Here is a 115,109-nt window from a genome sequence, read left to right on the forward strand (position 1 = left end):
CGGGGCACGTTGCAAAGGAAGGCGTGGCCTACACCCACCTACGCTACAGTGAAGGGCACGTGCTAGCAGAGAGAGGAGGGAAGAGTGCAATGGATTTGACTGCTGATTCGGGGCTAGTTCCCTTGCGTCGCGTTCGATCTCGCGTGTTGTTCTGTAGTGTTTTGGTGGCTTTCATTCACTATGTTTGAGTGAGTTTGGCAGGGTTGATGTTCGAACACAAATTGATGAAGGACATAGGCTGTCAATTACAAGACACAATGAATTTGTCCGGAAAAATAGGCATATATTAAATAGAATTATCGATTGCTTAAAATTCTGTGGTCGACATGAACTTGCTCTACGAGGACATAATGAAAGAGAACAATCTTTAAACAGAGGCATCTTCCCAGATTTATTATCCCTTCATAGAAGAGGGAAAATTAAAGAGGGAACTTCGTGTTCTTTATTGTAGTGAAAGTTGAAAAACATAAACTCTATCATTAGATTGCATTCATTTTTTATTTAAAATTATTTAGAGGGTACCTTTTCAGAAACAGTAAAAATGACAAACATAGTTTTAATAACTCCAGTGGCAACAGCTGAATTTGAACGATGTTTCAGCACATTGAAACGTATTAAAACCTGCTTAAGAAATGCAATGGGACAAGACAGACCAAATGCCTTGGCACTTGCTTACAATAGAGAAAGAATACATTTCAAACATAGAGGGCTTCAACGAAAAAGTAATAACAAAATTTACTGAGCAGAAGAACAGGAGTCAACGTTCGTAGAAAGGTATGTTTCACAACAATACCTGTTTCTTTTGTGATCATGTGAATTGTCATTATATTTTAAATTCTTTAAAAAAATAAGTCCAGTTTTGTAGTTTAGAAGAAGATAAATACCCGTTTTTTTGTAATTAATGTAAGTTGTCATTACATTTTAAATTCTTGCAAAAAAGTAAGTCCAGTTTTGTAGTCTAGAAGAAAAAAATACCTATTTTTTGTAATTCATGTGAATTGTCATTATATGTTAAATTCTTTAAAAAATAAGCCCCGGCCAAATTTGAGGCCACGAGACGCCACTGCCTAAGGGTAGCAAAATGTTCAGTCCCTTCCTTCAATACCAGTGTATTCGATGAACAAAGGACAATTTGATCAAATCTTGATGTTTTCGGCTTTCATTACGTCTATTAATTATAATAATTATTATTATACACATTCAAACTTAAATGCAAGAAATGCAAACCAATATCAAGTTCAACGAAAGATTGTTTTATAAAGTTCACTTTATGCCCAAAAAGGGTAATCGGGGTTGAACCTACAACTTAAAGTGGGATTAGAACTACATTGTACCCCCACCGAGTAAGCAATTCTGCCCCCCTTGATTTCAGAGCGACGTTACAATTAGTCGAGAGGAATGAACAAATATCAGTAGGTAAATTGTTCACCACTATTCTTTTTTTATCCTTCCAGACCTGTAGCTAGATATTTTTGGCGCTCTAGGCAGGACTGTAGTTTGTCACCATCCCCATCCCCATCCCCTGCGATATTTTCTTCTGATGGGCGTAACTTCGGACCTAATCGGCCGGGGGGGGGGGGGGTGTATTTAACTTGTAAACGGGTTTAAAAGTTTTGTATTCCATGAAAAAACAGCCACGACTTATTTTCTAAATAACTGTTAAATTTACAAAATCATAAAAAATAAAAACTTATTACTTTGTTTCTCAGGTCAGAGGAGGTTGACAAAAGTACCATTAACTTGTAAATGTTACTATATTAAACCTGCAAATTCTGGGGGGCAAGTATGGTATGTGATTGTATATAGGTATATGATGTAATGCAATATTATGTAGCGTAGAATGTAAAACATAGTAGAAATACTCCTAAGGGCACAACCTCACACAATAACATAAACTACTAACCTTGGAGCTCATAAATCTCTTTTACAGATACACCCAAACCAGATGATGACCCAGCGATGAAACCGGACCAAGGCGTAAAAATCAAAACTCAAACTAGCGTTTGCCTCACACCACATACTAATATCACCCTCTCCCAAGCACAACTAAGTGCTCTTCAAACCTTCCCCTTATAACATTAGAAGTGATCTTTGCTTCTAATTAGAGTTTGATCAAGATAAACTAATATCTAGTATTATTATAATTTTAATGTACGAAAGAAAACAATAACAGGTTATCTTTCCTTACTTTTAATTACGGAAGAAAACTAAGAAATAACTTCACAGAAATTTAAAGGTTCACACTGATTCGCTGGTAGTTTTTGGTTTACATGAGTAAACCCCAATACAAGAGTTGACACCAATACTTTAGATTATGTTGGTAAAAGAAATATAAGAAGAAAAAAATAACTCTCTCATATATTTATAAAAATGACAAAATTAACCCTTTTACTTACGATAACCTTTCCGGCCTTTAGAAAGAATTAGCGCTTTTCAAACTTTAGTGGGATTTTTCATCAGAAGGTCAAGCTTGTGGGTATTATAACACGAGAGCTCTCGACACTAAGGTTCAGCCCAGGGCTAACAGCAAATGTACAGCTAAAAATGGAACAATAAAGGGTAACACAAATGGGGAAACCATTATTCGACAAAAAGACCTGGTTTAAAGTTTTTAGGCACCAATTAACCAACATATTAAGAAAGGAAAGCTAACATTTCATACCTCGACTCTTCGAGTAAATGCCTTGGTCACCTCGATGGCGCAGTGGTAACGTCGTCGCCTTATAATCAAGGGGTCCTGGATTCGATACCCGGTAGAGGCACATAGTGGTTCGGATTCCACTTTAAACTGTAGGTCCAGTCCCGATTAGCCTTACTGTGCATAATGTGGAGTTAAAACATCCAATCAATCAATCCTATTCGAGTAAATGGCAAAGATTGATTTGAATTTCATTTATTTTGCTTCGCTTCTCTGCCATTTTTTTCAGGGTTCGAATCCCTACCTATCCAGTTGTTACAAACATAAATTCTAGTGGCCACTCCATTAAATAAGCATTGTTGTGTATGATACGTGGTAACAATAATAATTCATTCGATACATAAAAAAATTGAACAATGTTCTTCTTCTTCTTCACCGTTTGTCCCTATCGCCATTAAAGACGGAGATTTTGGACATGTGTACTGAAGGAATGTATCAGACAAAATCCGACAACATCCCACGAGAAAATAAACCCTTCCTCCTATTTACATATATAAATAGGTCCTTCGCAAATATTAACTCAAAAGACAACACACACGTCCACCTCACACCGAAGCACAAGGCGAACCTATTTGAAAAATGTACTGTACGTTTTGAGTTCGTCGTGCGGTGCGTGTACTGCCCGTCACGTATATATAATCTGTTGATTATCCACAGACAGAATTCAACAAGTTCGTCGTGCGGTGCGTGTAGTGCCCGTCACGTATATATAATCTGTTGATTATCCACAGACAGAATTCAACAAGTCGACTCCTTCATGGTAAAACCAGTGGTAAAGACTTTAATCTATGCTTTAATTAACAAATACCTTTCTTGACCAGGGTTGGCAAAATTTGTGTTTTTTTAAAAAGAACAAAACAAACTGTTTTTTGTTTAAAACATGTTTTTTTTTGTTTTAAACATAGTTTTAAACATGAGTTAAAAAAACATGTTTTAAACATGTGTTTTAAACAAAAGAAAGTCAACCTTTTCCCAGTAAATTATAGTTAAAGTCGTTAAAGAAAAAAATAGGGGTGTTCGGGATCCCGAAGAGTCGGGACCGGGATCTGGAAAAAAAATTCCCAATTTTTCGGGTTCCCGAGCAGTTAGTTTTTTACCAGAAGTGCAAAAACAAACACTTAAGATGAAAATTACGTGTAGAATTCGAGATTTTCAGAGCTTCGGGAAATTTCGATCATCTCCCGTCCCGAAAATTTCCCGACTTTGTCGGGAAATGGCGAATATTTCCCGTCTTTCGGGATTTAAAAAAATTCCCGTCCCGACCAAAAAAAACTGTCTCGCACACCCCCTAGAGAAAATACTCATTTTTATGAAACTATATTACTGAAGTACAGTGGCTGCAAGGACAGTTTATATCCATTTGGAGATAATGTTTACCATACTTCAGGGAAGGGGTGTGCGGGACAGAAGTTTTTGGGTCGGGACGGGAAATTCTTTAAATCCCGACATTCGAGACGGGAAAAATGCTCAATTTCACGACAAAGTCGGGAAATTTTAGGGACGGGATACGTTCGAAATTTCCCGAAGCTCTTAAAATCTCGAATTGTACACGTAATTTTGTTTTTGCACTTCTGGTACAAAAACTAACAATTTCCGATACGTTCCAGACATACATTTACAGAAGAAAATGTCGAGAATTGACGACTTTTTAAAACGATAATTCTGTATTTCCCTATTGCTTGGGACCCCGAAAAGTCGGGATCGGGACGGGATTCCTCCCCCACCCCCACCCTTCACCCCCGATCCCGGTACCGACTTTTCGGGATCCCGCACACATCTACTGCAGGGACAAAAGTAGGGGGCAATAGCCACCTTTTTCCGCCACTGCTGAAGTAGGTTAGGATTCATACTCATCTAAATTTCAAAACTAAATATTATAGAATTACTATCTTCGTCGTGGAAAAATAAGGGTGCAATATTTCCTGCTGCCTGAACAGTTTATATAGGAGAAAACAACCTGCAGTGTCATAATAGATTCTCCAGATCAATTTATCTATCCAAAGTACAAAATTGTGTTACCAAAAGTAAGCGTCCGCGCTTCATTCAGTTATAGACGGTGTTAAAGGCGGAGCTACCGCGGAGCATGCGCACTCTTCTGGTCCCCCTCGAACATCCAGTTACGCTTGCAGTGCTATGGACGTTAATATGAAAGGGCAAAGTGGAGATTCTTTTACAAGGAAATATGTTTCGGCTGTGTAGCATATGCTTGCACAGTTCGATCGGGAACATATTCATTGAGTCAAGTATCACTTCGTAGGTTTCCGAAGGACGTAGAGAGACGAAACCTGTTGATACAAGCAGAACGAAGAAAGGATTGGTTACCCGGAAAGGATTTGTACGACTTGCATTTTGTTACAAACATGTTGATCGTTTATCTGCGTATTGTGTTGTGGTGAAATACACCCATCTTAGTGAGGTTTCAAACCGAAGCGACACGCGACAGCAGTGGTTCGTACCGAAGTGACAAGCGACCAGGGTTGGCAAAATTTGTGTTTTTTTTAAAAAGAACAAAACAAACTGTTTTTTTTGTTTAAAACATGTTTTTTTTGTTTTAAACATAGTTTTAAACATGAGTTAAAAAAACATGTTTTAAACATGTTTTAAACAAAACAAATTCAACCTTTTCCCAGTAAATTATAGTTAAAGTCGTTAAAGAGAAAAAATACTCATTTTTATGAGTACAATGGCGACAAGGACAGTTTATTTACCTTTGGAGATAAGGTTTACCATACTGCAGGGTAGGGGTGTGGGGTACAGAATTTTTTGGGTCGGGACGGGGAAAATTCTCAATTTCCCGAAAAAGTCGGAAAATTTTCGGGACGGGATGTGTTCGAAATTTCCCAAAGCTCTTGAAATCTCGAATTCTACATGTAATTTCCATCTTAAGTGCTTGTTTTTGCACTTCTGGTACAAAACCACAATGCAGAGAATGTCTAGAATTGACGACGTTTTAAAATGACCATTCGGAATTTCCAGACTGCTTGGGATCCCAAAACGTCGGAAAGTCAGGATCGGGACGGAAATTTTCTTTCCCGATCCCGGTCCCGACTTTTCGGGATCTCGCACACCTCTACTGCAGGTATAGGCGCCGACTCCATGGGGCTTAAGGGGGAGTCGAGCCCACCAATATTAACAATGTGGGGGCAGAGCCACCCAAATAATTTTGCTTAAGAGGATCTAATGTATTATTTTGCTTCTCTTGTAAAGTTTACTCTGAACTGTGCCACATGAACTTAACTTTTAATACACATTTAAAATTTTCTACACCATCAACTTTGGTGGAGTAAAACCGCTAAACCATCAACTTTGGGGAGGCTATGACCAGAGACAGCAAAACGCATGATTTATTACTAGTATATACTAAGTATGTAATTATGAGTATTGTTAAAATTTTTACTAAACATGAGTTTCAAAAGACGATGTGCATGAACTAGGGTAGTGGATGGGACGTTCGGGCTACAAATGGCTCTCGCATGACATTCAGAACGAGATCATTGATATATTAGGGAGATCTGTTTTGCGCTCCGTGGTAGCAGATAATAAAAGTCGGGAATATTTTGCTATTATGGTTGACGAAACTTGTGACATATCCAACCGTGGACAATTAATATTCTGCATTCGAACTGTGAATAAAAAAATGACATTTTTGAGGAATTCATGGGCTTTTATTAGGGGTGTGCGGGACGGGAAAAATTTTCAATTTCCCTACTGAGTCGGGAAATGTTCAAAATTTCCCGAAGCTCTGAAAATCTCGAATTATACACGTCATTTTCACTTTAAGTGATTTCTGGATTAAAAACTAACAATTTACGGTAAGTTCCAGAAATTGACAATGCAGAAAACGTCGAGAAATAACGACATTTTCAAATGAGCATTCGGTATTTCCCGACTGCACGGGATCCCGAAAATTCGGGAAATCATTTACCGAAGTCCGGATCGGACTTTTATGAGATTCCGAACACTGTGGCCAAAACTTAAAAAAGGGAGAGAGTGAGTAATTCAATAATTTATTTCAGTGATCAGAGCCCCCCCAATAATTTTGACAAGTCGGCGGCCGTGACTGCAGGGACAAAAGTTGTGGGTAATAGCCCCCCTTTTTTCGCCACTACTGAAGTAGGTTAGGATTTATATTCATCTAAATTTCAAGAAACTAAATATTATAGAATTCCTATCCTCGTCCTGAAAAAATCACGGTGAAATATTTCCTGCTGCCTGAACAGTTTATATAGCAGAAAACAACCTGCAGTGTCATAATAGATTCTTCAGATGATTTTTTTCAAAGTACAAAATTATGTTTCCAAAAGTAAGCATCTGCGCTTCATTCAGTTATACAAACCAATGAATCGTATCGCAAAAGAAAAAAAATCACGTCACGATCAAAATCACGCATTGTGTATTTAGATATTAGTTTCCATTTCAAGCTTCCACCAGTCTCAAACTTACAGGACGATACGAAACAAGGAACTGAGCGGTTTCGATTTCTACAGTAAAGCACGGGTCTTTCTTGTCGCACAACAATCTTGCTACCTTGTGCATACATTGCTAGCCTGCCTAACCTAACAACATAGGCATTTAGCCTAAAATTATAAAGCTTTCTCCCGTGACGTCAGAACATAAGGTTGCTCAAGTGTTGTGCGATAAGTGAGACCTGTAAAGACCGGATTAATTGACACAGATTCAATGAAAAACAGGGTTGCCAAACAAAAAAATTATCACAGACTATAAAATATCTACCACCAAAATGTGTTTTAAACACTTGTAAAAAAAACATGTTTAAAACAGATTGTTTTAAACGTTTAAAACATTTGTAAAAAAAACAAAGCCGTGTGTTTTAAACGTTTTAAACATAGTGTTTTAAACACTTTTGTTTTAAACATGCCAACCCTGCAAGCGACACAGGCCCATTTAGTCTATAAATAAGCATTTACCGCTCATGGGAAATCAAGTCTCAGGCGGCACAATACACGCCATTGAAAATCTGAGCGACACGTGCAGCTTGTTGTGTCGCTTCGGTTCGAAAAATTTCATTGATCACTGAGGATTCACTTGTAAGTGGCACGGAGATTACACACCGAAGCGATAAGCAACAGCTCCTTTACTCTAAAGGAAACAATCCACCTTGCATACTACTACAACAGACCGAGGCGACACGATGCATGGTAGAGAAAGCAACAATCCAGTCCAAGCGACACGTGCGACACGAATTGGTTCGAAAGTAAGCTTTCAGACTGCTGCGATACGTGTCTTTTGGAAACCAACATTAAAAAATAAGCAACGCCTTCCGAATTAAAGAGACACGACAAATTGCAGGTGTCGCTTGTCGCTCGGAATGGGCTGTTTTATCAATGCCGTGCATTGTGTTGCACCGGCCTGTTATTTGCGCAAGCGTGACTGGTGACTGGTTTGCTTTAGATCGAATGCTTCTGTGCGAAATCCCGATATCGCTTGTCGCTTCCGTCTGAAAACTCCCTTGTTGTTTGAAGTAAATTCGTGCAAGTGAAAGTGGCATGCCATATCATAGGTTCTCCCTAAATTTCTCAGGCGGAAAGGCGACGTTGAAAGCACATATATTTACTAGCATTTGTTATGTGTCATTACTTCTGCAGATTTGTTGCCAAAGATTCACTTAAGCATACGTTATAATATAATAATATCACTAGTTTTATAGAATTATCTTTCCCTCACTTTTTCATTTACAAAATAATTGAATATATATCTAAACTTTCGTACGTTTTGAGTTCGTCGTGCGTCTACATGAGATACTTGTTTGTAGTATGCTATCATATACTTGTATTTTTATCGTCTTCATCTGTTCTGAAGATTTGTAACATCCTCTTAGCAGACGAATTACGTGGCAGGAGCAAATTTGACGCTTATTCTTACTGCTGACACGCGCGTGGCAGCAGACTAGGCCAAAATTAAAAAGCTTTCTCCCGTGATGTCAGAACATAAGGTTGCTCAAGTGTTGTGCGATAACTGAGACCCGTAAAGCACGGATTAATTGACACTGATTCAATGAAAAGACAGGGTTGCCAAACAAAAAATATCACAGACTATAAAATATCAAGTACCAAAATGTGTTTTAAACACTTCTAAAAAACATGTTTAAAACACATTGTTTTAAACGTTTAAAACATTTGTAAAAAAACCAAAGCCGTGTGTTTTAAACGTTTAAAACAAACTGTTTTAAACATGCCAACCCTGTTGTTTACTATCGTCGCACAACTGTTCTCATTTCTATGATTTTTACTTTGCACGCCGGTGAATCTACACTAGAAACAACGGTGACTGACCTAAACCGGAAGTTACGGGGGAACCCGCCAAGACATCACCGTCTGTGCAGGGACAAGGGTAATAAATTATCCTTGGTCGGGAATTGTCGAAATTTTCCCGTCCTGAGGCTGGCAACAGTGTCGTTGCTATGACTACGATCTTTATGAGGATAAACATCTGCGAACGAAAATGTCTACCTTCACTACGGAAAATATGATAATCTCTAATTATATGCAACATTATTCATTAAAAGTGTGTTTTGATTGTCAGTTCACCTGATATGAGAAGATAAGCACCAAACTGTGTTCACATGAACTGGTTACTGTTTTATGCTGCTGTGATAAAGTAGATTATCTAGCGTAAGTATAAACATACGTAGTGTAAATATTTCGAACTCGATTTTTTTATTTATTTTGTGCAGTGAAAATATGTACATGATAGTATAGAAGAACCTTCTATTGAATTTAATAAATTTGTCACATAAATATCAGGTACGAATTAAAAAGCTGCAGGTACACCTTGTTTGTAAATTGACAATATGCAAGATCCACAGGCTTCGTAGCAAAATTGTGTAACTGAGACGTCACATCTTGTTGAATCTCACACACTTTTAAAGCATATTATAACTCGATGTGTTGTTTCTGTACCACCAAAATCATTATCAGTTCCGAAAGGTCCACAATTTTTGCAAGTTTTATGGGAGTATTAGGAAGTGTTTTAGAATACTGGAAACTATTGTGGGAAGTAACTTTGAAGCTTGGAGAAAGCAATTAACACGGTTAAACGCTTCACTAAGTATTACTTATCAGATAAACTATGATTTGTATCATAGCTCATGCAAGCATCATCACCTCTACTCTTTCCAGCGAGCAGTCGTTCCTGAGTCAGCTATTTTTGGTTGTCTCGAAGGGGCTTTTGTGCTTGAGACCACATATATCAGTGATCAGGTGTTGATCCATTGAGGGATGTTATTCCAATGCTAAGAGCCAGTGGCGCAGGAACGGTTGGATACAGGGGTACATTGTACCCCCCTAAATTGTTGAAGGTGGTACTGTACCCCCTAAACTCGTAAATCTAATTGTACCCCCTGTACCCCCCTTAGATAATTTGACAGACGCAAGGTGCTATTGTTAAAATAACCTATTTTTAATTAGCCCAATAAAAAAGTTTAAATTGTTTATAACTCATAACCATTATCTTCCTTACCACAGAAATTCAAACCATTGTAAACTTATTCTACTACATTGTGCTTGCTATGATTTAGTTCATTGACCTCTGTTCTTGGAAACTTCTTTAAGGAGATGAAAATTGTTTAAAATGTGTGTGGAACAGTGGAATCAGGTAAAGTTTAGCCTACTCGCAGAAAATCACTCTCCAGGTGAGTGCTCTTTTGCTTAAGGGGGGTACACTTCTCTTAAGAAACAGTTGCATCTATTCGAAGATAAGATATAAATCTTAGTCAGAAGAGTATACGACTGACCTCCTTTTCTTTTGAATTTTTCAAATGGAATTTTCCGAAACGAAATACTTACACAAACGAGACTGGACACGACTGACCAACTTGGGGGTTACAATCTACTCCTGTACCTCACTCATAACTTTCATAACTTTGTAAGAGGTTATTCGGAAAACTATACTTAAACCTATATATCTCATACGAAGAGATTTGTTGAACATACAGATGTTACTAAGACAAGAAAAATCTGTTTTCTTTCAAATTTAAAGAGGAGAATGAAATAAATCTCTGCAAAATCAAAGCGAGACGATACTTGATGTAAGAGACGATCTCGTTGGAAACTCTGGTTATCATGTTTGAAGAAATTGCTTAAAATAAATTTAAAATGCTATCTCTTTTTCAGACATACCAAGTGTTTATCTAATTTATTTTTGAAATTAGCCGTGTATTTTATTTATTGTAATTGCAAAGTAAATCCAGTAGTGACAATTGCAAGCCTGTGCTGCCCATTTTAATCTATTCAAGATAAAATTCCGTACTTCGATGGTTCGCAATGTCGAAACAAGGTGTAAAGCAGAAAAACGTTATCAACTAAAGTTTTTGCTTTAATGAGATATTGTACATTGTGAGCGTGGTGACACAATGTACATGTTGCTTATACTAAACATTTCGTGGGTCAGGAGAAGACACCTCGCCTTGTAATTAAGGGGTTCCACATGCACAGTGTTTTGGATTCCACTTTAAACTGTAGATCCAGTCCCGATTAGCCTATGTGAGCATGAAGTGGATCTAGAAAAGTTTTAATAACTTCTGATCCGAAACCGAGACAAGAATAACCACAAACAAGGATGAGAAGGACCTCACCATACAAGAGACTAAATGAGGCTGTGACAATTCTGGACTCGTCTCATCGCGATATCATTCCCATGTGAAATGAAATACTTCCTACACATTAAAACAGTGCGATTTGTGATTTTATCTGAGGGAGGAGGACTTATTTTTAAATATGTATTAGGTGTACTTAGAATTAGACACTAATTGCTTAAAATCTAATTTGATATACAATGAAACACAAACACAACGCCATTTTAAGTTAAACCCTAAAGTCAAACTGTAAGAAAATCAGATGAATGTACGAGAGAAATGAGAATCACTGCAGGTTCTATGGTTTGCCACTTTGCTTGTCAAGGGCACTGTGATACTTAAAACTTGATCCAACTTCTTGCAAATTTTTCTGCATGAAAACAATGCACTGGGGGTCTATTTATGGAAAGGAAAAGTAGGTTCAAAACTTCTAAATGATTTCTCTAATCACTTAAGTTAGGTTTATTGCATTGAACCTGCTCACATTCAGTTGATTTTCGATTGGATTCACAAGGTCTTTGAGTGAGATGGGAATGTTTGATTGATTGATTTGGTTTATTTTACTTCACATTTCTGCCACTTTTGGCTAATTACGAAGGTGAGGATGAGTGATTATTATGATGAAATTGATGAAGGGACAGTAACAAATAACACCCATGTCCAGGCCGGAACCTCTGTCATCGTAGCGCGCGCTATGCTAACCACTCCGCCACGGAGGACGAAGAATTGGCATGTCACCCTAAAACACACGCATGTACCCACATTCACATTCTACATTTAATACCACTACACTACATATGAAAATAAACCTTGGCTGGCTCTCATATTGTCCACCAAAGATTGAAATGACAGAAACTTTCGAGCATATGGTTTTCCTTGCTTGCTCTGAGATCTGAAGGATTTCGGTTTTGTATGTGTAATACTAGTATACTTTCAGTGCGTGAATAGCGTCATTAGGTACAGCTAATTATATTACAAATAATTGCTTTACCATGAATATTTTAAAGATATTTTTATATGTAGGCATGAGACATTAAAATGATCTGAAGTGAAGTGGAACTCTGTAAGTATGATATATTCAATAATATGGTTTCTATGGTAGGTGGGAGATGATTATTCGTGATTGGAATGGCTCAAGATAGAGAGTGTGGGGGTTGGGAATCTTCCTCACACCCTTTAAATTGCAACCTGCATTAAAATGAATAGATGTATCTTTGTTCGCAATTTTCACATTTCGAACTCCTGATTTTCTATTGCATTATATATATGGGAGGCTGAATTTTGTACCCCCCCAAATGAAAAATGTTCCTGCGCCACTGCTAAGAGCTGTATATCTGACCCACTTTACCTAACCTGCAAACACTTACGGAGATAGGAGTTTATAGAAGGAAAAATCATTCTCTAGAAAACATAAGCATCTGAAGTGAGACATAAATAGGAGCCATGTTAACAATGTATGTGTACCATGATTAGCTTGGGATGAAACAATTGGAACTTGAGCCTTGAAATCAATTTAGAGACAAATTCACATGTAAGTTACATGCATTTTCTCCCAGACAATTACAAATATGAAAGGAAACGTATTGTGGTGCAAGCAGTGTATGCAATGTGTCTGCAGAATGTGTGTTTTTTTTAAAAAAAATATTATTATTGTTACCACATGGTGACTTCCAGGGGTGCCCATCCCCCCAAGTCGTTCATCAATATCCTCCCCCAAATGAATTGTTCATCATACTCCCCCTAGATACACGAGTATAGTTTGCATAGACATACAGTTATTGGTTTTTGTTTGAATTGGACAATTTGATTTCATTTTTTAAAAATTAAATTTTGAAACTGAGAGAATTTTACAATTATCCAGTGAGTCTTAGCACAGGAACACATACAAGCAAAACTAATCATGCCTGAAATCATCCAACACTAAAACTGAAAGAAAACACCAGGCATGTTTACCACTGGCTGAGATGCCAACAATCGAAAGGCACATGACATTTGAAACCTTTCTTCCATTTAAACTTAAGAGACTAAAGAAAGAAAAGGCACGGCTTACTTTATGTTTGCTACAGAAAATAGTGTTCTTGTGGATGTTAAATCATGAAGTAGATGCTGAACATCTAATAACCATAACTAAGAATCAATAACAAGTCAATCCAACGAAACAATCCCCCCATTTTTGTGTGAAGATATGTAGAATTGGTAGGTAAACTATGAAATTTTGTCCGTCCCCCCCCAAAAAAAATTCCCATGACGTGCATCATGAATCCACCCTGTTGGCACACCTGGTGACTTCTCAGTGAGAACCAAAATTATGAGTAAGGTTACCGAGGAAAAGAATATGATGGCAGACAACAGACATGATTCATGCTAGAAGGAGTGGAGAAAGTAATCGAAGAAGAAAATGAGAAAAATTCAAGCAAAACCAGTGCAGAAAACTATTGAGAAATGGAAGAGTTTCATTAATAACTTTTGGTGGAAAAAACGAAATAAAACTAAAGACAAGTTTTAACCAGACAAGAATTATATTTTCTTCTCATAATGATTATTTTTAAAAGGGAATATTCCTTACCCCAAATGTTTTTTTTTTTTCAATAACAAAAGTGTATTTTAATGGTCATAAAACATAGTTTTGTGTTCAGTAATAAGATGTGCAAAGGCTGTAAGTATTTAAATGTAAGCAGAGGGAGGGACTGTACACTGTTAGCTTAACCAGGGATTCCAACGCAGCCTCTTGATCAGAAATCAATCACAGAAGCCACTATACTGTTGAGAAGGTACACTATGCACATTACATTATCTATGTACAAATGTAAAATGTACATGGCAGTAGACATGTATAATAGTGTATGGGAAGTTTATGTATGGCACATTATGTAAAATAACTTGCTGCTTTTATTTTTGTAGCAACACACATCTAGTAGCAAATTTGCACATCATTTGGCAACTATGAGTTCCCCAAAACCAGCAGAAGCATCAGATGATGGTGAAATGGATCGCATGTTGGAGGCAGAGCTGTCTCGACTGCAGCGACAGTATCGCATCATGGAGGGTGACAGAATGAGCTACTGCGAGGAGGCAAGGTGTCACCTCATAAAGCAAAGGTGGGTTCTCAATGAGGTTTCTTCACGAGGGTCATTTCATGTCAAATCATGCAAAGGTAGTGGCGATGATTGGGTTCCAGAACCAGAGGGGTAAGGTGCCAAAACTGGGGGGCATATAAGATTTAGCATAGTGCGGGGGCAAAATTGGCAAAAAGTGGGGGGAGGGGGCAACAGCCCCCCCTAATAGCCACCACTATGCAAAGGTGTTCATCCCACCATCTCAGGCTTGGATAAAATGTGGTCCATTGCTTCTGGCAAATATAAGAATCTGTATTATTCTTTTATGGAATATCGACTCTAGCTTGGAAATTAGAACTCAGAAGTTCTTGCAATTGGCATTTGATTTTTCTCCTTTTGTAGTGTGCCCATGGATATTCACAGAATTTTTTGCAGGAAGGGGCAAGGCAAGGTATTTTTCCAGAGGGAGGTGCAAACAAATCATATCTATCCCCATCCAATAGTGTTGCCCCCTCAAAAAATAAAAACACTCCTTCAGTTTGAAGTTATGCTAGTGCAATGTTCTTGTAATATTAACATAAATTACTGTGACTGAATGAAGTTATATGTATGAAATACGAGGTCTGGCTAAAAGAAAATGATGTGGCAACCATGTTGGAAATGTACGTGCAGCAATGGAGAGCACATGCACAAGAAATAAAGCTTCAATAAGCTACGACAGAACCCTGGGCCTCTGTCACTCGTAATTAGTCTGTGAGCAGTTTTTGAATGTGGAAGTCCGCAATTGTGTTGCCATAAAATGGCAAATATGAAACTCGAGCAGCGCATCAGCCTCAATTCCTGCTGAAATTTGAAGAAATAACCGAGTAAGTGTTCACTGACTCTTTATCGATGCCCACTATGTCTGCTATCATTTAAATGCAGACCTGGCGATCGTTCTGAACAAAGTCATTAATTTTTTCATTTCTGTTGTTGCCATGAAAGGGCATTTGCCATTTTACGACAACATGATTGGAGACCTCCACCTTCAAGCACAGTTCACAGACTAACTACGAGTGACAGTAACCCAGGGTTCTGTCATCAGCTTCTTGAAGCTTCAAGGTCTATTTTCTGCACATGCGCTTCCCACTCCTGAACGTATACTTCCACAGGAATGCCAGTTTTTTTTGTTTTTTTTTTAGCCAGACATCGTATATTATTTTGGGAATACATCCATGTTCCAGGAGGGAGGGCCATGGTCCCCCTTTGCTCTCCTACCGAATGTGCATGAGTATGACATGCTCTGATTTAATTTATATTTTTCATCAACACTTAGTAACATAAAATATGAAATTCATCATACTTATTCACAATTTCATGAAGATTCCAAATATTACATGTAAAATATAATTAAATGTCTTCCAAGTTTGTATTAGTAGTTGAAAAGGTGTTTTCAAAAATTCAAGAATTAGCCTAATTTTAATTAAATATTATATGCGATATTTGGAATCACCATGGAACTGTAAATTGGTGAATTTCAATAATTTAAGTTAATAATTCTTCATGAAAAACATGACTGTGAAATTCCATGAATACGTTTTCGTAAAATGGCAGGAAGTTTTGAAGAGTTCTAAATTCGAAACTGGATTTGATATTCCATAGTGAGGGGGTGGACAATATACACCTTAGCTGGATGGTTTGGCTTGGGATGACCCACAAGCAGTTAATATCAGATGTGGTTGTATGCAGTGAAGTTTGTGTTTGAAGAGTTTAGTATCTGGGTAACTCACCAAGGGAAGGGCTGTGAGGCTGAGTTTCCAGTGGGGACATTGAAAAATTACTCATCCTAAGAGTCGAACCCAGTTCTTCTGCATGTCAGTCAGATACCCTACTGACATTGCATTACTACTTTAGAACCAAATAGAAAAGAATACCTTTCATTAACACATACTATGTTGCTGGTAATCATGTAGTGAGACTTCAGGATGGATGTATAGGGTAAGTCAAAAAGAATGAAACTACTTTATACAGTTATTATGACATAACTATTTACGATAGAAAATCAAACAAGGCATCAATGGAAATAAAAACTGTGGAAGTTTTATTCCCACTTGGCACTCTTGTGCTGGTTTGCCATTCCTCTGCCAGGATCGCTATAGTGTGGCAAAATGACGAATGACCAACAGAAGGCATATTGTGTGTTTGAGTTAATGATCACAATGGAGGAAAGACATTTCTGCATGCATTTTGATAGTAAACCAACATTTTGGATGAACCATCGGTACAAACGATTTGAAGAGACTATAGTCTCTGTAAAGGGAAGAGCATTGGGCAGGTGTGTGTACCCTATGAGTCAGCGAACATCATTAGGGAACATTTTGCAAAAAAACACGAAAATTCACACACAGTGCAAGTCGTGAGCTGCAACTGCCCCAGAAAGCCACATGTTGTTCTGATGTGGTGGATTACCACCGAAACATATAAATATTTTTTTTTTGCACCATTGAGGTCGACTCAGACTTTGCTTACTCCAACAAACAATAATCCTTCTGCTGGTCATTCGCCATTTTGCCACACTAGCGATCCTGGCGGAGGAATGGCAAAGCAGCATAAGAGCGCCAAGTGGGATTAAAACTTCCATAGTTTTTCTTTCTATTGATGCCTTGTTTGATTTTCTATCGTAAATAGTTACGTCATGATAACTGTTTAAAGTTGTTTCATTCTTTTTGTCTCACCCTGTATGTGTCTCATTTCTTTCACACATGCCTGTACAAGAATTTACCAGATATTTTTTTTTCAGGAAGTTTCTAGAATCACTAGAAAAGGAGAAAAATGAATTATTGTTGCAGTTTAAGGCAACAAAGTCAGATTCTAACGAACAAAAGGATAACAGGGTGTTAGGAAGTGTAAAACGTTTACTTGCGTTTCAAGAAAAATGCAAGAATGACATTGAACATGAAAAGATGCAGGTATATTTATGTTTGTGAACTTTTGTAGATGTAACTTTTTATTGTTTTTTTGTTTAAAATAATTATTTCATGCTTTTTGCACTAGCAAGACAGTGGATGTAATTGGTTGATTGATTTGCTTTATTTTACTTCTATTTTTGTGCTACTTTTGGCTAATTTGCGAAGATGGGGTTGAGTGATGATGTGATGAATGGACACTCACAAACATCTATGCCCAGGCCAGGATTTGAACCTGGGACCCATGGAACAGTAGATGTGATAGGATAGAAATGAAACAATTACTGAAATACCAGGCACATGGATGAAAAGGCCATTGGCTGTTATTCAATATCCCATCACAGAATTTGCTATTATTTATCACCAGGACTCGAAAAAATCCCGGTCGCCATGGCAACTAAAAATTTCAGCCTGGCGACCATGATATTTTGCTGTAATATTGCCTTCTTTTAAGTTAGCATGTACGAAATTTTGAAGATTCTAAGTTCAAATTGCGGTACAGTGTAAGTTAGCAAATTATTATTTTTATCAACGTGTGAACATTCCATAGAATCAGTACCAATTTCTTACTCTTTGTTCCCAAACAGCCCCCCACTCCATTTCCTGCTTTCTCACATGATTTAGCGATGGATGTTTTGAATATGGTGATGCTCAGCTCCTTATAGATTGATTTTTTTCTAGTTTACAGTTATTACAAGCATAAGAAAACAGTTTTTCGTTGTGACGTTGCAGGAGAACACACGCTCCCTTCATCAGACATTTATTTTGATTTTGACTAAAGATACAGTTATAACAATGGTTAAACAAAAAGAATCCATTATATAATGGATGTTGTCAATGTTACATTGTTGTAATATAGCAACCTAACTGTGAAAAGAAACAGTCTGTTTTATTTTTATTTCAAATAAAAAATTTAGATCACATTATTTCTTATTTAAAATTTTGAATCCCAAATATCATCAGGTAATTCAAAGTCATCATTGTTTTCACAAAGTTTTTTGATGTTTTGTGTTACATTAAATTTTTTAAACAAAGAGATAGGTTTGGAAGTTAACAAAGAGAAAACTAAATATATGCTTACAGGCCGAAACCAAGTGTTAGGTATTAATCAAAATCTAATTATTGATAACAACTCATTTGAACCAGTTTCCAAATTCAAATACTTAGGAGTAATATTAACAAATGAAAATTATATTAAAGAGGAAATAAAAAGTAGGTTTAATTCAGGAAATGCATGATATTTCTCTCTTCATAAACTTTTATCTTCTCGTTTAATATCTAAGAAACTAAAAGTTAAAATATACAAAACAGTAATTTTGCCTGTAGTATTATATGGGTGTGAAACTTTGTCCCTTACATTGAAAGAGGAACACAAATTGAGAGTATTTGAAAATAAGATCCTTAGGAAAATCTTTGGACCTAAAAGGGATGAGGAGACAGGTGAGTGGAGAAGGTTACATGATTTGGAAGTACATAATTTGTATTCATGTCCAGATATTATTAGAATAATTAAATCAAGAAGACTTAGGTGAGAAGGCCATGTGGCACGAATGGGAGGAAAGAGGAGTTCACAGGATTCTTGTTGGGAAACCTGATGGTAAGAGACCTATAGGAAGGCCAAGACGAAGATGGAGGGACGTTGAGATGTACCTAAAGGAAATCGGTAGAGATGGAAAAGAGTATATAGATCTTGCTCAAGATAGGGACAGATGGAGGGCCTGTGTTGCTGCGGCCATGAACCTTCGGGTTTAAGAAGGCTAGAGAGTTAGTTCGTTAGTTAGCTTCTTTTCACAGTTAGGTTGCTATATTACAACAATGTAACATTGACAATATCTATTATATAAGATTCTTTTTGTTTAAAAAATTGCTAACCATTGTTATAACTGTATCTTTAGTCAAAATGAAAATAAATGTCTGATGAAGGGAGTGTGTGTTCTCCTGAAACATCACAACGAAAAACTGTTTTCTTATGCTTGTAATAACCGTAAACTACAAGAAAATAATTCTACAATGCAAGTAATGCGTACATACAACTCTTATAGATTGATTGATTTGCTTTATTTTACTTCGCTTTTTGTGCCAGTTTTGGCTAATTTGCGAAGATGGTGATGAATGATGAACGAACGCTCACAAACATCCAAGCCCAGGCCGGGATTCGAACTCGGGACCCCTGGTATCATAGCACGATGTGCTAACCACTCCGGCATGGGGGCCGGCTCAGCTTCTTATAGTATGCACAATTGCTAGTGGGTGGTTTCCTGGCGCCTAGCTCTGAAGACGATTTTTCGAGCACTGTTTAAGACCTATGCATGAAGCAATAGTATAGTTCTGGTTAGTTTGGTAGGAGTTTGTCCATGAATCATGTTACACAAGTTATACATAGATACACAAGTTTATGGTAAATAAAAGTTGACAAAAGCAGGAGAAAAAACCTAGATCATTTGTATAATAGTAGTGAAATTCTTTTTACTTATTTTTCTGTATGATAAATGGTAACAGACATAAATTGATAAGCTATTTCACTGTGTACGTGTGTGTGTATTGGGAGGTGAATAGTTTCAATGAAGTTCATTATGCAAAGAGTTCCCATTTGTGAGTACCATGTCGTACATAAAAAATGTTTCCCTTAAAATTTGCTATAAATTAACAGACCTAATTTTACCATGCAGGAGAGCAGGACAGGATTGAAATCGTGCTGCAGCCTCACATTTGTATCTTTGTAAGCTGCAAAGCAAACAAGAATCCTTGATCGCCATATTTTTCATGTTTCTCATCTAATTCAGAGCTGTGGTGGTCTAGTAGGTAGGGCACCCATGCGGGAGACCCAGGTTTAAGGTCAGAATTTTTTCAGCCTTGTCCCTGGGGCAAAACTTGGGGAGTAAAGGCAGCAGGACCATGGTGCTGATCACATCACCTGCAAAATAACCGAGATGGAGAACGTGTGAGGCTGTACTCCAACATCCCCTAAATGCACCTTAGTGGCACAGTGCTACATATATATATATATAAAAACACACACACACACACACACACACACACACACACACACACACACACACACACACACACACACACACACACACACACACACACACACACACACACACACACACACACACACACACACACACACACACACACACACACACACACACACACACACACACACACACACACACACACACACACACACACACACACACACACACACACACACACACACACACACACACACACACACACACACACACACACACACACACACACACACACACACACACACACACACACACACACACACACACACACACACACACACACACACACACACACACACACACACACACACACACACACACACACACACACACACACACACACACACACACACACACACACACACACACACACACACACACACACACACACACACACACACACACACACACACACACACACACACACACACACACACACACACACACACACACACACACACACACACACACACACACACACACACACACACACACACACACACACACACACACACACACACACACACACACACACACACACACACACACACACACACACACACACACACACACACACACACACACACACACACACACACGGAACTTTATCTCATCTTATTACCATCTAATTCATTCATATTTTGCAAGGAAATGTCCACTTCGCAGAACAACAGGTTCTCACTGGGGGATAAGTTACATTAGCATACTTTTTTACAAAGTCATTGTGGGAATGCTAGAAACAGGGCAAAAAATTTTATTTTGCAGAAGAGAGTAGTACGAATTATGGCAGGAGAGAAAATAAATGAACCTTGTACGAAAATCTTCAGGGATCTTGGCATTCTACCATTACCTTGCCTATATATATTACATTTACTGTGCTATGTAAAACAAGATATGTCTAGTTTCTCCAAACGTATCAAGGAAGTACATCAATACAACACAAGAAAAAAAATCACAATCTGGTTATACAAACTCATAATACCACTCTCCTTGAAAAAGGTCCTAAATTCGTAGGTATCCACCTGTATAATAAATTACCTGATCACATGAAAACAATGGAATCAACTACCCAATTTAAGAGGGAATTAACAAAATTCTTATTACGACATTGTTTTTATTCAATAAATGAATTTCTAAATTTGTAAATATTAAATTACATAGATTGTCAACAAAGAGGGTTAGGTTGTACAGAAAATGGAATTATACTATTTATATTATCATGTACAAAGTATTCACTATATCCTATTATTGTGCCTAAATGATCATTAATCGGTTCTGTATATATATTGCATTCTTCCATGTTGTACAAGTTACATATTTACTTTTACATCTTATTTTTACACTAAGAAATTTTCTTCGCTTATTATTGTGTTCACCTTAAATATTGTATGTAATTTCACTCCAATAGTGTATTCTTCCTTTATTTGGATTTGCTTCATGTAGAAGTTCTTCAAATCATTGCTGTAATTCTTGTCTATAATTGTATTAATATTTTGTTAGTGTATTTGGATTTCCTTCATGTAGTAGTTCTTAAAATCATTACTGTAATCCTTGTCTAAAATTGTATTAATATTTTATTACTGTATGTATTGTTATATAACGATTTCCATACCTATGGACATGGGTTTACGGAAATAAAGAATTTAAAAAGTAAACAAACATACATGATAAATAAAACTAGGCTGATGCTGTGTCGTGTTTAAATGAAAAGTTTGTAGAACACGTTTGTTTTTCTTGTCAAACATATCTTGTTAAGACTATATTTCTTGTCAAGTATATTACATAGTATTTTTGTACTGTGAATTGCATATTTTCAGATAAAAGAATTGGAGGCACAACTAAAGAAGATGAGGAAGGACGTTGAAAAATTGCAACGGGGTGAATTAGATGATCAGATGTTGCGGGAGAAGCTCCAGCAAGAGCAGAGATTCATCCAGATGCTGGAGAGTCGTCTGGAGCATGTAATTAAGAACTTTCATTAACACTAGAATGGCGAAGGACCTGATACCCCCTAGAACAGCACAAAAGGGTCATTTTGATCCCTCAGAAGAAAAAATGCATTTACAATTCTAATTATTTTAGAGTGGGAACATATTTTTAATTTAGATTATTTTCTGTATTATAATCAAATTGTTTAGGTGGTTTATGATACATTTTGATTACGAATAAAGATCACAAACAACTGAACACTCCAGAATATGCGAGATTTCAGCACGAGAAACTGCTACTTGGTGCAACATGTTCTGAGACGTCCTTACCAGTCCAAGAACACTACCTACATTACAACATGTAAACTGTGCCAAGTGGGAACATGTTAAAGACAGGTTGACACAGGAACCGCAACCTAAGACTGATATTGCAACACGCATAAATGAAACTTCACAGGGTCAAATTGCCCCTCCTGCTGTTCTAGGGGTATAACATGAAATTTCACAGAAATAATTATATTTTCTAGATTTCAATATCCATCTTAAAAAGAACAAAGAATTATGAAAAGTCATAAAATTTCAAGTAAAAAGTAAGTAAGAACAACGGGATAGTTATTAAAGGAACAGGTCATTTTGACCCCTCCCACCGTTCTAGTATTAAGTATCAAAATATGTCATATATGAAATCTAGAGTACGTGATGTAGGCTTTTGCATTTACAAACTTTAATTGGAAATATTATTAACATTAGTACCAACTCTGGTAAACATTATTAATGCAGTGTGTCCGAAAAGCAACGCAACCGAGATTTTACACATACAAAACTTTTGTACAAAAAGCGATAGAGACGTGAAACTTACTCTCGATATTAACTTTGTCTATGTGGATATTTTTTAAACATGAAACAAGAAAATGATGCTCTACATGATCATTCAGTGTGTGGAATTTGAGAAGATTTGAAATTTATCATACAAAATGATAGTTTAGGTTTTTGTGTGATACATTTCAAATCTTTTCTTTCATGTCAGGCACACTTGGCACAACCAATTGTGCCAGTATTTTCGAAAAAAAAAATATGCACTTTTTTTTTCAATATGCCATATTTAACCCCCATAAAATCGTGTGTAATGCATAAAAATTTATCAGTTTGATAAATACCCACAGACCATCAATGCACATTAAAAATTTTGCAAGTGACTCTACACCTGTCTTTTATCTAAGTTTGTCTTTATTTTTGTTTCATTATTCCGCAAACTGAACATTCATGTAGAGCATGATTTTCTTGTTTTAAAGATGCAAACATATCCACAGAGACAAAGTTACTACCCAGTGTAAGTTTAATTGTCTATCGCTTTTTGTACAAAAGTTACATACGTTCAAAGTCTCGGTTGTGTGATTTTTTGGACACCCTGTATTAGTAGCAAACAATGGTAAAGAAATCAGAAAACAGTGGTAATGGGACCTGATGTGCTGACCAGTCAAAGGAAAACCACATTATGGGTCTTTTTTTTTCTTTTTTTTAATAACCTACAACATATTTCCCCATCGCTCAGTTCAGTATCAAATGCATTAAGTTTATTGTCATACAAAAAAACTATAAATGAAGTAAAGGATTTGAATGTACAGTATAAAATTAACATTTTCAGTTTGGTGCCCTGGTGTGGTGGCACAGGTGACCTGTTACCCGAGATGTTGGGGGGAACATGTTTTTAATCACGACCTGACAACCATCTTGTTTCCCCTCTCACACCTCTTGCTTTCTTAGCATATCAGAGTCATGGGACAAATTAACATTATTTTGTGTCTGAGGGAGCAAGCATAGAAATTTATATTGAAGCACAGAATGTGGGTTTACTTTTGATTGCAAATTTTTCAATGTGTGTCCTTTGTACAAGGATGTTCTTACCAAATTATATAAACTTTAAAATGTAAATTGCAATCGAGTGTATCTGAATATTTGGATATCCAGATCATCTGTATTATCTTGATTATTCAGATATACAGATTATTTGTTGCACCTGGATTTTGTGGTTATCACTATGATATTAACTTGAGTTTTTGTTTTTAGTCCTCTTTAGGCACAGATAGGCTAATCAGGATTAGATTTGTAGTTTAAAGTGGATTCTGAATCCTATGTGCCTCCTTTATGTTACCACAATGCCATCGGGGAGGCTTAGGGGGAGGGAGGGAGGGAGGGAGAGAGAGTGAGTGAGTGTGAGTGTTAATTATTGAATGTTGGGTTGTCAATAACTCAATTTTATTCACTAAATTCCTGGAACTGAAGAACGCGTGGACCACATATTAAATCAGAATTCATTATTGTAAATATACAAGTAAATAAATTATGATTTTTGGTTGTCATATTAATTATTATTTATTTGTCAGTGCTTCAACTCTGGTAATTGTTGGTTCAGAACAACATGTGTATTTGCAAAAATATTCAATTACTTGTTAAGTATCATAGTAAAGAGCATGATAAGCAAATATTATTTATTTCAGGCCTCTATAAAATTCAACAGAATGTTAACTCGTAATGGTTCACTGCGAGAAGAAATAGACCATCTTGTGAAAGAGAGAATGCGTTTCAATGACCTTCATCAACGACTGGTGAAACGTTTTGTTGTTGCAAGAAACACACTCAACTCTTTGGTGGACCAAGCCACACAAGCCTATGACCAGAGGTATTCCATTTTCTTTTACAAGTAATGCAAAATTGATAAATCTTTATTATAAATATGTGTACAGTAAAATGTAAAATTAAGGTACTGCTGTAGTTATATTCAAATATTTGAAAATAAAAAATAATACAATAAATTATATTTTGAGTGACTTCATGTATTATTTGATGATAAAACCACTTTCAAATTGGATTTCATGACATACAACAGTGGTTATGTTAAGAACTCTCTTGAAATGTTTTTAAGTATTCTGAAAAATGTTCAATTGTTACTATGATCAAGGAATACTGTATCAACATTATTATCAGTATAATGTCAAATTGGTGTAGGTTCTACAGCGTTTGTTTTGGCTCCTGGCCGAGATAGTGCGTGACTGCAGAACAGCGAGGCATGACAGGGATTCTTTCATTTTTGACCCGTGATGTCCTGCTTATTTTTATGTACATATCTTTAGCATGCAGAAAATTATATCTTTAGCATGCAGAAAATTATATTTATGTTGCATAATGAGTACTAACCTGTGGTATAAGAGTTGTTCAAAGTGTTGGCCAACTACATTCACTCATTCCCAGAATATTTTGATTGAAATATTTCTTGTTTGCAAGTTGCTTTCTTGCCATTCTTAAACTGGCAGGATGGGCGCTGGATAAAAAATACCCAGAAAAAAATTGCTCCTTGAGTCCGCATTGTAATAGTTTTAAGGCATGTAATTAGTAATACCTTCACTGATTAATAAATTTTATTAATTTTAAACATTTGAATTTGAATCACACATTTCATAAAAACGAAGAAAAAATAACATGTTGAAATACAAAACTGAAACATATGACTGCACATTGGGTGAAATTTACCCAGGCAGTGTTTCTACAGCCCTGCGAGCGGAACTAAGAAAGGAACTAACTGGCTATTATTTGTGGGAACCCTAAAAAAAAAAAAAAAATTGAGTGTATAGAAACAATCCCCATGCTATCCATGAACTGAAAGACACTATACGAACAGAACTTACAAGAATTACGGAAGAGGAACTGTTGCGTGACAATCAAAATTTCAATAGATGCCGGGAATGTGTGAATGCAGTTGGTCAACACTTTGAACAACTCTTATAACACAAGTTAGTACTCGTTAGTACTGCATGCTAGAGACATGTACGTAAAAATAAGCGGGACGTCACGGTTTGAAAATGCCGGTATCCGTGCCATCTGCAGTCATGCGCTATCTTGGCCCAGAGCCAAAACGAATGCACTGTATTGCACTATTGTAATTTTATTGCACCTCCTAATGAGCAGCGATTTATCCACACATTTTTGTGACACGTATACAATTTTTTCACATTTGGTAGCTAAATTTACTCTTACATTCTCTATAAAATAATGCTTACACCCTTGATAAAATTGTCATTACAACCCCCCTCCCCAAACTAAAAATTCTGGATAACCCCATGCTAATATTGACAATAGATAGTGCTGAAAATATTCAAGAAAGTAAATTACATGTTCAATTTTTTTATTATGTGTTATTCCTCTGATCAGTATATCCAAGTTTGTCTTTTCTTGATTGTTGTGTGAAGGGAGGAAGCTCACTCCAAACTGCAAGCTCTGGATCAAAGAAGCAAGAAGGACAATGATGTGTATAGCAACGACATAAGAGAAATGGAGAGAGAGCTGAATCATGAACAGAAGTTGGAAAGTTTTCTTGTAGTTAAAGTGAAGAAAAGGTCTTTGGCAAATATTGAAGCTAAACGTGCTGAGAAAAAGAGTAAGTTTTTTTTCTTTACAAATTTTATAGACATTTATGTGCTATAAGTAAATGATACATATGTACTGTAACATAATATTCATAAATTACTCATTATATTTATGAGCTGTGGTAGCTCAGTTGGTAAGGCATGTGGCTACTGTTCAGAAGAACTGGGCTCAAATCCCGGGGCAGGTGATTTGGACCAGAAATTTTTCCAGTCGTTTCCTTGTTTCTGTGTTGCTCTGGTACCTACCCAGCCTCGTAAATGGGTATACCTGGGTGGTCAAGGTGGCTGGGCATGATGCTGATCACATCATCCCAACTATGGCCAAGATCAAGAATATGTGGAGCTCTATACCTCCACATTACCCCATATGCGTTCATGGCATGCGTGCACTCACACAGGGGTACCTTTAGCTTTCATTCAGGAACCAGTGTAAGTTATCATAATCACAGTGGCAATCGTAATGTTTGTGATCAAGGATTACATATGTGTATGATAAAATTCTGTTTATCAGGATCTTGTAGCATAAAACACAAGCCTCAGAGAGAGAAAAATATTATCAAGTGACGTTGTTCACCTTGAAGCCATCTTCATGCTGTGTAACTTTGTCTGCAGTGTATGGAAACACATGAAATGATTTCCACTGTCTCATGATTTTAATTAAACTCCTGTTGATAGCATTGATATCCGAACTAAATTTACAGTATTTCTTAATTTACATTCTGTATGGCTCATTGCCAATATATAGAGAAAACACAATTTGCACAGTATGCCTATGTATTTTTTGTAGGCCTGAGCTGATACTGATGCTGTGCATTGGCTGATATTTTTTAAAAGTACAGAAATTTCACTGGTAGTGGAAAAATGACACGTGGCACATTCTTGGAGTCTAAATATCCTGGATATTATGCAAGATGAATAATTTTGGCAATGGTATTGCAGGGATAAATGAATTTCATGATTAAATAATTAAAATAATAAAAACATGTGGTTTAACAGCAAGGACTAGTTCCTACCTACCTCACCAGAGGTGGGAGATCGTCCAACCATTTGTCGTCATGACGGACCTCCAGTTGTTGTAGGTTTCCATGACCAGGTTACACTACTTATTCTTAGCTCTCCAATTTCCTCCCGATGCTGGCCCATACACAAGTCGAAATCTCAGGAAAAAATTGTTACGCTTTCCCAAGGAGTCGAACCTGCACACATCCTTAGCCAGAGCCCAAACCTTGCACCTTAAGACCTCACAGCCACGTTGCGGGACAATTAAATAATTACACAGTGATCAGAACGCTACATTTTAAAAGTAGCTTCGCTACAGCTACAGCTACTCTTCCAAAATGTAGCTTCGCTACAGCTACAACTACATTTTCCAGAAAGTAGCTCGCTATGCTACTTCTGTTTGCTACTCGCTACATTTTGCGCTACTTCTGCATACAAAAAATGAAAAACAACCATATGGGTATTAAAAAATCCCCTACTATTGGTAAATAGATTATGTTATTTATTATCATGATTCCAGTCATTCGATAATTTTGATAGAAGTGTTACTTCAGTTACTTATTTTTACTATAGTTTTTGAGAATACCATACCTATGCAAGTGGCATATCAATTCAAATTTGATATATGAATATTGCAATTAGGGTGTTACCCAAATTAATTATTACAACTATACACAAATCAAATTTGGTAGGATTACGTATTTATGTTCACATCAACATATTTTTCTTGAGAATAAATATTTCATTTTTTATAGACTGATATGAAGTCAGCATTTTGAATGAAAAGTACCTGGAGCCCTTTGACTACAAAAGGGGCCCCAGGTTCGATACCCAGCGGAGGTACATAGTGGTTATGATCCAGTCTCGATCAGCTTATCTATGCATAAAATGGACTCAAAACAAAAACTAGGAAAAACGCCTAGTTGGGAGGATGAGATCCTCCATTCCCCACACTGCTCATCATTCTTCCTCGTTCTCACAATTAACCGAAAGTGGCAGAAAGTGACTATAGATAAGAGAATAATTAAATAAACCATTCATCCTCATTGTCATGATTGAGAGAAGTGGAAGAATAGATGAGGAGGTAAACAGAAGAGGACAAATGGGTGGTGGACTATATCAAAGCGTTCGAAGATTAATATGGAACAGGGATGTACTGTACCTATGAAATTCAAGAAGGTAATATATAACACATACTATGTGCCAATAATTACGTATGGAGCAGAGACTTGGACAATGACATAGAGAGACAAAGAAAATATGCAGGCAGTGGAGATTACATTTTTAAGGAATCTTTTGAAGAAGACTAAAAGGGATAGAATAAGAAATGAGGAGATCCGACAGACAGTGGGTGTTAGTGAAGCTTCAGGACAGAATAGATCAGGCACAGATGAGATGGTTCGGACACATGAAGAGGATGGATGCAGAAAGACTACCAGTAAGAGCTTACCATGCACAAGGAGTGGGAATAAGGCCAAGGGGGAGACCAAGATGTCGGTGGAAAGAGCAGATAGTGGAGAGTGTTAAGAGACAAGATTGGAACACCTTGGAAAGAGAGGAGTGGTGAAAGACCTGGAAAAAATGGAGAGGCTTGACTTGTATGCCGACCCAGCCAGAGGCAAGAAACAGCAAAGGATGATGATGATGATGTCATGATTAGCAAAAGTTACAGAAAAGTTACGCGAAAGTAGGAGAGGAGAAATACATAAATTTGGAAACTATGTAAATTAACTAAAGAAAATTGTTGTTTCTGCAGGAAAGTCAATAACTCGTACATACTTTTTGCAATATGATAAAGTTAATGAGGAAACTGTCGTGTAAACCTGAGTGTTCTAAATGTATTGTAATTTTAAAATTTGTGAACAAATACTATCGCGAAAATAATTGTAATTCCAGAAACTCTATCATTCTTGTAACAATAATTTCTTGCTGGTGAGATCCTATATACTGACGATGATCAATGCTGTTAACGTACTGAGCCATTTATTGCTGGCACTATTCCCTTGTCAGTGCAGTGGAAAATCCATCACTCGTTTTTGCACTGCAAGTTGTGTCTTACACAGTAATTAATGGCATTTTGGTGTCTTACACCATGAATATCCACAAGATTTGTTCCGGGGGTGATGCAAACGAGGCACTTTTTCCAGTGGTGCGGCAAACTAGGCATGTTTCTTCCCAAAATAGCGATGGAGCTAAAAAAAACGTAGCTGTTAGCAGGAATATATTCATATATGTCAGTTAGTTATCTGAATATTTGAATTCTTCAGATACTAATTAATTAAATTACGCAGATATCTATAATCTACAATCTAGATAATCTGTATCTCCATGTAATAGACTGTCTTTATGAACCTCCTGCAAAATTAAGAGTTATTGTCGATTTTTTCTGACGCTGTTGCCACATTCAAAATTCACCTCAGAATGCTGAGAAAAAATGTCGCTACAACTACAGGAATTTTGTAGCTTCGCTACCGCTACAACTACAATTTTCAAAATGTAGCGTCGCTACAGCTACAGCTACAAATTTTGTAGCTAGCTACAGTAGCGACGCTACAAGTAGCTCGCTACTTCTGACCACTGTAATTACATTGTATGAAATTATAAATACAATAAAACCTCATTAATCCAGACTAATTGGGGGGGGGATAAGTTGACAGTTTAACGAAAGTCCGGATTAACTGAAATAACCTAAAAGAACAGTAGAAAGTGCATTAAAACTCTGTTTATAGCAACAAAACATGTTTGTTATGGTGTATTTAAAGGGCATAGGCCTAAATACACTATACAATACAGTACAAAGTCTACGGGAAACAGAATTTCATCAGTGGTTTACTGCCTTTTCTTTGGGAAGTTCTCTTGTTGACTTCTAACCACATTTAAAACCTTACATTCTGCTTTTTTCTTGCCTTTGCCTGTCTGGATTAAGCAATGTCCAGTTTAATGAGGTTTTACTGTATTTTAAAGAAAAACTATGGTCTCTTTATGTGGTATAGTTCCAGTTAGGAACTATATTTAAACTGTATTTTAAGTTGTATTAGTCTTCCACTATCAACATTGGTAGGAATTGGTAAGAGTGTCAGCTTTGGTATTGGCTCAACCTTAATTTGTTTGTTTTTAAAAAAGTGATGTCACAAATACTATTATTTATTTTGCAGTGAACGAACGATTGGCCATGGAGAAACTTCGAGAATCGTATCAAGATGTCTTGGAAAAGATTCTACAGTTTACAAAAGAAAAAGATGTTGATAAAGTAGCAGCCCAGTTTGTGAAACAAGAAGAAGAAAATTTTGCACTGTTTAATTACGTAAATGAAGTTAACAATGAAGTGAGTATGGCAGCAATGCATTGTTTAATGTATGCAATGCTCGTAAACTCGAGCATAACTGTCCTGATAGCTGAGCTCACCGAGGAGAGCTTGGATCATGATCTCATATTTGGGGTTAAATTTATACATTTCATTGTGTTTGTTCTACCATCTAATCATTATGCATTCTCATATTGTTAATATCAATAGATGCTAATGGAGAATAGTAATATATATATATATATATTTATTTTAGAGCACCATCGGATATTTCAAGTCAATAGTTGCATGGTTCTCGCTGATCTGGAAATCCTAGAAAAGTCAGAGAAAATTGATATTTTTATTATTAGTTTTTTTTTTTTGGAATGCTTTACATAAAAATGTTCCTTTATTTTATTTTTAATTTCTTTTCAACAATGTTGAATCAACTTGATTTGTTTGCTGAACATATGAAAGTTCTGTGGGAAAATTGGAAATTTAAGAACTGGGAACAAACACACAGGATTTTTTTTTTTGTAATAAAACTTTTGCATAATCAACGTTTTATTGTTGATATAAATTAGGTGGCACCACCATTTGTGTAAGGTTATGCACACCTGTAGTCATTAGTAATAATAATAATGGCAATATTGATTATGTTAATTTTTCTGCCTCAAAAAGAGAGAAGATTTTCCTCTGCTTCCCTGCATAGCAAGAAGTTTAATTTGTACACTGGTTAAAGACAAATATGAACGAAAACTAGTAATAGAAGTAAGTGTATGAAATATTTATTTCATTTATAATAATAATAATAATGTTTGCACAAATATGTAGTCTATGATTTAATACCCACGAAAGCTTATGATTGTAGCCACCAAGCAACAGTAATTTTTTTTTAATTTTCAGTTAGAAAACTTTCAGGATGAAGTAAACCTTATTTTAGAAAGTGTGAAGGAGCAGAGACGTTTGGATTCAGCTCGGAAAAGTGAGCAGAAGGAAAAAATTAATGTCATTGAGGTAGGTGCCTTTTATTTCTCACTTTATAGATAGATAAATAGATTTATTTCCTTTAAGAACCATACATGTAACACTAATTACAAGATTGGTATATACAATGTAATGCATGATATTCAGTGAACAACTTCCACACAATTCATTGCGCCATATTTTGGTCAAACAGATCAGATCCTGCGTTGAAAACATGCTGGGTAAGCATTGTATGTGCCAAAGTGATTCAAGCGCAAAAGTCAGTTTACCCAAAAAGCACATTGATAATAGTATTTTGATCTACTTGTATTTTGTGTATAAACTTAAATTTGTGTATGGGTAAACTGACTTTTGTGCCACCCTGTATATATGAGGAAGGTGTACTTTTTACTTTTTCCGAAGCTCTTACAGAAACCGTGAAAAATGTGTAAAGTGTTGAAATGCAAATTTTCTCACTGTAAGAAGGCTTCTCATAAGCTTTCCTTAACACACACGAATCTGCCTGATTTCTATCCAGAGTACGCTGTATGATGACGTCAAGTTGAATACCATCCACTGGCATGAAATGCAAGTTAAAATTTCAAATAATCGGCATATTTTCCTCACTTCTTGTACATCATGAATGATATTATTTGCTCATTTGCTTAATCATACTTTACAGGAACTGGAATCAGAATGTGAATTTTTAAGTTTCTAGGCCCTCCCCAATGGTGCAGTGGTAACGTCGTTGCATTGTAATGAAGGGATCCTGGATTCGATACCCGCTGGAGGCACATAGTGGTTCGGATCCCAATTTAAACTGTGGGCCCAGTCCTGATTAGCCTGTCTGTACATAAAGTGGACTTAAAACACCAAATCAATCAAACAATCAATTTAAGTTTCTGGCTGGAATCATTCACACTAGAGATTCTAAGTGTGTGCTGAGAGTACATTAATATGGATATTTTACTGATGCACAATGTGGTATTTCTAAAATTTTGTATTGTGCGTATTTTCAAGGTTCGTACTTTGTTCTGTTTCTTCCAGCAAGAACTGGAGGAGAGAGAGTCAGAAGCTGATGAAATTGAGAGGCAACTTGATGAGTACAAGGAGAAACTTAACATGTCTACCAAATGCGTAGAAGATTCTTTTCATATGTTAGATTGTAATAATGCTCCCTTATTGCTGTTACTAGGTAAGCATTAGCATTGCCAATAAGATGATAGTTGCATGATATGTCTCATGGTGGGTTTCAAAAGCTTTTATTCTCATACTAAGCATCTAAAATGTACAGTATTTGGAAGATTTGACTACTATTGTCTCAGGATCTCTTCCCAGGCATCGGAAATCCACTGAGCAAGATTAAAAGCCTCAAGGTGTCATTGTGTTATCTTCTGAAGCGAACGAAGCTTCATGCTGCTTATGCACATTAGGCTTGAATGGTTTGTTGATGGATACACTGAGCGATCACATTGGAACAACTGTGAGACAGCATTTTTTTTTCAGAACCAGCATGTTGGGTTTGTTCGGAAGACTCACGTATATTTATATAACAGTTGGGCTGAAAAGTTCGTAGGCTGACTCATAGATGGCGTTACTAGAATTAAATCCATGTGATTTTTACTTAGTACTAACCTTCAAAAGATACGTGTATAAATTTCACAGCTGCCGGATAATTAGTTCGTGAGATATAGCATTGTGAGTGAAGCAGCTTTTGTTATTGTGAAAAAATGGATAAAAAAGAATTTCGTGTGTTAATAAAGCATTGCTTTTTGGCGAAAAAAAATACTGTTGAAGCCAAGGCTTGGCTTGATAAACATTATTCGGACTCTGCACCAGGAAAATCAACCGTTGAGAAGTGGTTTGCTAAATTTAAACGAGGCGAAATGAGCATCGAAGACGATGCACGCAGTGGACGCCCCAAAGAGGCTGTTACCGACGAAAACATCAAAAAAAGTCCACAAAATAATTTTAAATGATCGTAAAGTGAAGTTGATCGAGATAGCTGAGACTTTAAAAATATCAAAGGAACGTGTTGGACATATTGTGCATGAATATTTGAACATGCGAAAGCTGTGTGCAAAATGGGTGCCGCGCGTGCTCACAATCGATCAAAAGCAACAACGTTTTGATGATTCGGAGCAATGTTTAGCGATATTCAACCGTAATAAACACGAATTTTTCCGTCGATATATTACAATGGATGAAACATGGCTCCATAACTACACTCCAGAGTCCAATCGACAGTCAGCCGAGTGGACTGCACGTGATGAACCGAATCCAAAGCGTGGAAAGACGCAACAGTCGGCTGGCAAGGTTATGGTATCAGTATTCTGGGATGCGCATGGTATTATATTCATCCATTACCTCAAAAAGGGCCAGACCATCAACAGCGATTATTACATAGCGTTGTTGGAGCGTTTAAAGGATGAAATCACGAAAAAACGGCCCCATTTGAAGAAGAAAAAAGTGCTGTTTCATCAAGACAATGCACCGTGTCACAAATCAATGAAAACGATGGCAAAATTATATGAATTAGACTACGAATTGCTTCCCCATCCACCATATTCTCCAGATCTGGCCCCCAGTGACTTTTTCCTGTTTGCAGACCTTAAAAGAATGCTCGTTGGAAAGAAATTTAGCACTGATGAAGAGGTAATCGCCGAAACTGAGGCCTATTTTGAGGCTAAAGAGAAATCGTACTATAAAAATGGCATCGAAAAATTGTATGACCGCTATAATCGTTGTATCGCCCTCGAAGGCAACTATATTGAATAATAAAATCGAATTTTGTCAAAAAAATATTTTTTACTATGTTAGCCTACGAACTTTTCAGCCCAACTGTTATATATATGCTCAGATCTAAAATGACATTAAATCCAAGGTGCATCTAAATTTTCAATATCTAAAACCCAAAAATAGGTGCTCATTAGGTTCAAAGAATTACGGTATATTTTAGGGATGGACCAATATGAAATTTTGACTAATACCGATAAAGTTACAATGTAAAATTTACCGATACCGACAACCGTTCTGATATAAAATTCCAAGTGGTCCTTAAGAACCTGAACAGTTCATTGACCTTAATATATGCATGTTTTGAGGTGACTGCAGTGCAAAACATGTTACAGATTTAGACATTTACTTTTTTAAGAAGTAGAGCATGGAAATTATCCACAAAAATTATAACAAAATGGCAGAATTTTGCACTAAATTATAAGATATTTATAGATGTATCAGTTCGGTAAAATTACTGATTATTTTACTGATAAACCAATACGTGTATATTGGCCGATACCAATAGATTGATTTGCTGTATTTTACTTTGCTTTTTGTGCCACTTTTGGCTAATTTGCGAAGATGGGGACGAGTGATCACATGAAGAAATTAATGAATGGACACTCACAAACATCCATGCCCAGGCTAGGATTCGAACCCTTGCATCGCAGCGCGATGTGCTAACCACTCTGCCATTTGGCGGTGTGGGGGGGGGGGGAGCCGATACCAATTAATCTGTCCCATCCCTTGTATATTTGATTTTGGCTCAGATTAGAAAATACCAGTAGAAATTTATTCATGGATAGTGGCCAATACTTTTCTGTAGTTTAAGTATTTTGCGGAGCCCACAAAAATGCCATGGTACATTTCTGTGGAGTCTAATTATCCTGTATTGGGTGAAAAAAAAAATGGATTTTATGATTAACTGGCACCTATTATAATATTCCGATGTAATTATGGAAAATTTAAAACATAACCCTGGTAAATTAATGCATACGTTGCAGTGAAATATTTACAAATTAATATTAATCAGTATTTTGAACAAATTGTAATTACTACAATTTTCAATAATCAGCGGTAAAGATGAAAATGAGGAAGAGGAACAGCATTGGTCGCAGCTCAATTCTTAATTTAAGAAAGAAAAAAACTTCTGGAACTTAGAAAAGCAAAATTCAAAATTTAAACATAAGAAAATCATGCTTTTATGCTATTTGAATTTTGCTTATAAATTGTTTATATATGAAAAGGAATTTTATTGTGGTTGGTTATATGCTTAGTACATATGAATTAGTTAAGTATCAGACTTATGGGCTTCCGCATAGCCTAATGGTTAGTCCTCTCATCTTTGGTGCGAGTGATCCCGGGTTCGATTCCTGGCATGAGCCCGCAAAATTTCGGCATTGACCCACCGTCGTGAGGACAGTTTGGGAGCTACTTGAAAAGAAGTAGCTGGCTCTGGTCTCGAAAGTCCATGGAACTCCATGTGCTGACCATGCATCACCCAATGAAAAAGCTGCTCTGGTAGGCCTTGGCCCTTAAGAGGGCTGTTGAGCATGGGGTTTGGTTTTAGTTTCTTTTAGTATCAGACTTACATTGTATTAATCAGAGTTCATTTTCCTTTCGTTATACAGGGTTAGCCTAAATGATTCATCGGGTTGCAAAGCACTGTTGATTTACAAGTATACAACGTACAAAGACGGGTGATACATGAAAAGATAGATACACTCACCAAGTTTATGTACCCTCAATGCCAACAACGCTGCAAGAACGCATCACTGCTGCTGTGACGGACATTGACGGAAACATGCTAGTGAACGTATGGAGGGAACTGGATTACCGTTTGGATGTGTGCCGGGTGACCCAGGGTGCACACGTTGAACATTTGTAGAATGTACCAGAAACTTGGTGAGTGTATCTATCTTTTCATGTATCACCTGTCTTTGTACGTCATATACTTGTAAATACACAGTGCTTTGCAACCCAATGAATTATTTAGGCTAACCCTGTAGTTGGCCAATATTTTTTTCTTTTTTGTTTGCTTTCGAAAAGAAACCAGTACTTTATCTACCAAAATAACAAATCCAAAATTCTTCACCTTTCTTTCCTTTTTCTTGACCCTTTTCCCCTATTTTTTCTTAACATTTATTTAATCGGCCCCTATTTAGGTATAGTTGCAAATTTAAGAAAACAGATTTTTCATTCAACAAAAAATGCCTACCACAAGCCAGGTTAAGATGAAAACTGAAGCTGAAGATTTAGACTTGCTTAATGGATGTAAAAATTAATGCTTCACGCTTCATCCTGGATGGGAAATGACCACATTACTTTATTTAATATTTTTACAAAACTTCACGCATAAAAGAATGTACTTCTTAAGAAACAAAGTGAACAAATCATAACCACTACTCAGTACAATTTTAGATTTCTAAATATTCAATTTTATCAAATCCCAGTACAGGTATATAACAATGTAAATTCACTATAAAGTAAGAAATAGCAAAATTCTTGACCAAACGCATAATTTCGTTCTTGACCTATCGATTGATTTCTTGACTTTTTGCTGACTTTCTTGACTGGTAGACACCCTGTTTATAATTTGTCTGTTACAGGTGATGAAGCATGCGTGAACTCCTTTAATGTGATGTTGTACTTGGAAGTCATGGAACATAGGATTAACGATATCCTAAGAGTTGTTTCGTGCATGCAATCAGATGGCAATCTCTCAAAGAGTATCAGTACTCTTGTACAAAATACATCACCAACTGTGAAGAATCACAAGATTATTGCCGATGAAAAGCTGTATTCTGAGTAAGTACATAGCCATTGATGTTGTCATTTAGTTCGTTAGAAAAGGAGGGCTTGAATCCAATTGTGGCAGGTTAGAAAGGAGGGAGGGGCTAATTACCAATCGAGACTGAGACATCTAAAAAAAAGGATCACCTTTCTAAAAATATTTAAAATAAATAATAAATCATGAATTAACATAAGAATAAATTGCATTCAATTTACATTGACATGTACATTTTGAAAATCTGTGCGTTTACTCACTAAATATATTCTTTTACAGTAAAAAAAAGTATAAAAAAAACAACTTACGTGAGTGAGTATAATGGTTGCAGATGACATTTTGCGAAGCTACGCTTTGCTTCTTCAGGTCTCTTTTCAGTATATAAAATACTTCGTCATATATGTAAAAAATCCAGGATTAGGTAAAAGAGGGTGTTGGGATATGGAATTTAAAAATACATGAAGTTAAAAATGCCATGAAGGCTAAGAGATAATTCTAAAAGAACGGTGTGCCCATATTACCATATAGAATGAATAACTACTGTAGCGTACAAATGCTACATCCCCTCCAATGATAACGCCACAGATTCCGACGCAGCGCAAGTCACTTCCGGCGTGACATGGAATTTAACAGACTCTTCACTATTTTTTCCCCACCGTTTAAACATGTGAATCCAGGCCTCATTCAAGTTACCTTCATCCCTATTTAGTTTTTTCCCCCTATCAACACAAATATTTACAGCCTCGTTAACGTTCATGTCAGGTTGTTTATGAACTCTTTTTACAACTTCTCTTTTTCTAACCTTATGATTGAATTCTAAAACATGGTCAGTAAGCCCGGTCTTCGGAGATTGTTCCCTAATATCCTTGTCATGCTCGTCCCAACGAGTTCCCATGCTTCTTCCAGTTTGTCCAATATATGCTTTATTACAAGAGCAAGTAATCTTATACACGCCCTTCTCATCTCTGACTTCTTTTCGCCCCTTTCCATCCTTTTTGTATTCAGTAAAATATTCCTCTATATTTCGGGGAGCTCTCATTCCCCCTTTTAATCTGAAGTCTTTTAGAATCTTATCAAATTTTTCGGACACCCCTTTTACATATGGGATGCCGACGTATTTGTATTCTATTTCCCCTACCTCGTTATTCTTACTTATCCCATTCTTTCCACCTTCTTTATTCAAGACTTTAAGTGCCTCCCTCTTTATTCTCCTCATTTCCTCTACTTTATAACAATTTCTTAACCCCACCTTCATTATCCAATTTTCTCTCTCTCTTTCCTCCCTACAATTACAAAGCCTCCCGGCCTGAATGTAGAAGTTCATGTATAGATTATTCTTAATTCTGTTTGCATGTTCAGAATCTTGGTGGATATATCTGTTCTCATGGGAAAACAAGACGATAGAATAAAATTCACTTGTGAGATAGAAAACGAAGGAGTAATTAACTACTTGGACATGAGGATTGAACGGGTTAATGGCAGGTTTCGGACCGGGGTTTACCACAAGGAGTTGGCAGGGTTTTTTTTATACTTTTTTTTAATGTAAAAGAATTTACATTGACAATTAAAGCTCACTCATTCACTCCCTGTGCCAATTAATATACATTAAGTGAACTTTTATACAGGACCAGTGAGTGGTTCATTTCATGTTCGCTACATTTTGCATTAAGGTGATTCTTTACCAGGCAGTTAATTCACCGAGTGGCACATTTGTTGAACCAACGGTGCTCTACAGATGCTTTACAAATGATCCACATCAATTTTACTGTATTTAAGTCTGTTAGAAAAACACATATTGTGTGTGTAAAACAAACAAAAGAGAAACTTCAAATTTCTGGAAAAAAGTTTATGATTTTAAAACTTCTGTCCTCTTTTCCATCCAATTACTGATGCACAATTGCTATTTATGGTTTGTACTTATAGCCTGATTTGGACTGAACAAAACAAGCCGTGATTTGTAACTATGAGAGTTACAACAAAAGTCATGGCAACTATTTTTTTCCACGATAATGCGGGTCAGGCAAGAAATTTTAAAATATACAATTGGAAGGTCACGATATATGCTAACGTTTAATGTATGAATTTTGAACAACATAGAGATCTGTACCAGGATAGAGAAAAAGACAAAATACGCGCAGTCACAGGTTATCCTGAACGTTGCATGTTGGCAGTTGCTTCTCTTCCATGCCCGAATGCCGCTGCCCACCTCACAACAGTTCAGTACGGTAGAGCATCAGTTCCTAAAGCTTCCACAAGCTCAGTGTGACATGCTCTCGCATCCTTTCCACGGAGAACTGCTGTTTTCATATAAGAACGCAGTTCATGCCAGGTCACATTCATCCTGCACGATTGTTAAGCAAGCACTGACTTCCCAAGTAGTGTAAATTAGTGGTTTCAAAATAATACTTAGTAGGTATCGTCTTTTAGCCTCTTTTTTTATCAATTGAATATCAGTTTTTGACATATTTTGACAATTTTTTGTCGATGTTTTAGCGTTTAGCGATGTTTTAGTAAAATTTCCCTTTTTTCCCACCTCACACTTGTAGGTATATCACGATCTTATGTGATATAACTTAACCTATTTATTTTTTTTATTACGTGCTAAACTACACGAGAGCCTCTACGTGCTTTGACCTACTTTAGAGTAGACCCAAATAGAGAGTTCAGCGTCATTAATTGAGGTTCAGTGTTGCCAACCCACCCCAAGAAAATTTCACCATGGTGATATTTTACAGGCGAAGCTAACCTACAATTAGGAGTTGGCAACACTGACTAGTTGCTTCACAAACCTCTTGTTCTTTAAACATATGATATTTCACAGGCGAGGCTAACCTACAAGTTACAAGTTGACGGCGTAGCCTTCTATAAGATGACAAGTATGCAGTAAGATGAAGAAGACGACGCCAACTGGCAATAGCGGTGTTAATGCTTCCTCCTCTCTACCCCCCCAACCCTCTTCTTACCGGGCCTCCTCCCTTATGGCGGGAACCCAACGTGTTCTGGCACGGTCCTTTTTTTTTTTTACGACGTTTTACGGACTAAACTAACCTGCAATGAGAGAAAAGTGGACAGAAGAAAAGCTCTGGCATCACTTTTTAAGCTATTTTTTTTACCTCCTGCTCTTATGCTAACCTCTCCCTTTGACCTATATTTTTGAAATGACTTTCCTATAAGTCTGCTGTCTCCTCTCACAGTAAAGGTCCCCTCAGTGTAATCTACTACAACCTTGTACTATCAGCGTAATCTACCACGATGTGTTTTTTTTTTTTAAAACTCATGTGTGATCTTCTACAATGTGTGGTACAAATCTTTCAAGACGTTCAACTTGTTTTCCAGAACCGTATAATGCAGCACCAAGTAATTGATGTTGCAGTGTATGATGAAGAAGGTTGGGATGATGCAGCAGAATCGATAGATCAGACCCCAGCCGAGAAAGTAATGCGTGTGGAAACGATGCTGGGTCGTCCACGTGAATTTGTTCAGAATGTGGCTGTCGCAGACGGTGTTCGGAAAAATCGTTCGCAAGTACATGGCCGGATCCTTTCTGAAAACCTTCTCGAAAACGTGGCGCCAAGCCAGAGCGTTGATGCAGTCGCTCTTGAAACTGGCCAGCTGGGCTGACAGATCGAGCTTCCTCCCCAGATCGAATTGAGTCGCGTGCCTTTCCACGAACTCCAAATAAGCCTTCGCCGTTGGCCACACGATGCTCGTGACGATCTGATCTGATCGATATCCCGTGTCGAAGTATTCACCCCCAACGCTTTCTTCAGGATCGTGATCAGAAAATTTCTCTCTCGCACGTCTATGGCTGTCCTGAGCCCATTTAAATTGTACCTCGTAGCTGTCGGCCAGCTGCACGACGTATTTTTTCTTGGTCAACGCGAAAAAGTTTTTCAGTACGAATTCGACCTTCACCCGCAAGTTCGGGAACCAACCGCTCGTGCAGGTGATCGATCAAGCTAGCCTGATCACGTTTATCCATGAGGATGAAAAGCGAATCCGTGTCCATGTACATCATGCGCGGTCGCTGGGGTTCGAGGGAAAATTTTCGACCACGTCGCGCGATTTCAGTAGGATGGTTCGTGACAGAAAAGTAACGATGGGGACGCGCAAGCGGTGGGTTCTTCGAAACGAACGAGCGCCCCACGTTTTTCCGTACGGCCTTCGAACGAAAGGTTGGTTCACGTGAGCGCGAATTTCTTCGGGAATGTCTTTCAGCTCGTACATCTGACCGTACATGCTGTTCACCATCAATTTCGCAGTATTCTGTTTCGCGTCCATTTCGAGCAATTTGCCCAGTGGCAAGGTCTTCTTGCAATTCTTGACTTCCTTGATTTTTTTTGCGCAAGGTCATGATCTTGCGGATGCACATGGCGTTGAGCGTGTGGGGCGAAAAATACACGTGGAGATCCGCTTCCGTGAAGCCGGTTGGGGATTCGTGTTGCCACGATAAACGTCCACTTCCGTGCCTGTGCCTGGTGGAACGGACGTTCCGGTGTGGAATTCACGCCCTTCAACGTGAACTTGGAGTGGCAAGAGCCCCGTTGCGACCATGACACTCGGGTAGAGGGGACGTATGAACCCCAAGAAAATTCTATATAAAATAACATACCTGGAAATTATATTCACAATAGATTGAATTTTGTTTTTTTTTGTATTCGCACTCAAGAAATTCTATATAAAATAACATACCTGAAATTCTATTCACAGTATAGATTGAATTTTTTAGTTTTGCAATCACGCCCCAAGAAATTCTATATAAATAAAAATGTATCGCTATATACTAGACTTTTTTTGATTTCTGTGATTTTGGAGAAAGCATAATGGCATCCACCACCAGTTTTTCAACTTAAAAAATAATAAAACTGAATGTGTTACTTGTGGGAAGCTAATCTCAAGGAACAATTTATCGGTACACAGGGCAAGATGTAGCGAAACAGGTTCGAGAATTAATCGTTCGTTACCTTCTAAGCCTTGTGCTCGATGCGGAAAGATGATCAGTATTGCAAATTTAAGTAAACACCTGAAAATTTGCAAACCATCGACCAAACAAGGAACATTGAAAAGAAAAATCGATAATTCAGAAATGGAAGCTTCCACTTCCAAACAAGTAAAATTATCCGATGAACGCAAACCAATTAGATCTGCATTTAACCGTCATATTCAGGATTTCTCTTTTACTTCGGAACCAGGCTGCGACATTCTTAGTTTCTTGCGTGAGACGAAAACATCCGTGATAAATATTCTAAAAAATAAATTGGAAAATAATTCCATAAAAGTATACGTTGATCTATTTTCCGAATACGAAAAAGTCGATGGTACAACAAGAGTCTTTTATCATCGAACAAAAAACCAGGCTCTTCATTTGGCGGACGTCGGTAATTTGGACGGATTTTATTCTGATCTTTCAAATGAACCGGTTAAGAAACACGACGATTTCGAGGCTAAAGGGTCGGGATGGTCTCTGTGTGGAAGTCCTCATACGTTAACTGTTTACGTGAACCGATTCTCGCCTCTTCGCGCTTCCAGCTACGTTCCTCTTCCACCGAACATTCAACACAAGAGGGCTGTGTTAAATATACAGGACAGCGATAACAAGTGTTTCCTTTGGTGTATATTGGCTGCACTGCATCCTGTTTATTGCAAAAATAATCCACAGTGGGTTGGACATTACAAACAATACGAGTCCGAGTTTGAAAGTGTAATGTCTGGCATCGAATACCCGGTGACATTGTCGGATATAACAAAGTTTGAAAATCGTGCAGGAAAACGCATCGCTATTAATGTGTATTCCTTCACGTCAGATAAATATCTCGTCCATCCCGTCAGGATAAACGATGTCGACGATGACGATGCTCGTGTGATTAATCTTCTTCTAATTTCAAACGACAGTGTTCACCATTACTGTCTCATTCGTTCTCTATCACGTTTGGTTAGAAGTCAAACTACCAAGTATGCAAACCACATCGAAGTTTGCCCGAGATGCCTAACCACGTTCGACGATCAAAAACAAGTCGATTATCGAAAATACACCGGACGTCAGATTGCTATCGATAAACTTGCCGAACATAAAATATATTGCGGCAACAACAGACCGGTTCGAATGTTGATGCCCGAAAAGAACGAAGTGGAAGAATTTAGGATGCACAAGGCGTTGTTGGAACATCCGGCCATCATCGTTGCTGATTTCGAGGCGTTCCTCAAACCACTCTCGTACTGCGATCCGGATCCCGAAGTTTCTTCCACCACACCTTACCAGCTACACGAACCAAACAGTTTCGGTTACGTTGTCGTGCGACAGGATAAAATACATGAACCGTACGTATACCGAGGACCCGATGCAATCGAACGCTTCTTCGAAAAGATGATCGAGGAGGTTGGGAAAATTGGATGCATGCTGCAAACATCGAAACCGATGCTTCCGTTATCTGCTATCGAACTTCAAAATTACTACGACACTGTCAAGTGTCCTGTGTGCGATAACCACTTCACAGACGACAATCGTAAAGTGTTTCACCATTCGCATACGGACGGTCGCTTCATAAGCGGAATCTGTAATGCATGCAACCTCAAAATCCAAAATCCGAAATTCGTCCCCATATTCTTTCACAATGGTTCTAATTACGACTTTCATCCCTTAATTAGGAAACTCGGATACGACACACAAAAAGTAGATATTCTTGCTCAAAACGAAGAACGATACATCTCTATAAGTAAGAAAGTTATGATTCCTGAGACTAAAAATACCATCGAGATGAGGTTTCTGGATTCGTACAGATTTCTCTCTGCCAGCCTGGACGCTCTTGCCAGCAAACTTTTAGACGAACAATTCAAAATTACAAAAGCTAGTTTTCCCAGCGTAGACATAGAACTCATTAGACGTAAAGGGATTTATCCTTACGAATATGTTAGTGATGGTTCTAAATTTAACGACGACGCTCTTCCACTTCCAAGAGAATTTTACAGCAGACTCAGAGAGAAAGGAATCACGGACGAAGAATACCAACACGCGCAACTCATGTGGGAGAAATTAGAATGTAGGACACTCGGAGACTACCACGACGCATACTTAAAATTAGACGTGACGATACTCGCGGATGTTTTTCAAGCGTTCAGGAAAACGGCATTGAATATTTATAAATTAGATCCAGCGTATTTCTACAGCCTACCGGGATTAGCGTGGTCGGCAATGTTATTCCAGACAAAGGTCAAGCTGGAACTGATATCGGACGTTGACATGTTGCTATTTATCGAAAGAGGGATACGAGGTGGAATGGTGCAATGCATACAGAGACATGCAAAAGCTAATAACGTACACATGAAAGAAGATTACGATTCAAATCGAGCATCGAATTACATCTTCTATGCCAACGTTAATAATCTCTACGGACATGCCATGGTTCAGAAACTTCCTTACGGGGGATTCGAATGGTTAGATCCCACTTCGATAGACATTATTCATTTCGACGATAGCGAGTGTGGTTTCTTCGCAGAGGTAGATCTCCAATTCTCCGACCACCTGCACGACACGTTTTCGGATTTGCCTCCGACTCCCGAAATCAAATGTCCACCCGACTCGGTTCAAGACAAGCTTTTGTTAACATTGGACCCTAAACAGAGATACGTCGTCCACTACAAGAATCTCCGGTTTTTGATTGGGAAGGGTGTTCAGATAGTAAATGTTAGAAAAATACTAAAGTTTAAACATTCCACGTGGTTAAGACCTTACATAGAAACTAACACACAACATAGAACAGCTGCCACTTCCGATTTAGACAAGGACTTCTTTAAATTAATGAACAATGCGGTGTACGGAAAGACCATGGAGAATGTTAGAAAGCACGTAGACGTGAAATTAATTTCCGATAAGAATAAATGTCGGAAGTGGATAGCCGATCCTAGATTCAAGTCGAGAAAAATTTACAATGAGAATTTGGCACTTTTCAATCTAGATATAAAATTAATGAAATTCAGAAAACCAATTTATGTTGGCGCAACAGTTCTCGACTTGTCGAAACTTTACATGTTTGAATTTCATTACGACATGATGAAACCCTTCTTCATTGATAAAATATCACTTTTGTACACGGACACCGACAGCTTCATTTACAGCATACAAACACCTAACCTCTATGAAGACATAAAAAATCCTTCCATGCTCGAGTATTTCGATACTTCTGCATATCCTCAACCCAACAGATTTGGGATTCCTTCCCTCAACAAAAAAGTCCTAGGTAAACTGAAAGATGAATGTAACGGTGATATTATTGTCGAGTTCGCGGGTTTGCGTTCGAAAATGTATGCCATGAGAACAGAAAGTAGCGTCACGAAGAAAGCAAAAGGTGTGTGCAAGAATACGGTGGAGAACAAACTCACCTTCCACGATTACATCGATTGCCTTTACTCACAATCGACGATACTAAGTATAGAACAAAGAATCCAAAGTGTAGACCACGTGATTACAACAAACAAAGTTAGGAAAGTAGCATTAGATCCGCATGACGATAAAAGATGTATTTTGTCTTGTGGAATCCACACGTTGCCTTGGGGACACTATCGTTTAGAAATTAGTAAAAATTGTAGGCAATGCAAATGAAAAAAAATAAACTTAAACTGTCTCAAATTATCACATACACAATAAATAACTAGCAAGGACAATGAATCTCTTTGGTTTCCGAAAGCAAACAATGGAGACTGTACACCGCACGACGACAGATCTACCTTCCGTGTTAACTAAACTCAACGGTCTACTGATTATTCACCTCAACAGCATTTGGACAAAATTGGACGAGGACGTTGGTAAAACCTTTTACGTCTTCAATAACAATTTACATTTTTACGAAATTCCGATCGACGGGAAACTTCGCATCATCGTGAATCCGGAGAACGAACGGCGAAAAATCAAAATTTCTACCGGCAAGAACATTTTTCGAATGAAGCACGACAAGGTACTTTCTAACATGGCGTACGATGTGTCTGCAGGAGATTGTTTATACGTGGAACTCCTCGGAGATTACGACAAACTCATTCCTCTCTTCGTAGAATTACGAATCGTCTATCCTTTAATAAATAACCGTTAACAAAATGCCTAACGACATTTTCGGCAACACGAAGCGTGTAGACCACGCAGAAGAGATTCTCATGCTCGACGTTCGAATTAAAAGGTTGAGGAGCGATTTGATCGCTTTGCAGGAGACCTTAAACAAAAGTTTAGAGTCGGAGATCGCTACGCTCCAAACGCAATATCTCGATCCCATTCTAAAAATCGATTCCAAACTGAAAATGCTCATAAAAAGTTATGTCGACGTACCTTCTTACGACAACGTTCAAAATATACAGTTGAGCGTGGATTCGCTTCAAAATGATTTGGCCAAATTACAGCAATTTCAATCGAAAAATGAAGATTTGGAAAAATTGAAACTCGAAATCGAAGAACGAACTTCCGCAATCGAAAAGAATTTCTCTGAACTTCAAACCGTCGTGAACGATATCGACGTAGAACGCTTGCATGTCGTCGTTTCCAAATTACAAGAAGAATTCACCAGCACGTTGGAAGAAATTAAATCCAAGTTACAGACTTTGGAAGATACCATGACGAACCTACCATCGTCAGACGAACTGCAGGTCATCGGTAAAAGCGTCGCGAACATAAAAATTCAATTGGAGGCTTATCAAGATTTCGAACACATTCAAACCACCATCGCTACGCTTCAGGCGTCTCGGGAGTTGATCAACGAAGAAATTAAAAATATTCAGGCTGAAGCAAGTGTGTTGACGAGCATTCAAGACACGTTAAGCACGGTTCAGCAGAAGATGGAATATTTAGAAAATTTGAACGTCGAATCGAACCTCGCTCATTTTCATCACGTACTCGACAACATACAGGGTGACTTGGAATCGTTACGGACGAGCGTGCCTTCGAAGGAAGATTTGGAAAAATTGAAAACGGCGGTGACGGCACTATCCGATTCGAGCGACATCAAAAGTTCATTGAGCGATCTCGAAAGTACGGTGGCCAATCTCCCCACCTCCAAAGAATTACACGCTTTGAAAAGGAACATATCACGAATGCTGAAACGACTAGAAACGGAAACGGCAAACGTGGAACAGATTCGAGATGAAATTAATTCGCTGGTGTCGACGCTGCCCACTTCGCAGAGCGTCGCGGATCTTCACACGCAGTTTACAGAGATGCGAAGCATCGTGAACGATCTTACCGAGAAGAGCTCGAAATGGAATCAAGTTGAGAACCTTCAGAACATTGTCGTCAACATCAGAGATCAAGTTGGAGTGCTGGAATCCACGCAGGAATCGACGCTGGCCTCTTTCGGTGCCAAGTTGCAAGAACTGAACGAAAACTACAAGCAGTTGAACGTGGAGGTGAAAATCAAACCGTCATTTTCTGCTGTAACGGATACCATAGTCGAGCATTTGTTGCCCATCGAAAATAAACTTGGACACGTTCACAGTAATCTGCTCAGCGTCGACACTAAAATCGCCAAATTGTTCACCTTGCAAGCCATCGAAATCAACAGCGTACCCAATCAACAGAGAATCTCCACGTTCGTTGAAAGTAACAAACTGTACATGTTGCATCCTTATCATCCGTATTACAAGTTTCTCCTCGATGGCACGATTCAGATAAACGAATTTTCGTACTGTACTCACGGCAGAAAAGCTAGCGTTCCCACCATGACGTTGATATCGAATCGTGGTGTCCAGAAAGCAGGAAACATTCCTCTGGCACGTTGGAACGAAACGCGCAACATATATGAAATACACAAAGACGAAGATCTTACCGTTTTCGACGTGAGTGCCGGCGATAAGCTGATCATTCAAAACACGAGCGAGGTGCCACCCTCTTTGAATCCCATCACGCTCGTGGTTCTCTTCAAACGTAATCTAAATGTCTAGGCAAGCCATCGTCGAAGAATTGCATAAACCTGCACGTTGCAACTACGAACGTTTAGCGGTGGTAACAAAGGACATCGACAACCTCTGGGAAAGCGACCTCGTGGAGATGAGTAGCGGCAAGTTGAAAAACGTACATAAATTGAACAAGGGCAACAAGTACCTCCTCACCGTCATAGACACATTTTCGAAATTCGCATGGGCTCTACCTTTGAAGGCGAAAACGGGAACATGCGTCACGGAAGCATTCAAATTAATTTTTCGCGAAAGCTGCAGACGACCTCGGTTTCTGCACACGGACAAGGGGAAGGAATTCTACAACGCCGTATTCCAAAAGTTTATTAAAAAACACGACGTTCAACATTATTCGACTTTCAGTCACATCAAAGCCAGCATCGTGGAAAGATTCAATCGCACTCTGAAATCGCACATGTGGTCACGCTTCACGCTTCAGGGAAGCTACAAGTGGGTCACCATTCTTCCGGAACTCGTTAACGACTATAATCACACGGTGCACAGAACGATAGGCATGAAGCCAGCTGACGTTACCAAGTCCGACGAGCAACGTTTAATTTCTACCGTTTACTGTCCAAAGTACACACCCACGACAAAAAGACCTAAATACAAAATTGGAGACCAGGTGAGGATCAGTAAATTGAAGCGAACGTTCGACAGGGGTTTCACACGAAATTGGAGCACGGAACTTTTTACCGTGGTTCGAGTTTTACCCGGGAACCGTCACACGTATATAATAAAGGACAGTGGCGGTGAAATTTTATTGGGGCACTTCTACGAGGAGGAACTCTCTAAAACTAAATACCCCGACACGTACCTTATCGAAAAAGTTTTGCGTAAGAGAGGTGACAAACTTTTGGTGAAATGGCTGGGACTTCCGGGAACGAGTTGGATCGATTCGAACGAAGTGATTCTATGAGTATGTGGAATGTTGTGAAACGTCTACCTGATTCGGAAAGTCAAACGAAGAAAAGAAACGGCGAATTGCTCCCCGACAGCATACGGTGTCTGATCGTAGGACCTTCAGAGTGCGGAAAGACGACACTGCTCATTGATAATTTTATCCTCGCACCCAATTGGTTAGACTGGGAAAACAGACACCTCTATGTATTTTCGAAAAGTCTCGAACAACCGAAATACCAGCAACTTATGAAACTGTACGAGGGACTGGGCATTGCAACTTTCGCATCTGAAATCATTCCACTGGATGATTGTCTCGAGAATTCCGTTGTGGTGTTCGACGACATGATCTTGGAAAATCAAAACGAGATTCGTAATTTTTTCACTCGAGGACGTCACAAAGGATTAGATTGTTTCTACCTGGCACAAACTTTTTCCAAGGTTCCGAAACAACTGCTACGCAATAATGCTAATTTTATTTGCTTGTTTCGACAAGACCACACCAATTTAAAACACGCACATGATGATTACGTAGGGGCTGACATGAATTACAATCTATTTTCTAAATTCTGCTCCCACTGTTGGAACAGTGACGATTTCGGATTCGTGACCATTGACATGACTCGAAAAGCAAACCATGGAAAGTATAGGAATAAAATAAACGTTTATCTAGACGTCTCAAAGGCTAACAAGAGGACAATTTCAGATTTGCAACAAGAAGAAAAAAATCAAAAAAAAAATCAAAGGTCGAGAATCTAAAAAATAAAGTTTGAAAAAACGTTCTTTTTTTTTCAAACGTCTGACAAGCATATATAAAATAACCATTACAACAAAAAGTGAGTGTTAGAAAAAGTGGATAGTCTCAAGTGGGTGACGGCAAGAAAACTACGAGAACCGAACGTATAGGCTGAGAATTCGACGTTTCAGAAACATTTCAACGTATATAGAAAAATGTCAAAACGTCAATTTCAAGAAGAGGACAATCTCAAGTTGCGGGAATATCTAGTGAAGTGATTCAAAGGTTGGAAATCCGAGAATCGCGGATCCTACGAAGAGAAGAAACGTCAGGATCAACCTGTGATCGACGCCATCAGCGGTCTAGGTAAAGAAATTAAAAGTGTCACGGAACAAAATAAAAATTTGATCAACGAACTCGTACCACTCGCAGCTAAAAGTTACGCTGTACCCATGCCCATTTCGAGCATTCCTTCGACGCTGTTCGAACTGAAGGACGTACCGGCACGACGTCAAGCCATAAGCAGTACCTCTTCGTCTTTGGATAAGATCGAGTTGGGACCTTTGGCACGAGACTACCTGAGCACGGGGAAATTCGACAAAGATGAAGTGTTCGGATTGTTTCCGAGCATGGAAACCAACGAGGGTGGCGTCGTGTGGAAGATTGGGAAATCGAAAGTCACCTTTGAAGGCAACGACATTAAAGTTAATTTAGGCGAGAAGAACAGTTGGACCAGGTATCCGGGTACGGTGGGACTGTGGGAACTCGTTGCAAAAAAGCAGCCGAAAGATTACACCGACGAAGATTACCAGAGTTACAGGGAAATTCTAATCATGACGAATGCCATGTACCAGAACAACGATGCCTCGCAGAATAGGGTGAAATCGAGCAGCGGCGAGAAGTACAGGAATCTCATCAAACCGATTTGGAACGAGGTGAAGAGTGGAAGCGGCGTCAAACGCTACAACACGTTACCCAAAGAATTCGTTTGGGTGGACGACGTGAAGAAGCTCGTGGACCGATTGTTGGTGATAGCCGGCAAAGAGAATGCAGGCAATCGTAATTTCTACAACGAGAAGGTTGGCATCGTGGACATGATCAGCACGAAACTTTCCAACTTCATCGTGAACGACGACAAGGGCATAGGTTACCTCATTAAAATTATCAACACGCTGCCTCCGAGTTTCTGGAATGTGGCTGAAGGAAAGGGACTCGTGAACGACATCATCAACAAGTTACCTTTCGAGATGCATTTACCTGGCTACCAGTACTGCGGACCGGGTACCAAACTCGAGAAAAGATTGGAGAGAGGAGACAAGGGTGTGAATCCGTTGGACGCTGCATGCAAAGATCACGACATCGCTTACAACAGCACGTGCACCGATCTGGATGCACGTCACGAAGCAGACCAGAAATTGGAGCATGCCGCTTTCGAAAGATTCGTCAGCAGAGACGCTTCGTTGGGTGAAAGAGTTGCAGCATTGGGCACCACCATAGCCATGAGAACGAAACAAAAATTTGGATTGGGTGTGTAGAAATGAAAAAAATTCTCGAACCGTGAAAAAAAATTTCTTCGGTATATAAATAACACTACGTGAAAAAAAAAAACTCTAGTTGTGTTTGTCATCTTATAATAAAAATAAAATGAGTAAACAATCACTAGACGCCCAAGCATTAAAACAAATGCTAAATTCATCAGTCGAATATGTAAAAATTCAGGAATTGGAAGTGGACAAACCTTACACGATAACTTCCGGTTCAATTGTTTCTACCCAGTATGGTACAAGGTGCGTCTGTTGCTCAACGGACAATACAGTCTATATTTACCAGATCGATACGCTATCATGTTATCCGACGAGAAGCTAGCTATTTTAATCGAGAACAAAACTCAAATCGTGTACAAGGGGACAAAGGAACTTCTTGGTAAGAAAACAAAGCACGTAATAGAATTTGTTTAATCACAGACACCCACCCCCGGAATATATATATATAAATAACATACCATGAAAAAAAATGACAACTTGTATAACTCAACTTCCTCCCGAAGTGTTGCACAAAATATTTACGTTCACGTTCGACGGGGATGTAACTAAACTCATAGACTTGTGTAAAGTAACGCCAGAATTTCGTTCACCGTGCAAAATGATTTTAATGGATCACCTCCGAGAAATAAGCGGAATGAAAAAAATGTTCCGATCCCCAGAGACTCTCTTTCGAGCCGCAAACAAAAAAAATTGACGATAGGTTAGACGAGCTGCACGAGTGGAGGCAGGGGAGAAGAAGATTTACCGAAGACTGGTACGCGTCGAACATTGAAACTGTCGATCTTGTAAACCACATGATAGCATTAGGCGAAGCAAAAACTTTTTTCTTTCCCAGAATACATATATATAAATAACACATCGCCACCTATTCTGAGTGAGACGATATAAATAACACACATCGTATACCTAACGGAAAAAAAAAAGTTGTTCTCTTTCCCAGATAACATATAGCATCAAAAAAAAATGAAGCCCAAGGGTGTCGTGCACCAGATACCATACTCCAATCTAAAAAATCTAGGTGCCCTGGATGGCTTACTCACCAAGAAACAACGCGAGAAGAAACGTTCTTGCTTGTCCAAAGGACACGGAATGAAATTACTTCTCAGCACACCTCAATTGAGACGGTTGCAGCGTTCGCGGAAACAGCAAAAGATCGGAGGTTTCATATTCAGCATCCCGGCCATCCTGGCAGCATTGGGGGCCGTTGGAAGTTTGGCCGGGGGTAGCGCCGCCATCGCGAAAACCGTCATCGACTCGAAGAAGAACAAGGCGGAATTGGAAGAACAGAAACGTCACAACCTGGCCATGGAGAAGAAAGGGGGGAAGGGCGCAATGAAAAAGTTTAAAAAAAAAGAAACAGCACTCACCAACCGAGACATTGAATCTCTGATCAAACCATTACAAATCAAAAACTTCAGAGGAGTTTTCATGTCCGACTCGTTACCTTCAACCGTTAGGAATAGAGAATGTGGAGTAGTCAACTTGGACAGTCAAGAAAATCCAGGCACGCATTGGATATGTTACCACAAAAATTATAAAGCATTCGTTTTCGATTCTTTCGGAGGTGTTCCACCTACAAATTTAGTTCATTATCTGAAAACGAACAATCCTATATACTACAACGACGAACGCATTCAAAATTTCGGAGACGTGAACTGCGGTCATCTCTGCCTCTCCATGCTCGCGTTTCTCTCTAAAATAAATAACCCTACAATCAAAGATTTCCAGAAAGCATTGTGGAACCTGAAACATCACCACGATGGGCGTGTTCCATCTCATGAGCGAATCTTCGATCTTGAAACTCACGCTGCACGACGACATCGTCTATCCTAAATCCGTAGCTCTGCGTGCATTCTACAGCATGTACCTCATACCTAACGTCACGCACCACAACAAAATTAGCGTCCGAAGCGAACATATCGTCGTCACGCCAGGTCAATACAATCTTTCTACTTTGCAAGCTCAATTACCAAAAGGCACATACCTTTCTCAAAATTTGGTCACGCACAGAGTGGAAATCGTGTCGGCGACGGAGACCGTGGATCTGGGCACCATAGGAGAACTTTTAGGTTTCGAGAACAATCACCCAAAACTCGAAGCTGGCATCAAGCACACGGCAGCAAACATTCCTAAATTCTTGGCCATCGAAACTTTGAACGTTCACTGCAACGTGGCCGAAGGCATGATCACGAAATCCTCAGACGGATTGTTGGGAAGTCACAAGCAGACGGGAATCATAGCCACGTTCAAACCCAGTTCCGAATTCATGGAACCGATCATCTACACACCTTCTTCGCCGATCTATTTTCCAGTATGTCGCAACCGCATAGACAACATAGAGTTGGTGGTGACGAACGAGAAAGGAGACGTGGTGGATTTCGCAGGTGCAACGACGACGGCCATCCTGGAGATCAACCTATAATAAATAACACACATAGTGAAAAAAAAAATGGAGCAAATCGAAAGTTACGAATTGCAATCTTTCCCTCCCAACCGTCGCACGTTCGCCAATTTGAACGAAGCGAACCGGGAGATCGAATACGATGTGGACGTAGGCGACGGGTTCGTTCATCCTCACAGAGCGGACCTCTACCTTCAATTCGACGTGGTGAAGAAAGAAAGCGGAGACGCGTTCCCCGCAGCAGCAAATTTGATACTCGTTGACAACTTCGTGCCTCACCTGTTTTCGCAGGTGGAGGTGAGGAAACACGGTACGGTCATCGACAGAATCGATTATCCAGGCATCACGTCGACGGCAGTGGGAACATTGAAATTATCCAAAACGGACGCAGCATACTATCAGGCGGGAGGATTCGAAGTGGGGACCAAAATATCGACGAGAAGTCACACGGTGCTCTTTCCCATGCGTCTGCTTCCGGGATTCTTCTCGGACTACAAGGAGATCATGTGGAAGGGAGGACTGAGAATCACATTTCGAAGAGCGGCCAACGACAACGACGCACAGATGCGATACAGCAACTTGAACGCGGACGGTATCACACCGCTGCCCAACACTTTACCCGAAGCAGCCAAGTGCGTCATCCGGAGCATGGAGTTGAGAATGCCGGTGGTGGAATACGAAACCAACTACGCCCTCAAGTACAAAGCGGAGATCTTGAAAAGTCCGCAGGTGCCGATTCATTTTCACGGTTACCAGTGCGTGCAGAAGATAGCGTCCGGAAGTCACATGGAATTCGACGTGACGACGCAGTTCAACAACATACAGTTCGACATGCCAGATTTCGTCGTAGTGCTCTTTCAGACCGGACGCGATAAGAATCAGGAAAAAGATTCCAGCAAATTCGACGACTGCAAGATCAAGAACGTTTCTCTCAAGAATGGCAGGAACGAAGTGTTCCCGCGCGAGAATTACAACCTCGACATGACCAAAGACGATTACCTAAAACTTTACGAAGCTTACACCTCTTACAAGCGCGTGACCGAGGGAAACGTGGACATGTACTACATGCCCAGCGAATTCAAAGCACGCAGGCCGATGTTCGTCATCAACACGACGAAGCGGAAGCAGGTGGTGGTCAACGATCGAACCAACATCAAGATCGTGTGCGAGTTCCACGACGCGCTGCCTGCCGATACTCTATGTATCGTCGCAGAGAAGTCCTTCGCGTACGACGTGAAGAACGAGAGGGTCACGGAGCAGTTTTAAATATCGCCAACAAGCAATAATAGTTTTTTCTACAACCCCTACAATTACAAAATTTTTTTAATCTAAAAAAAAACTAACTTGACAAATCGAATTTCTTGAAAAAAAAATTGAGGGGGCGCCGCTTGCTTGTACTCTCCCCCGCTCTCCTCCTATTGTTCAATGAACATGCCCTTCACACAGCACAGTCGATTTCAAATACCGCTACAATACCATTTTTTTTTTTTTTGCATCATGAGGAGAAAATCATCGTAGCAGTTGGGGCGCTCAAAACATCATAAGAGAGAGAGAGGTCCCGTTTAGGTCGTAGCAGTGGGGGGGCACACATTGTAGAAGATCACACATGAGTTTAAAAAAAAAACCACATCGTGGTAGATTACGCTGATAGTACAAGGTTGTAGTAGATTACACTGAGGGGACCTTTACAGTGAGAGGAGACAGCAGACTTATAGGAAAGTCATTTCAAAAATATAGGTCAAAGGGCGAGGTTAGCATAAGAGCAGGAGGTAAAAAAAATAGCTTAAAAAGTGATGCCAGAGCTTTTCTTCTGTCCACTTTTCTCTCATTGCAGGTTAGTTTAGTCCGTAAAACGTCGTAATAAAAAAAAAAAAAAGGACCGTGCCAGAACACGTTGGGTTCCCGCCATAAGGGAGGAGGCCCGGTAAGAAGAGGGTTGGGGGGGGGGGGTAGAGAGGAGGAAGCATTAACACCGCTATTGCCAGTTGGCGTCGTCTTCTTCATCTTACTGCATACTTGTCATCTTATAGAAGGCTACGCCGTCAACTTGTAACTTGTAGGTTAGCCTCGCCTGTGAAATATCATATGTTTAAAGAACAAGAGGTTTGTGAAGCAACTAGTCAGTGTTGCCAACTCCTAATTGTAGGTTAGCTTCGCCTGTAAAATATCACCATGGTGAAATTTTCTTGGGGTGGGTTGGCAACACTGAACCTCAATTAATGATGCTGAACTCTCTATTTGGGTCTACTCTAAAGTAGGTCAAAGCACGTAGAGGCTCTCGTGTAGTTTAGCACGTAATAAAAAAAATAAATAGGTTAAGTTATATCACATAAGATCGTGATATACCTACAAGTGTGAGGTGGGAAAAAAGGGAAATTTTACTAAAACATCGCTAAACGCTAAAACATCGACAAAAAATTGTCAAAATATGTCAAAAACTGATATTCAATTGATAAAAAAAGAGGATACAAATGCATACCTACCAAGTATGAGTGGGAAAAAAAGGGAAATTTTACTAAAACATCGCTAAATGCTAAAACATCGACAAAAAATTGTCAAAATATGTCAAAAACTGATATTCAATTGATAAAAAAAGAGGCTAAAAGACGATACCTACTAAGTATTATTTTGAAACCACTAATTTACACTACTTTCCCACTTCCGTCTGTCATTGGCAGCCACAATACATTGCATGTGACGGGGTCTCCACTGTATATTTTAAAATTTCTTGCTTGACTCTCATTATCGTGGAAAGAAATGGTTGCCATGACTTTTGCTGTAACCCTCGTATATTCAGATTATTTTCTGAGATATATGTTTTCAATAAAGCCTTCTTTTCACACACACGTGAGATGCATGTTGCTTTACTTTCAAAAATATTTTTCTCTCTCAGGAACTATATAAAAAGAAACGTATTTTTTTTTGTACGAGAGTGATAAACATGTTACTCATTATGTAGGTACCGTTTTGACCCCTCCCACCCTGTCATTGTCTCCCAAGTTCAAATTTCTGGATTTTTTTAAAAATTCATATTCATATAATTACTAACATGCAATTGTTTTTTATGAGCACATATTAGTACTTATAGCATGATCTGTAATGACGAAAACGATGTATGGATCTGTACCTATTTTCTCATTAATCTTCGATTATGTACATATTTTTTTAATAATACCTTATTTAATGAGCAAGGTGTGTTGCTTTATATTTTAAAATATTTGTTCTCAGAAGTACTTGGCATTGAGGAGTTTTCCGTATTTAAGGGTTAAAGAAATGTATATTTAATCCCACATGTTGCCATAGAATGATCTGGAATTTAACTTAACTTTTGAGGAGAATCCAGTCCTAGGAGCTACATCTGCAAATAAACTATAAATTTAATGTTTAAAGAAGTTTTCAGACTGAAGTGATGTAAAATAATGTTTTTTTGTTTTTTTTTAATTTTGCTGCAACTCGTCACCTTATTATGTTTATGCAAACCTTTAAGAACAACATATAGACTCAACTGACACAGGGGTTCATACTGAAGTGCCAAAATTACTGGGTATGCAGCACATAAGATGGCAAAATGCATGCTACTGAGAAAACAGAGTCTGGGCGACAGTCAAGGAACAAGCAACATGTGTCATATTACTGCAGTATGAAAGGTTGCATTTATTTCTGAAGGTTTGTTCCCAAACGACTTGTCACTTCACTCTTAAGTGTTTATTACACATTTTTGCATTTGTTGGATCTAGTCATGATGAACTGCGAGAAGAAAATGTAGTTCCCATCTTTTAAAATCTCCTGAAGTGAAAACTACAGTATGTAATCTCGCATTTGATGTTGACATAAAAAATTAAACGGGTGTGTCTCCAATTAGCACTAAATTTTATGTCAGTTCTTGGTTCCATGTAAATCCGTATGTACTGAGGTTTGTGATATTTTTCTTTCAGGTCCAGTGAACCAACACAGGGAGACAATATCCTATTACCACTTTCAAGGGATCAAATTTCAAAAATTGATACAGAAGAATACTGCTGAACATTCTACTGAAACACAAACTACTTCATAAAAATACTAGTGCAGAATTATCCATTTTTAAACAGATGTGCAATGTGCTATTGTATCTAGTCAACAAAAAAGTTTTTAAGAACTTTGTGTATTTATTTCAGTTGCTGTACAGTAGTGCATGAAGTTCTGTCAGTAGCCACTGATAGCTGGAAACACTTGTGAACATCTGGGTAACCCATAAGCCACAATGTAATGGACAATTTTTTCTTTACCCATGTTTTTCTTGGTTTCACACTTTTGTGGGTTTTGAAGTTTTACTCCCGATACTATTTATGATAGAAAATCAGACAAGGCCTCAATATAAAAAAAAAACTCTAGAGTTGTTTTCATGTTCAGAAGACACAACGGCGCTTATGGAGAAACCGAACAGTGCTGGCAATACAGCGCTAGCTCATGTCGCCGGGAAATGATGACCTTCCTTCACAATGAAGGTGTTAGATATTTTGTATATATAATGATAATTATATGTAATTATTAATATTATACTGTGAACGTTACAGTTACCATTTTTACTATGATCCATTGCGATCACTACACACGCGAGTGTAATGCACGAATATGACACTTCAGAAATCACTTAAAAAAGTAAAAATCACTGAGAGCTCACACAACTGAAAACACTTTTTCGGGAGAGGGAAAAAGTCTAAACAGACCAAAGCAGATCTCTCACTCAAGTAAGGGGAACCTGGCACATGGGTTAGATTAAGTTGCAACCCAAACAAACAAATGAGTTATGGCCCACGTGAACTGATAAGACGTGAATGACTCAAGCAAGGCATGTCATATTTCTATCTTGAAGCCCCATATTTTGTCACGTGTTGGAAAGCCTTTCAAAGGTTAATATGGTGTCTATGAATTTATGTGTATGTTGGAAACTGAAAGGTGATCTTCATTTCAGTGTTAATGTCGACAGTAATGTAAATGAAAACAACGTGTATTTGCGACAGCACTAATGTTGCTCACAACAGCAGCATTGGAAATAATTGTCAATTATTAAATTTAAGTAATTTCAATTCTATTATAACAAACTGCATGAAGTTAATATTTTTACTGAATGGAAATAAAATAACTGGAAAACTTGGTGGTGATTAGCTGGAATGCTGCGGTAAGTCAGCTCAAGATGGCCAGACAACGTCTCCTTACTTCGCGCACGGTTCGGGTTAAAAAGAAACTCCAAATGCATGGAAGTAATATTTCTGGGAACCTTTGAGTGGTTATAAAAAATAATTCATTATTTTCTCCACAACTTTTGCTGGAAGTTTTTACTTGGAATTACAGAACAAAAAATGGCCAGCGACAACATTTTCTACTGCACAAATATAAAAAATCTCCACATACTTTATTTGAATATTTTTTAATGCAAATATGCTTTAAAGTATTGATAAATTCTGAGTACCACCGTCACCTATGACAATTAAAAAACAGTGTCAATTTTGTTCATAATGAAAGCTTCAATTTTACGGCATGTTTCAACGTTAGGAATGAAAACAATGTAAAAATTGTGTTTGCACAGAAAATTTGCGTTTTTAATTTATCTAAAATTATATAAGCAAGTTACCAGTTTTTTGTGTTCACCATCGTATTCTCTACAAAATTTCCTGCAAAACTGCAGGTACCGATTTTACTTAAGCTAAATTTGTAAATCCAGAAATTTGACAACAGCGCGCTCGTATTTCCCATAAGAAAAGCATTGCCCATAAGAGCCCATTGTGTCTTCTGAACGTGAAAACGACTCTAGAAGTTTTTGTTTTTTTTTCACTAAGTGGGCTTATGCTGCTTTGCCGCTGTTCCACCAGGATCGCCAGTGTTGCAAGACAGCTAGTGACCATTAGAAGGTGTATTGTGTGTTGGGGCTATCAAGAACTAATTCACTCACAGTGGTGCAAAGACATTTCCACATGCGTTTTAGTAGTAATGCCCATGTTTCACCCTTTCAAAAGATTTGCCAAAGTTGCAACTGTGAATTGTTAGTGTCTTCGAAACCACGGACAATGGCTTGCTGTCTCGTGCATAGCATGTACTTGATTATCGTTTAGATGTTTACTGCATTACATGTGGTTCCCATGTTGAATCTTTGTAATGTGAGTCATGTGAGTAAAATTTCCACAGTTTTTCTTCATGTTAATGCCTTGTCTGATTTTCTATCATAAATAGTAACGTCATAATAAGTGAGTAAAGTTGCACCATTCATTTTGAATTACCCTGTACAACATATTCAATAAATGAAATTTTTGCAGAACACCAAGCCAAATTTTCAGAACAAGCCACCCAATGTGCATGTTTGGAATAATTTCCACAGCTTTACTACAGAGAAACTTCATTTTCAATAAGACTAGGTGTAAAGAATGCACGTTGTAGATTTTTTAAACCACATAAGTGTGTGGAAGTCATGGTGGTCTATTTGGTAGGGCATCTGCCATCTACATGGTAGGCCCAAGGTTGGAATTTTTTCAGCCTTGTCCCTCACAAAGTGGCTCTAGGGTTCAATGGGTACATGGTGGCAAACATGTAGGGTAGAGGTGACCAGAGCATGGTGAACTTTACCTTACCTTAAGTAAGTGTGTGCATGCATGAATGTGTGTGTGTGTGAGAGATTCAAAATATATGGAAAAAAAAACATGGGTCCATAAGATTTTAGCTCATTCACAGCTATGAAAGTCTTTTTTGGTTCAATTTTCAACAAGTAACAAGATTAATTTCATTCATAATTGGGAAATGAAATGCAGTAAGATAAATACAGAGAAACACACTTTATGAGTTCCCACGTAGCCAATTGGTTAGCGCTCTCGCCTTTGGTGCAAGCAGTCGCGGGTTCGATTCCCAAGGGAAGCTCCCAAAAATTCAGCGTTGACCCAGCGCCGTGAGGACAATTGGGAAGCTACTTGAAAAGAAGAAGTAGCAGGTTCCAGTCACGAAATCTAGAAAACAGTGGCGATGGGATCCAATGTGGTGACCACGCGCTACCCGATGAAAAGCCACTCTGGCATGCCCTGGCTCTTCAAGGGCTGTTGTGTCACGGAGTTTAGTTTGTAGTACTGACTATCTGCGAAACTGTTTTTTCTTTGTTTGATTAATTTCAGTGGCCACTGCCACCATCCTCGTTGGAACTTAAGCAACAGAAGGAAAAAAAAAGTTTCACAAATAAAGTGAGTACTAGTTTATCTATATTTATTAATTTCATATCAAGCGAAACATGTAGATATAAAATATTTATCGAAATAATTAAATACAAAAGTATATCTTTTATATTTATGATACTTATGATTATAAGTGACAATGCTTAAAACTTTGTTTTTCAGAACCCTGGTGCATTATAAAAGTAATACAAAGTGATCCATCCAATTACAAATGATTGGGGAGTAAAGATAACCAAGCTTGTGATCAAAACCACCCCCTTATATGCCTTCATGACACACGGAACTTTACCTCACCCTACAGGTGGCAGCAATTTTTTTTTTGGGGGGGGGGCAATGGAGGAATCAGTTGCTCTCCCACTTTTTGCTTCCTTGTACTATGACCATTTAATGCTAAGCTTTGTCTACCAAGAAAAAGTAAAATGTCCTTGCCCCCCCCAGTTTTGACACAACTTTAAGTAAATGTATACACGCATGCACGTGTGTGTGTGTGTGTGAGAGAGAGAGAAAACAATCAAATCCCTGCCAGGGACTGTCAACATCAACAGTATTTCAAAGACAACAGACCCAGCGCTAAGAGACAAAATTCCATGCAGGTAAAACAGCAAGAGCAAATAAACCTGGTGATACCAGTACTAGCTCAGCAATGGCACGGCACGCTAGGTTCAATTCCTGGCCAAGCCTTCATTTTTCATTGAAATTTGTACATAGTACAGGGTGAGAAATAACCTTTTGCTAGGGGTCCACAGTAAAAAGTAACAACAATTAAGAAATTATGGTAATACCAAATGTTTACTACGACAATTGTGGTTACAAAAACAACATTAAAAGTTAGTTCACGACAAAGCACTTTGCTTCAAGGCAAATGCTAAAACCAAGACCTTCTTCGGCGAAGTGGCATTGACTTCTTCAGCAGTTCTGAATGGCCGGGTGCATCACCGGACCTGAATGCAGCGGAGCATTTTGGGGCTATTCTGAAGAACGCAGTTGAGTCCTTGATGATAGTGGAACGTGGACCGGACCGCTATTCCCGGGCAACACTCCTTGCACATCTGGAACAAGTCCTTCGTGACATGGAATGGAATACGGACTTGTTTGCGAATCTTCTGAGCTCCTACCCTGATCGTCTACGTATTGTGAGAGAAGCAAGCGGCGGACATACTAACTTTTAATTTTGTTTTTGTAACCACAATTGTCGTAGTAAACATTTGGTATTACCATAATTTCTTAATTGTTGTTACTTTTTACTGTGGACCCCTAGCAAAAGGTTATTTCCCACCCTGTACATCACCTGTGTGTGCCAAGTATTTTAGTGTTAATGAAGATACAGTGATTACATGCTCATGGAATAACTGTTCTGTCTCACTCCCCATGGCCACATAAACAACATCTAAATGCTAATCTAATTCCTGCCATGTGTTCAAGCATGCCTACCTTTCATAGGAACCACCATTAACAGGGAACACTTACTTAAACATTGGAGCTGTGGTTCTTTCCACAAGTAAATGAATATTCATTAAATTTATATTTCAGCCAGATGGAGCACTGCCACACTGGCATCTTGACGTTTGTTCTTCATTGAATGAAAAACTTTTGAACTATCGGATTGCTCGTTCTGGGCATGATGATAAGGTGTTATAAGTGGCCCGCAGAGTCTCTTGACCTAAACCCCACATCATTTTCTTATGGGGGCATGTTAGGGATACCATGTATGTGCTACGATTGCCCCAATGTTAGATGAACTCAATGTTTGCATATTCAGTACTCTGGAGTCAGTGACAACAAACATGCGTGCTCATGTACGGTGGGAATTGGATTATTGTTTAGACATCATCCACATGAATATGTGGAGTCACATAGAATATCTGTAAGATATGTAAACAAAATTATGGACTGTTTCCTGAGCATATAATTCCTGCATCTTCATAAAAAAATAATGCAGTCATTTGTAACCGGAGGAATTATTTTCAATTACCCTGTATTACATCCAGATTTTTTCCATGACTTTTTGTATTTGTACTGTAACCTTCAATACAAATGAGACATTTAGAGCCTCAAAGACTTGCTCTCCCATAATGCATTATGTATGTTGCCTAACTCAAGTACAATGGACAAACTTATTATAGACGTTTGCTCATTGCTGTAGACTTAGACAAGAAGCAAGTATTCCACAATCTAGGTGTTACAATTTTATACATGATTCTAAATGACAGGCTAGACACTAGGCTCATGATGAAAGGGCATTTAAAGCAATAACACAATTTTAATTTTCAATATGAAATGAGGTGGAAGACAGGTAAGGTAGATATTTACAATCAGTTTTTTCTACAGCTACATTGAACAGATGAAGTTGCTATGTACAGAAACTTGAGGATATATGAAAATATAAAAGTATCAACATGGAACGTATATTTCTTGTATAAAAAAAACAGGTTCCGTACCATGATACTAATCCATGCACATTTGGGGATGGATTTACCAAGTTCAGGACATACAGAAAACACCACACTCTTAAAAGACATTATGTATGCATTATGCCAGAACTCTCGCACAAGATTCTGCTAATCTCATCATTGCTAACTTCAACTTCTCTGTGCTTCCCAGTAACTTCTGCAATGCAGGCTGCTATTACGTGCTTGCATGAAACATGCATCTTGGTTCCTATCACTTGGAAATGATATGCCGGGCATGGGCAATAATTGACGGAGGGAAAGAGCGTGTACAACTTCCCAGAGCTTCCTGTAACTTGCATTATGCAACGCCCACTGGGTGAATGGAGCATCGTGATTCCGTTTGCATCCAGTAACTCCAACGCTCTTTCCAGAGGGCTCCCAAATACGTTATGCAATGACAACAGCATTTCGTCTGTAACTGGAAAGTGACAAATATGTTACTATTTTATTCTCCTGTGCTGAATAAAAGGAAAAATGAAAAAGTAGTAATCAGGGAAGGTAAATACAGGGTGCACCTGAAAATTTTCACCCTAGTGCCTGAATTTTTAAATCCAGTTTGGAAATTTTTTGTAAAACATACCGTATTTACTCATGTATAATGCGCACTTTTTTCCAAAATTTTTGCCCCCAAAAACTGTGGTGCGTATTATGCACGGAATAATTCAGACAGCCAACATGAAACCATACAGGGTCATTCCATGATTTTGGGACACTTACATTGATTTTTCATGTTTACGGAACCCTATCATGTTATATATCGTTGTAAAGCTTGAATCCTGCAGTTTCTGAATATGGAAACAGTATTCCATTTAAGATAACGACGCTAATGTGAAATGTGGTTGAAATAAGTTCATCAAAAAATGAAGAAATGTTCTGATTTTTATAGTACTAGTACTGCTATTTGGAAAGTCCTGAATGTGCCTCGTATAAATGTTACATTAAAGCAATAAGCAATTGAATAAGTATGACATCATTCACTCTTGATCAGCATAGCAACAGATTTACAACCTACAACTAAGAAAGCCATTTCTTGAAACTGGATTGTACTGCGCATTATATACGAGATATAATTTTTTATCACTTTTACCTATCCAAAACCAGAGTGCGCATTATACACGCACGTGCACTATACACGCGTAAATACGGTATTTCAAGTTTGCTTTTTTTTAAATAATGAGTAAAATATTTTTTAAAAAAATATTTATGTATCATTAAATCAGAATAACAAACATGGCATTATGCATTTTTGCACTGTTGCTAGCCGAATTTCAAAATCTGCAGCAATATGGTAGAGTCAGCCATGTATTAGAATGTATTATATAAACGCATGGCCACGAAAATAGGCGGAATTGTGCTGGTGCCATGTATGGGAAAAGCAAAGCGAGAGCGGGACAAAAGTTGCTGGTGTCAGCACTGTGTGGGAAAGTCAACAGGCTGCATTGCCCAGTTCGAGTGTCAGACCGACACCTCTTTGGGGAACTCTTGAGTCAACCCTAACCTTTTGAGCAAATACTGTCAGTTTGTGTCACATGGATTACAAAGACCAAATCTACGAGATCTTTCATTCATTTAAACCTCTGAACACATGGGGTTGTGCAGCACAAACTTCTGCCACCTGCCTAATTTCATGGTCATGAGTGTAGTTTAACCATGGTGTTACCAGTTGAATCTTCTTGAGGAAGGCCACTTGGGTGCAAGAATTAATTACTTTTAATCCAATCCTTTATTAATTTAATAAATGAAATGTTTTAAGCTTGGATTCATGGCTTTTTGGTCTGTATTAAAAAAAAGAAACTGTCTCCTGAAAAAAGAGGGGCTGGTGCAGAATAATTTTTAGTTTCGTCTACGCCTGGTAATTATACTTCGGTACACAAACATCTTTATAGCTGGAATAACAAAATCTTAACGAGCCACAATAAAATTTGTAAAGTTTGAACAGTTTAAACCACGAAAAATCCAGATTTGTCCAATTATTCAAATACATTCACTAGTACATGACACTTTTGTTATTAATGAAAAATGAAGCTTGCATATTCATACATAAAGTAATTTTATAACATCTGAGCCCTATTAATAACATTAGAAATAGAAAGAAGTACAAAACAAAATTATTTACTATCGTTTTTACAATTGTTAATTTTGAGTCTTGCTGGTGAAGTATCAGCCTATCCCTAATAATAATACCAGAAGTACATTATTATTATTATTTCCAATAAGTAGAGGTATACATATTTCATTTTTGAAGAAAACACGAAATGTGAAATAATACATTCTAATGTTAATTTTTAATGTTTCTGACAGGTGTGAGGTGAATTTTCCTACCATTTTGTCACAAAATGAACTGCAAAATGCAAAATAGACTCTTAAACACAAAATTTAGAGTTTATTTACTGGCACGACACTATCTGAAGTTTGAATTATCATGTAAATTATGCAATTCACTGGAAAAAATGATTCATTCTACTGTAAATATTTGAGAAACAAAAATGGATCCCTTTATACAGAAATAAACTTAATAATCTGCTAACTACATAAATGTTCCATTAGAAGGGATAAGTTTATTTTGTATATAATAAGTGGTTTATAAATTAAATTTAGAATTATATTCACAATTTTAAAAGAAAAATGTCATTTTATATACCGCTTTTGAACCCGAAATTAACTAGTTTCTGTACTGAAATGTTACTTCTTTATTTACAAAAAAATATGTGCCTCTACCAATAAGTTATCTAGATTATATAACCTACATGTCCCTTTTTCCTTATACATTACTCCTACTTCATTTAAAATGCTGCATGTTACGTCTGGTATCAATGACGAATGTGGTCCTCCTTCAGTTGACATCTGTAAAGAACAAAATAGCATTTTATAAAGCCAACTTCTATATTATTTCCGTCATTATTGGTACTATGCAATGCAACAAATAAACTAACTAACTCTCTCTCTCACCTGTGAACAAATATGTTATCATCCATAGAAAGGGTATTTCGATAAAATACAGGCTTTTAAATAAAACAAAAGATATATAATTTCATAATGGCATAGTATTGTTAAACAAATGATACCATGACGAAAAATTACCTGTAACATACAAAAATGTATGTTTTCTTGAAACGCTCATTAACTTAAATATCTACTTCTGTGATACATTTGTGTGTGTATTCTGGATTTTATTAAACTAAAAAATTTCAAAATCTAGGCAAAAGGATCTACCACCCACTGCTTGTCCAGTTATACAAGTATACTAAATGAAAAAAGTTTATATTGGAAATATTTATTATTATTTTTGTCACTACTTCAGTTGTTTGTGTCAGCAAGAGCAGAATCAGAATACATTTTCCTACTGTTATTTTTTTTAGTAAGAAATAGGTTTTTATGATGTGAAAACATGCATTCCGCATGATTTTAATGCACTTCATAATGTAAGATGTATCTGACAAAGTGGGATTGGAAACAATATCATTCTTTCTTTTTTTACACCCAGAATATGGAATGTGACCCAATATGGCTGCTTAAGCCTCGGCTGGATGTTGAAAGAAATCCAAATTTCGAGGGTGTCCTTAGTTCCGTTCTAACAACAGTACCAAGGGAACACGAGGGAGGCGCTGACGTCGCTTTCAAGAAATTCTCCTTTTTCCCAGTCACAAAACTCCCATATTCTTACCATCGTTACCCAGTTTCAGCAACCCGACCTCGCTGCTTTTACGATCTGGCAGGGAGAGGGGGAGAATGAATGGTCGTTCCCACTGGCCACTGACAGATGTGCCGAAACCCTGAAGAATAACTGTTTTCCTTTCCTTAGTTGAAAAAAAACCTTACACATCGTCCTTTGAGATCACCAGCCTATGCACTGTGAAGCTGCATGTTTCTTTTTGTTTCCGTCTGTACATTCATTTCGTTACAGTAAAATGGCCAACTAACATAGATTATGTAGTAAAATACCTAAAATATAAATTCTCCACTTTGGAATCAGGATCCTGTTGTTACTGTTCTCGTACAAGAAGCTACACACTTTGTGTTATCAGGGCCTCTCCGATGGCGTAGTGGTGACGTCGTCGCCTTGTAATCAAGGGACCCCCGATTCAATACTCGGTGGAGGCGTAGTGGCTCCAGTGGCAATGAAGGGGGGGGGGGAGGTGTAGGAGCCCCACAATGCGCTCTTGAATATTTTATATAATCGCAGAAATTCCACATATAGTGTCGCTTATAAAAAAAATCGATTTACGAAACAGAAATCTAGTTCCCAGTAACATCATATACGACGTCTGCGATAACAAGCAGTGACGTATTATCTCAGCCAGAGGGGCCCCAGTAACTTGTCATATGGGTCCCCCTCAGAAATGCAGAATTAAATTACTGGCTCGCAGATGTCCATCGATAGGAAAATATCCCTCATCTCATACCTTTGTATCTACGCAGTTTGTCGTAAACGTAGTGTAGCGTGTCAATTGTCTACAGTTATGAATCCAGTAGAAATATTCAGTTGCTCAACCAGTCTATCCTTATTTTACAATAAACATCAAAATTGTTAATTTGTAACCTTTTAGTTTTACACGTGATATTTAAAATGTAACTTCCCACCTAATATTTTCAAGGGGGTCACAATTCTTTTCATATTGAAATAAGAGCTGAAATGAATTTCCCATATTGTCTACACTTGTTACATTTTACTTCAAAGGGGACGAAAACCTTAGTTAAAAGTGGGACCCATAGTAAATTATCCCTTTGCAGTAAAGACCATTATCCCATCCTCTGCCACGCAGGGTATACAACGTATGAGTTAAATGTGACCATTATTTTGTGTAATTTGTAAGTTCATTTTTCTTACAATTTGGCATTTTGTGGACATTTCTGTCGAACTACTTCTTATTTTCCAATGTTTTACGATTTTTTTATCTGCAGTGTTCGAAGGGAAAATTCCTCGCTGAAAATTTCCTTGTTCGCGTTGGGGATAGAAGGAAGGATCCTTGTGTGAAACAACTTGAAGATAATGCAGTAGGTGAAGGAGAATGATTATGCAAATTCGAGCACTGATGGTCTATTAATAAAAAGGTTCTTGTTTCATGAAAAAGTATTTAAGAAAGTATGATCACTGGTCTATCGAAAAAAGAATGGCAGCATTAAAATTATGTATAATGATGTTGAGGTCTACTAACCTGTGGCAACCTTCTTTTATTTTGTTGGGTCGGGGGGGGGGGGGGGGTTTCAGTCCTTCCAAGCTGCATTTCGTGGAGTGACAAATTTTCAGTGAATAGAGTTTCTTCGCAGCTTTATTATCTATCACTCAATACTAGAGTCCGCAGTTATTTCTTCGTAGCAGATTGAAATGTACCTTGTGATAGGTTACTACAGACAATCTAGATGTCCGGTTCAACCCCCTTTACTGAAGGATAAGTTTGTTGCTTGAGTATATTACTCACTCAGTATTAGAAGGCTAATATGAGCGACTCTTACGTTGAATCTTGGCCTGGAGGAACCAGGGGCTGAAGGCACGTCCACCTCAAAGTCCAAAAGAGGAGTGTTTACTATCATTTTACAATTCCACCAAAACAGTATTTTTTAATATCTGTGTAATATATGTAACATCATTAAAAAAATATTTCAAGCAAAAATACAAAGCATCAGGAACAAAATATTTGGCAGCGGGAAGCTTCCCCCTCCTCCAAAAGTGATACCTGGCTGTGTCCCTGCGTTGAAGTAGAGAAAATATTTTCAGATTCTTCTTCCAGTTATTTTTCAGAGATTCAGACCATCCTGATTTAGTTTCAAGAAGGTACTACAGTGATATAAGTCGATAACAAAAAAATGGGAAGGCATAATATTTGAGGTAAAAGTTAATTTCTTGTACAACGAAGGGGGGAGGGCAGATACTAGCTAACTATTGTACCTCCGTCCCACTCTGGCATCATATTTTTTTTTTACACTAAGGGGGCCCTCAATATTTTACTTGCAGGGGGGAGCCAAAGATCTGCGCTACCCCACTGAGTGGCTCGGATCCCACTTTAAACTATACGTCCAGTCCCGATTTGCCTTTCTGTGCATAAATTGGTCTTAAAACAAGTTTAACAAACAAACTTTTTGCTATCAGTTCACAATCATAATTGGCTGTGCTCTAATATAGAGGGAGATTAAATATTTGGTTAAATGATAGAATACATTGCCGTAAATGAATTTCAGTGTTGGTGTTTTATTTTCATTTGGTATGAGCTCAAATTACCATTTTAAACCTTCGTTTTAAAAGTAATTCAAACACAAAAATTGTTATTGGGGGTCATTTTGAGTTTTTTCGACTTTATTACTACCTTCATTTGAATTTTTTATTTTCTAAAAATTTCGGGGGGGCTGTAGCTCCTTTAGTACCCCCTCTGCGTATGCCAGTGCCCTCTGGATCTCCCTCCCCTAAATAGTCCTCGGCTCAAAAGTGACAGAAAAGCCAAGGTGAATTCCTTTTTATAATCTCTAATTCTCCGAAACTATTCTTTTTGGAATGAAAAAAATAGAGATTAAAGTTGATTTCCAAAAAAAAAAAAAAAGTATTGAAGGAGAATAACAGGGAAGTTTTCCCTTTGTAAAGTCGGCTGGGCGTCTCACTGGCCTGCTGGAAACTAAGATTAGGTTCCTGGGCGTGTTTTGTGAGGTCGGATTTTTGCGGCCTTCTCTCTTCATAAAGTGGCTCTGGGGTTCACCCATTCTCAAATAAATAGGTACCAGTGGAGGACGACACCCCTAGGGGCGGGGGAGGCTAAAGGAGGCTGGAGCGTGATGCTTAAAAACCAAAGGATAGAGAATGAAAGTGAAAATAAAGATTGATTGATTGATTTGTGGTTTTAAGTCCACTTTATGCACAGAAAGGCTAATCGGGAGTGGACCTACAGTTTAAAGTGGGATCCAAACCACTGTGCCATGTGCCTCCAGTGGAAATAAAGAGGCAACACAGGCTGAAAGAGAGGAAAAGGAAGAGGAAAACCAACCAAAACAGACAATAATAACAGAGGGAGGGGTGGATTGAGAGAAATGAAGATAAACATTTCTCACGATGGAGTGAGAAAAGGAACAAAGAAAAAAAAGAGTACAGAACGATAAAGAGATAAAGGAAGGAAGAGAAACAAAAATATAGGCATACAGAAAACAACTATAGAAAGAGAGAGAAAGAGAAGGGCTAGAAATGAAGGAAGCTCTATATCTGAGCAAGGGAGAGAGAGCAAAGAACACAGGAGGGAAAATGGAACAAGACCTAATCGTGAAAAAGATACTATGGTTTTACACACAGAGAAAGATAAAAGGGAGTTTTCTGTATTACAAGTTCTAGACTCCAGCTCAAATGAGGCGGAAAAAAAAGTCTCCCTAGTTTCGAGAGTAAGCTTAATTTTAATCTTTTACTCGCTAAACTGCTGGAAAAGGAACACAATTCAATTGTATTAAAATATTATGCATTACTAAGGAGGGCCCACCAGGTGGCTTAATGGTAACACCTTGTAATCAGAGGGCACCGGGTTCAATAGCCGGTGAAGGCACGCCGCTCCCGAAGGAGTGGTTTGGATCCCACTTGAAACTAAATATTAAGATTTCACCAGATTTCTGACTGTGATGCACCGCAAGGTCATAAGTCATATAGGCTGGAATGTCAGTTAATGAATGAATGCTTCCTCAGTTAATGTTACCAATGTCAAGTCACTGTTCAAATTGAAGGGGATTCCAGGAAAGTGTCTCCTGTCTCATTTTCCCCAGCCTCCACATCTTTCAACCAGTAACATAAATTTTCTGTTATTTTTGTATAATTTGTCTTTTAATTTTTAGATTCATTTAACGCCGACACGTCAGTCAAAATTGTCAATTTTTACATAATCTTATATTAATTTTTGTATTAAGTCCTATGTTATGCACAGATAGACTAATTGGGATTGGACCTAACCCTAACCCGGGAACCCTTGATTACAAGGTGATGACGTTTCCACTATGCGATCGGGGAGATCATTAATTTCAGATGAAATTCATGGTTTGGAAATAAATTTATTAAAATTTTGTTACTCCACACCAAAGCCACACAGAGCATTGTCGTCCTATTAAATTTTGTGCTTTACGTTTTATAATAATAATAATAATAATATGATGATGAATGTTAATTTAAATTTTTGTTTTATTATTTACTTTGAGCTTCAATAAATTAAAATAAGTCAGTTCTTGGGTCTCACCGCGGCGCAAAAGATTTAGTATAAGTATAATTATTGTATTAGGTAAAAACAAAAGTCAAAATGCGAAAATGGGAATCTCTGAACCACCCTCTTCCATCCTACTTTTTCTTCAATTCCCATTATGATGCATATAACCTAGATATGTAAAAAAAAAAACCGGAGAGCATCACAGAGTAAGTCAACGAAGTAACTGGCTTTCTTGATTCGGATCAGACTTGTACGAACCGACGTAATTTGTGTAAACTAAGTGATGGCGATTCACTTCCTCGACTTGCAAGACTGTCTGTCTTGTATTTTGAAAGTAGACACCCACTGAAGGAATGAATGCACTTCCCTGAGTTTCCAAGGTCTTTGCGCGGACAAAACATAAACCAGATGTCAAAGCAAGATAAGTTTACAAATTGCGGTGTGAAACCCTCCCCCTCCTCCGCTCCGAGCGGCACATGACCGGTGCTGCAGATGGGAGAATACACATTCAGAGGGTTGCTTGCCCAGAAGTGACAGCAGCGCCATAAGCGGAAAATCCTCGAACTTGCAAAAGGCGTGGGAACTAAATACTTGTCTTTTTTTAAATAAAATTATGTAATTTCTGTTGAAGATATTGTGCAAACGCTTGGAATTATCTATATAAATTCACGACATTAAGATGCACAATATTGAACTTAAATGCTAAAATGGTTTAAAACTCTTCAAACGCCCCATTTAAAGCTGCTTTCAGATCCAATTAATGCTGAATTTCCAACTTTTTGTACGCCAAACTAGAATCCCAAATTGATTTTTTATTCATTACATCACTCCGTGTATCCTTCTAGAAAAGCCTTGCAGAGTTTCATCGAAATTGGAAGCTTATGTTAGGAGATTTTGTCAATAGAAGGAGAAGCAGTTTTCAGCTGTTGAGAGAAACATCCAGCCCAGGCTTAACATGATATAATAATTAACAGTGTACAAAAAAAAAAAAAAAAAAAAAAAAAAAAAAAAAAAAAAAAGCACTGCAGGTTATCATAATATGTCATCTGCATAAACATCGTTGGTTGTTTCAGAATAGAAGGTTTATAGGACCTTCTCAAGAAAAATGTAGGAAAAAATATATTTTACAGAAGTACATGTTTCAGTAAAGCAGCACTTAGAAATATTGGAATATTATCACAGCCAGTGCTCGAAGTGAAGGGGGATGGTAACCCACAACTACAAAACTTTTGCAAAGCATTCTCCAGCTGTCAACATGCTAAACCATAGGAGCATCCCCAAGTTAAACATTTTCACTTCAAGCACTGATCACAGCTGTTTTGTAAACAGGGAATTCTTTATGCCTACTCCATCTACAATATATCATGAGCACTGATAATGGCCCTACTCTATTGCTTTTATTAATGCAGTGCTGTGCCACTGCTGCATGCTTTCACGATTGTGTTGAGTATTTCTTTTGTTATTAAGAAAAAAAAGTATGAAGGTGAACACTGAAAATTATGAAAATTGAGTAAAACAAAATTCCCAAGTAACCAAAAGTGGTTGGTCCAACGTTAGGCCAACTGTACGGAAAATGGGCGAAATGTAAGAACATACCGCTGGGCAACGGTAATTTTGGCTGTGGTTCCATGTAGTTTTTATGTTGGGCCAACATATGTTTTACTACTGAAAACTAAAAAATAGATAGGTTTGTGTTCTGATATATACATAATTTATTGTGAGGCCAAATGTAAACAATAGTACAAATTATATTTATGAAAAAAAAATACACATCACTTTCTCAGTCACATGGTATTATTGTTTTCAAGGCACCATACCTTTAAGTGGAGCACAGAAACCTTCAAGAGTTCACTTAGTTTTCCATCGTTCATGCAATTTAGTCTGCACATAACATTGTTAACCACCTTCACAATGATACCTGTAAGAATGTTATTGTTCTACTACAGCTGAAGAGACAAACAATAAGCAATTCTCAAAACATCTTTCATCCATGGAGGCTGACAAAGGAGTGGTGAGTGACTGCAAGTTAAAAATAGCATCTACTTTCATTAAAAAAAAATATTATATTTCCATTATGTGCTGTAACTGAAATAGTCGAAAGAAACACTCTTACATGCAATTTATTTTACAATCTAGAATTTATAGCATACTCTTGAAAGTTGTCTTAGCATGAGAAAGTTGTTATTTTGACTCACATTTTCATGGTTGGCAACCACCGTTGGCCCAACATCAATTTGCCAATCAACGTAAATCCAACCTTTCCCAAACTGACATTTGTCCAACGGTTGTGGTTACTTGGGATAGTAACTATGCAAATACTGTTGAATAATAATAAAATATGCATGGAAAAATATAAGCGAGTGGGACTGCCTACAAGAAAATTGCTTTTGTGCACCATTTTTCAGTAATGGTTAGAAAAGTATGAAGTAAATGGCAAGATTGTTTAGCTAGAGCTTCTGTTAATAACACAATAAGTTTGCTGGTCAAACTAATAGAACATTCGGAATATATTAGTAAACCCTATGCATGCTGCCTATGGCATTATGAAAAGAATATGTGCACTGTGGTGTTAAATAGAACTCTTCTACTGTTCTGGTAATTCTGACAAATCCTATGCTTATAGCAAGAGTTTTGGAAAAAAACAATGCAAGAATTTGTAATCACACTCCTGCATGGAAATATTTCATACATCTTCTGGGGATGTCCTAATCTGATACATGCTTTCTTTCTAATTATCAGCTAAAATTTTCGTGCAAATCGATATGAGCATATACGTATATCATGCACCTAGACTTGCCAACCAACCCTTACGGAATGGCCAGGAGTCTCCTGGAATCACACTCACTCTCCCAATCTACCACACAAACTTCATTATCTTCTGGAATGACAAGATTTAATGGTAACGATTAGATAAACCGGAAACACATTTCTTGAAATTTACAGGAGAAAAGACGAGAAAGTACTTGTGGACTTTCTGAAGCTGGGGAAAGTGTTTTTACAAATTGTGCAACTTATTTGGCCTGTAAATAAGGTATTTTTCGACATTCATGTATCTCCGTTGCACGATAGGTTGTGCCGCCATTACCATCGACTACGTGAATCAAATGTTCCGTTCATTCGATTACGTAACCCCCTGTCAGTGTAGCAACCACGCGGTAGTTTTACAAGATGACGTGTGAGCGGGATTTTTTTTTCCAATTTAATTTTCTGTTTGCCTAACCTAACCTTCCGTGAATGGTTTGTGGATTAATAACAATCATTTTTCGGTTAATAAGTGTTAGTGTAACAACCACGTGGTAGTTTTACAAGATGACGTGTGAGCGGTTTTTTTTCCAATTCAATTTTTTGTTTGCCTAACCTAACTGAACCTAACCTTCTGAGAATGGTTAGTGGATCAATTTTCGCTTAAAAACCTTTTGTGAATAGTTTGTGCGGCATTTATCGGTTCATAAGTTTGGAAACACTGCACATCAGCTGACGATACTGCATGACGATAGACAATGTGAGTCAAGATTTGCCCGCCAAATTAGCAACAACCAATAAATAATTATAATGTTAAAAAGTAACGCTTTTTTCATGGAAAAAAAGTGATCCAAAGTTGAAAAATGTTTCGCTATGCATACGAGGTAAGTAGAAATGAATTTTATTTGAAAATACACGAGTTAAATGTGTGTCTCCGGCATATCTAACTGGTACCGATTTACTAATATATTTTTTATTGCTATCTTTTTTACTTTGTTTTGTCATGCATTTACCAATCGAATGCATTTCTTCCTGAAACCAAACAAATAAAGCTTATATTATTTTGAAGACCAGTGAAAATTGAATCATTGTTTATGTAAGTGGGAGGGGGGAGAAACACATTGTTGTGGTAAAACATTTTTTCGAGCTGCAGAAAACCTAAATGGATCTTCTTGCATCAAAGTCTCGTTACCACCCACTTTTGATGAATTTTGTTCGCTGTATGTTACAGTGGGATTAAGTGAGTTTCAGTGTTCATTGTCATTGCCAGCTCTGAGTATGTAAGTTGATTTTGTTTTCTTTACTTACAAATTGTGGCTGTTTCGATCAAATTGATTCAATTGTGTATTCACAGACCACAGATGATATTCAGGACATTTTAATGTAAAGGATTTGAAGCTTATAAAGAAATCTCCTTGAATTTTATTCTTTAAAATTTACAAGCCTACATGCACCTGCAAGCACATCTGGATATGTACCTAAATGCATTAAAGCATATTTAGCTATTTTTTTTTCTGCGACTCAAGTGCAGGTTATTATTATTTTTTTACGGCAGAAATGGAAAATAAGAATATATACAGTTACAGTATATGCACGTTTATTGTAACACATGGCTTAAATTAAACAGAGAAAAATAGAAATTGGTGAAGATACATTTGCATACAAATCCAATCTGGTTGAATGGTCAAACCTTGGTCAAGCCAATTTGAAGAACCTTTTTATAAATCGTTGATTCAAAGCCTTGTTTCCCAATATTTTTACACTTATAGGAAAGTAATATAGCCAAACAATATTTTTCAAATGTTATGATACAATAATAAAATAGAAAAACCTATTTCTTCTGTGATACAAAACACTTTCGTACCCTCCGCCATGGAAACAATCTAGTGTTGCCAAAACATATCAAGTCAAACTTTTCTGTTTTTCCTCGGACATTTATTAGCTTCTCGAGTATTAAATATTTATCTCTTAAGCGCTTAACAATAACATACACAGAAATTTCTTTAGAAAAATATGATGAATATATTAACTTGGTCGTATCCAGATAACTTAACTGTAGAGGCCAGTGACTTAGCACAACTTTTCTGCTTTGATGAAGATCATGAAATGTTGAGAAGTAGCGCAGCAGGTAGAAACATATTATATCCAGTTAAAATTTGGGTAACACTTTACTATACCAGAGACGGATTTCTTGAAATTTGCAGGAGAAAGTACGTACGCAAATAATTTTCTGTAGCGTTTTTGATGTTCGGGAATGTAGTTTTGATCCATTTTAATGCGAATGCATGTGGTTTTGTACGAAAATCTATTTCCGACGCGCTATTGCTGTTGCCGCCATTTGCTTTCTGCACGAGAGCAAAATACGCTCCGTATTGTCCGTATGAGCAGGAGGAACATCTCGTGGAGTGAAGGAAGGAAGTTGGCAGAAGATCGTGACAGATGGCGAGCTCTCTGCAAAACCTCGACACCAATCGGTAGAAGAGGATCGGAATAAGTAAGTAAGTATTGTCCGTATATGCTAAATTGAACGAAAGGAGTGCTAATGGAACCTAACCTAACAGGCCTAACCTAAACTAGTAGGCATACCTCGTCCCCGTGATGGTTCGTGGGGCTATCGTGAATTTTTGGGCTAATGTCAAGGGTTTTTGGGGTTACCCGTGGATGGTTTGTGGGAAATAAGGAACAACAGTAAGTACTCAGTGGCGTGCCCAAGGGGGGGTTGGTGCGGGTTATAACCCCCCCTTTGGCCCAGTATTCCTTAAAAAAAGAACGTCAAAGGTAGGAAAAGATGGTAAAATGAGGGCTGAGTACCAGAAAAAGTGTACATAACCCCTCCCTTTCAAAAATCCTGGGTACGCCACTGTAAGTACTTGTTAATGTAATTATTATTTCACCTAAATAAATGTTCCGCAATGCAGAATAGTACGTTAGCAATGTAAAAAAAATGCAAAATAAATTATTGATAGGTGTCTCTGGTATAGTTAAAGTAGTACCAAAATGAGATTAAATTGTAGAGAATATTTTAATTTTAACACATCACAGCACGATCACAATACCAGTATCAGTGAATAACTGAACAGAGGATTATTCAGGATCCTCAATCTGTGGGAGCGTAAGGGTAGTAGGATATCAACAACTCATGAACTGCTGGGCAGACTAGATGTATCCATAGTAGTTCGAGAACCTGACCATGTTGGTTATTTCGAGAATTATCGAGATTCTTCCTACAGCCAATAGCGAACCTTCTTACTCGCATTTGGGCCAATAGATTTTGTTCTTACATCTGTCTATGTGGCTTTGGCTAACAGGAACTAATTTTTTTTGTGTGGTTGTGTGTGTGGATGTGACTAAAGGTAAACATTTGTATGTTTTTGTGTTCAGAACTTGACGTAAATAAGATAACTTAGTCATTTGTAGTTGGGATCAACGTGCAAGTTATTCTTGACTTCTGGAGAACTATTGGTCAGTGTTTCTCTTTATTATAAAGGGTTAAAGTGTGAGTATTCTAATGTTGATGGCTCGTTGCGTCGTTGAATTTTAGACAGTGCAGTTGAGTTAATTTTAAATATGTTGTGTGAAATGAATCATAATTCGAATATTATACATTGTGAAAAATGACGTTTAGCACATGGCCAAACACATCAGCGTCTAGAAATGGTGTGGCTTGTATCGACAATATACTTTTCGTGACCCATATTTTCTCTGTTGCTTGTTTTATAATTGTCCCCGTGCATACTCCGGACTCGTATTTCCCTAATGTTACATTCCACACTTATGCGTTTTGAACGAGTGCATTTCTGTAGTATGTTACGTAGCATTTGTTACTCTGTCCTCGTGTTGAATAACCTCGTATTTATTTAAAAGTATATGAATGCAGTATTCTGAGCTCGTTGAAAAAAATTGGGTAACATTATCGTATGGGTAAAACGGATTCCTTCAAATTTCCTTCAAATTTACAGGAGAAAGTACTTACGGAAATCATTTTCTTGAGCGTTTTGGAAGTTCCTGAATGTAGATTTGATCCATTTTAATGTGAATGCGTTTTGTTTTCTGCGAAAATCTCTGTCCGACACGTTGTTTCTGCTCCCGCCATTTACTTTTTGCATGAGAGTGCAATGTTCCGAGTGTTAAGACGATGCAACCCCGTAGCCAGTGTTTCAGCCTCGCCGTGTTTTCACTAGAACCACCTGTCGAGTTCGGAACAAGCCATTTTTCCCGAATGGGTGTCACTTATCGCACAACATTGTAGCAACATTGTGTTCGGACGTCACAGGAGAGAGCTGTTTTTACAATTTTTCTTTGTATTTATGCTAATGGAACCTAACCTAACAGGCCTAACCTAACCACGTAGGCATTCCTCGTCTGACGTCAATATTCAAGGTTGCAAGATTGTTGTGCGTAAAGGAAGAGAATTAACGAATTACGAAAGAAAGATGGTTCCGGCCCGAATGGGTGTCACTTATCGCACAACACTGTAGCAACATTGTGTTCTGACGTCACAGGAAAGATCTTTTTCATGTTAGGCAATACAAGCTAACGCGTCTCTTAGCGAAAATAATAATTTTTCTTTGTATCTATGCTAATGGAACCTAACCCAACAGGCCTAACCTAACCACGTAGGCATTCCTCGTCTGACGTCAATATTCAAGGTTGCAAGATGGTTGTGCGTAAAGGAAGAGCATTAACAAATTTCTAAAGAAAGATGGTTCAGACTCGAATTGGTGTCACTTATCGCACAACACTCTAGCAACATTGTGTTCTGACGTCACAGGAGAGACCGTTTTCATGTTAGGCAATACAAAGGTAACGCGTCTCTTAGCAAAAATATTATTTTTTCTTTGTATTTATGCTAATGGAACCTAACCTAACAAGCCTAACCTAACCACGTAGGCATTCCTCGTCTGACGTCAATATTCAAGGTTGCAAGAGTGTTGTGCGTAAAGGAAGAGCATTAACGAATTGCGAAAGAAAGATGGTTCCGAATTGCTGTTTATGGACAATGAACGTGGTAAATCGCAAGGTTATTTTACAAGTTATACACGTAAATGCGACGTATTGGCATAATTTCAAATAGGGGCACGAAAGTAGATATTTTCCGGTGAACGAGGTTGCACCACTGCATAAATCGACAAAACACTCTCAGAACGCCCCCTAAACCAGTATGCTATCACGGCCATAATGTGTTACAGATTCGAAACAACAAGTAACAGTAAGTACTCGTAAATAGAGAAAATAAACATTATCTTAGTTAGAAATGCATTATTTCGCCTTAAGAAATGTTCCGCAACACGTTAGCAATGCAAAGAAGTCCGAAATATATGATTCGTAGGTGTTTCACCCATACGATAATAGTACCAAAAATGGTAATCACCCTCCTGTTGGCGTTTCTTAAATTCGAAATAGAGGAATCATTCGTCTTAAATACATTACGGAAAAACTTTATAAGAGGCATGTGGAATTGTGTCGAAACATGAGGAATAACGAAGTTTAGTCACTCAAGGAAAGAGTATGAAGCATTGGTATTCTTTATTGTGTTTCTATAATGCCCAACATTCCTTTGCGTGCTATAATCGTTAAAACGTAGTGCAATAATAAGAAAATGGCTACCATCAATAAAGCATTTTTAACAACTGAATTTGAACTTTGTAAAGATTTCTTAAGTTGAAATAACAGTGGATAGCTTTAACTTTCGGAGCTTTTTAGCCACGATCGTATAGTGTAGTATTAGATTAGATTTTGTTGTTGTTGAAAAGTACATTAATTTTATGAATAATAGTAATTCTGGTGGTATTTTTTAAAGCAAATATTCCATGAAGCTTATAGCCTCACTGCTCTTTCAGTCACAATTCTGGAATATTTTGAATCAATACATTGTAATTTTTAATAATAGTGTCAGCATAGTTGACTGTAAGAAAGTCATTCTGTTCTTGGTTTTATTAATTCATATGTAATAATTTTGTTACCATAATAATAGTTTTTGTGAATTGATATTCTAGTTCCAGAGTTGTATTGAATTTATAAACATACAAAGTGATATGATGGAACAGGATACAGCAGATTTCTCTCTCTCTCTCTGTGTATATTTAGCCTGGGAAAAATATTTTGTTTTTCTGTAGCTCACACATACCATTAATTGAATGCACAAACTGGTAATTATCACATCATAAATTTCATTGACTACTTTCACCAGGTGTCATCATTTGCCTTGGTGTGGTATAACATGCAAGTTATCTTCTGAGATATTTCTGTCAGCCTGTCACTGTGCAGGATGCCGGAGGTCCTGAGTTTGAATTGAAGCCTGGGCATGGGTGTTCTTTGTGTCCATCAGTTTTATCAAAGCATTTCTCATCCTCATCTTTGTGATTAGCCAAAAGTGGCAGAAATGGGAAGTGAAAGAAAGCAATCTAAGATGTTTCTTTCTTTGGTATGACTTAAGATGACCGGACCCCTCTCAGATTTTTTTCATATTTGGCATACTTACTAATTGAGGCCTGCTAATGATTAATTCGAAGTTAAAATTTGTCGGAAACATCTAGAAATTGCAAAATAATTGCGAACCATTGACGCTAGCCCCACGAACCATTGACGTCAGTGGCGTATACTGGGTTAAGAACCTGGGCTATCACACCATATCATAGTGTTCGAATAGACAAAACTTTGCTGGTGGGGGTGTTTTTTTAAACTCATTTGGGGTGGTGGGTTGAAGTGATGTGGCTCTGTGATTAAAAATATATACATCATAAATAAAACATGGAAATATACACCGTCAGTAAGGAAAGGATTTCAAGAATTTCATTCTTATTTGCATAAATGAGAGGCCCATATTGTGAAATATTATTTAGGCCGGTATACGAGAATAAAAATAAAATTTCAATCTACCTATTTTCACGATTTTAAGTTCGGGTACTCCTTGTTGGCGTAGTAATAACGTCGTTGCCTTGAAACTAAGGGGTCCCGGGTTCGATGCATGGTGGTTTAGATCCCACTTTAACTGTAGGTCCGATCCCCATTAGCTTATCTGTTCATAAAGTGTACATACAAGGAAAATCCACAACGATTTGGAGCTTATCGTCATTCGTAAGCCGAATAGACAGCTTGTTAATTATGTCCCTCATTTCAGTGCACTACACAACACACAGCACATATCATTCACAAAAATACAATCCACTTACTACTGTATTCACACGCTGCCTCTAAATAAATTCCATGCACCAAGACCACTCGACGCGATCTAGACTAGAATTGGTCCTTGTCATTTCGGTAAACCATTCACGCTCAGCCATCAATTCTCTACTCCCTGCTGTATCTAGTTGTTTTAAGGTCGACAACCTCTTTTTCAACTCTGCAAGCTTTCAATGATGTTCTTGTCCCTGCCACATGACACTTTCCCCTTTGGTCGCGATAATTTGGCTTCAAAATTCCCCCATTCCTGGGAAGATTACATGCTGGGAAAAATTGGTTTGCAACATTGATCGGAGCCCTGTCAAGCTTACCTGTCACCCCCGTGGAGTTGCCCGCCAGCTGGGCCAGGCATCTCGCGAATTCAAAGAAAGCGGGCAATGTTTCCAACTTCTAAGCAATTAGGTTCATCTTCTTATTGAAATGAACAATTTTATGCACATTTTCTGATAGATATTTTTTCTGTATTTTATTCCCTGAGTCTGGGCTTCGCAGATAGCCCTGAATATAAGCCTCTGATAGACGTGTGGTTAGGTTAGGCAAACATAGTTAAAATTTAGTGTCGTGGTAGTATCAGGATCTAGAAATTGCAAAATAATTGCGAACCATTGACGTGTGGTTAGGTTAGGTTAGACAAACATTGTTAAAATTTGGTGTCGTGGTAGTATGCTTGTGAAACAAAAAAAATCGTGAAAATCTACTGTTTCCATTCCGAAAACTAACACCTTATTTTTGCTTATTTTGCAATTTCTAGACGTTTCCGACAACTTTTAACTTCAGATTCGTGATTAGGAGTCCTCAATTAGTGAGTATGTCAAATATGAAAAAAATCTGAGAGGTGTCCGGTCATCTTAAGTCATTCCCTTTCTTTTGTGTCTTGTTAAGTTAAGCATTTAGTTCAGTGACTTGAGCAAAAAATGATGAGTTTAGAAATTTCGGTAACACTTCCGTATAGTGGAAACTGATTTCTTCATTTTTACAGGAGAAACTACTTACGGAAATCACTTTCTGTATCATCGTTGAAGTTCCTTTCGCCATGTAATATTTTTTAGCATGAAATTTTTTTCTATAAAAATATCTCTCTGACATGTAATTTTTGTTGCTTCCATTTGCTTCTATACGTGAAGGATGGTCCGTGCCTTTCATGATATAACCCCGTGTCAGTATTTCCAAACATGCATATTTGTTGCAAGATTTTTTTATTTTTCGAAAATTCAAACTATGCTTGCCTACCTTAACCTACTGGAAATAGGTTTCTGGGCTAGCGCCAATGGTTTGTGAGGCTAACGAGGTATTAGCATAATTTCAAATCCAGCCATGAAATTAGGTATTTTTCGGTGAAGAAGGTTGGAAACACTGCCACAACATGCAATGAACCTGTACGCTATTGCCACATTGTGTGTTACAGGACTGGAAAAAGGAAAAACAGTGAGTACTTGTGAATTTAAAAGTAGACATTATTTTCGTTAGAAATTCATTATTATATCTAAAGAAATGTTATTCAACGTAGCATTGTACGTTAGCAATGTAAAAAAGTGTGAAATAAATGATTTCTAGGTGTTTCCACTATAGAGAAGTGGTACCGAAATTTCTATGGTGACTAGATTATACATTAATATTTTTTCTTCCTTTATGGTTTAGTGTGAGTCACTGAGGGCTGGTTTTCTAATGTAGCTATAATTAACCTTTAGCGGTCGACTGGTCGAAATTTCAACCACCACATGTGAACCCCTTAACGCTGGGTAATTGATATTTCGACCATCAGCGAGCGTACAGCAGCAATTAACGTGCGATTTCTTAAAAAGTACACACAATATTTCAGTTCAGTCTTTTTTGCTTTAATTTATGATTAAGTAGCAGTTGATCAATGGTATACCTGGACTACTTATATGAGTTTTACTTTTTTCTTTTCTCTGACCAGTAGCAGTGTGAAGATGCATTTGGCACAGGGATTTAATCCTATGGATGCAAGTCGTCCCTCCATCTTTGGTCCAGTTCCTGTAGGCTTACAGTCGATGGGCATGACCAGCACAACCGATATATCAGGCGGGTGGTTGCAGGTTCCACCCACTCATATGCCATGGGGCATTCCAGTTGCAGAACAGCCGACAGTAGTCAGGTAAGAATTGACATCTCTGTAATTTTATGAAATTGTAATCAGTAATGTACTTTATGTCTATAAAAAGGCATCCTGCATGTGTGTTTTTTGCCATTCAGTACATACTTTCATAGCACGTAAAGGATCTTGTTGATGTCTCATCTTGATTGTGGAAACCTTTGAAAATGGATACTTTCTATCCTGCATGTATGCAACCGTGGTAGACATATCCATGGTTGCCACTGTTATGTATTTCTTCTAGCTTGATGCTGTTTCCAGTATTGGTGCCACTCACCTACTGTACCCTGTCGAGAATTATGTTGAATTTTTTTAAATCAACATATTTCGATGTTTTACGTAATATAAAATTGGTACCAGCGCACGGAGGACATAACAATGGAGATATTTGATCCCAAATTATGGCTTGCGTAAGTAAAAACCTGCAATCTACAGTTGTTCCGGCCAGAGATTGGACTTGGAAATTCAATTTTTATATTTTCTGTCGAAAACCAAGGAAGGTCGCATGAGTCGCTGAACCAATAGGGGTTCTCCAGTTGCCGTGGTGAGGCGTTGCCAATTTTTTTTGTTTGGAGAGGTTTTCGAAACAGGTGGCACTCTCAACAAGGCCAAGCATGGCAAAGTCTAATGGTTGCCGCAGCGCAGCAAAGGAATGGGTCTCAGATTTCCTGCCTCTCCCTGAAATGCGAGCGAAGGAAGCTTGTTGAGAGGAAGATGTGTCGTGGACGACGACAAAAATCAGGCATGTATCAACCAGTAGCAACACAGCTTTCCCCCCCCCCCCTGATCTGGAAGCATAAAGGCTGGGTTTCCTCAAGTCCGTACTTTAGCCAGGTGGACTTTAGAAGTACTTTCACAGATTTTTATTAGTAAAGACCTTTTGCATATACACTAAAATAACGTGTCAGAAAAAGCAACAACTCCAAACCAGCATTCCTATATGCTAACGATGTAAAATTATAGCTGCTGTTGTATTTGGTGCTATAGCCTATTCACTTTTGTGAAGCCTTTGGGCTATTCTACTTCAAAACACACTAAGGTAACAGATGAACTTTACTTCACAATAACACATTTCCGTCAGCCAAGAACAACTGAAAACGTTCATACACAACAAAATCTTCATGAGGCATGCAAAATATTTCACTTCCTTGAGGGGGTACAGAGCGTCAAGGTACTCCAGTCTTTCCCTTAAAAGAACTTTTAGTATGTTTATGGGTAGGGAATATAAACAGTGGGAGTACTATGAGGTTGCATGCTGGATAAACATTGCTATTTGTTTCCGGAGGTACGCTTCAATGAACAAATTTTCCTCAAATTGTGATGCATTGTGCATGCTGTGGAAGTTTATTGGTGTTGTTAATGGAGAACCTGTGTGTATGTTCATGTTTGTGAGACATTGCCATTTGTTTATTGTACAACGTGCCACGGTAGCTCAGTCGTTAGGGCATCTGAATACCATGCGAGAGACCGAGGGTCGATCTCCAGTGGGGGAAAACTTGGAATGTTTCCACCTGGTCAAGTGACTCCGGCGCCCGCCCACCCATCATCGTATAGAGTGGGTACCTGAAGGAAACTTTGGGGGGTAAAGGCAGCCAGGGGCATGGTGCTGATCACATCACCTCTACCTTTGGCCGTGATCAAGAATGTGTGGGGCCCTATCCTCACCCTCTATATGCCTTCATGGCATGGTCCATGGCACAGGGGAGCACTTTTTTACAATGCGCCTTTGCTTTTCTGTAACATATGACCAGGGGTGGACAAAGCTAAAATAATTCAGGTACCCCCCCCCCCAAATATGGACTTAGAAAGCCATGAATACAACTAAGATAAAGCTACAGGTTTTGAAATGTGACCTAGAGAGATTTAATTTATTAATCACTACAAAATTGGAATAAAAATAATTAATTCTTGTGCCTGAGTGGTCTTCCTAACGGTAACAGCGTAAACATGTCCTCCTCCGTAGCCGTGCGGTCTAAGGCATGGGTGCAGTCTATGGGTTATATATGTACACACACACACACCCTGTTTATAAGATGGATGGTGCACAAAAATTAAAAAAAGATACATAATCGTTACTTCTTTCTTTTAAAAAATAAAAAGCAATGGAAATTTCCTTAAATTAACATTATTATTAAAACAAAAATACTGTCTGTGCATAAAGTGAACTGAAAACATTAATCCAAATAAATGTACTTTACTATTTTTATATTTTTAAAAAAAAATGTAGGGAATGGAGATTATAAGAAAATGGGACCGACAGGCATGGTGGAGTGGTTAGCACATTGCATTACAATGTGTGGGATCCCAGGTTTGAATCCCGGCCAGGCATGGGTGTTTTATCATATCATCACTCATCCTCAATTTTGTGATTGTAAACTGAAGTAAAATAAACCTAATCAGTTATTCAGTGTAACAAACTGGCAGAATATTGCACTAAATTTTAAGATATTTATAGATATATTGGATCGGTAACATTATTACTGATACACCGATATGCCTATATGTACCGATTAATCTGTCCCATCCCTAAATATTATTGACCTAGATTTAACACTGTGCTTCCACATAGCCAAATGGTAGAGGTCTGCAAAAGTGATCCATTGCTTGTCCACCGCAATGGGAAGAAATATCTGCCCACTCCTGTCCTTCGCAGCCGTTTTCTTGAACAAGACAGACTCTCCCATCTGAAGGGGAAGGTTTCCGGCATCCATCAGTACTCAGCGCGGTTCAACAGCAGGCTGACAGCCGATGACCGCCGGCATCTACTGCACTTTGAGCACGGGGGTAGGAAGCAGGGGCGGACAGGGCATATAGGATCACTTAAGTATGTACAGTGGGAATCTGTTACAAGCAAATATTGTTAAAACTGATAATACAATACTCTAATTTTGAATGTCACTGCATAAAAATGTTTGGATTGAGTCGAAAGGTGGTCGTTAGTGTTCCGTTACTTAGAGACTGCTCAGGAGGAATCTCGGAAATTAAATGTGAATGACTGTCTGGTGACATACCATTTGATGGATTTATTATAGGGATGTGACGAAGCTGAAAATTTACCTATGCCGATGTACTCACCGATAATTTTTGGAACCGATACCGATGCCGATATTTAACCGATTCCGATACATAAGATTATTAAACAGAAATTTGCTATGTACATTTCTATTGCATATCATATGTATATACATATATATTCTCAAGAGATGCGAATGTACATTTGAATCTACAAAATGTTATGTGAACCTTTAAGAAGAACATGGATTCTAAAGAGATTAAACATTAGTACACAAATAGTTCTTTGAAATGCAAAATGAATTCCTGTTCTGCCAGATTCAACTTCAGAAACAAAAGTTTTGGAAGCACTTCAGGAAGTAACATACTTCTTCTCTTATCTCAAATCAGTTCAGCAACACTGAACACTCAATCACTGAATACTGATGCAGCAGGTATGTCCAAGTATTTTCTCAGGACTTGCTTCAGGTTTGAATACTTATTTTTGAATTTCCAATACAACAACAGATCCTGGTTCACCAATGTACTGTTTTATTTCCGATTTATAGTTAGGTTGATCCTCTAAATGAGTTTGCAATAATTTTATTACAAAAACTCTACAATAATGACGAATCATAACCAAATTTTCAATAAATCTTACAAAACTAGAATATAAAACTTATTAGAAGGTAAAAACTCTAGTATAATCTGTACCGGTTTAAATATCGGATTTTTGCCGATTCCGATACCGATGCCGATGTGTCAATTTCGGCCGATTTTCATACATCTGTAATTGGCTTTGGCACATCTCTAGTTTATTAATTTCAGACAGCTTTCTGAAACATTTATTGATTTATGCCACTATTTTTGAATGACCAACCAAAAACTATTTGTACAGTATCATTATAGAGTTAGTAGGGTTTAAACAAAGTGCATAAACTTTCAAACGTCACTATATAGGAAAGAAATCCGCAGACTGTATTTTTGACTCCTTCCCTAATCCCTGAAAGGATAGCACCCAGAATGACAAAAGGGAAGAGAGTGACGTACATTTTGATACCTCTATTGATTTCAAACAACAGGGAATATAGCATGTTACAGGTAAACATGTTTTAATAGTTGATGACAAATCCAGGTGAGATATAATTGGATACGTCTGTGCTTTTACAGTTCCATTAAGTGGACAGGAAACAGCCTGTACCAAATAAAGGATGTAACATAAAAGTGGTCTGTTTTAAATGCAACGAAACTAATACTAAGTTTTACTTTTTAAAAAATACAAACACATCAACTACATCCTTAAACATTGCCATTTGCAAAATATGCACAGTCATGTTCATATTTTGAAAATTTTGTATTACAGGTGACCACCATTTCATTGTTGACACTTGGGCAATCTGCGACTGAAATCATCCATGGCAAGTTACATCATGGAACCTGCCGGTTTCTGCTTCAATACACTCCCACTTCCTGATTTCATTGGCCGATATAATAAGATCATGTGTCCCGAGATTAGAATAACGTTGATATTCTCATCTCGCAGAAGCAACAGGTCCACCATTTTTATAGAACGCCTTCACAGCTCTGCTTGTTTAGCTCACCTCCAGCGATCCAAGTCTGTAAATGGCGTACATTTCTGATTCAAATGGCAATCATTCAGTGTTACCAACACAGTTGCAGAAACTCCCAATGAAAACAAAAAGACCTATTTTTTCTCCCATTTGAAACCATTTATCCATATCGGAAAATAAATCTCATAAAAGTTGGATGTTATGAAACTTCATTATGAAACCTTCTGAATGTATGCATATTTATCATCTATCAGTTCTTGTTGATGAAATCTGTATAGAGACATTCCACGAAAAGTGTCCCTACTCCATGTAAATAACAAAATGAATTAATATGGAAATTATTATTGCTTTTAATTGGATTAAGGTTTAGATGTTTGTGAATGCCTATATTCAAGAGACAATTAAAGTCATGTTAATGTTTTTCATGCCTTTAGCCCATACCATCATACTCAAGTTTTTTAAATTTTTTAACAGACACAAGAAAGTACTTCATAATTCCAGTAAATCAGTTTGTTATGAATATTTTAATCCAATCTCATGTCTAGAACCTTAAATTTTGTGTGTAAAATGTCGCGCATGTAATGCTGGAATGCCCCATAGTGCAGTTGATTGAATTGAAAAGTGTGTATGGATGTGTTTACACTTTTTTTCTAAATACAAAAAAGAAAAAAAGATTTCTACATTTTACCTTCGAACACACACACATGATGACATTATCAAGTGTGGAAGTGTTCAGAATCAATGGATAGAAGTTAAAGTCTGTGTAACAAAATTCGAGATTAGTGACGTTTAGTAGTATGAGCTGATCCAGGAGTTTCAACTTCTAGAAGTGGTATTGCAATTAAAATGCAAACAGATATATTTTGCACAGTAAATAGTGTGTGTAATGTTACAAAATCTGTTTCATCAATTAATTGCCATATAATATATCTCTAAGGCATCGTTCAGCCAGCCCTATAGGTCATAGGTGCATGCTAGGTAATAGGAGTGTAAAGTGTGTTGGTGGTTTAGGATTCTGTTGGCTGTTAGAAACCCATAGACTTTGAGAGGAAAGCCGCTCCGAGTCACATAAAGTGCATAAATGTAAAATCACTTTTAAACATGGTGGTTCGTAAAAATCACCAAACTATATGGTATCTTTAATTTTCCCAAAAACTAATTACTGGACATGGAGGTGTTCTCCAGGGTTACTACTCACCTTGAATTCTGGGATTTGTGCGTGAATTTCTCTCCGTGAAAAATTACAACTTTTATGGAAGATTATTGTTAGATAAGATATCTCTAAGTTCATTAATTAAATTTGAGTTTGAAATTCTTCTACAATAAACATTTTTCGTAGGTTAGTGTATCCTGAAATATTTGTGACTTGTGTCCGTAGGTGTATTTCAAGTCTGAGTATGCGAAACTACAAATTTAAACTCCGCACCTTAAATGAAATATTTTAAATGTATATACCGTTTAATTAGATTTTTTGGAATCACACAGACACTTTATATAATAAACATACTTGTGTGTGGGTGGTGAGAGGCAGTAATTCATAAGGTTGAAATTGAGAAAGCATGTGCTTGTAGTCTTGTACGCTTGAATTTTGGAAAGTATGCCTTGAAAACCGGGAATTATACTTGAATTTTATCATGGTCCTAGAGTGGCCACCCTGTTCTCAGAGATTGATATCTTGCACTTCAAATGAAAAGTAAAAGTGGTGTTCGTAGTACATTGCTGGCTGGCCTTGACTATGCTATAACTTTTATATCATTATTCCTCATGTTGTTCATGGATTTTATGAACACTTACGTTAATATTTTTAAATTATGACTGAACCAGTGCAGATAGTCTTACCGATTCCTACCAGTACTGCTGCTTGAAAACCATTAAAGTTATTCAAAATAATTATTAATATTAATGGGTGACTATTGCACTCCAATTATAAGCATAACTTTTCTAGGGTTTCATTTTAAAATATTCATGAATTATGTAAGAATATTGCAATATCTGTTATGTAATTTCAAATTGCAGTTTTTCTTGCAATATTGATGCAAAATAAAGGAAACGTCAAATTTTGCATAATTTCAGGATAATTAGACTGTGCGAAAGTGTCACATGGGATTTTTGTGGATTGGTGGAATACTGAACCGGCACAAAAGTATTGGCTAGTATCACAGGGTGGCTACTCACCAGGAATTTTGCGTGATTTATTGGCTCTGGGAATATTGTGTGAATTCTGCTTGAATTTTTCTCGGTACATGTGAAAAAATTGCAATTTTTTAATATCCAATTCCATTTAATTTATACCAGGTGTATAAGCTTAAATCTGCTGTTTTGTAGTCAGAAAGACACATGGTTTGTTCATAGAAAGCAACAAGAAATTTATTCAAAGTACTTGCCCTCGCGAGCTACACATTTTGCCCACCTCTCGGGCAATTTGTGGATACCACGCCAAAAAAAGTCCTTCTCTTTCGAGGCAAACCACTCATCAAGCCATTTTCGGACGTCTGCATACGAATCGAAGTGCTGCTCAGCGAGGGCGTGGCCCATCGACGAAAACAGATGGTAGTCGGAAGGGGCCAGGTCTGGTGAATAGGCGGGATGGGGTAGCACCTCCCAGTTTCGTGTCTCCAAGTAGTTTTGGACCAGTCTTGACGTGTGCGATGGGGCGTTGTCGTGGAGGAAAATCAGCTTGTCATGTCTTTGTTGATAACCCGGCCTTTTGTCACACAGAGCACGGTGCAATTTGATCAGTTGTTGGTGGTTGCAGTTGGCAGTGACAGTTTCACCAGGTTTCAACAGCTCAAAGTAGATGATACCCTGTTGATCCCACCAAACACACAGCATCGTCTTCCGGCCGAAGCAATTTGGTCTCGAGGAAGATGTTGATGGTTGGCCGGGATCAACCCACGATTTCTTGCGTTTAGGATTCTCGAAATATATCCACTTTTCGTCGCCAGTCACAATCCGATGCAGGAAAGACTGTCTTTTTTGTCTGGCAAGCAAGATTTCGCATGTGTTTTGGCGTCTCTCCAGCTGCCGATCGGTCAATTCATGCGGCACCCATTTTCCAAACTTTTGAACCTTTCCATGGCACGTAGACGCATGGAAATGGCTGCTTGAGTAACACCCAATTGCTCGGCAAGCATCTTTTGCATTTGGGTATCGTCCTCGTCCAAAAGAGCCTGCAATTGATGGTCCTCAACCTTCCTGGGCCGATTTTTACTCTTCTTGTCGTTCAGGTCAAAATTGCCGACGAAACCAATCCCTGCACGTTGTTTCCGATATATGACTGTCACCATAGGCCTCCACAAGCATTCGATGCGATTCAGCAGCCGATTTCTTTAAATGGAAGCAGAAAAGCAAAGCTTCCCGCATATGCTCTTTTTCTGGCACAAAACTAGACATGCTTACCACAGGAACACTGTCTGTTGTTGTCTGCACGTGCTGACGATGTGCACTGATTCGTGTTGGCCGATGTCCAACTCATACAAACACCAGGTATGGCGTGCCCATGGTAGCTTCATACGCTCACTAACGCCATCTATGAGCAAACAGCAGATTTAAGCTTATACACCTGGTACATATTTATGAATGCCCTGGGGAAAGTTTTTCACAGTTTAGATTTTATTTTTATCAAAGAAGGAAACTAAAAGAGCCCCGTGTAAAGTGAAAGAGAATCCATTTGCTTTATTAGTGCCCCTTTTCAGAAAACACTACAATTGTATCTGACAGGCAGAAGATTATTGCAAGGTAAAATATCTTGAATATAAAAAAAAAGACGTTAAAAACTGTACTTATGCATGCGAGTATGTTGTTCCTATTTTTCTTTCTGTAGAACGACGTTTCGGAGATTAACTATCCCCTTCTTCAGGTTCGTATGAAAGAACTAGGTACTTAGCATAGTACCACGTCGAAATGTAATATAAGGATTGTGGACAAAGGTTGGTGTGGATACATTTAAAATATTATATCCTCGCCCTAGAGGTATATAAAAAGCTCGTCGTTCACTAAAAAAACATGCACAATAAACCTATTCTCATGTTAAAAAACTAAAGAAACCTGCATGTATCACTATACAACTTGCAGGTTCGGCCATTCCTGCCCAATATTTTAAATGTATCCACACCAACCTTTGTCCACAATCCTTATATTACATTTTGTCGTGGTACTATGCTAAGTACCTAGTTCTTTCATACGAACTTGAAGAAGGGGATAGTTAATCTCCGAAACGTAGTTCTACAGAAAGAAAAAATAGGAACAACATACTCGCATGCATAAGTACAGTTTTTAATGTCTTTTTTTATATTCTGGAATTGTGAGTAATACGCACCAAACCTACAGAATGCGGTAAAATATCTTGAAGTCGATTAGGTAAATTTTAAATTCTTATGCAATTAACACTTTTTTGTAGATTACTATGAGTATATCCCGTAACATTTGCGACTTGTGTTTCCAGATGTATTTCTAGTTTGAGTATGTGAAATTGTACAAGTAAACTCCGCACCTTAAATATATATACAGTTTTAATTGAACTAGAATTTCTGGATACCTTGAAATCGCACAGACCCTTTATATTGTTTCTATATTTGTGTATGTGGATGGTGAGAGACTGTGATGCCTAAGTTTAAAATAGAGGAAACCCCTGCTTGTACCCTTCAATTTTTGGAAAGTTCACCTTGAAAACCGGGAATTATACTTGAATTTTATCATGGTCCTAGCGTGGCCACCCTGTATCAGTAAATGAAATCCAACCGATACTGTTGGTATCTCCACTGGTATCGGCTGATATCTATCCACCAGTATCATGTTAGCCCTAGTTTAAATGCATGTAAAAAGTGTAAACTGCAGGAGGAATGCAATCTAAGTACATGCAAGAGGAATGTGCAGTTATCCATTTTCTCCACATACTTCATTCTCTCCCCAGAGATGGCAGGAATATGAAATAGAAAGCTACTTTCGTAGAGGCACCTTTCGAATGCTTGTTGTTTTCTGTAGGGCATTCTGGAACTTTACATGGCATCTTTCTTTCACAGATTCACGGCTGAACCCTCTGTTTCGTTCGAAATGCAGAAGCAACAGCGGAAGGAGGCTTGCTTTGGCTTTTTCCATCAGAAGAGAAAGAGCGGACCAGATGCTGAAGGGTGAGTGTTCTTATATACAGATATTTCTATTCTATTTAATTTTTCACCTTGGTATGTTTGCATTTTTATGGGACAGGAGTGAATAGTGTGTCCAAATGTGTGTGTGGAACAAAAGAAATCCTAGAAATATGTATTGATTTGTATTTTTGTTTCTATTCTTGTAAATATAATTTTAGTGTTATGTATTTGATATGAGACAGAAATTTGTGAGAAGAATGTTCTTTTGTCTATGCTGTATGTCTTTCATGTGCCTATCAAGTGGTTTATAGCGATATGTAATCTGAATTGGTAACACGTGTTGGTGGAAATAACTTAGTGGAGACTTTAAAGAAAGATTGAGAATGACAATGATGTCAAGTGTGTCTATACTTGATATTTTGTGGTTTCAGACTTCAACAACAAGATTAATGACTAGTGAACTGCCGTGCTGTATAATCCATGACAAATAATAATAATTGACAATTCAAAACGTAAGAATGAGAATCACAGTGCACAAAAAAAGATGAAGGCAACTATGAAACCATGAGCTGTGGAGTTGAATCCATTATAAACCATACATAGAATTTACCATTCATTCATTTGGGTCTCCCCTACAGCATAGTGGCAACATATTAGATTTGATTCGTGCTGGAGGCACGTTGCACCGTGATTCAGACACCACTTCCGATTATACTGTCCCTGGATTCTGTAGAGCAAGGCCGTGTATAACGGAAGAGTAGGGGAGAAAGCAAGTTGGTGGAACAAAACATTGTCACTGCTGGAAATGGCTGTTACCCGCAATCACTTCCCCTCTTCAAGAGTTCATTGGTCGAGAACTCTCGCGACGCCACATGCTTTTGCTCACTTGTTCCAAAGATTCCCAGGACAGTGTACAGCTTATCTGAGCATAAAACGGACAGTCCATTCACAGTCAAGGTTAACTTAGTGGTAAATATTCATGCCTTAAAGGCCAAGAAAAACATTACAATGCAGTGTCTTCTTCAAAGTAATTTAATTATTGATTCGTTAGAAGTACATAGGATAGGAATCTGCCTGAAGCAATTTATCATTGCATATTAAATAGCATTAATACCATAACTGCTACATTGAGAGTTGTGTAGACATTTGTAATGATAGTGACGAATGATACAAATCTGATATGTATGTGATTAGTTATAGTAGCTGTAAAGAGATTTCATTTCTAGGTATTATATTAATTTTCTTTGCTTTGAGTGTGAGGTTACGTATTTTGGTTCTTTATGTTTAGATATTATTTGATGAAAAGGTGTGGCATGTGTTAAAATTGTTCTCTATTTTGTGATTTATTCTCAGTTTCACCCTTTCAAAGCATGATGTGGACCAGAGCGTGAGGACCTCTTGGATGAATGAGTGAGTGAATTCTTTCAGACTGCTGTATATTGTGTAGTTTATGAGTAGTGTGGAGATGTGAACTATGAGTGTAGTGTGCCTTAAATTCTACTTCTGTACCTAAAGAATTCTTTCAAATCTCCCTTTATTCATTTTTCCATGTTCAGACACATTAAAAAAAATATTTCCTATGCATCGGGTGTCACAGATTTTTTTCCAAAGTGACACATCGATCAAAACCAGGTATGCATCGAACTAACTGTAAGCTGTGATATGCAGAGTCTGAATTTAATATATTGGAATTGAAAACATGTCAGCCAGTTTTGATCGAATCCAATAACAGACCAATGCTTCAAGGTATAAACTCTGGTATAGGTCAAAAGTACTGCAGGTGTACCACAAAGTCTGAAACCTAGCAGTACTTCCCTTAATGCAAAGCATGCTCCATGTGTCTGCCACCAGAGCAGTGCTAATGTTGTCGCCTTGTAATCAAGGGGTCCCTTGTTTGATACCTGGTGGAGGCGCATAGTGGTTCAGATCACATTTTAAGCTTTTTTTGGTCCAGTCTTGATTAGCCTAGGCCCATGTCTAAATCTGCAAACATGCCATTACGTTTTTTTGCCCCGTTGCTTTCTTGTGCCATTGAAATTGTCTGAAACTTGATATCTGCCTTACAGTACAGTTGCCACTTTTCCTGCCAAGCGTCAGCTCGAATGTCACACACTATAATCTGCAGCACAGACACACAGTACGGAAGCAGAAGGCAGCTTCAATCCGGCATCACAATGCTTTCCGTGTATTGACTACATAAATTGTAATTGTGGAATGTGATTTCATCTTTTACATTTTTTCTAAATACAGTGTTATCGATAAAAATTCCCAAGTAGCACTGAGTTTGAGATTGTTTTGCACTGAACATTGCCTCTACAAAGAGCAACTTGCAACATGCCTGAATGACACCCCAACATATCTGTGAAAATGCAATCTAGACAGTTTTGAAAATGACCAAGTATGGTGTAGAGCATGCATCAGGAAAACTATCTAGTGTGCACTGAACTATTTCTCTTGAATCAAGTACCAGACCAGTGCCCTTTCCATTACAAAAATTTCATCTCCAAATCATGTAATTGTTCTTCCCTACTTAATGCATCTTCAATTGTTTTTTTTAACTCGGTTGTAGCCCAAGCGATATCCTAAAATTTCCTGAGTTCGTTGAGCTCTGGAAATGTACGCAAGACTGGTGTGAAAGTGACAAATGGGCTTATATCCTGGCAAGTGGTATCTTGAACATTAATTTGATGAATGCCCTACACTTCAATATAGTCATTGTTTGCGACTTGGATTGCACACAAGTGTGTGTGCAAAAATGCACAAGAAAATGTTATTATTCTATACTAAGAGCTACTACAATATGGAAAATTGATATGGTACCATAATCTCGATAAGTGCAATTTTGAAACCTTCCTCCTATCACCCACTTAAGTGTAAGTTCTGAATGTATGAATGTGTATCATCTATCAGTTCTTGTTGATGAATTGTATATAGTGCATTGGATTGAAATGTGTGCATGGAAAAGGATGTGTTTGGGCACAAATACTTTTGTTGCGTGGAATGCACAGTCACTTCGTTTCATACAATATCTAGTGGATATGGAAAGTATACATACCTTACCTGTAATATATGCTGTACGGATCAAATTTAAGATCCTGAGTAACATATACCTATGTCATAGAACTTATAACATATTGGCAGATTTTTACACTAAAACTCAGGTTATTTGCATGAATATTTAATTGGTAAAATCATTGTCAATTTTAGTAACCTTACGCATATACCTATAGAGTACTGATTGGTACTGTACTGATCAAATTTGAGATCCTGAGTGACATATACCACGTAGTCATATAACCTATAATATATTGGGAAATTTTTGCATTAAAACTTGTTATTTACCTGAATATTTAATGGTAAGATCATTGTAAAATAGTGGTTCTTTTGGCAGATACTTGTAAAGTTCTAGGGCCTTCCCAATGGCGCAGTGGTAGCATCGTCACCTTGTAATCAAGGGTTCCCGGTGAATGCACATTGTGGTTCGGATCCCACTTTAAACTGCAAGTCCAGTCCCGATTAGGCTTTCTGTGCATAAAAGTGGACTTAAAACACCAAATCAATCAATCAATCAAACTTGTAAAGTACTGACTGATCTCTTTCATCTTTACTTCATAATAGTACTAATTATTTTCCTGTAGTTTACGGTTATTACAAGCATAAGAAAACAGTTTTTTCTTTGGACGTTTCAGGAGAACACACGCTCCTTTCATCAGACATTTATTTTCATTTTGACTAAAGATACAGTTATAACAATGGTTAGTAATTTTTAAACAAAAAGAATCTGTTATATAATGGATGTTGTCAATGTTACATTGTTGTAATATAGCAACTTAACTGTGAAAAAAGCAGTCTATTTTATTTTTATTTTAGAATTATTTTTTTTTTTAAATTATGAATCCCAAATATCATCAGGTAATTCAAATTCATCATTGTTTTCACAAAGTCTCTTGATGTTTTCTGTTACATTAAATAATAATGAGGATATCAAAAATGAAGAAGAAAGGCTCTTTAATATAGCAAAAGAAAATGGCTTTCACACTAACAGAATAAACCAAATCAAAAAACAAGTTGCAAGAAAACTAAAGGAAAAGAGACAAAGATGAAAAATCTGTTGAAAAGAAATTTGTGTGCATTCCATTCCACAAGGGATTCTCACATAAAATTGCAAAAATTTTTAAAAGTTTTAATTTCAAAATTGTTTTTAAATCACCAAGAAGTTTGGAATGTACATTTAATGAATTCAAAATGAGAAACTCGCTACCAGATGTGGAAACCACAGGAATATATAATATAAGTTGTTCATGTTCAAAAGATTATGTGGGACAAACAGCAAGGAAAATGGCAATAGGATGGCATGAACATGATTTGGACATTATAAATCTAAACCCAAGAACAGGTTTGTCAACTCATATCATCGAAGAGAAGCATTTGATTAAAAAGAGAAGGGTTTTAAAAAGATTAACGGGAAACACAGAGTTGAATGTCTGGGAAGCCTCGTTCATTGCAGAAGAACACTGGAATAAATTAAATAATGAAAATGGTAACATAGATCCAGTGTGGAGTTTTCTTTTTCACAAATGGAGTAAGCCACCATCTTTAAAATTTAATGTAACAGAAAACATCAAGAGACTTTGTGAAAACAATGATGAATTTGAATTACCTGATGATATTTGGGATTCATAATTAAAAAAAAAAAAAAAAATTAAAATAAAAATAAAATAGACTGCTTTTTTCACAGTTAAGTTGCTATATTACAACAATGTAACATTGACAACATCCATTATATAACAGATTCTTTTTGTTTAAAAATTACTAACCATTGTTATAACTGTATCTTTAGTCAAAATGAAAATAAATGTCTGATGAAAGGAGCGTGTGTTCTCCTGAAACGTCCAAATTAAAAACTGTTTTCTTATGCTTGTAATAACCGTAAACTACAGGAAAATAATTCTATCATGCAAGCAATGCGTACATACAAGAAAAAATAGTACTAATTGTTTATTTAACTATTAAGACAAACTACTTTAAATGTGACTAATTTCAGTCTTGATATTTATACACAACCAGAATTCTGTTACAATGTTTGTTAAGGACATTTAGTTCTTCTGGATATACGATGTTTTCAGCTTTTTTTTTTAAAAAAAAAATGATTTGTACATTTTAGGTGCATTTGGTACCTTCTAACACATATACATGACGATCTTTTCAAGTGCGAGTATGTTCAGAATCATTGCATAAAAGTTGAAGTCTGTGTAACAAAATTGGAGATTAGCGTCATAAAAACTTGCCGTTTAGTAGTAGGAGACATGATCCTATTTCTTCCAGGAAGAAGTCATATTACAGTTAAAATGCGAAGAGAGGTGCATACTGCACAGTAAATTGTGTGTGTACTATTACAATTTGTGTGTAATTTGAGACAATTTTCAGAGTGCCTGCCATGGAGTTTGAGAGTGTGTGTGTAGAAGAATGCTCTTGTCTTCCTCTGAGAGTTCCAAGGAACAATAGTGTGTGTGGTGGCATGCGTGGTGAGTGACGATGATTGGCTGATTTTTTAGTGCTCTAATTTTAGAAGTGTTTTGAAAATCAAAGTCAATGATCCAAAGTGTAAATACTGTCCCACATAATCAAATTAGAAGTGTAAGTGGAGTTCAGAATATTAACACATAAACAAATTTCGTTTACAATTTTTTTTTTTTTTTTTTTTATATTCACGGCTAAAATCTGCCCGGCCAAAGAATGGACTTGAGGAAACCCAGACTTTCCGCCTCCAGTTCAAGGGGATAAGAGTGGTGTTCCTACCAGTTGCTACATGCCTGATTTTTATTTAGTCTTACACGACACCGCTTCCTGTCAACATGCCCCCTTGAATCGCATTTCAGGGAGAGGCAGGGAATTCAAGACCCATTCGCTTGCTACGCAGCGGCAACCATTAATCTTCGTCGTCTTTGACCTTGTTGAGGGTGCCACCTGTTTCGAAAAAGACTCAAAACAAAAAATTTGGCAATGCAGGGTACGACAAGAATTTCCCCTCACCACGGCAACTGGACAAAGCCGATTGGTTCAGCAGTTCATGTGACCTTCCCTGGCTCTCGACAGAAAAGACAAAAATAGAATTTCCAAGTTCATTCTTTGGCCGGAACCACTGTAGGGGCACATACTGTATTTACACGTGCATCATGCGCACCCGGGTTTTTGATGGGGAAAGCAACAAACAATTATATCTCTTGTATAATGTGCAGTACATTTAAGGTTCAAGAAATGGCTTTCTTAGTTGTAGGTCATAAAGCTGTTGCTATGTGGATTAACAGCGAATGACATCATACATAATCAATGAGTCACCTCGTATATCGTCTTGTGTGTACAGTGAGTCACCAACCCATACTAATCCCCCCCCCTCCCTCCACTGTGTTTAAAATCCTAAATTTTCATTGCTGTAATCACCTTGTTTAGTCTGTAGAAGAAGGAAGCAAGATCAAAGTTACCTTATGGATTTGCAGTTCTCGGTTATTTTCTATTATTTATCGCCCAACAAATACCGCTGATACACATCCCATGTGACAGGAGGTGCATGCTCATATTCTGCCAGAACGGCATCGCAATACGTTCAGTCACAAAGGGGAAAATCATGAGAAGTGGCCATTTCACTTTATAGTGTTCTTTTAAAAAAATATAATTGCTAAAAAAATCCAACCTGGTAATTTGTATTTTCACCAGTTGATATATATGTTATATGCAGTAACATAATACGCACCACAGTTTTTTGGGGGAAAATTTTGGAAAAAAGTGTGCGTATGCATGAGTGTAAATATGGTATTTAGGCCATATATCGAAAGTAATGCAGTGATATTTTTTTATCCTTGTGGCAGCATTTCGTTTTGGTTCCCTAGAACTTTTTGAGCCTGTGGTACTGAGATACAGGGACATTGCTGGTCAATTAACACAAATGAAAATAAGAATCCAGAAAAGAACCTGGAGAGGACATAGTAGCAGCACCTGCTTTTTTATTTTTCAATAACCAGCAATGGCAAAATTAACTTTCAAGAAAATTCATTAATATAGGCCATGTATATATGCACATTGGGGATAGCAAATTGGCAAGATAGTTGCCGGATGGTGTGCACAGGTCAAGCTATAAAATGCCTAACATTAACCGTCCCTCTGTATTGACAAGAGTAATTGGCAGAGCAGATTTATTCTTTGCTTGATACCTGAACCCAAAAAAAAGCACAAACAACTCCTTGTATTATTGTAAAACATGGATTGTGTGATTTATTGCTTCTATCCTAAAACAATCGCTTACCGGTTTGGATGGTGCCACTTGAAAGTATGGTAAGATCCCTGTTGGATAATAAAACAATTGCTCCAGAGTTGTGGATGTCTGCAACTGGTTTCTGTGCACAGGCCCAAGTATTTGGAAGCACTAAGTGCAGGGTTTCCAATCCCTTCCAAGATGGCTGTCTATCAATTCACTGCCTCCTCCGTGTGTATTGGCTTATGGTGAATAAATGAGCAGAATGTGGTTCTGATTTCATAAAGTTTGTAGCTTTTTTAGCATAGAATATGTGGACTAGTATGCTTCAATCTTTTTCTGATTATGTGTAATTTCACTTAAATGTACATATACCTTCTTATAAAGCTATTTGTGATAATAGTAATTGGGGAATTAAATGATTTGTGGTTGGATATTTTTTTATTTATCATAAGTGTGTCATAACCATATCCCCCCGTAAGGAGTTATGACAGGAATATTTCACCTTGCAGTGGATTTTTTAAGTGGAAAAAGTCATGCCTGAAATAACACAGTCTCCATCATGAGTGGTTTACATAAGTGGGTTAGCCAGAGGTTCTACTATTAAACGATAGCCAAAACACACATCTGATCTTTCTTTGCTCATCAATTTGTATTCGCCCGACCCTGTGGCCGAGTGGTTAGCACATCGCACTGCGACACCAAGGGTCCCGGGTTCGAATCCCGGTCCGGCTTGGTTGTTTGTGAATGTCCATTCATCAATTTCATCATTTCATCACTCATCTCCATCTTCGCAAATTAGCCAAGAGGCACAAAACGTGAAGTAAAATAAACTAAATCAAATCAAATCAATTCGTATTCATCCTCACCTTCATGAGTACATGAGAAATACAAAAGCAGTATAAATAGTGAAACAAGCCCATTTTGACTACAAAAAATATCTTTGCTTTCCAGGATGAATTGTGATGTATTATTCAACACCTTTTCATTTTCTTATTTTTAATTTCCTGTAGTGTCTGTTGACATCAGCTGAACCTAGAGTATCACTCTCTATTAAGTTTTTACATGCACACGACACTTTACGGAATATATATCCAAACTGTTACTGCCAGACATTAACTATAGATGCATTGGAGTCTTATATTAGACAAATTTTTGTTTCTTTTTGGCTGTTGTTGCCTCGGTGTCCAAACTGGTTGAGTTCTGAATGCTTGATCACACCACAAACTGACCAGGTTTATGCAAGGATGCACGTTTCTGTGTGTGTGTGTCCATCCATCAGTCCGGCAGTCGTTACGTTGTCCCTGACCCTCATGACCGTTGCACCATCGGTTATTATTAATTGCCATCATGAGAATGCACAGCAGGCGGTTTTTCGTGTGTAGTTGCTAGTGTAATGCTCGATCAGGGTCAACTAAAATTAGTTTTTTTTTTACTTAAACTTTAAATTAAACAATCTGAAAAAGTATGTATATTTGAATGTTCATAAATTTATCCCATATTTATTTTCTGGTTACAGACCTGCTGCAAAACAGCACATCACTGAGGAGAAGATGGCTGCCCATTTGAGTCAGCTCCACATCAGCAAGGATTACACATCTCATCAGAATGCCCAAGAAGTGAATCTTCTTGAACAACAGAAGGTACGTTAGATGTATGCAGATTCTGTGTCAATATGGCCTCTTTACTTTTACACACAAAGGCGAGACAGGGGTGGATGCATAATTTGAAATGGGATATGATCTGCCATGACAGTAAATTTTATGTGTATGTAGTTTAACAATTCTTATCCTTTTACTGTACATTGGGCCCCTTTCTAAATACCTTTTGTTGCTGGGGACCCACATTATGTCCTAAAATGCATCATATTTATGCAGTGGAATCTTGATTTTACATTCCCATAACTTACATTTTCCTATAGTTTTTCTTGTATGTACGCATTGCTTGCATCATAGAATTATTTTCCTGTAGTTTACGGTTATTACAAGCATAAGAAAACAGTTTTTTCTTTCAGAGCGTGTGTTCTCCTGAAACATCACAAAGAAAAAACTGTTTTCTTATGCTTGTAATAACCGTAAACTACAGGAAAATAATTACATTTTCCTGCATTATAATTCACTCTTTATGTTCCCAAAATAGCAAAATGTTACAAAATTTTCCTCAATTTTACATTTTCCTGCATTTCGAGTTTTTTCAACTTGGTCCCCTGAAAATCGTAAAATCGAGGTTTCGCTGTATAAAGTAGTCTTTTCATTAAAATTATACAACACTTTTTATTTTTATTTATTAATAACAGTTAATTATGAACTAGTATTAATTTGATTAGATGGCTGGAACTGCATTTCACTTTCAAGTCTCATTATATCAGGCTAGACGTCTGAAACTTTATTCTACAAATGAGATATTAAATTACTTTTTCTCACAAGTATGTCCTTACTAAATGCATCGGTGCCTTCAAAGTCTTGAGAAGGATCTCTTCCTGCGTTATCTGGAAGTGTGTTTTTTTGTTAAGTAGTTTTGCATTATAAACTCTCCCTAATGTGAATAATAAAAAAAAGGTCTGTTACTTCGAGGTACTAGATTTAGTGCAAGATGTTTTAAAATTTAATAATTGAGTCTATTTTGTTCAAACCTTTGCAACAAGTATAAAAACTCTTCAAGTCCATGCAAACCCCCTGGAAGCCTATCTGTGCATAAATTGGACATTAAGGAAGAAGCAACAGAAATGTGACAAAACTAATTTCTGAAGCATGGATGTTAGCTGAGTTTCAGAGTAACAGATTCTGTTCAAATCTGATATTTTTAGAATTATGATGGATTGAATTCAAACTGAAATCAGGAATAATTAGCTCATCGCCTTTATACATTTTATTGTTGAGGCTGAAATCTGTCAGAAGCCTCATCTCTTTTGTCTTTTCTTACAGGTTGCTGGTTCCAGTGCAGAAAGAGTGAGTGCACTGGTGCAAGAGATCATAGACTCCCAGGAGAGCGATGAACGCCGAATGAAACGTCTGGTGCTGTGTGACGAGATGAAGTACCTCAAGACTGACCCTGTAATTCCAGATGCTCTTTTGGGAAAGCTGTAAGTGTATTGCTAGATTGTAGATTTTGCAAACATAAGAACAGGTAAACGTTCTAATGTTTAAAAAAAATAGTGTATCTGAATGGATTTAGCAGGTAAATCTTGCTTGCAGCCCCCTCCCTCTCCTTCATGCCTTCATTTTAGAGCAGATTAGTGCAATATAGCAAACTTTGGTGTGTGTACGTGGGGGGACCCAAAAGAAACTGGAATCCTTCTCTGTGGACAGGGCCATTGCAGTACATGCTTCCGCTGCTAGATGCCTGTTGTGGGATCCTTTCTTCATCAGTCTGCTGACCGGTGTCGTCGTGTGAAGTTGTGGTGCCACATAGTAAATTCTTTTGTTGAGCATCTCTTGTTTGTTCATCTATTTTTGTGATGGCTGAATAGTTTGAATAACTTTCAGCTCTGATATCCTGTTTTCTGTTAGGGAAAACAGCAGGGGAAACAGTTGTAATGCTTGAAACAGCTTACAAGGAATCTGCTCTGGGGAAGATACAAGTTTATGAGTGGTTTTCCCGCTTCAGGAATGGTGAATTGTCACTTGCAGACCAACCTCGCTCAGGGCGACATGTCAAGACGATGCTGACTACTTTTTCTGATGCAAAAGGCATCGTTCACTCGGAATTTGTTCCTAATGGCCAAACTGTTAACTTGTTTTACCTTCAAGTTCTGAAAACTTTGCTTCACGCGATGAGATGAAAATGTCCTGAGTTGTGACAAAGTGTGGAGGGGTGGCTTCACCACGACAATGTGTCGATGCACAAGGCATGGGTGTGAAACAATTTTTGACCAAAAACAGCATGATCCAGCTTATCCACCTGCAATATTCACCACCCGATCTCGCTCCGGTGAGTTCTCAAAGGAAATTGTTTTGTGGACGTGGAAGAGATGAAGATAAAACAACAGAGGCATTAAAAGGCATCGCTTTGCAAGAGTTTAATTATTGCTTCGAAAAGTGGAAAACATGTTTAGATGGACAGAACTTGGAAAGATATTACATTTCTAAGAACTAAAAATAAATTCACAATTTTTTATTACAAAATTCCAGTTTCTTTTAGGTCCCCCAACGTATATAGTAATCCTTTTGTATCTAATTTTATCATATTAGTTATCTTTCAATTATTCATGTTTCCCTTCCCCCAGTCGTAAACATTTCAGAGTACCAAGTTTGTGTCAATTGTAAATTCGAAATGATCAGGTTTACAGTACAATTAAAAATTTTGTCAATAATGTTTTTCCATATACTTTTATTCATATTATTGGAGCTTAAAAATTGCACTAACAAGGAATGATTAGAGGCACATATTTTTGGTAAATAAAAAAGCAAAATTTCGGTATAAAAACTGAGTCAATTTCGGGTTCAAAAGCGGTAAATAAAATAAAATATCTGTGTTATAGTGGTGAATAATCACATAAAAAAATGCTATATAAAATGACATTTTGGTTTTAAAATTGTGAATATAATCCTAAATTTGATTTAAAAACTACACTTATTCCACAGAATTAACATTTCACTTCTAATAGCCCATTTATGTAGTTATCCGAGTATTAAGTTTATTTCTGTGTAAAGGAGTCAATTTTTGTTTCTCCAATATTAACAGCAGAATTAATAAATTTTCCGGGAATTGCATAACTCTCAGGATAATTCAGACCTTAGAAGGTGTCGCGTCTGTGAATAAACCCTAAATTTCGTGTTTAAGAGTTAATTTCGCTTTTTGCAGTTCATTTCGCATTATTTCGTGACAAAACATGGTCACAAAATGCATCTCACACCTTTCAAAAACATTAAAAATTAACACTACAATGTGTTTTTTCAAATTTCGTTTTTTCGTCAAAAACGAAATATGCGTGCCCCTATGAATGATGAATTATTTTTTTTATCTAACGTTATGCAAGTCCAGAGTCAGTTGTTAATTGAGGACCATAATTGTAAATTTGTCATATCATGAAGATCAAAATGTTTCTATTCATAGCTTCCATACATGTTTGGTGGTGGGAGCTTTTTCTTGTAACAGGTGTAAGTCAGTAGGGGAAAAATAATTAGTGGTGTGTATATAAAAAAATCTAGCCCTAGATCAGGGAAAAGAATTTTCACCCTGATCCAAAAAAAGTCGCTATCAGAAAATTGTAAATTATCGTGTTATATAAATGTCTATTCTTCAACACTTTCTGTGCAAATGTGTCTGAAACTTCTTGAAAATAGGAGTTTTTATTCCAGAAATGCAAAACCAATCACTTCAGGGGAAAAATACTGTGTAGAATTTGAGATTTTTCATTGGTGGGAGATGTCGAACATTTCCTCTCTTGATTCTTTCCAAACTTAGAGGGCAATGATGAGTTTTCCCCTGCTGGAGTCAGAGTTTTGTAGATTTCCCTTGCTGACCTAAAAATTTTCCATCGTGCAAATCCTGAAAGTAATACGAGATATTTAATTATGAAACTTAATTTGAATTTTTTGATAATTTTTTTAAGTACTTGTATTATCAAGAAACAGTAATATACATCATTCGGAAACCTCAAGGAATATACCTTGTTTCTGCTTGCAGGCAAAAGCCGTCAATGGCACTGGTCCTGTGGCAACCACCAGCAGGTGTTATCAACGATCGCTTGAAACCTGTGCTGCCAACCCAGTTCGACGAGCAGATGAATGATATAACGGATATCATCGGTGGAAGTGCAGCCTGTGCTGACAACAAGGTGCTTGACCAGCAAGCATCACAAGAAACGGATGCAGTTGATAACAACAATTATTCTACTCTGGATCTCAACACCCTGGTAATGCCAAGGTAAGTTATTTCATTACTTTTATACTTTAGAATTTACTAGCGAGAGTTGCCATTTATCTTGAAAGTTTGGTCCTCGTGGGTTAATGTGGTGCATCTCTGAGGACTTCCATAAAATAAAGAGTTTGTCAAAACCTCTGTCGTTAAGGCATCTGCCTACCATGCAAGAGACGTGGGTTGTATCTCTGGCAGGAGACAACTGGAATTTTTTCCCACCTGTTAAAGCGGCTCTGGTGCCCACCCAGTGGGTACCTGGAGGAAACTCTGAGGGGTAAAGGCGTGGGCGTTGTGCTGATCACATCATCCCCACCTTCGGCCGTGACCAAGAAAGTGTGGGGCCCTAACTCCACCATCCCTATACGCCTTCACAGCGTGGTGCAAAGCACAGGGGAGCACTTTACTTTTAAATTTTTCTGGGTTAACTTGTAGCAACAAAGACATGAGTAACACTAGTGCTATCAGCAATGTGTTAAAATTATTCCTTTGGCAACTTTCAAAGATATGTAAAAATCTCCATTATAAAATTGTTTGAAAAGCTTCTTCAGTAATTAATTTTGGACTTTCCCATGCCAGTACCACTGGTACTGTCGGTTTCAGCTCAGCTCCTGCCTCTTAATAAATATGTTTTGTGTTCATTAGTTACTAATGTTGTTTATAAATGCCTATTTCTGTTTGTGTTACAGGCTTGTGAATACTCGTGAACCCAATCCAAGATCTTATGCAGGAGTGGATGAAGACATGGAATGCTGATGTTCTTTTTTTCCTTTCGAGTTGTGTGGATGATGAGTGAAATTGCTGTGGTCCAGTGTTCGTCTTCAGAAGAGTGTGTAGCTGATTCATCTTCACAACGTCATATATAACATATTACGTCACTGTATTAATTTTCATGTTGCATATTCATTTATTTCATTTTTTTCCCTTCTTGCTTGTATGCTCGGGTGATAGTACAATTTTTAGAGTAGCAAAGAATGATTATTAAGTAACTCAATGTACATGTTATGAATGTTCATACTGAATTAATGCTTTATGTATTATGGTTCACATGGTGTAGTCTGTCTATTTGTAAATTCATTCACATTTCGAGAGTGTTAATTTCTAATCTGTGACTCGAGGGGAATGTTTAGCATGTGGGTGTATGGAAGTTGACAGTGTTTGTTTTTTATTTTTTTGTGTTTGCTGGGATGAGAATTCATCCATTCAAAACCATTTGCATCAAATTTTCTTAATGTAAAATAATTCCCAGTTTGAGGAAAGGTGCAAATGTGCTCTCGCAAGATGCATTTAAGTATTTGGTGTGCATTAATAGATTATAAAATTTAGGAGAAAGATGGCTACTTAACGCTTGAGGAACATGCAGTATCTTGTTTGTAACGGCTTGGAACTTACTCGTCAAATTGTTTCCACTGTAGGTAGAATGTATGTTTTCACTGAAATTTTTGACGTTAGTTTTCCTTTAAAATTATGGTTGGCTTGACTTTCTTCTCAGCATGTTGGAAGATTGAAAAAATTCTGTAGGGCAGCTTCTTTTTACTTTTAACATATTTAGATGTAAATTCCATATGATTAGATATCACCAAAAGTACTTTCCATCAAGCTAAAGTTCACATTTGAAATCAACGCTGTGTATATAAAATGTCAGTGAAGATATAACTTTATGCTACTGAATGGGCCACATTGTTATACAACCTGCATTAGCTTGCGATTTTATATTTCAAATTAATCTTAATACCTCATTACTTCAGAATAATGAATATGGAGGTATCTTTATTAGAGCATTTTCCCCCATACATATTATCTTTGAACATTTAAACAAAAAGATCGTAATCTGAAAGAGCATAAAAATGTCCCAAGCTTGGCTTGCCATCTTTATTTATCGATTAGTAACTAAATGTTATGAAGCAAAAGTATTTTTTCGTGTTTAAAATTTTCTGATGTAAGTTGAGTTTCATCACAGTATTCAGAGCACGGCACACTATTTAAAGGATTGTATTTAACAATAGAGTCGAAGCATTTGCATCTATTCTTTGTTGATGGGCACATTGTTATACAATGTGATAGGTCATTAGTTATTGAGAGAATGATCCGTGGGAATGATGCTCTTGTTAGGAGCTTCATTCCAAGAATGTACGATGGCGTGAATACGTGACTGTTTGTATAAGATGCATTTGACCCTTTTGTAAATGACTTGTGTATGTACATCAAGAATTTTTTCATGTTTGCATAATTTAATTTTTTGAACATTTAAAAAATGAACAAAAATAACGCAATAAAAATAGTTAAAATGAGTTGACATTTTTTTTTCATCTGCCCTAATTTATCAATAAAAAGTTAAGCTTTTATAACTTAATGCCTTGTGCGTGAATGTCACCAGAAATTTATGATTGTTGGCGAGGCGGTTTGGAGTGGTCAGAAGGCTGATATAAAATTGGAATGAAGCAGTAATAACAATATAAACATATAATTTGGGTACTAATTTATTGTTATTATATGTACACTTGAATGTAGCAGATGAGTTTGTCTCAATATTTTCACATTTCATATCATTAATCTACTGTACCAAGAAAATTCTTCGGATGTTAGGGGAGGATTTTTATCCTAAAGTCTATGTGTGTGACCCACATAAAAAAATATTTAATTTTGGAATTGTGAAAACTCGTGGAACCAATTACGAGGGTAACTATTTATATTTTGAGCCTAACAATGAAAAAACAGGAATTTGGCATGAAAACTGCTTTATTGTTTTTCGAAGTATTCTCCTTTATGGTCAATACACTTTTGCATTCGTTTCGAACCATTTGTCAAAGCAGTTTTTCCAATCTTCTTGAGATACCTCCATAATATGGTTTTTGAACGCATCAACGGCACCTTCCGCCGACGAAAATCGTTGTTCATGCAATTTATTCTTGACATTCGGGAACAAGAATAATTCATTGGGTGCCAAATCAGGACTGTACGGCGGATGACCCATCAATTCGATTTTTTGACTGTTCATAAAGTCGGTTGTTAGACGAGATGTGTGACAGCTGGCATTGTCTTGATGAAGAATGATCCGATGGCGTTTGTTTTCCGTATTTGACCGAAGACCTCTGGCAAACAAATTGTTGTGTACCATTCAGAGTTGACCGTTCTACGTTCCTCTAAAGGCAGAGTTGCCACATGACCAGTTTTCCTGAAAAAACAGGCGACCATTTGTTTCGATGTGCTTCGAGCGCGAACAACTTTTGTTGGATTGGGTTCATCTTGAAACACCCATACAGTCGACTGCTGTTTACGTTCTGGCTCATATGCATATATCCATGATTCGTCACCAGTTACAATCTTATATACGTCTTTTGAAGCACCACGATTGTATTTATTGAGCATTTGTTTGCACCAATTCACGCGAGCGTCTTTTTGAGTTTTTGTCAAATTGTGTGGGATCCAATGAGAACATACCTTTCTCACAGCTAAATGATCATGTAATATTTTATATATGCTGGTGGAACTAATGCCTATGGTTGCCTCAATCTCACAGTATGTCACATGACGATCTTGCAGTATTAGGTTTTGCACAGCATCAATGTTTTCTTGAACAACAACTGATTTTGGACCACCTTCGCGAATCTCGTCGGTGAGCGAATGGCGGCCACGATTAAATTCGTTATACCAGCGTTTCACAGTGGCAAAGGATGGGGCTTCATCGTCAAATGTGGAAGTAAGTTGATCGATGCAGTCTTGTCTTGATAATCCACGTCGAAAATCGTAAAAAATCATCGCATGAAAATGTTCATGAGTTAATTCCATTTTATTGTTGTCGCGCAATCTCCAAGGCAACATAAACAACACAAATGAAGCTATTGACAAAACATTTGAAGTACGTTATGGTCAATAATGCCAGACGATTCCGTGCAAACGTCAAATCGCGCCTAACTTCAATCAGTGTTGCCAAGGCTCAAAATATAAATAGTGACCCTCGTATTGTTTGTAGTGTGAATGAAAATTTGTGGGTGCATCGGAACATGTGGCCATTTTGCACCCTTCAAATTGTACAAGGAGAAATCCTCTTACCTAAAAAGCTTTACCTTAAGTTAAAAAGAGAGTGTAAAGAACATCTTGAGAAAGGTTAGAAGTGCACGATTGTAAAGGCACCTGTTCAGGAGAGAGAATGCATTAAAAAGGTAAGAACAGACTAAAAACTTCCTCAGAAACAGGGTAAGAGGTCCGCTCTTGTCTAAGAACCTTTGTAAATACACTTTCGTCTTCCAACATGAATGATAAACAGTTGGGAAGAATAAAACTTTGAGGAAAATTCGCAAGTTTGATAAGAATATGCCAAACTTTTAAAATAACATTACGCACACGACATATTGGAGAGTCGAGCCCTTGCAGGAAATGAACATTGGTACGATTGTGTCCAATTCGAAGCTGATTTAAAATGATGGGAGGGATAGTATGAGGAACGCCATGTGGCAATGAAAGTGTGTAGCTTGTTTTTCTTTACTTTGTCCCACTTTTTCCTGGCAGACAAAAACACCTGCTGCTTTGTTACCCAGCATGGCCATGTGACTAGGAACCCAATAAAAGTGGACTTAAGCTCTGGCATATAAGTACACCACCAATCGAGGAATATGTTGCACTACAGCATGCCTGGAGGTCAGTGATTCCAGACTTTGGAGCACATTGATCAAGTTAGTGCAACAAGGACTTTCTTCAGAGCGTGAATGCCAGGGAAGTCCAGTTGCTTTCGGATTACATACAGTTCTGCTGTGTAAATGGAACAGGCATGTTATAAAAAGTAATTAGGATTTCGGGGAGTCCACCAGGTGTAACGAAACGATTCAACAGACTTTGATCCATCTGTATAAAATACAGTAAAATTAAACTACTGGGAACGAAGCTCTTAAAAATCTCTGCTGGTATTCAACCGATGGCCTTTCTGCCTTTGGGAGGGTAGATAGAGACATGTTAATGAAAGGTGCAAGAAATTTCTAAGGTGAAACATATGGAGATAAGCCAGGCAGATCACTATCAACACAAAGTGCTGAAAGGATCTCATCTCCATGAGCAATGAATGGTCTTGTGCAGGTACATATCTAGAAATATGTTTCGGGAGAGTTTCCGAACCAAGTGTCTCAAAATAATAATAATGATGTTTAAACAAAAATAATTATTATATATTAATTATAATAGTGTTAATTAAAATATTCAAATTAATATATTTTTATTGCATGAATACATAAAAAGGATGGTATAAGAATAGTGATATAACAACATGTATTCATTATCTAGCTTACGTATAAAGGTTGGCAAAATTTGTACAAAAAAAACTGACCTTCCAAGGAAGTTAATGTCAAATAGTATATTTATTTATACATACTTCCCCATAACAGAGCTATTGCTCCACTTACAATGGGTGTTTACAAGTAAATATAGTAAAATAAATGAATATTTATTAAATATAAAGAAGAGCTTGTTAGATCCAGTTGACGAAAAGTAAAGTTCCTGGTTATATTTTATGAATGTTATGTTGAAAGTAGTAATAAATCTTGCATAGATCTTTTTTGCTACTGTCATTCAAAGTCATATGATTACAATATAATCCTTGCCTTCCAATAAGTTTGGCGGAAACAAATAACCCTCGATTAAAGAACAAGTATATTTTCATTATTTAATTTTAGTTTTTTTCATTATTATTTTATTATTTATATTTATTATTTTATTATATTCATTATTTAATTATTGTAATTAAGTTTTTCGGGGGGTCTGAACCCCCTTAAATATGTCCTTGGTCTTGTGGTACGAGGATGTAGCTGGTACATAGTTATTATCTTTCCGTTTCATATGATGGATTCAAAGGCATCGAGCATAGATGGAGGCAGCAATATCCCATGGCTCGACAGCCCTTAAGGGCCTTGGCCTATCTATTGACTGCCAGTCTCGCTCCCACAATTCTACCTAGAGGAGTGAAGATCTTCAACCAGTAATGGGGTGACGTGTGCTCAGCCTGTCGAACCACCAGCCGTTACAGGAGATATCCGTGACCGGGTTACGCTACCCACTTGTAGCTCCCCAATTTCCTCACGATGGTGGGTTGCCACCAGTCCTATACACAGGTCGAAAAACCTAGAAACTGGACCCAGACAGACTCTAACCCTTGCCATCCCACAGTCGGAGCCCAAAGCACAGCACTTTAGATCGCACAGCCACGGCGGAGGACAGATGGAGGTGGTAGTTAAGAATAACTTGCTGTATTCGTAGAGACTAGTGATGGCTACAATGCCTCCACATACAAACTAACAACTGGACTGGTATGGAATGCATTGGAACAAATGAATACCAGCGTGAACGGTGTAGAAAATATGAAGCCAAGACTGATGACCAGACAAGTAGACAACACATTCATGATCGAGTTTTGACTGGATAAGTGAATGGTGCAGAACCATACCATTCTATCAGCAAGTCAAGATGTCCGACTTAAAATGTATAGTAGGTTGATAGTCAGAACTTTAGCTGATGAATGTGAGATTGGCAGTGTGAAAAATGAGGCTGAGAGGCACATAGCTTGAAACAGGGGGTCGACCATGCAGCGCTGACGTAACCATTCACAAAGCACGACACGAGGTCCGAAGTCAGCTGGTCCCAAGGAATGTACATTCAGAGCTGTTGTTTCCACAGCACTTTCCACACAGTACCGTGGGCCATATCCATTTCAGGTACTACTGTCTCAATGCTTATTGAAGGTTGTTCTGCTACACAATCAAGTCCAGCTTCTTCAAAGTCAGGTGTCCTTGTAGATCTTTGTACTCCTTGTTTGTGAAATTGAGGTTTCAAATTCATTGTTTCCCTTATATGTTGGAAAACTCTTGGAAACATGATGTGAGCTCGTATGGATCCAATACATCCTTTCTGCTTCCTTGCTGTTTTCCTTTGCTTGTCCATAAACAAACACCACATCTGAATTGAATTATTGTTTTTTAAGTCCACTTTGTGCACAGATAGGCTAATTGGGACTGGGCCTACAGTTTAAAGTGTAATTCGAACCACTGTGCAAGTGCTTCCACTGGGTATCAAACCCAGGACCCCTTGAGAACACCATATCTGCCAGTTCCTTAAGCGTGCTCTCCATTTCACTGTTCACTCGTCAAAACTTTAACGTCTCCTGTTTCCACAATCGGGTAAATCTGGACAGTGATGCAAAAGAACCATGAATGGAAAGGCACAAGGGGTTTGAATAAGCATACAAGATCATCGTTAAATATACCATTCCAGCATTATCCTCGAGTGAGCGAGGAACATCAAGGAGAAACGTGTCAGTTCTGGCCGTTGTTGGATCGTATCGCATGGGTTAACTTGTGAAGATGTGATTGAGCCATTAGTATATGAAATAAATGAAAGAACATGCAAAAAGTAACACCCATATGTGAAAGGCAGAGGCCTGCCAGAGAATTTCATTTGGATGGTGTCAAGGGGTGGGAGGCAAGGCAACTTCTGTCCTCCAAGAATTCCTCAGGAAAGGTATATTACAGTATAGTCTATATTAGTTTAAAATTTATGTCAATCATGCAACCCCAAAAATTTGTTTGAAGTTCGAAATATTTTCGGATGCCACCTGATTCCCTGGACATGGATGCTAAGATTTTATCTCTCTCCTTTACTCTTGCTTCTCTTCATCTGTTCTTCTATTGTCTGTTTCTGTAGTTCTTTCTTCTTCTGTTTTGTCTAGAGCTTTTATTTCTCTAGATCCTCTTTTTCCTTTTGTTTCGCTAGATCTTTTCTTTCTTCCATTATTTTTCTTCTTTTTTCTTTGTTGTTCTGTCTTTCTTCCTTTGTGTTTATTTCTTACTTCTTTTGTGTATATGTCTCTTCCTTTGTTTCTCCACCTATTTTTTCCTTTGTACTTCTATCTCTATCTCCCGATATCGTCCAACTTCTTCTTTTGTTTCTGTCTCTCCTTTTGTGCTTCTATCTTTGTTTCCTTCCTTTTTTCTCTATTTCTTACTTCCTTTGTTCCTCTGTCTTTTTCTTTTATGCTTCTATCTTACTTTGTTTCTCTCCTTTTCCCTTTATTTCTTCTTAATTCCTCTGTATTTTTATCTTTCTTCCTTTGTTGCTTTATCTATCTTTCTTTGTGTTTCTGCTATTGTGTCTCTTTATTTTGTTTCTCTCTTTGTACATTTGTTTCTCTATCTCTTTCAGCTTTGTTTCTATATTTCTTTCATATTTTGCTTCTCTATCACTTTCTTCCTTCGTAATTTTCTGTCTTCATCTGCTTCTCAATCCTTTTCCTTCTCTGTTTCCCTATCTTTATCACATGTTTCTTTATTGCCTTTCTGTTTTCTTCCTTCCCCACTCTGTTTTTTGCTTTCCTTTATTTTTTCTGGTGTCGCAAGTGAAGGTCTTAGTTCGTTGCACAAGCCCAAGCATGCTCTGAATATTTGCTCCAAAAACAAGGAACAACGTTGAATATCCATGAGTTGTTACTCAATACCCGCATATTTCTATAAACGCCAATCCATCAGAAGCTTGAGAGC

General features: G+C 37.7%; 3 protein-coding genes across 13 annotated transcripts; 2 read left to right on the top strand and 1 right to left on the bottom strand.

The window, feature by feature from the left end:
* The first annotated feature begins 9,154 nt into the window (after nt 1-9,154).
* Ccdc114 (Coiled-coil domain containing protein 114) lies at nt 9,155-58,254 on the top strand. The gene is made up of 11 exons (XM_083139619.1): nt 9,155-9,330; nt 14,193-14,389; nt 17,127-17,295; nt 22,148-22,291; nt 24,757-24,938; nt 26,503-26,690; nt 30,834-31,003; nt 31,868-31,978; nt 32,975-33,122; nt 37,315-37,513; nt 57,936-58,254. Exons 2-11 carry the CDS (start codon nt 14,235-14,237, stop codon nt 58,021-58,023), a joined length of 1,554 nt encoding a protein of 517 aa, XP_082995745.1. The 5' UTR covers nt 9,155-9,330; nt 14,193-14,234; the 3' UTR covers nt 58,024-58,254.
* A 5,094-nt stretch (nt 58,255-63,348) lies between these two features.
* LOC146001901 (zinc finger SWIM domain-containing protein 7-like) lies at nt 63,349-76,878 on the bottom strand. 5 transcript variants are annotated; one of them, XM_083139623.1, is made up of 3 exons: nt 76,256-76,878; nt 66,388-66,484; nt 63,349-64,058 (listed from the first exon to the last, which is right to left on the bottom strand). In XM_083139623.1, exons 2-3 carry the CDS (start codon nt 66,482-66,484, stop codon nt 63,709-63,711), a joined length of 447 nt encoding a protein of 148 aa, XP_082995749.1. In that variant the 5' UTR covers nt 76,256-76,878; the 3' UTR covers nt 63,349-63,708. The 5 variants fall into 5 exon arrangements, with proteins under 5 accessions (XP_082995749.1, XP_082995748.1, XP_082995747.1 ...); XM_083139622.1 differs by having other exon boundaries at nt 76,232-76,878; XM_083139621.1 differs by having other exon boundaries at nt 76,406-76,877.
* A 936-nt stretch (nt 76,879-77,814) lies between these two features.
* LOC146002466 (uncharacterized) lies at nt 77,815-108,878 on the top strand. Of its 7 annotated transcripts, none has more exons than XM_083140328.1 (8): nt 77,815-77,894; nt 83,645-83,839; nt 93,420-93,527; nt 94,839-94,895; nt 102,254-102,377; nt 103,659-103,816; nt 106,363-106,602; nt 107,283-108,878. In XM_083140328.1, exons 2-8 carry the CDS (start codon nt 83,655-83,657, stop codon nt 107,347-107,349), a joined length of 939 nt encoding a protein of 312 aa, XP_082996454.1. In that variant the 5' UTR covers nt 77,815-77,894; nt 83,645-83,654; the 3' UTR covers nt 107,350-108,878. The 7 variants fall into 7 exon arrangements, with proteins under 7 accessions (XP_082996454.1, XP_082996455.1, XP_082996459.1 ...); XM_083140329.1 differs by having other exon boundaries at nt 77,847-77,894; nt 83,642-83,839; XM_083140326.1 differs by having other exon boundaries at nt 77,861-78,037; nt 83,642-83,839.
* Nucleotides 108,879-115,109: the final 6,231 nt, after the last annotated feature.

Source organism: Lepisma saccharinum, chromosome 18 (genome assembly GCF_977018435.1).
Source record: "Lepisma saccharinum chromosome 18, izLepSacc3.1, whole genome shotgun sequence".
In the NCBI taxonomy this organism is placed as follows: Eukaryota; Metazoa; Arthropoda; class Insecta; order Zygentoma; family Lepismatidae; genus Lepisma; species Lepisma saccharinum.

What these genes read in the sequence shown, in the direction of transcription:
- LOC146001901 (XM_083139623.1), bottom strand. Translation starts at nt 66,484, where the DNA reads ATGTCAACTGAAGGAGGACCACATTCGTCATTGATACCAGACGTAACA. An exon ending in GTATAAGGAAAAAGGGACAT is followed by an intron (nt 64,059 to 66,387) that starts GTAGGTTATATA and finishes GTCACTTTCCAG; the next exon opens with TTACAGACGAAATGCTGTTG.
- Ccdc114 (XM_083139619.1), top strand. Translation starts at nt 14,235, where the DNA reads ATGAGTTCCCCAAAACCAGCAGAAGCATCAGATGATGGTGAAATGGAT. An exon ending in TTGAACATGAAAAGATGCAG is followed by an intron (nt 17,296 to 22,147) that starts GTATATTTATGT and finishes GCATATTTTCAG; the next exon opens with ATAAAAGAATTGGAGGCACA. An exon ending in ACACAAGCCTATGACCAGAG is followed by an intron (nt 24,939 to 26,502) that starts GTATTCCATTTT and finishes TGTTGTGTGAAG; the next exon opens with GGAGGAAGCTCACTCCAAAC.
- LOC146002466 (XM_083140328.1), top strand. Translation starts at nt 83,655, where the DNA reads ATGCATTTGGCACAGGGATTTAATCCTATGGATGCAAGTCGTCCCTCC. An exon ending in AGCGGACCAGATGCTGAAGG is followed by an intron (nt 93,528 to 94,838) that starts GTGAGTGTTCTT and finishes ATTTATTCTCAG; the next exon opens with TTTCACCCTTTCAAAGCATG. An exon ending in ATCTTCTTGAACAACAGAAG is followed by an intron (nt 102,378 to 103,658) that starts GTACGTTAGATG and finishes CTTTTCTTACAG; the next exon opens with GTTGCTGGTTCCAGTGCAGA.